We start from the raw sequence: 121,896 nt of genomic DNA on the forward strand, positions 1-121,896 counted from the left end.
ATAGTCCCTTTGAGAGAGACCCCTTCCTCCTCCCCCAGTTCCAAACACTGGGTTCTTGGAGGAGCCGCCCATGCTATTGTTTGCTGGCTGAGCCAGGGGTCAGCAAATATAATCCCTGGCTAAGTAGAAGCTTTCCCTAACATTAAAAATATACATATTTATTTATTTGCCTGTGCCAGTGGCATGTGGGATATTTAGTTGGAGCATGTGAATTCTTAGTTGCAACATATGGGATCTAGTTCCCTGACCAGGGGTTGAACTCATGCCCCTTGCATTGGGAGCATTAGCCAATGGACCACCAGGGAAGTTCCCTAACTTTAAAAAAGTTCCCATTACTTTTTTGAATGGGAAGTAAGGGAAGACAGGGTTTTCCTGTTAGCTCAGTTGGTAAAGAAACCGCCTGCAATGTGAGGGACCTGGGCTAGATCCCTGGGTTGGGAAGATCCCCTGGAGAAGGGAAAGGCTACTCACTCCAGTATTCTGGACTGGAGAATTCCATGGACTATAGTCCATGGGTTGAAAAGAGTTGGACACGACTGAGTGACTTTCGCTTCACTTCAAGGGAAGACAAGTCTTGTTTTATGTGAGGGGTTTGGAAATATGTGTGTCTAGAGTCAACCAGGGGTCTTGGTTTCTGCACTGTGGAGAAAGAGATTTGGAGAGACTGAAGTGTTGCCCAGTCGTGTCAGACTCTTTGTGACCCCATGGACTGTAGCCCGCCAGGCTCCTCTGTCCATGGGATTTCCCAGGCAAGAATACTGGAGTTGGCAACCATTCCCTTCTCCAGGGGATCTTCCTGACCCAGGGATGGAACCCACATCTCCTATGTCTCCTACTTGGCAGGCAGATTCGTTACCAGTGAGCCACAGCCAGGTTTGAAACCCCAAAGAGACTGAAGCTGACTCCCAAATAGAAGCTGAGACAGTGGCAAAGAAAGCTCTAGAGCCCAAGTGGTGATGGAGGCTCCGATTCTTGCCATCCCCAAGGCCCCAGGGCTAGTACTTTTGGGATGGGCCAAAAAATTAGTTTTGCTTCTCTTTGACCTTTGTATGAATGGAATTACACAATTTGTACCCATTTGTCCTTGTCTCTTTGATGCAATGGCTGGTGAGATTCATCCATGTTGTTGTACGTAGCAGTGGCTTTTTCACTTTAACTGCCTCCACTGACCTTGAGTATGTACCTCTGAATAGGATTTTTGGGCCACGTGATAGCTCTATGACAACATTTGAGGAACTACTAAACTGTTTCCCAAGACAATTACACCATTTTAAGTTCCCACTAACATAGTGTGAGAATTCCAATTTCTCTCCATCTACACCAATATTTGTTATTTTGTGTCTTTTTGATTACTGTCCTCCTAATAGGTAGGAACTGGTGTTCCACTGTGGTCTTACTTTGCATTTCCCTCATGGCTAGTGATGCTGAGCAAGAGTTGCAGTTATTGGCTATTTGCTTGTCTTTTTTTTGGGAGTAAAGTCTATCCAAAACCTTGACCATTAAACAAAATTTTTTTTTAATTGACATGTTGCAATTATTTTTTAAATATGCTGAATTCTAGGTCTTTCCTGGTGGCTCACCAGTAAAGAATCTGCCTGCAATGCAGGAGATGCAGGTTCTAACCCTGAGTCAGGAAGATCCCCTGGAGAAGGAAATGGCAACCCATGCCAGTATTATTGCCTGGATAATCGCATTAACAGAGGGGCTTAGTGGGCTCCAGTCCAAGGGGTTGCAAAAGAGTCAGATATGACTTAGCAACTAAAACAACAAATACCCTTATCACATATGGGACTTGGAGATATTTTTACCCCATTATGGAGCTGACTTGTGTTTTCCAAAGATCTCTGTGGTTACTATTTTGACAGTATACTGTGGGGAGAGAGCAGAACTGGAAGCTGGGAGAACAGATAGGAGGCTAGTGTAGTCATCCAGATAAGAGATGATGGTCGTCAAAATAAGTTCTGACTTTCTAAGTTATAAGGCAGAGCCTTGGGTCTGCTGGAAAGTCTTAGTCTGGTTCTGGCCTTTGACTCTCCCTGGCTGATCTGTCTTTGCTTACCGTTTTGCTCACCCTTCCTGATTTCAGTTTATGTCCATTTCCCCATTTTCCCTTCAGTTTCCGTATATGTTAGTTTCATCTGGCCACATTGTAGGCAGTTTTGTGAACCACCCATTTCCCCTTTGTAATGGGAAAAGAAAGAGGTGGTAGGCAGGAAGTCAGGTGGGCAGATTCCTGGCTTTCGTGGACTCCACGAAGCTGACTCCTGTTGCTCGTGGGGACGAGCACCCCTGCCTGCACCCCAATATTTATCTGGCTCTGAGTTCTGTTTCTTCTTCCTGCATTCCCAGCTGCCCATGGCATACTGAGAGCCTGGTAAGAGACTCAGAAGTCAAGGGAGGCAATGGAGAGCTTTGGAAGACAGCCCACAGGCCCCTAAAAATACAGAAACTCCATTCTTCTCCAACCGATGGGGCAGCCCCTTCTGAATCTGCATATCAGGGAGCTTTAACAGGTCCAAGTCAAGCCTTGGATGCCACACTCTGCTCTCTGGGAGGTATGAGCGGGGGCTGCAAAGCTTGCTGAACACAAAGTCTGTATCCAAGATTCAGCTGAATTTTTAACATGTTGGAAACCGTTTAGTAGAAATAAAGATTTTAAATAAGCTTCATGTAGAACAGCCACAGCCTAGCCTTGCCTAGATAGACCTTTGGCCGTGGTTTTTCCAGTGGTCACGTATGGATGTGACAGTTGGACTATAAAGAAAGCTGAGCGCTGAATAATTAATGCTTTTGAACTGTGGTGTTGGAGAAGACTCTTAAGAGTCATTTTGACTGCAAGGAGATCCAACCAGTCCATCCTAACGGAGATCAGTCCTGGGTGTTCATTGGAAGGACTGATGTTGAAGCTGAAACGCCAATACTTTGGCCACCTGATGTGAAGAGCTGACTCACTGGAAAAGACCCTGATGCTGGGAAAGATTGAGGGCAGGAGGAGAAGGGGACGATAGAGGATGAGGTTGTTGGATGTCATCACCAACTCAATGGACACGAGTTTGGGTAAACTCCGGGAATTGGTGATGGACAGGGAGGCCTGGCGTGCTGTGGTCCATGGGTCACAATGAGTGACTGAACTGAACAGAACTGAGAACATTCAAGGCTAGGACGTTGGGTAAAGTTAGAGAGTATCTAGGGTGCAGAATTTAAGTGAGGGGATAAATTAGGAGTTTGGGATAAACACAGACATCCTATGATATATAAAACAAGGAACAGGGTTCTGTTGTGTAGCACAGGGAACTGCCTTCAATATCCGTAATAGCTTATAATGGAAAAGAATCTAAAAAAGAAAAGATGCATATATTACTGAATCGCTTTGTTGTACACCTGCAACACTGTGTACAATACTTCCATAGAATAAACAAATAGAAACGTAAGGAAGCATTCGCTCTCCTTCTTGTCTCTTGCCTTATTCTAGTCCTCGCCTTAAGGAAATACCAAATAGCCAGGAAAAAAATCTAATGAAAGTTATTTAAGATTTACATAGTGAATATACTGAACATTACTGAGAGAATTTAAAGAAGGGCAAAAGTGAAGATCTCTACCCTGGTGATGGATTAAAAGACAAAATATTTTGTAAAGTTAAATATGACAGTTCTTTCTAAATCCCAGGAACAATTCTAGCTGGTTACTTTGTGGTAATTGGATGATGATTCTGAAATTTGTGTGGAAATTAAAATAACTTAGAATAGCCAAGGAAATTCTGGGCTTCCCAGGTGGCCCTAGTGGTAAAGAACCTGCCTGCCAGTGCAGGAGACATGAGACATGGGTTTGATCCCAGGGTTGGGAAGTTCCCTTGGAGAAGGAAATGGCAACCCATTTCAGTATTCTTGCCTAGAGAATCCCATGACAGAGGAACCTGGTGGGCTGAAGTCCATAGGGTTGCACAGAGTCGGATACGACTGAAGTGACTTAGCACACAAGCAAGGAAATTCTGAATAAAAACAAAGATAGAAGATATGTTACCTGACTTCAAGACTTGCTATGAAGCTACAACAATTAAGACAGTCTGGTGGTGGCGCAAGAATAGACAAACAGATCAACAGAATAGAAAAGAGAATCAAGAAACTGTCCTGGACTTCCCTGGTGGTCTAGTGGTTAAGACTTCATGTAGTCTTCTCAATGCAGGGGTCTGGTGTTTGATCCCTGGTCAGGGAGCTAAGATCTCTCATGCTGCAACTAAAAACTGGTGCAATCAAATAAATAAATAATAAAAATATTTTAAAAAATAAAATTGGACTTAAAAAATACTGTTGTCACATATGTGGTTCTTGATTTATGGCAAAAACTCCATGGTAACTCACTAAAGAAAGACTTTTGTCAATAAATGATGTGCATCAATTGAATGGGGAAAAAATAATCCTGACCCTTACCTCATACAATATATTAATTAGTTTAAGATGGATCACTGTCTTAAATGTGAAAGCTGAAAACAATATGTGTGATGGCATTGCTTGACCTTGGTGGTGGTATATGATGGTATAATTTGTTATATGTTTGTCCATTTCATGACAATTCATCCACCCAGATATGTGTGTTTTATGCTCCTCTAATCATTGAATTATAGTCCACAATAAAATTTATTTGGAAAGCAAAGTAGAAGCAAAAGAACTCAAAAATGATTACATTTTACTGTGAGTAAATCACACTTTAATAGGAAAATAAAAAGGCAAAGTAAGTCAGGGCTGATCAGAGCTAGCGTCCGTGACACTGGTCAGTCACCAAGTCCAACCTGATGAACAGTGCATCATGTGAGCCCCACCCCGTGTACAATTCATCCCATTCCGAGGGCGGTGTAAGAGGAAGTGGAGGGTTCAGTAGACAGGAAGAAGTCAGAAGAGTGGTGTGATGAGTATCTGACTCTATTTAGATTCAGTTTCAAGATCTGATGAGCATGCAGAAGGGAATGGAAAAACCCCAAGGCCTCCCGTCCCCAGGTTTTAGACAGGAAGCTCAGCGATGAGTACATCCAGAGCACCAGTGTGACTGATGTGTTGACTGGATAAGTTGCGAGGTGCCATTTTGTCCCCTCATGACAACTCAAACCTGCTCTTTGAGATCGTCTTTTTTTTTTTCTGGTCTCTTGGTTTGCCTCTCCCCAGAAACAGACTCTGAGACAGAATTTGAGTGCAAGCTGTTCATATGGAGACCATCCCAGAACACCCAGGTAGGAGGAGTGAGGAGGTGAGACAGGAACGGGAATGAGCCAGTGAAGAGTGACTTTTCTGGCCAGAAGTCACAGAGCCACGCCGACTGTGGGGCTTGGTACTTAACCAACAGCCTCTGCTCCCCCTTGGCTGAGGACTGCTTCCAGATACGTGAGTTCTGTGGCTCATCCGGTTTGCCTTGCTCAAGGCTTGGATGAAAGCTTTCAGCCGGAGTTGCAGGTATTGGCAACATGGCCTTCCTGCACAGGGTGATATCCAAGGAGTATGGGCATGAGCGTCCACTAGAACGGGTTAAGATCTAGGGAGGGTCCACAGTTTTTCCAGGCCTTTGTAGTCACAAGAGAAGACTCCTCTTAACGGTCAAAAAAAGCCTCATCGTATTTGATACTTTACTGTTCTTAAACCCTTCCTGTGCCATTAGCTGAGGCCTGCCGTGGTCTGTACACCAGCAGGAAAATGACCTGACTGTCTTTCTGTCTCCATCTTTTTCCCCCTTTACCAGCTGCTCTGGTTGGTCTCTGCAGGGCGGCAGTAGAGGAGGAGACGAAAGGGGCAGGGAAGGTGTGACCTGACTAGCTCCGTTGTAATTTGGCTCTGGCGGTCTCTGCATGGGGGAGATGTCAGTTGCTAGGACTAGTTTTCTCAGGGAGCATTTTTTTGGGGGGTGGGGAGGGAGGTTGCTTTTCAGGGATTCTACCCTTGCTGGGTGTGTCGCACCTGCAGGTCCCTTGAAGTGGGCAATGGCTCCCCCTGCTGGCCAACTGATCATCAGCAGGTGCCCCCTCCACCCCCACTCCCAACCTCCGCTTTCTGTTTCAATCTCCTGCTGTACTTCGCTGTGGTTCTCTGGGCAGACTCTCTCTCAAGAAGACCTGGTACAGCTCCCTTCAGCAAGTCCGGATCTGGCCTCTGGGAGATGCACACCCATCTTTGTCCCGTCAGGCTCTCCAAGTTATAGTCATTCCCATTTCCACTCTGGTCATGCCTCTTCCTGCAAGCTGCCAGCTTCCTGAGACTCACAGGGGGAGTTCAGCGACAACCTCCAATCTTTAGAATCTGGATGTTGATGCCAGCCCTGTGTTTTTCGTATCTAGCTTTCCAAAGGTCTCTCTTAAAGCCCCCCTCGGTGGCTTGAGGTGGTTCGTACTGCCTTGCGATGCCAGCTTGTCAGCTAGAAGCTTTGGGTTGAGAGGAATGCAAAATCCAAGTCACAGTGGCTTAAATGATGACGCTTCTAAATTGCAAGATAAGAGTGTTTCAGGGCAGACTGATCTTGTGGTTTAAAGATCTCTCCAAAGACCCAGGGGCTTTGCGTTTCTCTGCTTTGTTGCTTAGCCTCTCGGCTGCGTCTGAAGATGACTGTGGCAGATGCAATTTAGGTTTCCTGTTTTCTGCTTCACATCGAGCAGTTTACCTCCTTCTGCAGAGATCTCTCTGTCCCACCATTCTAAGGGAGGATGCCGGGAGTCGTTCTGATTGGCCCAGTTTAAGACACCTGTTCATGGACCAGGGACTTACAGGTGAGAGAAGGGAAGATGCTGACTGTCTAAGCCTCTCAGGGTCTGACTTGGTAGGTACTGGAGACATATCAGTTCCTCTGCAGTACCTGGTTGGTGTGAAGAAGGGGTGAATACACAAATGAAAACTAAGTGTAGTTAGAAAGAGGGTGATGGGTGCTGAGTAGTCACCCGTATTCGTTTCTTAGGGCTGCTGTTACAAAGAACTCTGAACTGGATGGCCTGAGACATCAGAAATCCACTGTCTCACAGTCTAGGAGTCTGAATCAAGAGGCTGGCAGGGGGAGCTCCCTGGCGGTCCAGAGGTTAAGACTCCACGTTCTCACCACTGAGGGCGTGGGTTCAGTCCTTGGTCGGGGAACTAAGATCGCAGAAGCGTGTGGTGTGGCCAAAAAATGCTGGCCCGGCCTTGCTGTTTCTGACAGCTGTAGGAGAGGAGCCTTCTAGCTTCTGGCGTTTGCTGGTAACCCCTGACATTCCTTGGCTTGTAGATATGTCACTGTAGTCACATCGCTGTTCTCTTCCTGTGCATCTTCATGTTGTTTTCTGAGTGTTTTTGTGTTCCCAAGAGGCTCTCTTCTCTTACAAAGACACCAGTAAGACTGGATTAAAAACGCACTCCACTAGTGTATGACTTCACTTTAACTTGCAATGACCCTATTTCCAAGTAGGGTCACCGTCTGAGATACTGAGGATTAAGGCCTCAACATACCTTTTTGGGGGACACCATTCAACTCATAATAACAACAAACATCTATGTAAAACTATTCTCACAGCTTACTTTCACACACAAGTATTTAATTTGATTATATAACTTACTCATCACACTTGAATCAAAATGACATTTGTTTATTTCTCATAAGCAATTTCACTTCAAAGAAGAAAGCAAGAAGAAATATTAACCCTCTTGGAAGTTATTCAACAGTTCATGCTATCTATTCTGAAGATAAACTCCAAAGAGGATTATCAAAAATATTTTTTATTGGCAATATCATTAGCATATGGGCAGAGACTTCAAAGAATGGTATTGTGGCCACTCACTCATTTGGATAAGTACTTTCTGGTGAATTTGGGGGACTGTCACTGTCTTTATTTCCCTCTGAAAGGAACCTGGAAAAAGGTCAGAAGAAAATCTCTGTGGAGTGATTTCATTAGCTGCTCACTAAGAACTTCTTGGGCTTGCCTGGCGGTTCAGACTGTAAAGAATCTGCCTGCAATACAGGAGACCTGGCTTCAATCCCTAGGCTGGGAAGATCTCCTGGAGAATGGAATGGCAACTTACTCCAGTATTCCTGTCTGGATAATTCCATTGACAGAGGAGCCGGGGTGGGGGGGAGGGGTACAGTCCCTGGGGACGCAAAGAATCAGACATGACTGAGTGACTAACACACTTCCTAGAGCTTCTTAACTTATCTGCTTCCCTGTGGTTACCCTGAATGTCTTGTATATATCCATCTCTTCCTCTCTCATGTTATCCATCTATCTATCATCTATGTTTCTGTCCAATCTATACATATTTAACCATTTAACTACATAAATAAATCATGTTTACTGTAGAACAGTGGGGGTGTGGGTCGGTGGGGATATAATTTTTCTCCCCGAGGGATACTGAGCAAGGTCTGGAGACCTTCTGGTTGTATTGGCATCTAGTGGGTAGAGGCCAGTAGTGCTGCTAAACATCGTATAAGACACAAGACAGCCCCCACAATAAGGAACCGTCTTGCCCCAAATGCCAGTAGTGCTAAGTTTGAAACATCCTTTGTAGAACAATAGAAATGTTGAATAAACAAATGCAAAAATAGTATCTACTGGGGATTTTTACAATGAACATTTTGGCCAGATTCTTCCAGATTTTTTTAATGCACATAGATACATTTGAAAGTAATTACAGATGCATGAAGAAATACAATTATCATAAACATCCTGTTTTGTTTTTCGCATAATATCACTCCATTTTAATGTCTGTCACATCATTTTTCTCATTAAAAAATAAACTTCAAATAACAAAAGTTTTATATTCATGCAGTTAAAAATGAGAATTGCAGAAGTGTGTAAACTAAAAAAAGTTCTTCCACAGTGGTTATGTAGAACTTAATACACGTGAATTCTTTAAACACCGCAAATTGGATTATGCAATAGCACTGCTGTGTACTCTGCCTTCATTGCTTAATAATATGTCTTTGCACCATTTCCACATCCACATATATAGATTCACCTTGTTCTAAGAAACAGGTAATATGGCTGCATTTTGTTGTTATTCAGTTGTCAAGCTGTGTCTGACTCTTTGGGCCCCCATGGACTGCAGTATGCCAGGCTCCCCTGCCCCTCATCATCTGCTGGAGTTTGCCCAAGTTCATGCCCATTGAATCGGTGATGCCCACCCTTGGATGAAATGTTCCTTTGATATCTCCAATTTTCTTGAAGAGATCTCTAGTCTTTTCCCTTCGTTTGTTTTCCTCTACTTTTTTTTAGCATTGCTCATTGAAGAAGGCCTTCTTTTCTCCCCTCGCAATTCTCTGGAACTCCGCGTTTAGTTGGGAGTACCCTTCCCTTTCTCCTTTGCTTTTCGCTTCTCTTCTTTCCTCAGCTGTTTGTCCAACACTGGTGCACAGTGTGACCTGTGGTGTGGGTGGGCCTCATCCAATCAGCTGAAGGCCTGAATAACACAAAAGACTGGCCTCTCTCAGGCAGGAAGAAGTTCTGCCAGAAAATGATCTCTGAACCTGAACCACAGCATTGGCTCTTCCCTGGGTCCCCAGCCTCCAACCCAGCCGCCAGATTTTGGACTTGCCAGCTCCATAATTACATCAGTAATTCCTTGAAATGAAGTCTTTCTCTCTGTATACACACACACACACAGCCTCTGTTCTATTTCTCTAGAGAACCCTGATTAAGACATCAGGTCTCTGGTCTCAACAACACCTAGAACTGATGGGAAGTTTAAATTATATTATCCTCACATATATTATTTTAAGGAAAAGAAAAGTAGAATAATATCTTGGTTATGTCTCCAAGAGTAAATGGTGGGAGAGGATTTTCCTGTTGAGCTCGGGGGCAGTGTTGACCCAACATACAGTTGGCAAAGAAAGATCTCTCCAGAAGGAACACTACTGCAGAGGTCAGGCAGATAGCTCCAGCTTACAGTAGTCTTAGAGGGGCCGTGTTAGTCTCCTGGTGCTGCTGTAACAAACCACCACACATTGAGTGGCTTAAAACAATGCTTGTTTTATCTCAAAATTCTGTTGGTCAGAAATCTCAGCTGGCCTCAACAGGGACCTCTGCTGAGGGCCTCTTAAGACTGAAAGCAGGGTACTGGCAAGCTGTGTTCTTACTGGGAGGCTCTGGAAAGAATCTGCTTCCACATTCATTCAGGTTGTGGGCAGAATGTACTTCCTTGTGGTTGCAAGACTGAGGTCCCCTTGTCCTCATTGGTTGTCAGCCGGAGGAGCTTCTCAGCTTCCAGAAGCTGCCTGCATCCCTTGACTTGTGGCCCTTCTTCTGTCCTCAAAGCCAACAGTGATGTTGAGTGATGTTGATGTGTTGAGTCCTTCTCAAATTTCAAATATCTCTGACTTCTTCTTCTGTTTTCAAGGGCTCATGTGGTCACACTGGGTCCACTTGGACAATCCAGCTTATCTCACTATTTTAAGGGTAGTTGATTAATAGCCTTGAATACATCTACAAATTCCCTTTTGTTATGTAAGGCAAAATAATTGAGGTTGTGACACCAGAGTGTGAAGGTCCTAGGGGCCAAAATTCTGCCTACCTCAGTGACCTTGGAGGTAGGTTTTCCCAAACTAGAGGACAGGCATGGTCCAAAAGTATTTTCAGATCTTACTTCCAGGCTTCCCAGGTGGCTCAGTGGGTAAAGAATCTGCCTGCAATGCAGGAGACACAGGAGACATGTGTTCAATCCCTGGGTCTGGAAGCTCCCCTAGAGAAGGGCATGGCAACACACTCCAGTATTCTTGCCTGGAGAATCTCATGGACAGAGGAGGCTGGTGGGCTATAGTCCATGAGGTCGCAAAGAGTCGGACACAACTTAAGTGACTGAGTATGACCTTACTTCCTGGGAGATGGAAAAATGATTCTCAATTTCAATGCACAATTTTCCCAACTTGGAGGGATCAAGGACTGTAGTCTCTGGCCCTTCCTCTGCTTAGAGCAATTTCTGCAAGAAGCAGGCTTCTTCTTGGTGCAGAGCCTGGGACAGGCTGGGAGTGATGTCATCAGAGAACTCATGGCCCCCGGGACTCCTCAAAGATGCTGATGCCTTTCCCCTGTGTCGTGATCCCAGGGTCACACCAACAGTGTGACTTGAACTTGCAAACTGCACGAGATGCTGAATGCATTTGCCATCAGGAGTTTATATCTGGATTTTTTTTTCCTGGTAGAATACCTTTGATCCAAAATGTCAGAGACAGAGTCACACTTCAGAAGGCTCACTGTTGTGTAAGCTGGCAAGCAGCATGGCTCAAAGCCTCCGAATGGTAAACGCTAGCAGAGAAGGGCAGTGATGACTGGGAGGGATCCAGACCAAGAGAGAAGCCAGAGAACCAATGAGGATGATGGGAGAGGGTTTACAGGGTACCTAGCAGAAGAAAGTTCAGTGAGCAGAGAGGCTGAGACTGAAGGGAGGCAGAGAGGAGCAGGGATGGAGTGAACCACCCTGGGAAAGGAGAGACGGAAGCAAAGAACTTGAGAGAAAGAAGAAATGAGAAATGCAAGAGGAAGAGATAGAAGAGATTCTGGAGGTGAAAGGAAAATTTACTTCCCGTGAATATGATACAGAACATGAAACTTTTCAGCTAAAATCATCCAACACAGTCCATTAATTTCACATTCAAGCAAAGCCCCAAAACAGCCTCCCAGGCCCCCCGCCATCTGTCTCTCTGCCTCCTCTCCGAGGCCACCTCACCAGCTCCCCCTTCCTTCACTGCCCTCATTGCTCTCTACCATGGGGCCTTTGCACCAAGGCAAGTGGCAGACCCAGGGGCGAAGATCAGGATAAAAGACCTAGGGGGAAGAAACAGAAAGATAAGAAAATACGGAGCAACAGGAATACTTGAAAAGAAATGGCCAGGAATAGCATTTAAGTGAAGTTTTCAGACGTTTGATGTCCATGGCCTTCAATCATCAGAAGCTGGTGGGGGCTCACAGCCAATCTGCGAGTCCCTCTTCCTGCTTGATGGAGGCTGAGGAAGATGGTCCAGCATCTCACAGCTTCCTCCCCACGTGCCTGGCTTCTCCCTTGTCTGCCTGAGGGATTTCTGGGACATTGTGGGAGCTGGCTGAACTGTAAGCAGCAAGTCTTGGAAATTCCCAGCGTTATTGTCCCCAGGAGCAATCAATGCATGGAGAACAAGAGTCAGCCCATGGAGCTGCCATCTCCTCCCTTCATGAGCTGGGTCAGAAGCGTGGGCCATAGTTTCTCAGAGAGTTCTGTGGGGGACAGAGCCCTGATGTCCATACTTCAAAAACAGGCCATTTGTTCTGTCTTTCCCTCCCCTGGGCAGTCTCTCGTGTGTGTGTCCTAGTCCACTTCTCAAATAAATGATCTGCTCCCAGTCCTCAGAGGGGACACAAAACTTTAGCTCTACTCATCTTAAGCTTCCAGTGGGGGATCTAACAAAAAGACAGATGAACAAGAGAAAAATGGTTTATTAACTCAACCAGGATGTGGAGAAACCACCAGAAAAAGTAACTCAAAGTGGAGGCTTACAACCCTGGCTTATTAGCATCTTCAACAAAGATCAAAAACCTGCAGAGAAACGAGAGGAGAGGGGAAAGCAGGTTTAGGCTTCCTAGGGCGACAAACTGTGATAAGGTAAATAAATACATGGGAGGAAGCTGATGGTGTAAAGTTTGCTTGCAGATTCCACTGGGGCTGGTAACAGTCTGTGGCCAGCCCAAGGATAATTTACATTCTATCTTTAGGCAGAAAGGGACTTCCTAGATGGCACTAGTGGTAAAGAATCTGCCTGCAGTGCAGGAGACCCAGGTTTGATCCCTGGGTCAGGAAGATCCCCTGGAGGAGGAAATGACAACCCACTCCAGTATCCTTGCCTGGAGAAGTCCATGAACAGAGCAACCTGGCAGGTTACAGTCCATAAGCTCATACAGAGTTGGACGTGACTGAAGCGACTCAGCACGCATGCATTTAGGCAGAAAAGCAGAGGGTAGAGAGAGCTTTCCCTGTGTTTGCTGCTTGTTAATTGCCTTCAGCTCAAAATAATTTTAATGGCAAAGAGGCATATTTGTGGGGACATATTCTGGTTCCCTTCACCTGCTCTGGGGGAACTTGAACTAGTATCTGACCATTGGTTCCCAACTCTTTGCAAAACTTACAGTACAAGCAGATCTTAGAATGAATCTAGGACTGTCATGGAAGTCCAGGGAGAGGACACTATAGACTGGTTGATGACCTTGGCTTTTACCCTGAGCAAGCTAGCAAGGACTGGAGAATTTTAAGCAAGGGAGTGACAGCATCCAACTCATCACTTAAAGGATCATTCTAGCTCCAGGCATGCTCACTCACTCAGCTGTGTCTGACTCTTTGAGGTGCCATGGACTGTACCCTGCCAGGCCCCTCTGTGCCTGGGATTTCCCAGGCCAGAATACTGGAGTGGGTTGCCATTTCCTCCTGCAGGGGATCTTCCCGACCCAGGGACTGAACCCACATCTCCTGCATGGCAGCCAGATTCTTTACCACTTGAGCTATTGAGGAAGTCTCTGCCTATTTAACATCTCCTCCTGGAGCTCAGACAGAGGAGCCCGGCGGGCTACAGGGCACGGGATCTCAAAGAGTCAGATATGACTGAGTGACTACATACATACATGCATACATACATACCCACATATATTAAAATAAGCTCAGGTGAGACATTTGGCTAGGTGCTGTGTTTGAGGATCATCTGCTCAGAGATGGTATCGAAAGCTGTGAGGCTGGGTGAGATCTCTGAGGAATAGTTAGGAAAGGCATGAAATCCAAGAATTGAACCCTGGGCCATGTCCTCACTCAGAGGCCAGGGAGATGTGGAGAAACCAGCAAGAGACTGGGAGAAAGCAGTCCTGGAGGAAGTCCAGGAGAGAGTCAAGTCTCTGAAGCCAAAGGCAAGTGTAATAAGGAGGGAGTGGCTGGCTGTGTCAAACGCTGCCTGCCAGAAGTTTCAGTTAGATTAAGGATGAAGGTTGACTGTTGGATTCAGCAACCTAAAGGAGGCTCATGACCTTGACAATGAGCCATGTTGGCGAGTGGTGGGACCAAGAGCCCTGCTGCACTGGTTCAAGAGAGAAGGGAGAAGAGGAAGTGGAGAGAGTGAACAGAGACGTCTCTCTGGAGCATTTTGCTGAAAAGGCAAAGACAGAAATGGGGCAGTGGGTGGAGGGGCTAACGGGACGGGAAACGCTGATTTTAGGAAGAGAGATAATAGTGAGAGTCCCTTGGACTGGTTAGATCTCCTCGCAGTCCAAGGAGATCTAACCAGTCCATCCTAAAGGAAATCAGTCCTGAATGTTCATTGGAAGGACTGATGCTGAAGCTGAAACTCCAATACTTTGGCCACCTGATTCAAAGAACTGACTCCTTGGATAAGACCCTGATGCTGGGAAAGATTGAAGGCAGGAGGAGAAGGGGATGACAGAGGATGAGATGGTTGGATGGCATCACCGACTCGATGGACATGAGTTTGAGCAAGCTTCGGGAGCTGGTGACGGACAGGGAAGCCTGGCATGCTGCAGTCCATGGGGTCGCAGAGTCATACACGACTGAGTGACTGAACTGATAATAGTGTGTTCTGATGCTGCTGGGAAAGAGCCAGAAATAGTGGAAAACCTGATGATGCAGGAGGTGGAGGGTAGGTTGGAAGAAGAGATGCCCTTGAAGAGGTAAATAGGGTCCAGTGTGCCAGTGAGGGATGTAGCCTTGATTGAGGCACACGTGAATCATCCATGGTAACTTTGTAAGCAAGATAAAGTGTCACATGTGACAGCCCCACAGTAGACATTATAACAGGGTGCCAGGAAGGGACTGAAGCGGTTATCAGAACCCTTCCCTCCATGGATGACACCACTGTGTCTGGATGATTTTGTACATGAAAATTTAGGTCACAGGACAAGTGTTCCCTCCTCACAGTGCTGTTCTGTGTGTATTCAGTCGTGTCTGACTCTTCTGTGATTCCATGGACTTTAGCCCACCAGATTCCTTCATCCATAGGATTTTTCCAGGCAAGAATACTGGAGTGGGTTGCCATTTCCTACGCCAGGGCATCTTCCTGACCCAGGGATGGAACCCACGTCTCCTGAGTCTCCTGCACTGGTAGGCAGATTCTTTTCCACTGCGCCACCTAAGCTCCCAGTCTATAAAATCACTCTGTTCTATTTTCCTCATAGTCTTTTTTTTTTCATTTATTTTTATTAGTTGGAGGCTAATTACTTTACAATATTGCAGTGGTTTTTGCCATACATTGACATGAATCAGCCATGGATTTACATGTGTTCCCCTTCCCAATCCCCCCTCCTGCCTCCCTCCCCATCCATCCCTCTGGGTCTCCCCAGTGCACCAGCCCCGAGCACTTGTCTCATGCATCCAACCTGGACTGGTGATCTGTTTCATCCTTGATAGTATACTTGTTTCAATGCTATTCTCTCAGAACATTCCACCCTCGCCTTCTCCCACAGAGTCCAAAAGTCTGTTCTGTACATCTGTGTCTCTTTTTCTGTTTTGCATATAGGGTTATCGTTACCATCTTTTAAAATTCCATATATATGCGTTAGTATACTGTATTGGTCTTTATCTTTCTGGCTTCCTTCACTCTGTATAATGGGCTCCAGTTTCTCCTCATAGTCTTATTCCTTGTTCTTTGTAACAACTCTTATTTCATTGATTAACAACCACTGAGACTGCTTCTTTAAAAATTACTTACATGGAGAATTATTTACAAGAGATAGCCAGCATCATGGAAGGTATCTATAACCATTTTTATAATTGATAAAATTATAAATATAATAATTTACAATATTTTGCATTAGGTGTACAGCTAAATGATTCAGTTATATACACATATAACTGTTATGTACATATATACTGGCTTCCCAGATGGCGCAGTGGTAAAAAGTCTGCCTGCCAATACAGGAGATGTAAGAGACTTGGGTTTGATCCCTGGATCCAGAAGATCCCCTGGAGAAGGAAATGGCAACCAGATCCAGTATTCTGGCTTGGGAAATTCCCTGGACAGAGGAGCCTGGTGGACTACAGTCTATGGGGTTTCAAAGTATCAGACATCATTAAGCAAGCGTGCATGTGTGCACACACACACACACACACACACACACAGACAGACAGACATACATACATTGTTGTTCAGTCACTCAGTAATGTCTGATTCTTTGCAACCCCGTGGACTGCAGCACTCCAGGATTTCCTGTCCTTCTCTGTCTCCTGGAGTTTGCTCAGACTCATGTCCATGATCAGTGATGCCATCCAACCATCACTTTCTGTGTCGTCCCCTTCTCCTTCTGCCCTCCATCATTCCCAGCATCAGGGTCTTTTCCAATGAGTCAGTACTTCGCATCAGGTGTTCAAAGTATTGGAGCTTCAGCATCAGCCCTTCCAATGAATATTCAGGACTGATTTCTTTTAGGATTGACTGGTTTAATCTCCTTACTCTTTAAGGGACTCTCAAGAGTCTTCTCCAGCACCACAATTCAAAACCATCACTTCTTAGGTGTTCAGCCTTCTTTATGGTCCAACTGTCACATCTATACACGACTACTGGAAAAATCATAGCTTTGAATATACAGACCTTTGTCAGCAAAGTAATGTCTCTGCTTTATAATATGCTGTCTAGGTTTGTCATAACTTTTCTACCAAGAAACAAATGTCTTCTAATTTCATGGCTACAGTCACTGTCTGCAGTGAGTTTGGAACCCAAGAAAATAAAGCCTGTTACTGCTTCCACTTTTTTCCCCATGTATTTGACATGAAGTGATGGGACTGGATGCTATGATTTTAGCTTTTTGAAACTTGAGTTTTAAGCCAGCCTTTTCACTCTCCTCTTTCACCTTCATCAAGAGTCTCTTTAGTTCCTCTTCACTTTCTGCTATTAGGGTGGTATCACCTGCATATCTGATGTTATTGATATTTCTCCCGGCAATCTTGATTCCAGCTTATGATTCATCCCGCTTGGCATCTCTCATGATGTACTCTACATATAAGCTAAGTAAGCAGGGTGACTATACAGTGTTGACTCACTCCTTTCTGAATTTAACCCTTACTTTGTTCCAAGTAAGGTTCTAATTGTTGCTTCTTGTCCTGCATACAGGTTTCTCAGAGGCAGGTAAGGTGGTCTGGTATTCCCATCTCCTTAAGAATTTTCCGCAGTGTGTTGTGATCTACACAATCAACTGCTGTAGCATAGTCAATGAAGCAGAAGTAGATGTTTTTCTGGAATTCCCTTGCTTTTTCTATGATCCATCGGATGTTGGCAATTTGATCTTTGGTTCCTCTGCCTTTTCTAAATCCAGCTTGTACATCTGGAAGTTCTCAGTTCACATCCTGTTGAACAGACTTTATTTTTATTTCATTTCAACTTTCAGGATTTGTGATGTGAAGTTCTTTTGCTTATGGAAACTGTTTTCCTTGTCACGAGACTGGGAAACGCTTATCTCCGGGCATGTTGCTCCTGCTTCAGTGTTTGCTTGCACCTGCCTGATGCTTTCTGTGGATACAATTTCCTGGGGCTGGAGCCATGATGCCATCTTAGTTATGACTGTCAGTTTGAGAAAACCCACCCTGTTCTCTGTGTGGGACTCCTCATGAATGCACAAAGAATTTGGTTCTGTCTGCCAACCACACACATCACAGAGGGAGTTCTCACTGGAACATGACCTCTGGTGTGAAGCCACTTCTCTACACACATCACCTCCAGAGGTCACATCCTGCACATGAACTCGTGCTGGACAACAGTTATGATGGTGCATGGATGGAGCCCTCCCCAAGACAATGTCCATCTATAGCAACCCACTTCTCATCTCCCCTTAAAAGACAACTGTCAGCTGCGGTTATGCTCACCTTAATACCCAGATCTTTCTTCTCTGTGCAAGCTACCATTGAGACTCCTCTTGTAAGAAGCATTCCCAGATTCAAAATCGGTAAGGCAAGCCAGTGGAAGTCAACAGGCTCTGTGCTGAGGTGGAGGCTGTCCAGATGAATATGCAGATGCCATGTCGCTGCTCTGCAGCTTCAGATACCCCTTGGTTCACTGCGGGAGTCCTCTGAGGGAAGCTCACCTCATGGCATTCCCAGCCTAAGGGGGAAGTCTGGAGGGCAGGAATGTCTGGTCCTTGAGGACTTCTAGGCCCAAGGACATTCTCATGGACAGCTCAGAAGTAGGGGTGGAAAAGAGTCAAGGACATAAGATCCTCACAATTTGAGCTAAGACTTCTCTGTCTAGGTCTTGAATCCAATTATGGGTATATGAACTGCCAAACAGGAAAACTATCTCATGCACCAAATCCTTATATTATTTCACTCCCTTTTATTTAGAAGGAAATAATGTCACTTCTGGGCTTCCCTGATAGCTCAGTTGGTGAAGAATCCACCTGCAATTCAGGAGACCCCGGTTCAATTCCTGGGTGGGGAAGATCTGCTGGAGAAGGGATAGGCTATCCATTCCAGTATTCTTGGGCTTCTCTTGTAGCTCAGCTGGTAAAGAATCCTCCTGCAGTGTGGGAGACCCGGGTTCGATCCCTGGGTTGGGAAGATCCCCTGGAGAAGGGAATGGCCACCCACTCCAGTATTCTGGCCTGGAGAATTCTACGGACTATATAGCCCAGTGAGTCGAAAGGAGTCCGACAACTAAGCAACTTTCACAATGTCACTTCTAGGGCTTCCTAGGTAGCTCATTGGTAAAGAATCCACCTACCACATAGGAGACATGGGTGACGTGGGTTCCATCCCTGGGTGGGGAAGATCCCCTGGAGAAGGAAATGGCAACCCACTCCAGATTCTTGTCTGGGAAACACCAAGGACAGGGGAAGCTGGTGGGATACAGCCCATGGGGATGGCAAAAGAGTTGGACAGGCTTTGCAACTAAACAAACGTGTCACTTCTAACCTTGATTTTGAGATCTTTGTTTAGAGGATTAAAAAATGAGTTCTACTTTTTCAGGACCGACAACAGGATGAATTATGAGACGAAAAGTTTTAAGACATTTCTAACTGGAAGGACTGATGTTGATGCTGAAACTCTCAATACTTTGGCCACCTGATGCGAAGAGCTGACTCATTGGAAAAGACCCTGATGCTGGGAAAGATTGAGGGCAGGAGGAGAAGGGGAGGACAGAGGATGAGATGGATGGATGGCATCACCGATTCAGTGGACATAGCTTTGGGTGGACTCCAGCAGTTGGTGATGGACAGGGAGGCCTGGCGAGCTGCAGGTCATGGGATCGCAGAGTCAGACACGACTGAGCGACTGCACTGAACTGAAAGGGGACTGCGCAATAGCAACATTCAGCCACCAGAGGGCAGTGTAGACGTTCTGAAGGTTCTGGAGAGGGGGACGGGGTAGAGAAAGAACCCTAAAGAATGAAAAAAAAATTACTTTTAATTGAAGGATAATTGCTTTACAGTATTGTGTTGGTTTCTACCACACATCAACATGAATCAGCCATAGGTCTACCCGCATCCAACCCTGAAAAAAATGCAGATTTAAAGCGAAGTTTCCTCTGCTAAAATTGGAATTTTAAAAAAGTGATCCCGGTAGCAGGGCTCTCCTCTCATCTTGCTCCGTGCGCTCCAGATGAAAACAGACGCCGGCCGCAGTTTGCAGCAGGTTCCTGGAGGATCCGGGGCTGATTGGTTGCTGATTGGAGAGGTCTTGGGGGGTGGGGTGGTGTTTAGATATAAGATGAATGGCAAGAGCAGCAGGGAGTGGAGGGAGGCCCTTGAAGGGGCTCAGGGCAGCGGCTATTTACCCACTGGGTCAAAACCGCGTTTGATAATGTGCATCGCTTTAGAGGAACGTCTTGGCTGACTTCTGCCCTACAAGGGGGCGGGAGCTTTGGGAAAGCGCGTGGCTGGCTCCCAGGGGGCTGAGCTTGCGTCAGCCGCTGACTTCCAGTAAGCAAGCTTGCGCTGGCGGGGAAGTCCCGACCCGTCCCCGACATCCGCTGTTTGCTGGGCGAAAGCCGCTCCTGCCTGATCTGTTACCCAAGCGCGGCTTCAGTCGCTCGTCCCTTGTCTGGATCCGATCATGATTCGTTCCTTTGGGGACAGGAGTTCTTCCTCATCCTGAAGGTCTTCACTTTTGCCATTAAGTCCACCTTGGCCACACCTAGTTCACCCCAGGATGAAATTTAGGGAAAAGAGGAGGAGAGCCCCTGGAAGGCTCCCTTCAAGCGGAGACCCAGTCCTTTCTGCCGGTGCTTGTTTGGAGTTTGCTGAAACTAGCAGAATAGGAAGCTCAGGTGTAGCTCTGAGAAGTTTCTGATATTTGTCAAGGCCTGAGTGATCTGTTAGGATCTCACTCTTCACTCTCTCTGAGACCCTGCTGGATGCCTCCCACCCTTTGGCCAGTTTCTGCTAGTACAGCTGTTGTCTAAGTGGAGAGACAGACTTTGGAGCTTGACATTTTGCCATCTGTCCTGACTCCCCCTCCCATAATTAAGCCTCGTAATAAAATTGCTGCTGCTGTTCAGTCGCTCAGTCGTGCCCAACTCTTTGCATGACTGTGGCAGGCCAGGCTTCCCTGTCCTTCACTGTCTCCTGGAGTTTGCTCAAACTTGTTCATTGAGTCAGTTATGCCATCCCACCATCTCATCCTCAGTCCTCCCCTTCTCTTCCTGTCCTCAGGCTTTCTCAGCATCAGGGTCTTTTCCAATGAGTCAGCTTTTCACATCAGGTGGTCAAAGTATTGAAGCTTCAGTTTCAGCCTCAGCTGAAGATTGAGGGCAGGAGGAGAAGGGGATGACAGAGAATGAGATGGTTGGATGGCATCATTGACTCGATGGACATGGGTTTGGGTGGACTCGGGGAGTTGGTGATGGACCGGGAGGCCTGGTGTGCTGTGGTTCATGGGGTCCCCCCTTTCCTCTCCCTGCTGGTGAACACTAGTTTGTTCTCTTTGAGTCTGTTTCTGTTTTGTTATACTCATTCATTTTATTTTTTATATTCATGAAACATGTAAGTGATGACATACACTCAAACATCTTTCTCTGTCTGACTTATTTCACTAACCATAATACCCTTCAGATCCATCCATGTTGTTGCAAATGGCAGAATTAAATTATTTTTTAAGGCTGTGTAGTATTCCGTTATATACACACCACATTTTTTTTATTCATCCATCTATTGATGGACACTTAGATTGTTTCAATGTGTGGCTATTGTAAACATTGCTGCTTTGAACATGGGGATGCATGTATCTTTTTGAATTAGTGTGTTCATTTTCTTTGGATATATATCCAGGAGTGAAGTTGCTGGGTCACATGGTAGTTCTATTTTCAGTTTTTTGAGGAATATAATCAAAATTAATCAAAAAGAATAAAATGCATAAGAACAAACTTAACCAAAGAGGCGAAATATCTATACCCTTTGTTTTAATTGGAGCATTTGGCACATCCATTGACATACATTAATTATTAATAGATATGTACTTATTACCATTTTCTTACTTGTTTTCTGGTTGTTTTTGTAGTTTGTCTCTGTTCTTTTCTCTTTTAGTTTCTGCTCTTGTGGTTTTATAATCTCCTTTAGTGGTTTATTTGTGTTTTTCTCTTTTTTGTGTATCTGTTGTTGGCTTTTTATTTGTAGTTACTGTGGTGTTCATCTATGTTGACCTGTAATTATGTCTACTTGCTTTAAATTGGTAGTAATTTAAGTTCAAACACATTCTAAAAGCAAGATAATGCTCAAAGTCTTTCAAACTAGGCTTCCACAACACATGAACTGAGAACTTCCAGATGTAGAAGCTGGATTTAGAAAAGGAAGATGAAAAAAAGATCAAATTGATAACATCTATTGGATCATAGAAAAAGCACGGGAATTAAAAAAAAAATCTACTTCTGCTTCATTGACTATGCTAAATCCTTTGACTGTGTGGATGACAACCCATTGTGGAAAATTCCTGAAGAGACAGAAACCAGATCACCTTACCTGTCTTCTTAGAAACCTGTATGCAGGACAAGAATCAACAGTTAGAACCCAACATGGAACAAAGGACTGGTTCCAAATTTGAAAAGGAGTACATCAAGGCTATACATCATCACCCTGCTTATTTAACTTATATGCAGACTACATCATGAGAAATGCAGGGCTGGATGAATCACAAGCTGGAATCAAGATTGCCAGGAGAAATATCAATAGCCTCAGATATGCTGATGATACCACTCTAAAGGCAGAAAGCGAAGAGGAACTAAAGAGCCTTGAGATGAGGGTGAAAGAGGGGAGCAAAAAAGCTGGCTTAAAACTCAACATTCAAAAAACTAAGATCATGGCATATCTGGTCCCATCACTTCATGGCAAATAGACGGGAAAACAATGGAAACAGTGACAGATTTTATTTTCTTGGACTCCAAAATCACTGCAGACTGTTACAGCAGCCATGAATTAGAAGACATTTGTTCCTTGGAAGAAAAGCTATGACAAACCTAGACAGTGTATCAGAAAGCAGAGACATCCCTTTGCTGACAGAGGTCTGTCTAGTCAAAGCTATGGTTTTTCCAGTAGTCGTGTACAGATGTGAGAGTTGGACTGTAAAGAGGGCTGATATTTTCAAATTATGGTGCTGGAGAAGACTCTTGAGAGTCCTTTGAACAGCAAAGAGATCAAACCAGTCAATCCTAAAGGAAACCAACTCTGAATATTCATTGGGAAGACTGATGCTGAAGCTGAAGCTCCAATACTTTGACACCTGATGCAAAGAGCTGATTCATTGGAAAAGCCCCTGATTCTGGGAGAGATTGAGGGCAGGAGGAGAAGATGGTGGCAGAGAGTGCGATGGTTGGATGGCATCACTGACTCAATGGACATGAAATTGAGCAAACTCTAGGAGATAGTGAAGGACAGTGAAGCCTGGCGTGCTGCAGTCCATGGGGTTGCAAAGAGTCAGGCATAATTATCGCCTGAACAACAGCAACACATTCTAAAAGGTCTATATTTTTTACTATCCCCATTTATGTTTTAGATGTTATATTTTACACTTTCATGTTTATCCCTTAACTGTTTATTATAGTTATAGTTCATTTGATAATTTTTGGATTTTTCATCTTTATTTAGCTCATTTAAGTGGTTGATCCACAGCTTTTGAATGTAGGATTTTTTCTTTCCTCTAGATTTTTACTTAAGTTTGTAGTTTTTTCTTTTTATACTTAGAGAAGACTTTTTAAATGTTCTTTTAGGGTAGGTTTAGTATTGATGAACTCTTCTAGTTTTTGCTTGGGTTAAATTGGATTAAAGATTTACTGAGCATGGCTCTGCCCATCAGAACAAGATCCAGATTCCCCCATATCAGTCTCTCCCATCAGGAAGCTTCCACAAGCCTCTTATTCTTATCCATCAGAGGACAGACAGAATGAAAACCACAATCACAGAAAACTAATGAAACTGATCGCATGGATCACAGCCTTGTCTAACTCAATGAAACTATGAGTCATGCTGGGTAGGGCCACCCAAGACGTGCAGGTCATGGTGGAGAGTTCTGACAAAATGTGGTCCGCTGGAGAAGGGAATGGCAAACCACTTCAGTATTCTTGCCTTGAGAACCCCGTGAACAGTATGAAAAGGCAAAAAGATAGGACACTGAAAGATGAACTCCCCAGGTCTGTAGGTGCCCAATATGCTCCTGGAGAAGAGTGGAGAAATAACTCCAGAAAGAATGATGAGACGGAGCCAAAGTGAAAACAACACCCAGTTGTGGATGTGGCTGGTGATGGAAGTCAAGTCTGATGCTGTAAAGAACAGTATTACATAGGAACCTGGAATGTTAGGTCCACAAATCAAGGTAAATTGGAAGTGGTCAAATAGGAGATGGCAAGAGTGGACATCAACATTTTAGGAATCAGTGAACTAAAATGGACTGGAATGGGCAAATTTAATTCAGATGATCATTATATCTACTACTGTGGGCAAGAATCCCTTGAAAGAAATGGAGTAGCCTTCATAGTCAACAAAAGAGTCTGAAATGCAATACTTAGGTGCAATCTCAAAAATGACAGAATGATTTCTGGTCATTTCCAAGGAAAACCATTCAGTATCACAGTAATCCAAGTCCATGCCCCAACCAATAATGAAGAAAAAGCTAAAGCTGAATGAATGTTCTGTGGTGACCTACAAGATGTTCTAGAACTAACACCAAAAAAAGATGTTCTTTTCATTATAGGGGACTGAAATGCAAAAGCAGGAAGTCAAGAGATACCTGGAGTAACAGGCAATTTTGGCCTTGGAGTACAAAATGAAGCAGGGCAAAGGCTGCAGAGTTTTGCCAAGAGAACACACTGGTCATGACAAACACTCTCTTCCAACAACACAAGAGATGACTCTACACATGGACATCACCAGATGGTCAACACCAAAATCAGATTGATTACATTCTCTGCAGCCAAAGGTGGAGAAGCTCTATACAGTCAGCAAAAACAAGATCAGGAACTGACTGTGGTTCAGATTATGAACTCTTTATTGCAAAATTCAGACTTAAGTTGAAGAAAGTAGAGAAATCCACTAGGCCATTCAGGTATGGTCTAAATCAAATCCCTTATGATTATACAGTGAAAGTGACACATAGATTCAAGGGATTAGATCTGATAGATAAACAATTAAAAGTTCTTCATAGCCTGAAGGACTATGAATGGAGGTTTGCAACATTGTACACGAGGCTGTGATCAGAACCATCCCTCAAAAAAAGAAATTCAAAAAGGCAAAATGGCTGTCTGAGAAGGCCTTATAAATAGCTGAGAAAATAAGAGAGGTGAAAGGCAAAGGAGACAAGGAAAGATACATCCATCTGAATGCAGAGTTCCAAAGAATAACAAGGAGAGATGAGAAAGCCTTCCTAAATGATCAATGTAGCACAAGCTGGAATCAAGACTGCCAAGGAGAAATATCAATAACCTCAGATATGCAGATGACACCACCCTTATGGCAGAAAGTGAAGAAGAACTAAAGAGCCTCTTGATGAAAGTGAAAGAGAAGAGTGAAAAAGTCACCTAAAGCTCAGCATTCGAAAAACTAAGATCATGGCATCTGGTCCCATCACTTCATGACAAATAGATGGGGAAACAGTGGAAACAGTGACAGATTTTAGTTTTGGAAGTTCCAAAATCACTGCAGATGGTGACTGCAGCCTTGAAATTAAAAGATGAATGCTCCTTGGAAGAAAAGTTATGACCAACCTAGACAGCATATTAAAAAGTAGAGACATTACTTTGCCAACAAAACCCCATCTAGTCAAGGCTATGGTTTTTCCAGTGGTCATGTATGGATGTGAGAGTGAACCATAAAGAAAGCTGAGCACCGAAGAATTGATGCCTTTCAACTGTGGTGTTGGAGAATACTCGAGAGTCCCTTGGACTGCAAAGAGATCCAAACAGTCCATCCTAAAGGAGATCAGTCCTGAATATTTATTGGAAGGACTGATGTTGAAGCTGAAACTCCAATACTTTGGCCACCTGATGTGAAGAACTGACTCATTGGAAAAGAGACTGATTATGGGAAAGATTGAAGGCAGGAGAAGAAGGGGATGGCAGAGTATGAGATGGTTGGATGGTATCACCACCGACTCAATGGACATGAGTTTGAGTAAACTCCGGGAGCTGGCAATGGATAGGGAGGCCTGGCGTGCTGCAGTCCGTGGAGTCGCAAAGAGTCGGACACAACTGAGCAACTGAACTGAACTGAACTGAAAATAAGAAATGACAGTCCTGTGTGGGCTTCCCTGGTGGCTCAGAGGTAAAGAATCTGCCTGCCAATGCCGGAGACGCATATCTGATCCCGGGGTCAGGAAGATCCCCTGGAGGAGGAAATGGCAACCTACTCCAGTATTCTTGCTGGGAAATCCCATGGACAGAAGGAGCCTTGTGGTCTATAGTCTATGGGGCTGCAAAAGAGTCAGACACAGTGACTAAACAATAGCAACAGTTCCTGTGTGGGGAGGAGAAAAGAAGAGAAAAGTTTACTTGAGAACCTAATAAAGATTTAAGTAAATGGAAGCACAAAATATGATCCTTTCTAGAAAGACCTGACATTTTCTTTTGTGAATATCACCCCTTATTACCCAGTAAGAGAATCTGAAAATTTTAAATTTTATTTAGAAAAATAAATGAGCAGGAATGTCAACAACAACAAGTTTGAAAAAGAAGGGTGTTATTTGCACAGAAACGGGCAGATGGTCAGTGAGGCCACAGGCACAGTCTTCTGTAGCTGCTGGAGGCTCTGAAGCGACAACTGGAAATGGGCTCCATTATAAAAGAACGGCTCAAACTAAGTGCTGTTTGTACTTATTTCCTGGATGCCAAAAATGTCTTTGAAATTGTCCTCAAATTGGGTCTCTAGTTGAAGTCCTAGATTGATGAAATTTTTCTTCTGAAAGAGCAAAGACAGAAACAACATTAGACACCCAATGTTTCGGTTAATCCAGAGCTTTATTTTAGACCCCCAAATGTCAAGTGAGAATTGATCCAGTTGAGAGTAGTTTATGTTCCCTGATAGCTGGATTGTTTCTTTTTATCTGGAAGACATAGGAGCAAAAATGGCACTGTATTACAATCTAATTATTCACCAGAAATTTGTTGATTAATTAAAACAAATTCTAGCTATTTGATTTTGAACATAGCACATATTCCACATGACAGTATGAAAATACAGTAAGATCTAAGGTAAGTTTATGGTGTCTTCCTTTATTATTCATTCCCACTCCTTGAGATAATCTGTATTAACTTTTAGATACAGCAGTAGGAAATGCGAATGTAAAGAGATCTAAGATTTTTAAATTTGAGAAAGTGGTCTGCTCTCTTCCTTTAGAGGAGAGAAGTGCAAGTTGCCTTTAAAACGTGCTTCTGGGGACATTCCTGGTGGTCCAGCGGTTAAGAATTTGCCTTCCAAGGCAGGGTGTGTAGGTTTGATCCCTGGTTGGGGAACTAAGATCCTAGATGCCTTGAGGCCAAAAAATCAAAACACAGAACAGAAACAATATTGTAACAAATTCAATAAAAGCTTTAAAAATGGTCCATGTGAAAAAACATCAAAAAGCAATTTGCTTCTTGCTGATGAGAGGCCTGACCCCACTTCTGTGTGAGCAAAAGGACACGAGAGTTCTGCTTTCCATCCAGAAATGCTGGAAATAGGGAGATGCCCAGGTGTGGGGGAGGCCCCTGTACACACATTTCTGAGGGCCTGGATGCCAGAGGGCAAGTGCATAGTGGCAAACTGCACATGGACCTACGATGCCTCAGCATCCAGACTCTCCAGGATGGTCTCCAAGTCTGGGATGAGTGAGGATAGAAGCCTAGGCCAATGGCAGGGACTTCTGAGGCCCACACAGTACTGCCAGGTCCAGTATAAATAAATAAATAAATAAAAAAAAGTACTTCCATTTCCTGTGGAAGGTACTGGGTCTGCAGTTCACTTTTGCTTGGGCTTCCCAGGTGGTGCCTTGGTAAAGAATCCATCAGCTGATGCAGGAGACATAGGAGTCGCGGGTTTAATCCCTGGGTCGGGAAGATGCCCTGGAGTAGGAAATGGCAACCCACTACACTAGTCTTGCCTGGAAAATCTCATGAACAGAGGAGCCTGGCAGACTGCAGTCCATGGGGTCACAAAGAGTTGGACATGATTGCGCACAGCGCCAGTGTTCTTTATGGGCAAACTGAAGAAGGAACTGTGTGGAAGTAAGAGCTATGTAGAAGTAAACTCTGAGGTCCAAGGGTAATGCTTCCAGTGATCCCTTCTGATCTGTTATTATGTTCCCTACCATTGCCCACAGGGCTTGTAGAATACTGCCAGAATTTTTACTTGTGTGAGCTTGAGGGAAATTATAACATTTACTTGATACAGGAAGTTGAAAGGCAAAATAACTTAACTGAAGAAGAATAGAAGCAGGGAGAACCACTTACCCTGTAAACTACCTTGTGATTCTGGAAAATGAGACGCATGTCCCGCACAAACTCCCCCACTGTGTAGTACAAGGTCATCGTCAGCTTGTCCTTGATTTTGTTTAACCACATGGGCTCCTCAATGTCCCGAGAAGTGACTGTAGTCTGTTGACAAAAGTGACAAATGGTAGTCATGGTTTCAAGTTTCCCTTCTATCGATTCCCACTGTTAAGGACCGAGTGCTTGTATCCCCCCAAATTCATATGCTGAAATCCTCACGCCCACTGTGATGGTCTTAGGAGGTGGGACCACTTGGAGGTAATTAAGTAATTGTGAGGATGGGGCCCTCCAAATAGGATTAGTGCCTTTATACAAGGGATCCCAGGGACTTCTCTCTCCCTTTCCACCATACAAGGACAAGATGAGAAATGGTTGCGTGCAACCTGAAGGGAAGTCCTCACTATGGCCTGACCACGCTGGCACCCTGATCTTGACCTTTCAACCTCCAGCCACCCAGTCTATGGTAGTTTGTTGTAACAGCCTAAGCTTCTAAGGGCTGACTGAGCTAACTAAGACATCCATCAACAAGGCAAAGAGGTTGGCAATGTGTGCCCATTGATTTATATCACAAATTTGACAAATACCAGTTTTCAGTTTTTATTGCTGTTACTTACATAATGTGGTTCTGAGACAAAAAAGGAGCTTTTTGGAGAGCAATAGATCTTCAAGAGGAGAAATTCACATTTCTGCCAAAGATAGACAAGATTTTTAAGTGACGAGCAGCTTGGAAAGAATGAGCTTTTACATATGCTCAGATCAATGCACAACACCCCAAACTTGCAGACCCCCCTAAACAAACACAGAATGGGAATTTTCTGTGGCTTATGGATTTCGGTGTCAGGTAATGTGATCAGAACACACCAAGGCACAGCGGTTTGCCTTGGGCACTCTTCCTCCTGCTCCCTGGAAGATGGTGCTCCTTCTCTTGTGTAAACAGCAAGGAGGGGGCTTAGGTTTACATTTCAACTCACCAACTGCTCTCTAGGCACCATCCGCTTCTGTAGGATCTCAGATTCTTGATAAATTGGCTGGCTTTCTGAGCAATATTTCTTAAGATCCTCTATCTGGCAGAAGATGCAACTCCATGGGTTCCTGAGAGGTCAAATATAAGGTCAGTAAAGCTGGGTTCTCTGTGACTCAACCATTGTCTCCATAGCTGCTAAAGTCCTCTGTTCGGGAGTAACTGGAAGTTTCCACCTGTACCCAGCTCCTCTCTGACACCCTTCTGCACTGGAGCCCGATTTGGGCTCAACTGCCAAAAACAGCTCTCCCATCAATAGTGGTAGAAGACTGACAGTCTCAGTGAAGTACCACAGTGGGTCAGGACTCTTATTCTCTTCAAAACTTAGGGTTCCTGTCTGAGCTACTGTGAGTTTGGTCATGAACTCTGCCTTTTAGAAATAAGAACTAGAAATTGGTATGTTAAGCATTGGAATCTTGGGCCTTGATGATCCATCAACTCACAATAAAAATCATGAAATCACCCCTTCTTGTCAGCTTTGCTGAATAAGCACAGAGCATAAGTGATAGGCATTATTTTTTTTTCCAGTCATTGCTATCTCTGTGTCTAGAATCTGCACTGCAGAAACTTCTTGAAAAGGAAATCTACCAAGAGAGGACCAGAAGTTTTTCATGTGCCCCTAGATTTGTTCTCTCCTTTACCATGTTCTCTGTCCTGGGGCACTCTTGATAATCTGCAAGGAAGAGACAGTGATCCAACCTAGCGATGTCATTTAGCATCTCTCCTGGGCCACCCCAGAGGTTGCTCAAGGGGGCCTGTTACAGCGCCCATGGTGCAAGGGTGGCCTGCACTATACAGGAGCTCCACAGAAAAGTGAATCCTTCTACCTCTGCAGAATGCCCAGCTGCAGATGTTTATGCTGAATTCCTGTCAGTTCAGTTCAGTTCAGTCGCTCATTGTGTCCAACTCTTTGTGACCCCACAGACTGCAGCACGCCAGGCCTCCCTGTCCATCACAAACTCCCAGAATTTACTCAAACTCATGTCCATTGAGTCGGTGATGCCATCCAACCATCTCATCCTTTGTCGTCCCCTTCTCCTCCCACCTTCAATCTTTCCCATGATCAGGGTCTTTTCCAATGAGTCAGTTCTTCACATCAGGTGTCCAAAGTATTGGAGTTTCACTTCAACATCAGTCCTTCCAATGAATATTCAGGGATGATTTCCTTTAGGATGTACAGGTTGGATCTCCTTGTAGTCCAAGGGACTCTCAAGAGTCTGCTCCAACACCACAGTTCAAAAGCATCAATTCTTCGGTGCTCAGCTTTCTTTATAGTCCAACTCTCACATCCATACATGACTACTGGAAAAACCACAGCCTTGACTAGATGGGGTTTTGTTGGCAAAGTAATGTCTCTGCTTTTTAATATGCTATCTAGGTTGGTCATAACTTTCCTTCCAAGGACTAAGTGTCTTTTAATTTCATGGCTGCAGTCACCATCTGAAGTGATTTTGGAGCCCAAGAAAATAAAGTCTGCCACTGTTTCCTCATCTATTTGCCATGAAGTGACAGTACTGGATGCCATGATCATAGTTTTCTGAATGTTGAGCTTTAAGCCAATGTTTTCACTCTTGTCTTTCACTTTCATCAAGAGGCTCTTTAGTTCTTCTTCATTTTCTGCCATAAGGGTGGTGTCATCTGCATATCTGAGGCTATTGATATTTCTCCTGAAACTTGATTCCAGCTTGTGCTTCATCCAGCCTGGCATTTCACATGATGTACTCTGCATGTAAGTTAAATAAGCAGGGTGACAATATACAGCCTTGACGTACTCCTTTTCCTATTTGGAACCAGTCTGTGGTTCCATGTCCAGTTCTAACTGTTGCTTCCTGACCTGCATACAAGTTTCTCAAGAGGCAGGTCAGGTGGTCTGGTATTCCCATCTCTTTAAGAATTTTCCACAGTTTGTTGTGATCCATACAGTCAAAGGCTTTGGCATAGTCAATAAAGCAGAAATAGACATTTTTCTGGAAGTCTCTTGCTTTTTCAGTGATCCAGCAGATGTTGGCAATTTGATCTCTGCTTCCTTTGCCTTTTCTAAAACCAACTTGAACATCTGGAAGTTCATGGTTCATGTATTGTTGAAGCCTGGCTTGGAGAATTTTGAGCAGTACTTTACTAGCGTGTGAGATGAGTGCATTTGTGCGGTAGTTTGAGCATTCTTTGGCATTGCCTTTCTTTGCTGAATTCCTGAGGTGGCACAATCTCTGGGAGCTTCATGGGAGCAGATGAGCTATGTTAAACTCCTCCCATTTTGGAGGAAAAATGCTCTATCCTCATAGGGACGGACATAATCCTGGTAGAGATTCTCCCTCTTGGCCCCAGAAATTCTACTACTTCTAAAATGCCTTCTCCTTCTATATGTTATCTCACATGTCATCACCTCTGACCAAAGATACACTTTACCACAAAGGAAATGCAGTAGTGGACTCACACCCACAGAATTCAGGGATCTTATCCTGAACCCTGAGATTCAAGATCAGCTGACTTGATAAAACTGCGATGATCATCTTCTGAAGGCTCAGAACAACCCCCGTTTTGTCAGCTTTGTGATATTCCCATTTTGTTGTTGTTCAGTCGCTTAGTCGTGTCCAATTCTTTGCGACCCCTGGACTGCTGCATGCTAGGCTCCTCTGTCCATCACTATCTCCCGGAGTTTTTTCAAACTCAGGTCCATTGAGTTGGTGATACCATCCAACCATCTCATCCTCTGTCATCCCTTTCTCCTCCTGCCTTCAATCTTTCCCAGTATCAGGATCTTTTCTAATGAATTGGCTGTTTGCATCAGGTGGCCAAAGTATTGGAGCTTCAGCTTCAGCATCAGTCCTTGCAATGAATATTCAGGACTAATTTCCTTTAGGATTGACTGGTTTGATCTCCTTGCAGTCCAAAGAACTCTCAGGAGTCTTCTCCAGCACCACGATTCAAAAGGATCAATTCTTTGATGCTCAGTTTTCTTTATGGTTCAACTCTCACATCCATACATGATTACAGGCAAAATCTTAATTTTGACTATATGGACCTTTGTCAGCAAAGTAATATCTCTGCTTTTTAATATGATGTCTAGGTTTTTCATAGCTTTTCTTCAAAGGAGCAAGCATCTTTTAACTTCGTGGCTGCAGTCACCATCTGCAGTGATTTTGGATCCCAAGAAAATAAAATCTATCACTGTTTCCACTTTTTCCCCATCCATTTGCCATGAAGTGATGGAACCAGATGCCATGATCTTAGTTTTATGAATGTTGGGTTTTAAGTCACCTTTTCCACTCTCTTCTTTCCCCCTCATCAAGAGGCTCTTTAGTTCCTCTTTGATTTCTGCCACTAGAGTGGTATCATCTGCATAACTAAGGTTGTTGATATTTCTCCTAGCAATCTTGATTCTAGTTCATGCTTTATCCAGTCCGGCATTTTCCATATGTACTCTGCATGCAAGTTAAATAAAAACAGTGACAATATACAACCTTGTAGGAATCCTTTCCCAATTTTAAACCAGTCCATTTTCCCATGTCCAGTTCTAACTGTTGCTTCTTGACCTGCATGCAGGTTTCTCAGGAGACAGGTAAGGTGGTCTGGTATTCCCATCTCTTTAAGAATTTTCCAGTTATTTATTTATTGATTGATTTTTTTGTGATCCACACAGTCAAAGGCTTTCGTGTCATCAATGAAGCAGAAGTAAATGCTTTTTTCTGGAACTCTCTTGCTTTCCCCATGATTCAGTGAATGTTGCCAACTTCATTTCTTTTTCCTCTGCCTTTTGTAAATCCAGCTTGTACATGTGGAAGTTCTCGACTCATGTACTGCTGAAGCCTAGCTTGAAGTATTTTGAGCATTACCTTGCTAGCATGTGAAATGAGCACAATTGTATAGTAGTTTGAACATTCTTTGACACTGGAATGAAAACTGACATTTTCCAATCCTGTGGCCACTGCTGGGTTTTCCAAATTTGTGGCCATGTTGAGTGCAGCAGTTTCACAGTATCATCTTTTAGGATTTGAAATAGCTCAACTGGAATTCCATCACCTCCACTAGCTTTGTTCATATTAATGCTTCCTAAGGCCCACTTGACTTCACACTCTAGGATGTTTGGCTCAAGGTGAGTGACCACACCATGGCGGTTATTTGGTCATTAAGATCTTTTTGTATAGTTCTTCTGTGTATTCCTGCCACATCTTTTTAATCTCTCCTCTTCTGTTAGGTCCTTACCATTCCTGTCCTTTATTGTGCCCATCCTTGCATGAAATGTTCCCGTAATATCTCCAATCTATTTGAAGAAATCTCTAGTCTTTCCAATTCTATTGTTTTCCTCTATTTCTTTACATTGTTCATTGAAGAAGACCTTCTTAGCCCTCATTGCTATTCTCCAAAACTCTGCTTTCAGTTGGAAATATCTTTCCCTTTCTCCTTTGCCTTTCACTTTTCTTCTTTCCCCAGCTGTTTGTAAGGCCTCCTCAAGCAACCATTTTGGATTTTTGCATTTCTTTTTCTTTGGGATGATTTTGGTCACTGCCTCCTGTACAGTGTTACAAACCTTTGTCCATAGTTCTTCAGGCACTTTGCATACTGAATTTTATCCCCTGAATCAATTTGTCACCTCCACCGTATATTTGTAAGGGGTTTGATTTAGGTCATACCTGAGTGGTCTAGTGGTTTTCCTACTTTCTTCTATTTAAGCCCAAATTTATTCAGATGACCATTATATCTACCACTGTGAGCAAAATTCCCTTAGAAGAAATGGAATGGGACTCACAGTCAATCAAAGGGTATAGAATACAATATGCAGTGCAATCTCAAAAACAATAGAATGTTCTTGGTTTGTTTCCAAAGCAATCTATTCAATATCATAGTAATCCAAGTCTATGCCCCAACCACTGATGCCAAAGAATCTGAAGCTGATCAGTTCTATGAAGACCTACAACATCTAGAATGAATACCAAAAAGGGGTGTCCTTTTCATCATAGTGGATTGGAATGCAAAATTAGGAAGTCAAGAGATACCTAGAATAACAGGCAAGTTTGGTGTTGGAGTACAAAATGAAGCACAGCAAAGCCTAACAGTCTTGTCAAGAGAACATGCTGGTCATAGCAAACATCCTTTTCCAACAACCCAGGAGACGACTGCACATGGACATCACCAGGTGGTCAATACTGAAATCAGATTATGTTCTTTGCAGCCAAAGATGGAGAAGCTTCTATTATATCATCAGCAAAAGCAAGAGCTGGAGCTGACTGTGGCTCAGATCATCAGTTCTTTATCGCAAAATTCAGCCTCAGATTGATGTTTCCATAGCAGGTGGTATATGTTTTAAACCAGCAACTAATATACGGCGTCATCACCCCATCAAAATGCATGGTTCCGGGAATCAAGTGAGGGAAGTGAGGGTTATTCCTTTCTCTATTGTATCTAATCACCACTTGAAGAGTTTTCTTATCATTAATCTACTGCTACTAGCACTGTTAAACAGCTACGTATCTTATTTCTGAATCCTGATACGTAAGAACTCTGCTTCTGAATCAAGACACATACAACACTCAACTTTGCAGTCTGAGTGTGCATGATGGGAGAAACCTAAGAAGGAAGGGCAGGAGGGAGCCAGGTCTCACTCACTTGGTAGCAACTTTAGGTGGAATGTGGCAGTTCCCATGAAAGAACCTTGGACACGTATCACAGGATAACAGCTTGTTCTTTTCACTGCACACCTCACATTTTTTTGAGTCTTCTGGCTAGAAGGGGAGATGATGTAGACATCATTGGGATTAGCAAGACTCTGGAAAGTCAACCCTGTGTTTGGCACTGTAGACTCACAACCTTTACTTGTACCTAGGTGATACTTGTAAACCATTCTCAAATTGGTTTACTAGAGTTCAAGAGAAGACTTTCTGCTCTGCAGTGAAGTTCAGGAGGAAGTGGTTATGTGTTAAACTTTCAAAGTTTTCTTTATAGAGACAGAGATTCTGACACACGAAGGCTTTCAACAACCACAGAAAAGGATAAATTAAAGATAATCTGAGAAATTCATTATTCTGAAGGCAAAATCTGTCTCAGGAATACAGTGTCTCATCTAGTTGTCTATACTGCATCATTTACATTGACTCATTGAAGAGTGATTTACTGAGAATTTTTTTTTTTTTATGGTCCTTTGGCCATGTTGCATGACATGTGGGAATCTTCTCTGACCAGGAACTGAACCTGCCCTGCCTGCGCTGGTAGCAGTGTCATAACCATTGGACCACCAGGAAAGTCCCTACTGAGACTTTACATGATAGAATAAACATCTGAGAGATCACTGCATCTCATTTTCCTTGTCGTAAGTTCTCTGTGAATTGAAGGACCTGGGGAGGCATTCCTGGGCTATGGATTTTGTGTTGGAGAGCCCCTGAGCCTGCAACAGTGCCTCTGGTTGGAAAGACGATGGGCACAGATAATCAAGTGAATGCCAGGGCAGACAGACCACTCTGGATCTGAAGCTTAGGGAAAGCTATCCCATGACTTAACTTGGCATCTAGGTGTGGAGGTGCCATCTCTCCATGGCTGGGAACTGTGGTAATGGCAACCACTGGAGTTGAAGGCCAAGGTCTTACCCTAATTTTCTGAGCCCATGGAAGACCTGGTGCTTTGTCCTGTGTAAGGAAGATGAAAGGGCCCACAAAGTCAGTTAGTGCAGGATTTTTCACCAGTCTCAATATGTGGGGCCTTTCAGTTCAGTTCAGTTGCTCAGTCATGTCCGACTCTTTGCAACCCCATGAACCGCAGCACACCAGGCCTCCCTGTCCATCACCAACTCCTGGAGTCCTCCCAAATCATGTCTATTGTGTCAGTGATGCCATCCAACCATTTCATCCTCTGTTGTCCCCTTCCTCTCCCACCTTCAATCTTTCCCATCATCAGGGTCTTTTCCAATGAGTCAGCTCTTCACATCAGGTGTCCAAAGTATTGGAGTTTCAGCTTCAACATCAGTCTTTCCAATGAACACCCAGGACTGATCTCCTTTAGGTTGGACTGGTTGAACCTCCTTGCAGTCGAAGGGACTCTCAAGAGTCTTCCCCACCACCACAGTTCAAAAGCATCAATTCTTTGGCACTCAGCTTTTTTTATAGTCCAACTCTCACATCCATACATGACCACTGGAAAAACCATAGCCTTGACTAGATGGACCTTTGTTGACAAAGTAATGTCTCTGTTTTTTAATATGCTGTCTAGGTTGGTCATAACTTTCCTTCCAAGGAGTAAACATCTTTTGATTTCATGGCTGTAGTCACCATCTGCAGTGATTTTGGAGCCCAGAAAAGTAGTCAGCCAGTTTCCACTGTTTCCCCACCTATTAGCCATGAAGTGATGGAACCAGATGCCATGATCTTAGTTTTCTGAATGTTGAGCTTTAAGCCAAATTTTTCACTCTCCTCTTTCACTATCAGAGGCTCTTTAGTTTTTCTTTACTTTCTACCATAAGGGTGGTGTCATTTGCATATCTGAGGCTATTGATATTTCTCTTGGCAATCTTGATTCCAGCTTGTGTTCATCCAGCCTGGCATTTCTCATGATGTACTCTGCATAGAAGTTAAATAAGCAGGGTGACAATATACAGCCTTGATGTACTCCTTTTCTTATTTGGAACTAGTCTGTTTTTCCATGTCCAGTTCTAACTGTTGCTTCCTGACCTGCATACAGGTTTCTCAAGAGGCAGGTCAGGTGGTCTGGGGGCTTTTAGCCAGATTTTATTTCATCCAGTGACATACTAGAGGGGTGGGATGGAGTGGGAGGTGAGAGGGAGAGTCAAGAGGGAGGGGACATGTGAATGCCTATGGCTGATTCATACTGACGTATGGCAGAAACTAACACAATATGGTAAAGCGTTATCCTTCAATTAAAAATAAATTTATTTAAAAATTAAAAATAAATAAATAAATAAATAAATAAATTTATTTAAAAATAAAGAAAAAAATTGACAGTGTTTGTATCTAAGTTTTGTGGCGTAACAAGTAGCACATGTTAAAACTGCAGAATTTATGGGGACTTCCCTGGCACCTTAGTGGTTAAGACTTCCCCTTTCAATGCAGGGGGTGCAGGTTCAATCCCTGGTTGGGGAACTAATATCCCATATGCCTCACGGTCAAAAAACCAAAACATAAAACAGAAGCAATATTGTAACAAACTCAATAAAGACTTTAAAAATGGTCCACATAAAAAAAATCTTAAGAAAAAAAAGCCTATAGAATTTATAGACCAAAATAAGAATGGTCAAGGAAGGACCCCATTGGTGGGCAAGGAGAATTAAATTTCTTCCTTTTTATTTTTGGTGATAATCTATGTGGCAATAACATGTGAATCTCTATATACTACGATTTCTATGTATGAGGGTCATGTGTCTGTTCTGCAGAAATGCTCAGAGAATGGGCACCTGTTCCCTCTCCTGGCCCACCTGAGTGGAAAGATAACCATGTGGTGGGAAACAGTTCATCTAATGGATAGCAGCTCTTTATCTAGATGAAGCTACCCTTTCTACACCATGGGCTGGAAGAAGAAATTCACATGACAGTACTTGCATGACAGTTTAGGTACAAAACAATTGCAGATTTGGGGACCAGCCCACCTGTGATGGGTAACTGGGACTCTGGTGGGTGTTGAGGAAGTGGGGAGATGGTGGGGAGGACCATTCACCTCTTCCTTTTAGAAACAGTCTTTATGCTTTGTTCCATGACACTCCATTCTCTTTGATTTTTCTAACATGTTTCTTCTTTCTTTTCAGCTTCCAAACCTGGAATGGTGGAATTCTGTAGGGCTGTGTCCTGTTGTCCCCTGCCCATTTTCCTCTCCTAGATGACCACAACCACTCCCATGACCTACCACATTCATCCCTAGGCTTTAAGACCTGTGTCTCTCATGTGTACCCCAATGTTCATCGCAGCACTGTTTATAATAGCCAAGACATGGACGCAACCTAGATGCCCATCAGCAGATGAATGGATAAGGAAGCTATGGTACATATACGCAATGGAATATTACTCAGCCATTAAAAAGAATACGTTTGAATCAGTTCTAATGAGATGGATGAAACTGGAGCCCATTAAACAGAGTGAAGTAAGACAGAAAAGTAAACACCAGTACAGTATACTAACACATATATATGGAATTTAGAAAGATGGTAATGATAACCCTATATGCAAGACAGAAAAAGAGACACAGATATACAGAACAGACTTTTGGACTCTATGGGAGAAGGCGAGGGTGGGATGATCTGAGAGAATAGCATTGAAATATATATATTATCAAGTTGAAACAGATCACCAGTCCAGGTTGGCTGCATGAGACAAGTGCTCAGGGCTGGTCCACTGGGATGACCCAGAGGGATGGGATGGGGAGGGAGGCGGGAGGGGGGTTCAGGATGGGGAACACATGTAAATCCATGTCTGATTCATGTCAATGTATGGCAAAAACCACTACAATATTGTAAAGTTATTAGCCTCCAACTAATAAAAATAAGTGAAAAGAAAATCCTAAGAAGAAAACAAACAAACAAACAAACAAACAAATGGCCATAAGCAAACTTCAAAAAAAAAAACCTGTGTATCTGGTCTCCTGGTCTTCTTTTGAGTACCCGAGCAACCAAACGTTACTTTTTAAAAAAATCATAAAATTATATGTCTTTCATCATGTCTGAAACCCATTGTGCCCCAGACCACAGTCCTTGTCTTTCTGTCTTGAATGTGCTCCTCTTCTGGTGCCCCCTCCTCTCATTAAGAGCCCTACCATTTACCCAGGGGACTGGAAGTGAACATGGATTCCTTCCCTTACCCCATCCCAGACATCCAACCAGTTACCAGTCCTGCTGATCTGAATTTTTAAATACTCCATCTCATTCTCAGTGCTTCTATGAGGCCTGTTGCTACAAGAATGCAGAGCCTCTACTTATAACATAGTATTATGAGCCAAAGCAAAATGGCCTGATATTTCCAAATCATAACAGTCAGAATATTATCCTTGAGCCCAATGAGCTGAGGTGAATTGGAACACACGTTGATCAGTGGAAGCATTTGGTCTTAAAGAACAGTGCAAATAGCATCTCTTTCTCCAGAAAACACAGTGGATGCAAATCCTAGTTACTGAATCTTTAGCATATAGTCAGTGAAGCAGGTATCCCCAGAAACCAGCTTTGTGAAGATCATGACTTCCTAGTTTGGCAGAGGTGGTCAAGGTTACCTCTGCTGGAAGTTAGGAAAATGGAAGCTTTTCTATTTCCTTTTTTTCACCTCATAGCTTCTCTCTCACACACTGTCTTGGAGAGGAAGACATCAACTATCTGACGCCTTCCCCAGAATCCACACAACACAGACAGCACTAGTCCATGAATGTCACATGCTACTTTGGAGGAGAGAATTTGCCTTCATTGGTGGCATTAAGGTCTGCACAGCCCCTCTGATGACGTTGAAGGGCCTCTCTGCAAAGGAAAATATTTTCCAAGTAACAGCCTCTTCTACAGGGCACTCCTGCTTCCCAATCAGTGTATTCTTTAATGTGTCATCTCCATGAAGGAAGTAAAATTTACCTTGAAGACAGACCCCTTGAGGAAGGACTCAGTGTGAGTGGCTGTGTGCATGTGAAGGAGAGGTTTGGTTTGGTTTTTGCTTTGCTAGGTGACATATGACTATATATTCGTTCTGAAGGGGATTTCTACACCAGGTCTATACTAGGTCAGTTAGAGTGACCATGAGATGTTTCCATTTTGCTCAATCCTTATTTCATTAAAGCCAGCACCCAGAAAAACCAGTGAAAATACAATCAGTGTTGCAAAAGCAACCATCATTAAACACACTTTTTTTGTGCCTTCCAAAATCATACTTTTCCACCTCTAGCTCCATCTTTTATGGCTAATTTTAAAACAGTATGCCCACTGCAGTGGCCTATATGGGAAAAGAATCTAAAAAAAAGAGTGGATATATGTATATATGTAACAACCCACTTTGCTCTATACCTGAAACTAATACAACATTTAAGTCAACTGTACTCCAATAAAAACTTTTTAAAGAAAGACAGTACAGAAACTCACCTACCTCCTAATGAGCTCCACTCCGAGAGCGTGTTGAAAGTCCAGTTTGTTGGTTAGTCCAACAAAGTTAGCCTAGGTACCCAGCTAACACAATCAACTCTATGGTACTGTGCTGTAATAAACTTGTAACACTTTTCACACAAATAATACAGAAAAGGCAAACAAACACAAAAAGTAAAGAAAACATTTTTAATGTACAGTTAGAGTACCTTGAGAGGTGCAGTAGTACAGTACAACAGCTAGCAGAGACTGAACAGGCAAGAAGGGTTACTGACTGGAGGAGGGACTGGAGGTGGAAGTCGGTAGAGCTGAAGGATCGTCGGCAACAGGAGAGGGAGGGCAAGCTGCAATTTCACTCACGCCTGACGTTGATGACACAGGTTCTGGCTCTTTGCTGGATTCAATTCTGTCTACTCTCTTTAAAAAATGACGCAGTGATGTCTGGATAGTGGCTGTTTTTTTCTCATCATGGATGACACGGTAGCATTGGACTGCATTCTGAACGGCTGCTACAATCTTCTTGTACCGTTCTACGCCCAAGTCCTGTGCCTCAGAAACTAAGGGTGCCTCTTCAGATAAAGAAAATCCCCTTACCATTTCCCGTCTCATGCATCTCTTCAGTTCTGCAGTTACTTCCTTTTGTCTCTCTTCCTCCTTCCTCTGGGCCTCCAAATCCTGGAGTTTCTTAGCCATACCAGCTACATCACTGCTGCTTTTACAATTGCTTCCAGACATCCTGGACTTGAAATAAAGATACTGTACTACTATCCTCTATACTGCACTGTACAGTAAAGTACACAAAAGCCCCATTAGCTGTGGAGGATTCACATACATGACCACACACGCCAGACATGTGAATAAACTTATGTGATTGAACATGCGAATGCATGTTCGCATCTTCAAAAGCTTGCAACTTTAACGTTCACATGTAGGGACTTACTCATCTATTTTTCTAAAGCAAATGTACAAGGTCAGTTCTGCCTCGTTATCTATTTTTAAGGATTATCTCCACCCTCTATCTCAAATATTTTAAAACTCAAAGAAGTCCCAGCTTCACACACATAAATGTTTGGAAGTAGCAAAAACACCGTACTATAAAGTCAAGCTTCATCATAATTGGTTAATTTAAAAACTATGAAATAAAGCCAGAGAGATGGAAAATCAACAATATGGTAGGTGAGACAGAAGATAATAGCTACCTTTTTCCTTTTTCTTGATGGGTTTGGTATGTCTCCTTTCTGAAAGAAAAGTGAAATTCATGCTGTGATGGGTCCTTGTTTCTACTTTGTGAGCTCAATAATTCCAACTGCCTTTCATTCATGTCCCACTGCCAACACAAGTTCGAGGGAGCTTCATGGGAAATAAACTCCCTCTCCAAGTCTGTAATGCACTGCTCTCTGTTACCCAGCCTCAGATTTAAAGTCAGCTTTAAAAACTGTATCCTCACGCTTGCTCTCCTTATAAAGTCTTGCCAGAATTTCCTTTACAACCACTTCTACACCTGCCACTTCCTTTCCATCCCCCAGTATCCCTCTAGCTTGTGTATTTATACCTCGAGTACTATAGCTATTATGTTGGTACATACCTAGTGAGTGATTGACAGGTGGCAGACCTTATCAGTGGCCTTGGACACACACTCTCTTTGGGGAGACAAGTGGGAAAAGCTGGCACAGAATCGGTAAGATTCTACATGAACAGGGCTGATTGTGGAGGCCTTGAGGCCCAAGAAAAAAGACTGAGCCTTTTATTTAATCATGGGGCAATCATGGGAGGTTTGGGTTCGGGCCACACTTTATGTTAGATGTATTCGATAACTATCTTCTCATCATTAGAGTGGCACAAGTAAGGACCATCTGGGGCATGTGGTTCATCTGTGACAGAGATCTGGCCTGTTTTGTTCACATCAGGGGCTGTTAAGAGGATCAAAGAGATAGTTTAAAATGCATTTTAAGATATTCTTTCTCAAGAATGAACTTCATAAGTCTATCCAGAAAACACTCACTCTGATGCATTATTTTCAGATACATAGTTCTATTATTGTTGTTTTAAACATTCCCCTGACAAAGTCTAAGATCTTCCCCCACCAAATTAAATTTATTAAATTTAATTTACTTTCCTGTGACCAAATTACACAATGGCAATTATTAGTGGCAGCGCCAAGGTCACAATTTTTACTGTTCTACCTCCAAAATTGTAAGAGTTTGAATACTACTCAGCCATAGAAAAGGACAAAATTTTGTCATTTGCAGCAACATAGATGGACTTGAAGGGCATTATGCTAAGTAAGCGAATGTTAGAGAAAGACAAATGTAAGCGTGGTATCAGTTATATGTGGAATCTAAAAATATATATATAACAAACTAGTGAATATAACATAAAAAATGCAGACTCACAGGTATAGAGAACAAACCAGTGGTTAACAGTGAAGTGGGGAGAGGAATAACATAGAAGTAGGGAAGTGGGAGATACGACTAGTGGGTATAAGACAGGCTCAAGCACGATAGGGGGACTATAGCTAATATTTTGTAATAAATGCAAGTGGAAAGGAACTTTTAAAAATTGAATAAAAAATTAAAAAATTTAAGTGTAAGAGTTTACACACTTAGAGGATTGAATTGCAATGAAAGCCAGCGAAGATAGCACCCACATGAACTATTAGGGATAATATATGCATTGTGACCTAGGCATGGTGATTTTCTGGAAGCGTCCTGCTAAAGCTTGAAGCCGGTGACCCACGGCACAAAACCCTTGGTTGCAGTGCTTTGATGCTAGAATACCTGAATCAAGATTTCCAGGGTCCATCCATGACAGCGCACACTCTTCTTCCAGTTCCTGGAGGCTTCACGGCCTCCTTGTTTTTCAAACTCCTTGAGGGTGAGCCACAGTCCATCCTTATCCTTTATACACTTTTCTGAGGAGCCTGTGAGACCAAGACAAGGTGAGCTCCCTTTCTTGCCAGGGCATGCACCAGACTGTGAAAACCCCAAGACTTGACCTCCCACTGCATGAATCTGGGCCACCTGTTTTGGCTTCAGAACCGTCAACAGGAGAGCAGGGTCCCCTCTTGGGGACCCAGAGCAGTCTGAAAGGCAAGGGTAGGAGGTAACTTCCTGTCCAGTGTGCATACTTTGACCTTCATGCAATGAGAAGTGCAGTAATTACTACCTGGAGTGCGTTCTAACTCACTTCAGTCATGTCCAACTCTTTGTCACCCCATGGACTGTAGCCTGCCAGGATCCTCTGTCCATGGGATTCTCCAGGCAAGAATATTGGAGTGGGTTGCCATTCCCTCCTCCAGGGGATCTTTCTGACTCAGGGATTGAACCCTCATCTCTTATGTCTCCTGCATTGGCAGGCGGGTTCTTTACCACCAGTGCCACCTGGGAAGCCCCCAGTTACTACCCACATTTACTTAAAAAATACTTCCTTATATTCAAAAGAAAAAAAAAGAATGAATCAAAAGATGAGTAGGGAAGATTCTTTCTCTTCCCTTCTCTGAGACCTGAGATAGAACCAGGCTGAGTTTCTGAGGGGGCAAGTGAGGTTACACGGGGTCACCACAGCTACATCTGCCTTGTCTTGTACAAAAGTTGATCATTTCAGCTAATGGCAAGCAACTATTTCTCATATTTTGAATTCAAGCTATTTTATGTTAAAAGAAATTAGGAAATGCTATAAAGTGGGAAAAGATAAGTTATATATGTGCTATGGCTACCTGATGCAAAGAACTGACTCATTTGAAAAGACCCTGCTGCTGGGAAAGATTGAAGGCAGGAGGAGAAGGGGACAACAGAGGATGAGATGGTTGGATGGCGTCACCGACTCAATGGATATGAGTCTGAGTAAACTCTGGGAGTTGGTGATGGACAGGGAGGCCTGGCATGCTGCAGTCCATGGGGTTGCAAAGAGTTGGGCGCAACTGAGCGACTGAACTGAGCTGATATAGTCATTAGGCAAACATTTATATATGGACTGGTGGCTCAGATGGTAAAGAATCTGCAATGAGGGAGAGCCGGGTTTGATCCTGGGATCAGGAAGATTCTGTGGAGAAGGGAATGGTTACCCACTCCAATATTGTTGCCTGATGAATCCTACAGACAGAGGAACCTGGCAGGCTACAGTCCTTGGGGTGGCAAAGAGTTGGACGTGACTGAGCCACTGACATACACACAAAAGCAAAAAACCCATTTATATTGGGTTGGCCAAAAAGTTCATATGGAGTTTTCTGTAAGATATGGAAAAATTGAACAAACTTTTTGCCCAACCCAATACTTGTTGGTACCAAATGAACTATATTTTGGGAGGAGGGACTCAGTTATGATAGATGAGCAAGATGAACATTTGTACTATAACAATTATAATTTGTAAACTTTTACATCTGTTATGTCATTTTTTTCTCATGATATGGTGAGGCAAATTTTATTATTATTCCCATTTGGGTGAAGACTAAGTTCAGGATGAGAGATACTTGTTGGCCCATACAAAATAGACAATTTTGGTACAGCTGAAACTCGAATCCAGGTCTTCTGAGCCTAAAGGCTGTGCTCTTTTTCAGTGAGCAAAAGGCCAGACAGACATTACAGGGAATCGACTGTGAAGGATGCTGTTGGGTTTCTCAAATGTGTACATCTTCCATCCTGTTATTGAAGCACTTGCCCTTGTATTGGGTGTAGATGGGAACCTGGGGGCCTTCCCATGGCAGGAAAGGAGATGGCCTGGTCAGCTAGTGCTCATTAATTTAAAAAGTGTGGAAATGCCATCTTTCCTCCAGCCTCTCTGGGATGCTGTGTAGAAAAGAGCCAACAGAGAAGAATTGAGCGTGCTTTCTTCAGAATGTCTGTTTGCCAGATGGCCCGTGGCTGGCATCTGGGAACATGGACTTGGGAAGTGGGTCTCACTATTCCCAGGACTTAAGAACTGTTGGTATAAAGGATACAGTGTGTGTGGAATGCCTGCTTTCCTTCCAAGAGTTTGGAATTTTGGCATGTACTAGGCAGAGGGTACTTATGTAACTAAGTAAGTAAGTGAAGTTGCTCAGTCATGTCCAACTCTTTGCGACCCCATGGACTGTAGCCTATCAGGCTCCTCCATCCATGGGATTTTCCAGGCAAGAATACTGGAGTGGGTTGCCATTTCGGACTCTTAGGCTCAGGGCAGCTTCCCTGGCAGACAACATTCCATATCGTTGCTGGAGAATTAAGTGCGTCGTGGGGACCCCTCTGGGAGAGGACTTTGGAAACTGATACCTCTACCATGTGCTTTTTCCCCTTGCTGATTTGTTTTTTTTTTTTTTTTTTTTGCCTTTTCAATAGAATAAATAACAGCCACGAGTTCAACAATATGCTGAGTCCTTTCAGTCTTCCTGGTGAACCACGAGACCTGGGGATGGTCTTAGAATGTCTTAGAAACATGTTCCTCCCCGCAACAAGGGTCTACAATCTGTACAATATATTATTCACATGGGAGTTTTCTAACTGAAAATTGTAGAATATTGTGAAGCCCACCTTTTTTCATTTTCTCCTTGTATAAAGTCCCCGTCGCTGTACCACAAGTCACAGGAAGCTGATCACTTTGAAAATCCACATTTGTTTCTCTGAGAGCTCTTGGACCTGCAAGGAAGCATGTGTTTTTTCATTCCATCTTGCTCTAAAATGATCTCTCCTCCCCCATCTTGAGATCCTTCTTTATAACTTAAAATATAATGGGAGGATTTCTCCCATGAATTAGGTACATTTCTAGGTCTTTCTTTTATGACAGATTAGGTCCATAAAGGAATGTCACTTTATATCCCAATCCTCTGAAATCCTACATACACACCTCTTGAGGAAGGATCTGAATTCCCAAGCTTGCTGACCCTAGCTACCTTTTGCATGATCATTTTACTCCTGCTGTTTTGAAGGAAGCTTTATAGTCATATCATCGCTTTGAAGTTATACAGATGGAGAAAAAGCCTCAATTTTTCATTTTTTCTCTCTGTTCGAGGGCTCAACTGGGGCAACAAAGCAGGATTGCAATGGGCCCCCAGCGGGTCAGTTCTGTCTTCCCCCCTTGCTTTCTGCTTTGCTTCACTTCTCTTTCATGGGAGCTTTCTCTGTGGCTAGAAGGTAACTTGCTCTAGAAGAAACCACAAATTGCTCAGGGAGAGGGCCTCTGTACACCCTTGGGTGAGGGTGCTGAGGTCTGATTCCTCTGAAGCAGATGCTGAAAATCTTAGAATGTCAGTAGTGGGAACACCTTCTCTTGCCCTTCTGGCCAGCATTGAAGGGGATCCATTAAAGACTGATATTGGGGCTTCTCTCTGGAAGGGGAGGGTAGGCTGTGGACAGTCCTTCCAGAGTTAGTTCTATTAGAGTTGGGTGGGAGTAGGAGGCCATTCAAATTCACCTGCCACCCACCAATTTACAGAGGAGGATATTGAGGCCCCCCCCCCAAAAAAAAAAGAAAAAAAGAGTGACAGGCCAAAGTTATACAATCAAAGAAATTTTAGGAATTTCTTTGGTAACAGGTCCCGTTACCACTCAGAGTCCCCTTTGGTGGCTAGCCTATGGCTCTCTATGTAGGCAAGAGAAGAATGAGCTAAATATTACGTGAGTCATACTCTTTAGATATATTTCTTCATATTTCCCTCCTTAAAAGTTATACTGTGGTGAAGGGAGACCTGCTCAGGAGGCCTGGGGGTCTCTCACAAATCAAACTGACTAGTCAATGAAGTGGGTGCCTGTCATGTTGTTGAAACTGACCAGGACCTAGGACTATCCTAGTGTTTGTTACTGGCTCTATAAGTCGATTAAGAAAATTGATTGATCGCTAAAAACAGGAATTATAAAATAGAAATTTGCATTACTTTAATTAAAAATGCATTAATCATTTATTTTTTACCTCTTTTTCTGCCTCTTTTCAAAGACTCAGTGCAGACTGTTTCTTTCCCTGGGAGAAAGTAGAAAAATAGCATAAATGTGTCTTTTAACAACAATGTGTTGCAAATAGTGTTTTGCAAAAATACCATTCAAATGTCACTTTTCAGGAGTCTGTCTAGTACATCAAGAAAAATGTCAAATGCCTTGATAAGGAGTTAGGAGTTTTTTCTGTAAAGGGCTATAGAGGAAAATACTTAAGGTGCTATGGACCACAATCCCTTTTGTGATGACTCAGCTCTACTATTTTGTTGTGAAGGCATCCATAGACAATTCGTAAATGGTAAGATGTGGCTCTGGCTCTGTTCCACTAAAAATGTATTTATGAAACAGTTCATGGATTGAATTTGCCCTGTGGACTTTAGTTTGGGGGACCGTGGTCTAGACTTAGTTACAAAGATGATTCCTATTTGGGATATATCCTGTATTTCTTTTACTAACATTTCCCAGTCATTCCAAATAAAATTGAAACCGTGTTTTACATACTTCCCGAGTAACAGAGCAGCAATGTGAGTAGTATAATGAAGTTGGACATCTGTCAAGTCTTTATTGTGCACCAGGAATGATCCTTAGAACTGGTCCCTATTGATTTACTTTATCCTTAGAGCAAATTTATCAAATAAGAACTAATACTATCCTCATCTTACAGATGAGAAAATTGATGTGCACATCTAAAAATACAAATTAAATAAAAGCACTGAAGATTTACTTTTATAAAGAGGCAGTGATTAAAGGCAGTAATATTAGGTCTCAAGGAAAACTTTATGCTCAATTCTGTAGGTCAGATAACTGCCACAAAACTCAACTTGAAATGTTTTTGACCAAAAATGGCGCAAAAAGGAGCAAGGACGGGCAAAAAAAAAAAAACAAAAAAAAACTAGCTCAATGGCCCAAAGAAGGGAAGCTTATAAAATTGATTGTTGTTTTTGTTGCTGTTTTTCCACCACTAGATCTTGTTTGACTTTGTGACTTCACGGACTGTAGCATGCCAGGCTCCTCTGTCTTCCACTATCTCCCAGAGTTTGCTCAAAATCATGTCCATTGAATCAGTGATGCTAACTAACCATCTCATCCTCTGCTGCCCCTTCTCCTTTTGCCTTCAATGTAAAACTGATGCCTGAGTTCCTAAAGTTGTAGGGTTAGAGACAGCTCAAAATGTTGACTTAGATATTTCAGAAAAATGTAGTATCTGATTCAACTGCTGATTGTATCCATAAAGATCAGGCATGTCCATGTGCATGTGTAGGTCTGCCATCATTCAGCAGTGTCTGAATGTTGAAGTCAGGGATGCTTTCTAGCTAAAGGTCTGTGCCCATCATTCAGTTCCCATGGCCAGAATCCTAGAGTACTAATTTGGTAATGCTGGTTCTGGGAGAAAACAGCTCATATATGAAGCTGAGGTGGGCCTTGCTGGCCAGTTAGTCTCTTTATTATTATTTCACTTTACAGAGGAGTAAACTCAGGCAGAAGAGGCAATGTGACAGACCCAAGCCCACAGGACTACCTCAGGGGGTTGGGACGTGGGGCAGGACAGTTTCATCACTTGTGAGTTACACAGTGTTTTATAGCTACAACTATTTCCAGCCTCAAAAGTTATCAGTTCAGCACTGCAGAAGCCCTTGGGCTTTGGGTTCCAGTTGCAGATTCCACCACCATGCTACTTGTTTGAGATATCATCTTTGTCTCCCTGTCATGTTTTAGAAGTTGACTAAATCTGGTATATTTCTCAATGGTTAGTAGCTACAGACAGTTATTAGAGAAATAAGTCTATTAATAAAAGTGTAGACTAAAACAAAAGAATTTAGACATTTAGTTATTAAAAATTTATTTATATATTTATTCCTCTTGGTTTGCCTCTTTGAGGCTCTGTTACTCAGAATTTCAATTCTATGTCTCCCTCTTTTTCTGAGAAAATAGAAAAATACAAAACAGATGCTGCTGAAAAGTTGCATTGCATATAATAATACTTTAAAAAAATTCCATTTTATTGTTAAGTTTTAAAGAGCCTACTGCATAAAGAAAAATAAATACTCCATAGCCTTGCACTTACCAAGCCTTTGAGAGTTAATCTGGGTTCCTAGATTTCATGTTATTTATTCTCACACTAATCCAAATACTTTACATCTACATTTAAAAGAATTTAAGGCAAGTTTTATTTCTTGTGTCTAACGGAACACTTTGAGAATGATAATAATGAAAGCTGAAAATGAAGGAGAGTAAAAAATGCTGGCTTAAAACTCCACATTCCAAAAAACGAAGATCATGGCATCTGGTCCCACCACTTAATGGCAAATAGATAGGGAAACAATGGAAACAGTGAGAGACTTTATTTTTGGGGGCAACAATGGAAACAGTGAGAGACTTTATTTTGGGGGGCTCCAAAATCACTGCAGATGGTGACTGCAGCTATGAAATTAAAAGATGCTTGCTCCTTGGAAGAAAAGCTATGACCAACCCAGCTGTCATATTAAAAAGTAGAGACATTATTTTGCCAACAAAGGTCCCTCTAGTCAAAGCTATGGTTTTTCCAGTAATCATGTATGGATGTGAGAGTTGGACTATAAAAAAAGCTGAGAGCCAAAGAATTGATGCTTTTGAACTGTGGTGTTGGAGAAGACTCTTGAGAGTCCCTTGGACAGCAAGGAGTTCAAACCAGTCCATCCTAAAGGAAATCATTCCTGAATATTCATTGGAAGGACTGATGCTGAAGCTGAAACTCCAATACTTTGGTCACCTGATATGAAGAGCCAATTCACTGGAAAAGACCCTGATTCTGGGAAAGACTGAAGGCAGGAGGAGAAGGTGACAACAGAGGATGAGATGGTTGGGTGGCATCACTAACTCAATGGACATGAGTTTGAGCAAACTCCTAGAGTTGATGATGGACAGGGAAGCCTGCTGTGCTGCAGTCCATGGGGTTGCAAAGAGTTGGACACAACTGAGTCACTGAACTGAACAGTTGTTACATGCTTATTATATGCCAGACACGAAATAAGACCCTTACATTTACTAATTTATCTTAAGGAGTTTTACTATCCCCATTACCTATAAAGAAATTGAAGCATCCTGAAATTAAAAAAATTAGGTTTAACAATCAAGATTTCCTTTGCGTGAGAGGCAGAATCAATGCAATAATGCAATCATTTGGATTATCTAGGGCTATGTGATGGTGACCTACACAAATAACACATTGGCCATCATCTTAACCCTGAATGAAGGCTTTTGGGCTGAGAAAATGAAAGAGACAAAACAGCTTGTTCACATAGGTTTTGACACACAAAAATAAGATCTGAAGAATTAACCAAGAGAAATTGCCCAAGTGGAATTTGTAGAAATATAAGTTCAAGTCATAGAAAACCTTAGGGTGAGAGATATCAAAAAAGGTTGATTGAAACCTTATCTCAGGAGAATAGGCTCTCAGATTTAAGAGGTGATGGGTTGTGAGAAGAAAGATGAGGGGGCTTGTGTAGGTGAACTTCTTGAATGCCATGTTCAAACACGCTGGTCCCCAAGGCAGGCCCATGAAATGTGCACCTCTCTTTCTTCTTTTATTCTTTGTTTCCTTTTCTTCCCTCCATTCTTTCCACTTTTCTCTCTTCCTTACTTTGTTCCTTCTTTCTTCCTTTCTCTTTCTTGCACTGGACTACAGTTTGGGCCTGTTTAACCATAGGTATCTTAGGCAATCAAAAAATATTTTCTATTCCTCTATGTTTTTCTCTGTCACTGCTTGATTCACCTTTTGTCAAATCTGTTAGGCCAAATAAACTAAAGATACAAAAGTAGTCTGGTTTAGCTTAAGAGTTCTCCTTACTGGGAGATTTGGGGTTTAAGTACAGCTAATAATTGTTCTTTGTGAAGTTTCTCACTCAATACACCACAGGAAGTAGAGTGGTTGTTCTTGGGTTTCATATTCAAATATACTATCTATTGGCACCAGAGACTTGCTATAGAAGTTCAGTGCTCCCCTCCCCTCAAGGCAAGCGAGGAGGCTTCCAAGATAATTAATCTGTGTCTCCAAGGGAGTCAGAGGCAGAGATGTTTAAAGACTCAAACCTGGAAAGTCTAGAGAGGGGTCTAGACAGTCTGAAGACCATGAAGAGGCATGGTTTTCATGAGCCTTCCCTGGGAAGGGAGAGGCTCAGTTAATTCTTGAGAGATACTGTGTCCAGGAGGACGTTTTGGATGAAAGAGGTGACCCCAGGAGGGGTGTGGACCTCTGGGAGCCGGGAGACTAGGAAGGAAGTAGTAAGCCATCGGTTGGATTTCCTGCATCAGGGCAACTTCAGTTGAGAAATTCTCCCTGAAGGGGGAGGATCTCTGAAGAACCCACAAGTGTGACTCATGCATCTGCCATTTCAGGGAGAAGTGAAGGGTTTATTGTTAGAGGGCCATTCTTGCTCTTGACTACTTCCTTCTCTCCTTCCTCCCCAATTTGAATTAGCCAAAAGCTGTAGATACTGAATGGCATTAGAGAGGATGTGTAGATGGTTGAAGAGGCTGGTCTTACCCAATTTCCCCCCTACCTATTTTACAGTTTTAATATTGTATCAGCTCAGTCTTTTTAATGTTGAGTGAGAATATCACTGCTGCTGAAAAGGATTAACACAACTCTGGGGCTTATTTAAGACTTCATCCTGTGGCATAGAAAGAAATATTTAAGACAACAGGTTTGATAAGGAAGGAAGTAGGAGAAGAAACAAATGTGATCTGTGCTTAGACTTCTCATTCCAGCTATTAAATCAAATATGGCAGTGAGATTTCACAAAAACTCAGAGGACAAAATTCTTAGATCAGGTAAGTATAAACTGGGAAATAAGCAAGATGGTAAAGATAAGTATGGTAGGCTTCCCTGGTGGTCCAGTGGTTGAGAATTGGCCTGCCAATGCAGGAGACTTGGGTTTGATCCCTGCTTGGGGAAGAAGATCCTACATGCTGTGGAGACACTAACCCCATGCATCAAAGCTACTGAGCCTGTGCTCTAGAGCCTGGGGATGGAAACTACTCAGCTCACATGCTGCAACTACTGAAGCATGCCCAACTCACTCCAGTTTTCTTGCCTGGAGAATTCCACGGACAGAGGAGCATGGCAGGCTACAGTCCATGGGATCACAAAGAGACGTGACTGAGTGACTAATACTACTACTGTATTTTAAAATGTATTTAATATATAATAATAATATATTCAAATATGTATATGGATTGAAAGGATTTCTTCCAAATGAAAGAAACGTATATCCAAATATGTTTTCAGCTCCAGAAGAAAAATCTTTTCATCTCTACAGTGCCATGTAAACCCAACAGCAGTGTTTTATATGATATGATTTTAAAGAATGACCAAAAGAAATAAAGCAGAGAAGAAAAACATTAGTAGAATGGGAAAGGAGCAGGAAAAAGAAGAGAGATAAAGAAGAGAATACAAAGAATGAGAGAAAAATGAACATCACAGAACTCAGTTCAGAGAATGGAGTGTCGCTTGTCTCTACAGCACCAACAGTATGGTGTGTGCTATGAGTTTGGTTTAAGTAACTGTGTGTATATTGGGCATAGACCTGATGTGATACCAGGAGTCTGGCTTCTGCTTAATTGATTAAACTCTCTCTTGTCTGTTTCTCCTCATTCCATTGACAGCTGTGTTCATCAGTTACAACAGACTTTTCTAACACTCTCTCCCTTACTTTCCACTCAACGCTAACTTGTCTCTGGCCACAAAGCTCTGGGTTGCATCCACATTCCACCTGCTTTTATTGCCAAAGTGCCTCAGGTGACAACAAGGCCAGGCTTGAACCAACAAAGAGTCTGACTTTGCCTTTTTGAGGAAATCAGGGACTTGGGAGGAAAACAAGGAGACAAGTAAGCAGACTGCTGTTTGTCACCTGTAAGTGTTCTCTCTTTTCTTTCATAGGACCCTTGATGCCTGTAGCCTCCCCTTGCACTTAGCTCTGGCCATGTGACTAAGTGTGCGCCAATGGGATGTGAGCAGAATAGTCTGGGTCTTTCCATTAAAAGAAAAATGTAGGTGATATCCCTATTAACAGAAAGCAGTGAACAAATCCTTAGAGTTCTTGAAGAAGAAAACCAAAGTAACAGAAGACATAATTGAAGCTAAGTTCAAGAAAAAATTTTCCAAAATTGTTTAAAAAATCAAATATACTTTGTGTAAGCACGTGTATTTTCACTCTGTAGCAGATAAAATAGATTCCAGTCAACCCTGAAATATATTCCAGCAAACTTACTGGACTTTAAAGATAAAGAATTGAATGAGCAGCTTGGGCCAAAAGACCAAGTTATTTTCAAGGGAGAGGAATCTCTTTGGCGGTAGAATTTTCCATAGCAACATTGAATGCCATAGAAGGTTTCAGGAAAATCCTACAAGACAGTTCCAGAAGTAAAGAACAAGCAAATTATTTTCAGGTATAAATAATAAAATCAAGTACTTCTGAATAGGGACATTTTGGAAATATTAGTCCCATGAGTGTTTATTGAGAAAACTGCTAGAGAGTCCACTTTAGCAAACCAAGACAGAACTGAGAAATTTTGGCAAAAAGTTTAAAATAAAAATGGAAATGAGGTGACAGACCAGAGTGATAAGTGTATATGTCCTGAAAATAAAGATATAATGTAATACCAAAAAAAATTGCGGAGGAAGGCAGAAATACAAGTGGTAGAGCAAGGTCATTGTCTGTTTTACTGTTGGGAGTCAAGGGGTATTATTTGGATAAATAAAGGATAAATATAAAGCACTTTTAATATATGAGAGGTAAAAAATAAAGGGAACATATGGCCTAAATTGGGTAGGAGAAGAAAGACACTGGACAAAGAAATAGGACACATGCTAATTTTGCAAATCTACCGGATGGGAAATTAATGGGATCTGTCTACAGAGAGGATCAAAGGTACCATATAAAGGTAATTCTAAGAGTAATTACTACAACAAAAGGATAAACCTTTGTTAATATCATAAGTATATACTCCCAACCAAAAGAAATATGGGAAATGAACAAGAACTCAACCATTCATTTCTTTTAAAGGAAAGACCCAAAAGTCGCTCATGTTTCTCCTACTCAGGAGAAATGTGGCAGGGCTAACTGGGAGGCCAGTTGGGAGTGTTAGTCTCAGCTAAGCAATCCTATGCCCAGCTTTAACCACTACAACCAAAGTGCAAACCTTCCTAAGTATCACAAGTACACACATGCACATAAATGCATTGAAGACAGAATGCAGAGTGTTGACATTTTTAATATCCAAAACACTAGAACAAGATGAATCATCAGTACAAATTAACATGACAGAAACAAGTTCAAACATTTTGGTCCTAACAAAAAAAGGACATGGACTTAACTCACTTATTTAAATAATATATTTTGTCATTAAATTACAAAGTAAACCCCAGCTTTTAACCATATACAAAAGACTCAAGTAAAAACACATTTTTAAACACTGAAAATCAATGTACAGGCAAAGGTAATTTTGGCATACATCAACAAAAAGAAACCAGGGAATCCTGATCTGATTATCAAACAAAGTATAATCCAGGACAAAACGTTTTAAGCAAATAGAAATTACAGGAAATATCATGAGAGGTAAAAGCACTCTACTAGTAGACAATCTTATTTTTTATTACCCTCAGTCCACAGGTGATCAAGTGGACAAAATGAGAAGGCTATGAAAGACCCAAATAATACGTTTTAACAAGGTTGATATGATTGATACACATTCAACTTCATACCTAGAAAATGGAAATAGAGAATGTACATTTTCTCCCACCCTCTCTTAAGCAACTCTTGGGTCAAAGAGTAAATATAAATCCAAATTGCAGGCTATCTGGCAAGCAACAATACTAAAATATTGCCTATAAGAACCTGTGTATTATTTAATTTAAAAAACTTATTCTAGAAAGAATGAAACTATGTGTATATACAGCCAATCTTCATTACTCACATATTCCAAATCTGTGAAGTCACCCACTCTCTGAAATTAATTTGAAACTCCCAAGTCAGTTCTCATGGTGCTTCCATGGTCATTCATGGTGGTGTGCAGAGCAGTGAATAATTTGTGTGGAGCCAGACATGCATGTTCCCAGCAGAGGCTGAGCAAGACAAAGCTCTGCCTCCTTGTTTCAGCTCATTTTGTAAACATGCACACTTTTGCCATCTACTTAATTTCATGTTGTTCTCATTTTTGTGCTTTTTTTGTTGGTAATTATGCGGCTTAAAATGGCCTCAAGCCTAGTGCTGAAATGCTGTCTAGTGTTCTTAAGACTGTGACATGTCTTATGGAGAAAACACGTGTGTTAGACGAACTTCAATCAGGCATGAGTTATAATGCCATTGGATGTGAGTTCAACATTAATGAATCAACATATACAATAAATTAGGTGTCTTTTAACAGAAACACTCATGAAACAAAGATATATATTTATTGGTTTACAAAAATAGGACCAGAGGCTCACAGGAACCAAACCTTGTATTTCTTTTGGAAGCAAAATTTTGATATTAGCTACTTTGTGTTTGGGGTGACTTCATACAACCTCTATACCATGAATAATGAGAACTGGCTGTATTGGTATACACATGCACACACACACAATGTATTTTCAGAGTCCACCCAATTTTTTCATTGTTTTTGATTTCAGATATTATACTTTTCAATCTCAGAATTTCTATTTGGTTCTTTTTTAAAAAAAAAATATATATATATATAGTTTTAAAACATTTTTGTGACTGGATGTGGAGGGACTAGGAAAAAAAAAGGAGGAATCAAACACATTTTTCTATACTTTTGACTCAAGCAACTGAGTAGAAATAATGCCATTTAGCGAGAGAAATGTGGGGGATGACAGGTTTGGGAGTGAAATAAAGAAATGGGTTTCATGTGTCAAATCTGAGACTCCAAGTGGGAGTTTGGAGTCAGATGTTGAACTTATGACTTGGCAGTTCAATAGAGGGACCAAAGGAGGTGAAATAAAATTGGCGGTCGTTAACATATGGATAGAATTTATAGCTACCAGACTGGATGAAATACCTAGGGATGCAATCTCAGCTACATTCCAACATGTAGATATAGGAAGCCATATGAAGCGACCATCACCACCAACAGTACCATAACTATCAACTCTCTCATCAACAATACCAACAAATGACCAGGAAGGAGCTATAAGCAAGTAGGAGATCATCTTTAGCAGACAAGAGAGTGCATCAAATTCTCCCAGCTTACTCACTTGATCACAGTGATGCCAAGACCCACCAGGTGTTAGGAGGCAAGAAGCAATCGACAACCTCCCAGTCAGAAAGACCATGACCAGACCTCCCTCTGATAGGCCACCCAGCTTCATCCTCTTGACTGGAGAAACCAGCCTGTTAGAAAGAGATCCCTTCAGGTCTAAAGCCCAGGATCCTGGGAGGAGGTCTGCCTCCCCATCCGCAATGCTCCCCACGCCCGCTGCCTACTCCTGCCTTACCCACGAGGTCAGCAGAGCTGTTCATCTATGGCCAATCTGTATAGTCCTCTTGGAAGCAAGTGGTGTAGAGGTAGCCTTACAATCGCAATGAGATCTACAGAGAATATTCCTTACCCAACAGCAGTGATTACATCACTGTACATGACAAAGAACCAACAATGAAAACTGACCAACCTTCTAATTTGTAGTTTCCTAACATTATCCCTCCCTTTATTTCAACATTTTTCCCCCCAGATTTAAGTATAGAATCATATACTTGGATTAAACTTTTCACAAACTGATAGAATTATTCATTTAAATTACTCTTCCAACACATTCTTAGATGCATCAGTATACAGAAGCTTAACTATTTCTAGTGCAGAGTTTCTTCTCACCTGCCACGTGGTGTGAGTACTTTTAACCTGGGCCAAGGATAGTTGGAGGCATAAATCACTCCAAGTATTTGGGGTATGACATTGGCTTAATCTTGTGGAACTAGTCCTTCTTGGTTTCATCTTAGTGGAAAAATATGGAGGTTCCCACCTTGCATTTAGCACCTAAGGTTGCTAGATTGTGAGGCTGTGTCAATATGTATATTTGTCACTGGGAACCTCTATTGTGACCAGACCCTGGGCTATGTTGCAAATGAGACTCTTGACTCTTTGCCTCTGGGTGAAACTCAGAATTTTTTTTAAAAGGGAAGCTCTGAGTTCACTTCTTTCTTCTGTGGAAGTAGGGATTCATTGTAAATTATCCTGCCATGTTCTACAGGATGAGCTATGGGAATTTTATCTACAGCCAACAGCAACTCAGTCTTTAGCATGAGTGCAAGCTTGGCCAAAGTCTTCAAAATCTTGAAAGCCTTCTATACCTTTGTTTTTGGGGATAGCCAAATCTGGCTTTTCTTTCAATTATGCTGAATTCCCACACAACACCAGTAATAATGCTCACTTTTGGAGTCTGTTTATATATCTTCACCCAAAATGAGTACCATGAAGAAAGACTGAGTTTTAGCAGCCATTAGTAGAGATGTGGTCTGATTTTTCAGGAAGGAGAAGTTGTAGAAGGGTTGAGAGTGTGAAATGGGTAAGTTGAAACGTGAAAATGGAAATGGGATGAGACCCATAAGGATGAGGTCTGATAAAGAGAAGGTGTATAAAGAAGGGTCCTCAGTATTTGGAGATCAAAGAACAATACAGAAAGTATTTTGACAATGCTGGGAATAATAATTAGCCTATAAGTAGTAAATACTTATTAAATACTATATGAGAGAGATAGTCTTAAAAAAGATGTTGTAAATATCCTCGCTTAAATCACTGAACAAATCATTTGCATTATATATTTAGGTGAAGACAAGAAAGGAAATCAGAACAGAAAAAAGATAAAGGATCTCAAACTAATTCAGATTTAGCAACAAGATGGAGACTGTAGTAGAAAAATCTATATTCATCATATTTTACTGTTTTTAGGTAAGATCCTTTCCAAATACTTTCTCTACTTCTGCCAACAAAATCCAACTCTATGGGCCTGTGTTCTGTACAAGGCTAACTATTCAAATTCCAGAGACCAGATTTTGAAAATGTAAGCCTTTGTACCTAACAAAGAATTACACAAAGAGAGCAAGGGGAAGTCCTCTCAATCCATAGCTTTAGAAGGAGAGACAGAATTCTGTACCATAAAACTAACATAAAGAATTGCCTTACATGGGAGAGATGTCCCATGTAAAGCATATGAATGGAGAAGACATATGTATATCTATGGCCGATTCATATTGATGTATGGCAAAACATCATAATATTATAAAGTAATTATCCTCCAGTAAAAATAAGTAAATAAATTCAAAACAAGAATTGCCTTAACAGTATTAAATTAAGAATTTTCATAAGAAGGTAAGACATGTCTGTTTGCAACCATTACCAATATATTCTGTTCTCTGTAATATAAATTTGCCTTGAAAGAGTTATTTGGAAGGGTTTTGTAATACTCCCCTCATTAGAAAGTATTGCCACTTATTACAAATTTCTTAAGAAACTTAATCCTGATTGGTTGTCTTGATCATTGGAAGGCCTGGCCCTAATATTTTAAGTGACAGGTGGATCCTTAAACTACTATATAGATGCTCCTAAGATTTTATATTAAATCAGAAAAAGATCCCTGGCATTCTGATTTCCTCGTATGCAAATAGGCAATAAAATGACCATAGATTTCCTACTTAAAAAGATTTTGAGAGTCTTATCTCATTTAAATTTATTCCAGCTCTTTTGTAATGGGAAAAAGATATTCATAGATGGAAACAAATGTGTACAGTATATAATTTTTTTTAAAACATAAGAAAATTCTTAGTGGAAGAACATTAAATAAGACATAAATAAATGGGTATGTCTCTGTTCTCCCTAAATTATTTTGCAAAATCAATGTATTTCTAATTAGAGTTTCCAAAGAACTTGGGAAGGAGAGGGAGAGAATCTTCTTGAGCTAATTCTAAAATTCACCCCTAGCTTCAGTCTGTTGCTACTTCTGAGCTCTCCCTTTCCTCCTGCAATGTTTTATAAAAGAAAAACTAATATTCAGACAAGTAAAGGTGCTGTGTGATCAAAGTGCCTATATACAAATAGTCAAAACTCATGGGATTTTGATGAAAATATTAAAAATTATCAGGTAGTTCAAATATTCTAGAATCAAATATAGAGCAATATTTTTAAAAAATCTAGAAATGGCTATTATAAATATGATAGGAAACCAAAGAACTAGAGAGAAAAAGGCTAACAAATTTGACCTCCTAAAAATTTATAACTTCTTTAAGACAAAATATTCCGTTAACAAACCTAAAAGAAAAACAACAAATGGGACAAAATATTAGGAGCATATAGGACCAAGATTTAGTGTGCATGTATCTGATACAAAGATGTCCATAGTCATGCAGTATAGTAAGAAAAAGAAAAACATCACAACAGGAAGCACTGACCGAGCATTCCATGACAAAGCGTTCTATGAAGAAGGAAAGCAAATGACCAATAACAAATGGAATATACCCAACCACACTAAAGATGAAAATAGGGCATGTTAAAGCATCCTTTAAGAAAGGTTTTTTGTAGTTCAATTTAAAATGTTATGTATTTTAATTTTCTAGGTATGATATAATTTTTAAGAGAGAGAGAGCATGCATAGAATTACTCTATTTAGATAAATAAAACTGTATTACAAAAGATGTTAGCACATGCATAGAAAAATTCTGCAAATGTATATGTCAATATTTATAAGAAACATTTTAAAGGAAGAATAAAAAGCAAGATATTCACATGAAGATATGAGCATTTTGAAAAATAATTACTTTAAAAGGCATTAATCTTTTTCTTATTAAAGGTATAGAAAATATAATAAATTTTAGCCTTAAAAAATAGTTCATTGGTAACATGAAAATTGAGTAAATTCTTATGCAGTCTTACTTCTTTTCTCACTGTGTTTTCCCAAAGTAGAATTGCTTCCAATATCCATGGAATCTAGAAAGTAACAGGTGGTGGTCAGAAACTTTAAAAAACTGTAAAACTGAAAAATCTCTTCACTACTTACGTGCATCAGTTTCCTCGTTTATGAAACAGGGATGGATAACAACAGGTATGCCATTCAGATTTTACATTTTTTATGAAGATTAAGTAAGAGCTTATTTGCAAAAGCTAGTGAGAAATCACTATATAGATCGGTAACATGTTAGAAGGCCTCCTCCAAAACTATCTGGTGAGCTTACAAATAGTTGTCTGAGGTTTTTTTTTTTCTGATAGGGTAAAGGATTGTTTGTCTTTTGAGGTCTTTCCAAGGTTGTGACAAAATTGTCTTCGAGCAGAAGAACACATTTATTTCTTTTCCCCATGATATTGTCGATTTCACCAGTGTATTTCAACTACATCATTCAGGTATAATCAATTGAACCCATTCTGTTAAACAGAATTCTTTCCTCCCTGCAGTTCCCCAAAGGGTCAGGTCAAGTGAGGGCAGGGTTGTGATGAGGACTGAGCCTCCCTGTCAAAGTGTGTTTAGACTCAAGCGCATCAGAAGTGGGAGCTCTGATTTCAGACTCCTGACATCCTGCAGCCCAAGGTCCTGTGACCTTCACCTTCTGTAACTGGTCCACCCCCTGTTGGGAGCTGCTTGAAGTTCTCCTTGAACACTGATCACCTTCCACAGCTGCCCCTGGGTCTGGGATATTTATTCAACCACCTCTACCTTGAACTTGGGTGGCCTTACCTATCCTATCAATGCTTGATGACTTTTAGTCACTGCTTCTTGGCCTCTTGGAACACTTTTTGAAGAATATATGACATAGGAGCACTTCTAAGTCCGTGGAGCTCTGCTCCTAAGTTATGGCTTGTAAAGAAATTTTCACTTACACCTCCTCCCCTCCTCTTTCCCTGACTCCTACATCACAGGGTGGCTTTACCTCTGCCATCTCTTTCTCTTGTTGCTGCTCCTCACTGTCCTTATCCCTTCCTTTTCATCTACTTTTACTCTTCACCCCAAATATGCATTTTTATTTTTCTATTTTTTTTCTTTATATATTTCTCCAATCTACTCATTAATGACATTTTTACATACATCTGTACTTACTTTCATGTGACACTATTCTTTTCCAAAAATGCTGTTTGTTACATTTATATGTATATACATATTCAATTATTAAAGTAACTTTAATAGATATTCTCATATAAATACTGTAATAAATGAATTTTTGCCAGACAAATTTCCAAATGTTGAAACACAGAAGGTAGACTTTTTTTTTCTATTCACTCAACAAGGTTGCTGAGCATCTCTCACGTGTGAGGTGTTGAGGTAAATGATGGTGATGATGCAGGGCAGAAGACTACGGAAGCATCAGTGCTTATCAATCTTATAAGCAACCAGGGAACTGATGCATAAAGAGGGATGCACATTGAAACATGGAGACTGTTAAGACACATTGTACAGTCTACTCTGGGGATGCAGAAGGCAGGAAGAACTAGCCTGGTTTGAAATGAGGGACCTTTTCTAGAGGAAGAATCATGGAAGCAGGAGGTAAACAGCTTAGGGAAAAAGGTGACCAAGATGACAGCCCCAAAGGTATGGAAGCTCACATATAAAAGTCTGGATACAGCAAGTGCAGGAAACCAAGAAGAGTTCAGGGTGTCTGAACCAGAGTGAGACAATGAGAGGCAATGATGAGGATGGAGAAAGATGCAGGGGCCTCAGGTAGGGAGTTTGGAAGTCACTCAAAGAAGAATTAATTTATTCCAAAGGAAAATTAAAGGACATTTGACTATTACATAGGAGAGCAGCATGAACACATTCACGTGTTTGAAAGGTCAACTTAGCTAAATCTCTTAGACTGTGTTTGATGGGAACAATATTAGAAAAAGGAGAATAAACAGGAGCCTGTAGAACTAGTTCAAGTGAGAAGTGATACAGACATGGATAAGGGTGCTGAGATGGAGATGGAAATAAGTGGACAGGCTGGAGACATTTAAAAGGAATAACTGATAGAGTTAGGTGACAGATTGTTGTTGTTTAGTCACTAAGTCATGTCTGATTCTTTTGTGACCCCCATGGACTGTAGCCCATCAGCCTCCTCTGTCCATGGGATTTCCCAGGCAAGAATACTGGAGTGGGTTGCCATTTCCTCCTCCAGGGGATCTTCTCAACCCAGAGATCGAACCCGCACCTCCTGCCCTGGCAAGCGAATTCTTGATCCCTGAGCCACCAGGGAAGCTCGGGTGACAGACGGGTTATGTCAATTGAGATGTCTGTGTCATGGATGACTGAGAAGTTCAAGCTGAAAGAATGAATCAGTTAGTAAGTGTTTTAGAGATAGAGAACGTTGGAGGAGCAGACACTGGTTTTCAGGGGAAAGATGATGTGCTCAGTTTTGAAAGAGTTTGAAGGTCTTTGAGAGATATCTAAGTGGAGAAGTTTAAAACCTTAGGACCTTGGCCAGATCTTTCTGATACTTGGATAATTGAGTTTGAAAGCAGAGAAGACAGAGCCAGGCTGGGCTGGAAATGTGGGTTTAGGAACAATTTGATTGTAGATGGTGATTGAAGCTATAAGAGGGCATGAAACTCCACTGGCAGCATCTCTTACAAACTGGGTGAGTTACAGGAACCATTTTGATACCTGGGGACACCTTACCCTAAAAACTCACTGTCGTTGTGAACAATGTTGCTTTGGTCTCATGAGCATCTCAGATCCACAACTTCTCCATTTCTCTCCTCTCTTTCTTTTGCACTATCTTGATTCTCTCTCTACCATTTTTTTCCCCTCATTTTTTAACCATTTATCTCTCTGTTCAGTTCAGTTCAGTCGCTCAGTCATGTCTGACTCTTTGTGACCCCATGGACTGCAGCACGCCAGGCTTGCCTGTCCATCACCAACTCCTGGAGCTTACTCAAACTCAGGCCCATTGAGTCAGTGATGCCATCCAACAATCTCTCTGTGTCTCATCTTTATCTCCTCCACTGAATACTTCCTGTATGTATCTCATTCCATCTGGTTTTCTATGCTTCTGTCTCTGAAGCTAGTGTTATTATTGAAGTGATTCTCTTTATATTGTCACATCCCTTTCTAATTTTTCTTTTCTTTCAATTTTACCTTGATCTATTGGCTTTAAAATATTACAGTCTTTGCATTTATCTGTTTTTTCTTCAATGATGTTTAGCTTCATCTCACAGTTTACCACTTTCATTGTCACTATTTGCTTGCTCTTTTGACATTGGCCACACTATTGATTATTATTACTTCTGCCATTCTCTATGAGTTTCCTGCATCACAGGCCTATCAATCACAGACTTTATTATCATGTTTATGGTAAAGTTCCTAGAGATACCTTGAAAATTGCCCATCTTCCTCTATAAAACTTCCCAATCTGGTGACATTTGGATCTTGTGAAACTTGAAACATACTCAAACATCTTTTAATTCGAAGAAACTTACTCAGAATATCTTTCCAGCCTAACTCTTCCATTATTGGGCTTCCCTGGTGGCTCAGAGGTTAAAGCATCTGCCTGCAATGTGGGAGACCTGGGTTTGATCCTTGGGTTGGGAAGATCCCCTGGAGAAGGAAATGGCAACCCACTCCAGTATTCTTGCCTGGAGAATCCCATGGACAGAGGAGCCTGGTAGGCTACAGTCCACGGGGTCGAAAAGAGTTGGACATGACTGAGCGACTTCACTTCACTCACTTCCGTTATTATTAAAGAAGGAAGAGCTTTTCCTCTGGGCAGACAGGGAAACAAAGAAAACTGATAACTAGTATCACAATAGGCTTTTCTATCACATGCTAATAGACTGACATCTCTTCTGACTCTATTTTTAGAGTTTTGAATCCACAGGACACTGAAGGGAAATAAGGAAACAACAGACTACAGATGATGACAGGAAGCTAATCTATGTTCACAACTGAGATGGGCGGAGGAGAAATACATCTGCTCCAATGACCACTTTTCATATCCAGCAGAGATTTGTTCTCTTTCTACATAGCCACACCTCCTCCTTCTCTTCCCCTTTATGGTCTCCTTAGAAAATTTATCTCCATCACTTTGATTCTGTGAGCTTCTCTGCCCCTGATTTCTCTTGTCTTCTGTGTTGATTTCTCTCATATCATTAGTTATACTCTTTTTTTTTAAAGAATTATTCATTGTTTATTTGAAATTCAAATTTAATTGCAGGTCTTGCATTTTTAATGTTTATTTATTTGACTGCATTGAGTGTTAACTGTGGCACATGGGCTCCAGAGTGCCTGGGGTCAGCAGTTATCGCACGTGGACTTGGTTGCTCCGCGTCATGTGGGATCTTCCCGGCTCAGGGATCTAGCCTGTGTCTCCTGCACTGCAAGGCAGACTCTTAACTACTGGCCCAACAGGAAAGTCCAGTTATATTGTTAACATTTGTTCTTTTTTAATTCTCTGTTCATCCTTTTTCATCTTATCTTTTTAGGTGTTTTGTAGGCCATATAGCTGATTCCATTCCCACCCTCTTTGTTTATGGTTTCTGCTTTTTCCCTCTCAATCTGGATATATATATATATCAATACTCACACTAATACTGGTGGTTAAATATATTCATCAATATATATACATATATATGCATATATGTGTATATATGTGACATATACAAACATACATATGCATTTATCTGTTGTTCAGTTGCTCAGTTGTGTCTGACTCTGCAACCCCACAGACTGCAGCACACCAGGCTTCCCTGTCCATCAGCAACTCCTGGAGTTTGCTCAAACTCTTGTCCATCGAGTCAGTGATGCCATCCAACCATCTCATCCTCTGTCGTCCCCTTCTCCTCCTGCCATCAATCTTTCCCATAGTTAGGGTCTTTTCAAAGGAGCCAGCTCTTCACATCAGGTGGCCTAAGTGTCAGAGGTTCAGCTTTAGCATCAGTCCTTCCAATGAATATTCAGGGTTGATTTCCTTTTGGATTGACTGCTTTGATCTCCTTAGTCTAAAGGACTCTCAAAGAGTCTTCTCCAACACCACAGTTCAAAAGCATCAGTCCTTCAGTGCTCAGTCTTCTTTATGGTCCAACTCTCACATCCATACATAACTACTGGAAAAACCATAGCTTTGACTATATGGACCTTTACTGGCAAAATAATGTCTCTGCTTTTTAATATGCTGTCTAGGCTTATCATAGCTTTTCTTCCAAGGAGCAAGTGTCATTTAATTTCATGGCCGCAGTCATCATCTGCAGTGATTTTGGAGCCCAAGGAAATGAAGTCTCTCCAAGGAAGGACACTACATAATGATCAAAGGATCAATCCAAGAAGAAGATATAACAATTATAAATATATATGCACCCAACATAGGAGCACCGCAATATGTACGCCAAACACTAACGAGTATGAAAGAGGAAATTAATAGTAACACAATAATAGTGGGAGACTTTAATACCCCACTCACAACTATGGATAGATCAACTAAACAGAAAATCAACAAGGAAACACAAACCTTAAATGATACAATGGACCAGCTAGACCTAATTGATATCTATAGGACATTTCACCCCAAAACAATCAACTTCACCTTTTTCTCAAGTGCACACGGAACCTTCTCCAGAATAGATCACATCCTGGGCCATAAATCTGGTCTTGGAAAATTCAAAAAAATTGAAATCATTCCAGTCATCTTTTCTGACCACAGTGCAGTAAGATTAGATCTCAATTACAGGAAAAAAATTGTTAAAAATTCCAACATATGGAGGCTAAATAACACGCTTCTGAATAACCAACAAATCATAGAAGAAATCAAAAAAGAAATCAAAGTATGTATAGAAATAAATGAAAATGAAAACACAACAACCCAAAACCTATGGGACACTGTAAAAGCAGTGCTAAGGGGAAGGTTCATAGCATTACAGGCGCACATCAAGAAACAAGAAAAAAGCCAAATAAATAACCTAACTCTACACCTAAAGCAACTAGAGAAGGAAGAAATGAAGAACCCCAGGGTTAGCAGAAGGAAAGAAATCTTAAAAATTAGGGCAGAAATAAATGCAAAAGAAACTAAAGAGACCATAGCAAAAATCAACAAAGCTAAAAGCTGTTTTTTTGAAAAAATAAACAAAATTGACAAACCATTAGCAAGACTCATTAAGAAACAAAGAGAGAAGAACCAAATTAACAAAATAAGAAATGAAAAGGGTGAGATCACAACAGACAACACTGAAATACAAAGGATCATAAGAGACTACTACCAGCAGCTCTATGCCAATAAAATGGACAACTTGGATGAAATGGACAAATTCTTAGAAAAGTATAACTTTCCAAAACTGAACCAGGAAGAAATAGAAGATCTTAACAGAGCCATCACAAGCAAGGAAATCGAAACTGTAATCAGAAATCTTCCAGCAAACAAAAGCCCAGGACCAGATGGCTTCACAGCTGAATTCTACCAAAAATTTAGAGAAGAGCTAACACCTATCTTACTCAAACTCTTCCAGAAAATTGCAGAAGAAGGTAAACTTCCAAACTCATTCTATGAGGCCACCATCACCCTAATTCCAAAACCAGACAAAGATGCCACAAAAAAAGAAAACTACAGGCCAATATCACTGATGAACATAGATGCAAAAATCCTTAACAAAATCCTAGCAAACAGAATCCAACAACATATTAAAAAAATCATACACCATGACCAAGTGGGCTTTATCCCAGGAATGCAAGGATTCTTTAATATCCGCAAATCAATCAACGTAATACACCACATTAACAAATTGAAAGATAAAAACCATATGATTATCTCAATAGATGCAGAGAAAGCCTTTGACAAAATCCAACACTCATTTATGATTAAAACTCTCCAGAAAGCAGGAATAGAAGGAACATACCTCAACATAATAAAAGCTATATATGACAAACCCACAGCAAGCATCACCCTCAATGGTGAAAAACTGAAAGCATTTCCTCTGAAATCAGGAACAAGACAAGGGTGCCCACTCTCACCACTACTATTCAACATAGTGTTGGAAGTTTTGGCCACAGCAATCAGAGCAGAAAAAGACATAAAAGGAATCCAGATAGGAAAAGAAGAAGTGAAACTCTCGCTGTTTGCAGATGACATGATCCTCTACATAGAAAACCCTAAAGACTCTTCCAGAAAATTACTAGAGCTAATCAATGAATATAGTAAAGTTGCAGGATATAAAATTAACACACAGAAATCCCTTGCATTCCTATACACTAACAATGAAAAAACAGAAAGAGAAATTAAGGAAACAATACCATTCACCATTGCAACAAAAAGAATAAAATACTTAGGAGTATATCTACCTAAAGAAACAAAAGACCTATACATAGAAAACTATAAAACACTGATGAAAGAAATCAAAGAGGACACAAACAGATGGAGAAACATACCGTGCTCATGGATTGGAAGAATCAATATTGTCAAAATGGCTATTCTACCCAAAGCAATCTATAGATTCAATGCAATCCCTATCAAGCTACCAACGGTATTTTTCACAGAACTAGAACAAATAATTTCACAATTTGTATGGAAATACAAAAAACCTCGAATAGCCAAAGTAATCTTGAGAAAGAAGAATGGAACTGGAGGAATCAACCTGCCTGACTTCAGACTCTACTACAAAGCCACAGTCATCAAGACAGTATGGTACTGGCATAAAGACAGAAATATAGATCAATGGAACAGAATAGAAAGCCCAGAGATAAATCCACGGACCTATGGACACCTCATCTTTGACAAAGGAGGCAAGGATATACAATGGAAAAAAGACAATCTCTTTAACAAGTGGTGCTGGGAAAACTGGTCAACCACTTGTAAAAGAATGAAACTAGAACACTTTCTAACACCATACACAAAAATAAACTCAAAATGGATTAAAGATCTAAACGTAAGACCAGAAACTATAAAACTCCTAGAGGAGAACATAGGCAAAACACTCTCCGACATAAATCACAGCAAGATCTTCTATGACCCACCTCCCAGAATATTGGAAATAAAAGCAAAAATAAACAAATGGGACCTAATGAAAATTAAAAGCTTTTGCACAACAAAGGAAACTATAAGTAAGGTGAAAAGACAGCCCTCAGATTGGGAGAAAATAATAACAAATGAGGAAACAGACAAAGGATTAATCTCAAAAATATACAAGCAACTCCTGAAGCTCAATTCCAGAACAATAAACGACCCAATCAAAAAATGGGCCAAAGAACTAAACAGACATTTCTCCAAAGAAGACATACAGATGGCTAACAAACACATGAAAAGATGCTCCACATCACTCATCATCAGAGAAATGCAAATCAAAACCACAATGAGGTACCATTACACGCCAGTCAGGATGGCTGCTATCCAAAAGTCTACAAGCAATAAATGCTGGAGAGGGTGTGGAGAAAAGGGAACCCTCTTACACTGTTGGTGGGAATGCAAACTAGTACAGCCACTATGGAAAACAGTGTGGAGATTTCTTAAAAAACTGGAAATAGAACTGCCATATGACCCAGCAATACCACTTCTGGGCATACACACTGAGGAATCCAGATCTGAAAGAGACACGTGCACCCCAATGTTCATCGCAGCACTGTTTATAATAGCCAGGACATGGAAGCAACCCAGATGCCCATCAGCAGATGAATGGATAAGGAAGCTGTGGTACATATACACCATGGAATATTACTCAGCCGTTAAAAAGAATTCATTTGAATCAGTTCTAATGAGATGGATGAAACTGGAGCCCATTATACAGAGTGAAGTAAGCCAGAAAGATAAAGAACATTACAGCATACTAATGCATATTTATGGAATTTAGAAAGATGGTAACGATAATCCTATATGCAAAACAGAAAAAGAGACACAGAAGTACAGAACAGACTTTTGAACTCTGGGGGAGAACGTGAGGGTGGGATGTTTTGAAAGAACAGCATGTATATTATCTATGGTGAAACAGACCACCAGCCCAGGTGGGATGCATGAGTCAAGTGCTCGGGCCTGGTGCACTGGGAGGACCCTGAGGAGTCGGGTGGAGAGGGAGGTGGGAGGGGGGATCGGGATGGGGAATACGTGTAACTATATGACTGATTCATGTCAATGTATGACAAAACCCACTGAAATGTTGTGAAGTGATTGGCCTCCAACTAATAAAATAATATTAAAAAAAAAAAAAAATGAAGTCTCTCACTGTTTCCATTGTTTCCCCATCTATTTGCCATGAAGTGATGGGACCAGATGACATGCATTTATTATTGTCAAATACACTTTCTTGCATCAGACACTGATACATTCCCCTGTGACTATGCCAGATCCCTTGTATCTCCTCTTTGGGCTCTGATCATGCAACACAGCTCTTATCTTCCTGTTACACAAAATAGTCACTCCTTTTTATCCTTAAACATTTGTACATCCATTAATATTTCCTCATCCCAAAATGGGGAAGCAAGAGCTAGCCTGCCTAAGTCTTAAAGATTTTGTGATGACAGAGTAAGATCTTATTTGCTAAAGGAATTTAAAATACCATCAGACAATCTAATTACAATGTGTTGAATATGTGACAAAATCTATACTAAAGTTTTAGAATGGTTGATCTGAAGCCTTTATTTCTGTCTATAATTACACAGCAGGACCAGTTGTCTTTTGATGTTTTTATAATTACAAATGGCATTAGTGTCAACCAGTATACCACTATAGAAATCTAGGATCTTGGTGTTAGTAGACATGACAGTAAGTGCTTAAAAAGATACCATCATTGTGGTAATTGTTTCTGCTAAAATAGGAGTATAAAAGTCCACACATTTAGTGACTAGGGCTTCCCAGGTGGTGCAGTGGGAAAGAATCCGCCTGCCAGTGCAGGAAATGTGGGTTCAATCCCCGAATCGAGAAGTTCCCTTGGAGTAGGAAATGGCAAACCAGTGCAGTATTCTTGCCTGGGAAATCCCATGGACAGAGGAAACTGGCAGGTTACAGTTCATGGGGTCGCAAAGAGTTGGACATGACTGAGCGACTAACACACATTATTGTATTATATTATTATACTCATTTTGTTAAGCGTAAATTTATAATAATTTCCTGTCTCCTTCCATTTTCTAAAAATCCCAGAAGTAGTTCCCAGGATTAACTGGATACAAAGAGCTCAGAATGAAATGCATCTGGAAGTAGCTTTAAATTCAGACTCCTGACATGCTGCAGGCCAAGGCTGGACATCCTAATCTTCTTTACCTGACCCATTTCTTAGGGCTGAACTAGATGTTGCCTGAGGCTCTCCTTCGTTGCTCAAGTCTGAAGAGTCACTACTGCACATCCCTGCAGAAAGAAATAAAAGTCCTTTACAATCTCAGTCTGTGTCCTAGGACCAATACAGCATGGAATTCTTTAACAGGAAATTTGGAAAAGGGAAGCTTGTATAAGAGGGTTAAGGATAATTCTCCCACCAGGTCACCCTGTGGCTCCATCTGACCTGGTGGTCAAGGTTGTTCCAGGAACCACCCCCAAGGCTGGGAGTGGCCACAACTTTGCTATGGAAGGCACTCCCTTTGGTCACTAGCTTTTACCCTTCCCTCTTGTCTGTACATATTAACATTCCTGCTTTCACTCTGTTTCTTATCCAGAGAGACCCTGGAAGCAACAATTTCAACATCAGAGCCTCCATCAGCTGGGCCCTCAATGAGTACCCCTCCAACCTGGGGACTACTTTATCCTTTTATGTGAATGAAGAATAAACTTGTACTGCACTGCGACACTCAACTTCTTGAGGTTTCTGTGTTACATCAGTTAGCCCAGCTCACCTAATTCAAAATAAATGTGAATCATCTAAAATACTTACAAATTTGTAGCTTCATTTTCAATGATATAACCAAAAAGTTGAAGGAGGGTTTTGAGGCAAAGAAAGATATTTGTAACAGCAAGAGTTTTAATTGTTCTTACGTCTTTTCCTACTGTTCATTCTGAAAATAGACACACTTCCAGTGGCTGACGGATCTAGTAAGTAAAGGAAAATAAAACCAATAATCTATATCAAAAAGAGTTATGAGCTTATGAATACTCACATTACAGACAGGATGTAGGCTATAAAGATGCAGTGATGAACATTACTGTCTCTTCTCATCTAAGGGAAAGAAATCACTACCAAATGGAGTGAAGATCCCCAATCCTTCAGCCTTAGTTGCAAAGTCAAAGAAGTTTTGAAAACCAGTATTTTTTCATAGGATTGCAGCTAACTAATTTGGTAACAAACCTGGACTTCGGCAGCCATGAGTTCAATAAAATATTTATCACAGTTGATGTGAATTCATACAATTTGCTGCATCAATACTAACACAGTTTATTTGAGAATGAGATTCGGTCCCAAACTTATTGGATTGTCTTATAATCTATAGGATATACACCACACTGCCTTTCTAAAATAATAAAGCATTATTATTTTACATCTGGCTTTAAAATTTTTATCAATTTTTATTGGGGTATAGTTGCTTTATAACGTTGTGTTAAAGATTTTGAATAAAGGATTACAAACGTTTCCTAAGAGTCCAGATTGTTAGTTCTGTCTCTTCTGGTAAGTTTCTGTAAGTTTCCATATATGATGTGTAATGGGCTTCCCTGGTGGCTCAGATGGTAAAGAATCCACCTGCCAAGGAGGAGATATGGATTCAGTCCCTGGGTTGAGAAGATCCCCTGGGGAAGTGAATGGCTACCCACTCCGGTATTCTTGGGGCTTCCCTGGTGGCTCAGGACGATAAAGAATCTGCCTGCAATGTGGTACACCTGGGTTTGATCTCTAGGTCGGGAAGATCCCCTGGAGTAGGGAATGGCCACCCACTCCAGTATTCTTGCCTGGAGAATCTCATGGAGTGAGGAGCCTGGTGGGCTACAGTCCTTGGGTTCATAGAGCTGGACATGACTGAGCGACTAACACTTTCACTTTTATCAACATGATGTGTAAAAGACCCTTAAGTGTTTATGTGCTGGAGTTTTCTCTTCTGTGAAATCAGGGAACAACAGTTTTCTGACTGACATTTTAGGCTTTTATGGACATAAAAGGATACTTTATTTTTGAAGATATTTTTGAATATGACTATAGGTCAATGCCATGTTGCAGGTATGTCATGTTGGAGTCCTACCCAGTACTGCCTTGCACTCTCCATGTGAATTCATAAAAGATACTCGTGAGTGCATGCATGCATGCTTGCTAAGTCACTTCAGTCTTGTCTGACTCTATGTGACCCTGTGGACCCTAGCCCGCAAGACTCCTCTGTCCATGGAATTCTCCAGACAAGAATGCTGGAGTGCGTTCCCATACCTTCCTCCAGGAGATCTTTCCTGACTCAGCAATTGAACCTGAGTCTCTCACATCTCCCCCATTAGCACGTGGGTTCCTCACCACGGTGCCAACTGGCACTTTACCAGTGTGAACTGGGAAGACCAAAAGACCCTCAAGCCTGGAAAGATCAAAAGACCCTCAAACATTACCAATACGTTTCCTCATCTATAAACCTGGGAGAACTTGGTTACCCTCACTCCCTGTTAAGGATTTTGTAAAAACAAAATGAAACTTTATTTACGAAAACCCTATGGGAAATCACTGTTAGCCAACGGTTCAACTATAATTAGGGTTTGATAGTATTTGGTCTGAAGCCATTTTTCCATCAATAATATAACAGAAGCACAAATTACTCTGTGAAGACTTTCTAAGTTGGGGACTAAAGATAATATTAATGAATAGAGGAATACCATGCTTACTACGCTCTACAGAATAAAAGCATGCTGGAGAATAGGTACACTATTTCCACTCTTTAGCATTAATAGCTGTGATAGTGTGTACTAAAAATATCATTTTACTAGCATATTTTTGCTACATTTTCAATATAGCAACTGATTGGGCTCGCCCAGTTAAACAACAGTTTATATATATCTTTTTGCCTCTTTCCATTTTCCAACATAGCTAGAGAAGTTACATGTGGAAAGTGATATCCTAGAAGTAATTAAATCAAGGCATATGGAGAATGATCAGAATAAGATTCATCAGGAAAACAGAATTCTGGATTTAGACTCTGGTTATCTGTGGTCCAGGGCTGCAATCTTGATCTTCCTACTTGAGCCATCTGGGATGGAGAGATGGTGGCTTCTTGGGTCTCTCCTCCCTCACTTGATCCTAAAGACTTAAGGTTATTGGCCTCTGCACAAAGGAACTTCTTGAGGACTCTGCACAAAGGAACTTCTTGAGGAGTCTGGGGTGTGACCAAGGAACCCACTGAGCAGGAAATTCCGTAATAAGAAAACTCAGAAAGTCTTGAAAAGTCAAGGAAAGTATGGCCTGTACATCTAAGTCACCTGCCATTTAGCGATACTCCATTTAGTTAGCGATGCTCCTTATCTCCAGAACAGAGACAATTCAAATGCAAGGGGAGCCTTTGCTCTACTTTAAACTTAACCACCCTACCCTTCTCTGTCTTTTACTTCTGACCCCTTCTATCGTCTTTTTCACATGTTATTCATCTGGTGTTTCTCACGTAGGGTACCTTAGAAACCTGTTCAAGACTGAGTCTCCTCTTCCCACCTCCTCCCACCCCCTGCCAACCTGGTGCCCTTGAACTATTTGCAAGCCTGGAAAATAATCTTCTCATGTGTCTGAACCATAGATATGTTTGGGAACTACCTTTTAGAGCCTTTTACCTACTCAACTAAGATGAAAGTAGAAGGTGGACTTCCCAAAAACTGAAGCAAATTTATATTTTACTTGGGACTTCCCTGGTGGCTCAGATGGTAAAGACTCTGCCTGCAATGTGGGAGTCACAGGTTCAATCCCTGGGTTGGGAAGATTCCCTGGAGAAGGGAATGGCAACCCACTCCAGGATTCTTGCCTAGAGAATTCCATGGACAGAGGAGCCTGGCGTGCTACAGTCCATGGAGTCGCACAGAGTTGGACACGACTAAGCAACTAACATATACTTGATAAATCTAGTGAGTAAGTAGATTGAATGTTTTATTTAAAATATTACTCTTTTGTAGCATCAAGATCAGGGAATATTTTTGCTTCTTTTAAGGACTTTTCCTAGTGTGTTTCTATAAATAGGTATGTTTCTAATATTGTCTGGGTCTAGAAAGTAGAAAGGGAAGAAAAAATCACAAATTTGTACACTACAGAAATACAGATCTTATGGTCACTCTGGCTGCCGCCAGGACTGAGGAAACAACATTTAGATAATTTTGAGCTGCAATTTTACAAAGGAAATAATGCAGAATCCAGAATGCCAGCTTTGTTATTCCCTTTCATCTCTCATGAGACTTATTAGAGACCTTGAAACATTTATGTGATTGTGTTTTCTCATCTAGAAACAACGATAGCAGTGTCCATCCTGCTTACCCTTTAAGGTTGTAAGATTGTTTGCAAAAGTCCTTTGAAAAATCACTTTATATGCCATGACTTGCTGAAGAATTGTCAAAAACACTTTGGGTTTCAGAATACCTTATCTGAAGTCTTTATTTCTGATAACAGTAGATAGCTAGATGAGTTATCTTGTGACACGATTCAAGCTTGTGATCAGATAATAATATGAAAGTGAAAGTGAAGTCACTCAGTCATGTCCGACACTTTGCGACCCCATGGACTACTAGGTTCCTCTGCCCATGGGATTTTTAAGGCAAGAATACTGGAGTGGGTTGCCATTTCCTTCTCCAGATAATCATATGACTTTCCAATAAAGGAATACAGTTCACATTTGAACAATATGGATTTGAGCTACAAAGGTCCAGATGAGACTCAGATTTTTTTTTTCCCCGTAGAAAACACTACATCACTAGACAATCCACTGTTGGTGGAATTCATGGATGTAGAAACTGAAACTCGAATACTTTGGCCACCTGATGTGAAGAGCTGACTCATTAGAAAAGACCCTGATGCTGGGAAAGATTGAAGACAGGAGGAGAAGGGGCCGACAGAGGATGAGATGTTTGGATGGAATCACCACTGACTCGATGGACATGAGTTTGAGCAAGCTCTGGGAGTTGGTGATGGACAGGGAACCCTGGTGTGCTGCAGTCCATGGGATTGCAAAGAGTCGGACACGATGGAGTATCTGAACAACAACAATGCATGGGTGTGGACCTGTGTATATGGAGGCTGACTATAAGTTATAAGCAGATTTTCGATTGCGCTGAGAGTTGGTGTGCTTAACCCGTGCATTGCCAACCATATTTAACTTTCTGTTCTTCATAGAAGTCACCATATAAATCTGACATTTTGGGGCTTCCCTGGTGGCTCAGTGGTAAAGAATTCATCTGCCAAGCAGGAGACTTGGGTTCAATCCCTGATCCAGAAAGATCCCAAATGCGGCAGAGGAGCTGAGCCCATGTGCTATAGTTGCTGAGCCCGTGCTAGAGAGGAGCCCTAATTACTGAGCCCATGTGCCACAATTACTGAAGCCCACACGTCCTAAAGCCTGTGCTCCCCAACAAGAGAAGACACTGCAATGAGAGAAGCCCAAGGACCATCACTAGAACTAGAGAAAAGCCAAGGCAGCGATGAAGACCCAGCACAGCCAGAAATAATAAGTAAGTAAATAAAATTATTGAAAAAAATCTAACCTTTTATAGACATGGCACCTAGTAGTTTTAAACACACTCATTACTTTCTTAATCTATTTCTATTATATAATAAAATAGAAAACATGTATTAACTAGTGGGACCCATCAGTTAATAGTTAAGAAGGAAATAGCAACCCATTCCAGTATTCTTGCCTGGGAAATCCCATGGACAGAAGAGCCTGATGGACTAAAGTCTTTGGAATCGCAAAAGTGTTGGATACGACTGAGTGACTAAACGGCAACAACCATCAGATAATAGACCTCATCCTCAGATAGAGATTTCATATCATCCTGCATTTCCCATAACAGTAAAATTCAGAGGATACGATTCCAAGAAAAACTGGATCCGTGGTTCAGAAGGGACTCTGAGTAAGATGCTCCAGAAACAGTAGCGCTCCTGCAGATTCCTGCAGCCCTGGCCTTGCTCTCCCACTTCCTTACCAGTTATCCTTCCTGGTGTTGATGTGGAGGGTTCTGGGAACTCATCTCCATCACTGGATTCCGCAGAGTCCTCACTGCTGATCACTGCACAGAGGAACAACTCCCCTTAGGATCTCCGGGTGGAGCCCACGCAACAGGAAACCCCAGAATGAGAGCAGCGGGGAGAACTAGAAGCTAAGTTAATTCAAGGCACGTGGTCTGTGCTTGAATGTGGTGAGCTGCAGGTTGCTCCCGGTCCTGCATGAAAGGTGATGACGCTCACACACAGAGGCGGCTCTGCCCATCCTGCCCACACTCCCCTCCCCCACCCTCCTGCTACCCCTCACCCCCACCCTAGACCTACCTCTGACCCTCTACTCCATTCTACCTCTTTCTTTCATTCTCGTTTTACTTCTTCACTTTCCTCTTGGCCCCTTTCCCTTGCTTATGCCTCTCTTTCCAGGAATGGTATCGCTTGATACCTCGCTTTGTCTTTATGTGTTTCTTTTCCATCTACTCTCTTGAATATCTTGGCTCTCTATTTTTTTCCCTTTCCTTTCTTTCTCATACTTTCCTCTCTTACTTTGGAAATAGTCTCCTGGGCATCAATATTTGTTACCCATCATCTGTCTTCTGATATTTTTCTGGTTCCTGGGGGACCTCTTCCGCTAAACTCACAGCACACGGTGCTGGCTCCCTGCCCTTCCTTCCTCTGCCCAAGGCCACCTGGACTGGCTGGCTGGACCCTGACGCCCCAGCCTCTTGCCTGGTTCCCTTGACCCCTGCTCCATTTTCTCTCTGTCAGCCTTACCTATTATGTCAGACACCTGCTTATAGTTAGTCCTTGCTTGGGCTTGCAGTTGAACTTCTGAGTTAAAAAATGGCTTTTCCTTCTTTATATCCACTAGACGGACAGAACAGGAATTGATTTGTAGTCCATGGTTGGATGGCTTTGCTCCTGGATCAAATTTTAACAAATGAAAAATTTTAATTTGTCTCCCCAAAAAGGAGCTTACTAGCAAAGTGAAAGTGAAGTTGCTCAGTCGTGTCCAACTCTTTGCGACCCCATGGATTGTAGCCTACCAGGTTCCTCCCTCCATGGGATTCTGCAGACAAGAATACTGGAGTAGGTTGCCATTTCCTTCTTCAGGGGGTCTTCCCGACCCAGGGATCGAACCCGGGACTCCTGCATTATGGGCAGACGCTTTAACCTCTGAGCTACCAGGGAAGTCTTCTTCCTGTAATCTTACTGCAGAGAGAGGTTCCACTCCACCCTTCTCCTTTTTTCTGCTCAACTCTGTCCCTTCCTTCATGCCCTTCTGAACTCTAAGTGGAATCAGAGCTTTCCTAGTGGCTCAGAGGGTAAAGAATCTGCCTGCAATGCAGGAGTCTTGGTTCGATCCCTGGGTCAGGAAGGTGCCCTGGAGAAGGTAACAACAGCCCATGCCAGTATTCTTGCCTGGGAAATCCCTTGGAGAGAGGAACCTGGTGGGCTACAGTCCCAAGTGGTTGCAAAGAGTCCGAAATGACTGAGTGACTAACACTCTTAAGTGGAATCATTCACTCTTGTTCTGTCTAGTCTTTTGGGGGCAGGGCGGATATGGATTTAGCTTCTTTTATCAACATTATGTGTGCAATAGTCATCTGTATCCAGTTAAACATATTTTCTCACTGTTGTATAACATTCCATTACAGAAATTATCCATTAAAAAATAAAACTAAAAAGTCTCCATTTGTACTGGCTCAAGTTTTAGACTACGACAAATAATGCTATGATAAACATTCTTTTGTATGTGTTGTGATAATATACATTTCTGTTGACTTGTTGAAGAGTGTAACTGCTAAGTTATAAGCTACCTGTATTTTCTACTTTGGAAGATTATACAAAACTGTTTTCCAAAAGCATATGAGAAGGCAAGGATGGTTGAGGGAGCTTGTCAAATTTAAGTAACTAAAAGGAGTTTGGTGTGATGGGAATGTAGTATGATGGAGAAATACACAGCTGGTAGGTATGTGTCCAGTACTCCATACCTGCAGCTTTGATTTCATGCCGAGGGGCCACAAGAAGGTGCGTGCGTCAGCGCTAACTCATGTCTGACTCTTTGCAATCCCATGGACTGTAGCCCGCCAGGATCCTCTGTCCATGGGATTTCCCAGGCAAGAATACTGGGGTGGATTGCCATGCCCCCCCGTAGGGGATCTTCCCAACCCAGGGATGATATTGGGCTTTAAACAGGAAAACCATATGAACTGGTCTGCATTTTGGAAAGGTCTACTGAGCTAAAATGCAGAGAGTGAATCTGAAGGAAGTGAGACAGGAGGGAAGAAATGAGCAGGAGACTGTTCTTCTATTTGACATGAGAAGTGACAAGATGTGGATTATAGCAAGCCTAGTGGTAAAGAACTCGCCTGTCAATGCAGGAGACTTGTAAAAGACACTGGTTCAATTCCTGCGTCAGGAAGATCTCCTGGAGGAGGGCATGGCCACCCACTCCAGTATTCTTGCTTGGGAAATCCCAGGGACAGAGAAGTCTGGCAGGCTACAGTCCATGGGGGTAGCACAGAGTCAGACATGACTGAAGCAACTTAGCATGGGTATGGCAAAGAATGGAGAACAATTGGACAAGCTGGAAATATTTTAAAGTTAGAATTGATGGAAGTGAGAAGTAAAACCATGATTGGTTTAATCTGCTCAGTTTTGTGACTGTTAGTTACTTATATAGCAATAGATGGTTATAGATACAGCCTCTGAATTGAGATGTCCAACAGATTTTTTTTTTTTTTTTTTTTTTTTGGCCATGCAAAGGAAAACTTTTAGGCTTTTAGAAAAACAAAGATGTAATTAGAAAATTGGTAAGATACGACACTTCCCTGGCAGTTCAATGGTTAAGACTGCATTTCCAATGCAGGGGACATGGGCTCAATCCCTGTCCAGGAAACTAAGATATCACAAGCATGTAACATGGCCATTAAAAAAAAAAAAAAGGATAAAATAAAAGTTAAAAGAAGAAAGAAAATAGGTAAGGTAAGTAATAATTACTTTCTTTATTAGAAGGCAATGGGTTGGGTGTCTCCTCCCCAGCATCTGCATTATTTGATTGGATAGGTGCTGCTTCACAGAACTCTGAAGATAAAAAAGACCACAGCTGACATCCAACAGAGTTTTGCTTTGTCCTATTCCCATTTTCTTGCATCTTCCCCAACCTCTCTTTCCTTCTTATGTGTCTACTTTGAGCCTGTCTGCATTTATTGCCACCTTCACCCCATGAAAGTGCTGCACTTCATTGATTCTGGGGCCAACCTCTCCCTGACTCTTGTTTCTGTTTCTCTTCCTCTGTGGGTCTGGAACACTTCACCTTCTTAGTTTTTCTTCTCTCACTTTCTTCCTCCAGGTCTTTCTCATCAACATATCAGGCTCTGTTCCTGCCCTCAGTGACTATGTAATTTCCCCTTTCTTTGTTAATAGATGTTTCCTTGAGTGGTACATGAATTTCATTCTTTGTCACCAGTCAGGACCTCTTGACCCCTTCAAGAGGGTAAGGACTGAATCCCTGGGCAAACCACCCAGGACCAGCATGTCCTGGACATACCCTTCCCCCGTGGTGAACATCTCTGCTCCCCAGGCAAAGCCAGCCAGCCTTACCTGATGGTTCAGATTCTTGGTCACATTGTTCATTTGCTTGCTGGCTTTCCAGTGCATCGTTCTGGTTGCTGGGTGTATCGTTCCTCTTTGCATTTATCTCTTCTGTTTCACTGAGGTGATCTGAGAGTCTATTTTCAGGGGAGGCTGTACCTAAACCACAGTTTGATTTATAAATATTTTATTTTCCTCCAACATCCAGCAGAATCCAACAGGAAGATACAAAGCATTCTAAGCTTTTAAAGCAGAGGGAATTTAATCCAGGGATTGGTTACACAGCTGATGGAAGAGCGGAGAAGACCAAGTGGAAGAATGTGACAACCACAGACCCCCCAGGACCAGCACACCCACCCTTCCTCCATGGCAACCATCTCTGGTCCTCACTGATTCCATCAACCACTTCCACTCTGTTCCCTCCAGCCTCAATAATGTATGAACACATAGACATATTTTTCACTGCAGTTTGGATTTTTCTCTTAGTGTTATTTTTCTGAACAAAGTAATTTACATGAAGCATGATTTAAAATTATTTCCCAAAGTTTTAGTATGAAATGTGGGTCCTGGTGCCTGTTTTGTGCCGCATCCTCAGGACTGGGAGCCTCCCCTTGGGGCGGGGGGCGGGAGGGAGACACAGCGCTCCTCTCGCTGGGCATGTCAGCCCACCTTGTCGGGTCAGACACTCAGACACATTTACTGCTGTGTACCATTTGGGTCCTAGGTTGAAGTTTGTCTCTTTATATTCCTTGCTCCCCACCATCAAGATGCTCTCGGATTTCATTTCCTGGCAAGATTGCCCCCAGACCCACGCTGTGAATTTCAGAGAACTTCATTGCCTCCTCCTGCCACACCCTACACACACACACACACACACACACACACACACACACACTGAATCCTTTCTCTTCTGCTCATTACTTGTCACAGTTTCATCCGCTTATCCTTTCCAGTTTCCATCAGCTGTACTAGCAGATGCATGGCTAATATGTATTCATCCATATGTATTTTCAATTGTTAACTTTTTGAATAAATGTGATTTGTTAAAAGTATTGCTGTGTTTTTCAGCAAAGGAAACTGTAAACAAGAATGGGAGAAAATAATAGCAAAGGAAACAACTGACAAAGAATTAATTTCCAAAATATACAAGCAGGTCATACAACTCGATACCAGAAAAAAAAACCCAATCAAAAAGTGGGAATAAGACCTAAACAGACATTTTTCCAAAGGAGACATACAAATGGTTAGCAAACATATGAAAATATGGTCAACATTGTTCATTATTAGAAAAATGCAAATTGAAACTACAATCAGATACCACCTCACACCAGTCAGAATGGCCATCATCAAAAAGTCTACCAACAATAAATGCTGGAGAGGATGTGGAGAAAAGGGAACCCTCCTGCATTGCTGGTGGGAATGTAAATTGATACAGTCACTATGGGAGATGGTATGGAGATTCCTGAAAAAGCTAGGAATGAAGCCATCATATGAGCCAGCAGTCCCATTCCTAGGCATATACCCTGAGGAAACCAAAATTGAAAAAGACACATGTATCCCAATGTTCATTGTGTCATTATTTACAATAGCTAGAACATGGAAGCATCCTAGATGTCCATCTACAGATGAATGGATAAAGAAGCTGTGGTACATATTTACAATGGAGTATTACTCAGCCATAAAAAGGAATGCATTTGCATCAGTTCTAATGAGGTGGACGAACCTAGAACCTATTATACAGAGTGAAGTAAGTCAGAAAGAGAAATATAAATACTGTACACTGACACATATATATGGAATCTAGAAAGATTGTACTGATCAATTAATTTTCAGGGCAGCAAGGGAGAAACAGACATATGGACATGGAGTGGGGAGGAGGGAAAGGATGAGATGTAAGGAGAGAGTAAAATGGAAACTTACAATACCATATATAAAATAGATAGCCAATGGGAATTTGTTGTATGACTCAGGGAACTAGAATGGGCTGGCTTTGTGACAATCTACAAGAGTGGGATGGGGAGGGAGATGGGAGGGAGGTTTAGGAGGGAGGGGACATGGGTGTACCTATGGCTGATTCTTGTTGATATTTGACAGAAAACCACAAAATTCTGTAAAGCAAATATCCTTCAATTAAGAAAAAGACCTAAAGTAGCAAAAAAGTATTACTGTGCTTTCAAAAATCACTTTGAAAGTTCTTCTTTTATAAAAGCATATTACTAACTTAGAACATTCTTTTTAAAATAATGCATCCCTAAGGGAAGCTACATAGTAAGAGCCTTTCATGTAGGTAGTTCCCTGAGACTCCTCTATGTTCCTTATTTCCTAAGGTGAGTCATGGAATAAAGACTTAAAATTTGTTATAGACTAGTGTGTTGTAAGCAGGGAAAACTACGACTTTCAATTTATCTTCCTGGGCCAGAAGGTGGCATTGCTTTTCTCACTACTTCCCCAGCCTGGGGAATCAGTAAATCCAATGAACACCTATGAGGAAAAAAAAATCTCGAAGTGTACTACGAATGTAACAGTTAAAAGCTTGGACTCTGGCACCAGAGACAAATAAAGATGATGATTAAGGTAGTAATAACAACAAATGCATGGAACACCGATACAGCTCCAGACACGACTGTGAATGCTTTATATGACGTAACTTGTTTAAAATCCATCACCCGCTGAAATAGGTGCTATTATCATGTCCATTTTACAGATGATGAAACTGAGGAACAAAGAGGGCTAGTCACTACCCCAAGATCCTGAGGTAGAAGCTGAAGCCAGGCTATGGGCCCCTGAATTCCTGCTGTGACACTGCACACAGCAGTGCTCAATCCTGATTTTCAGTCGGGTGAACTTGTACAAATAATCAAATTCTCTAAGCTGATTCTTTTTCGTCTGAAAAGCAGGGGTAATATATACACATTTTCAGGTTTGGGGGCAGATTAAATAAACTACTGGCTGCATCAATATATGGGATACTATGATAAAAAAAATCAAATCGTTATGATCAATGTTTTCAATTAACAGTATATTTTTTTGTACCAGGACTTGTTATTCAGGGAACAAACATGTACTGAATACCTTGTTGTTTAGTTGCTAAGGTGTGTCCTACTCTTTTTCAACCCAATGGACTGTAGCCTGCCAGGCTCCTCTGTCCATGGGATTTACCAGGCAAGAATACTGGAGTGGGTAGGCATTCCCTTCTCCAGAGGATCTTCCTGACCCAGGGACTGAACCTGGGTCTCCAGCATTGCAGGCAGATTCCTTTTTAAAAAAATTAATTTATTAACTTTAATTGGAGGCTAATTACTTTACAATATTGTGATGGTTTTTGCCATACATTAACATGAATCAACCAAGGGTGTACATGTGTCCCACCATCCTGAAGCCCCTCCCACCTTCCTCCCCACCCCATCACCTGGGTTGTCTTAGACCACCAGCTTTGAGTGCCCTGCTTCATCATCGAACTTGCACTGGTCATCTATTTTACATATGGTAATATACATGTTTCAATGCTATTCTCTCATATGTCCCACCCTTGCCTTCTCCCCCATAGTCCAAAAGTCCATTCTTTACTTCTGTGTCTCTTTTGTTGTCTTGCATGTTGGTCGTCGTTACCCTCTTTCTAAATTCCATATATATGCGTTAATATACTGTATTGGTATTTCTCTTTCTGGCTTACTTCACTCTGTATAATAGGCTCCAGTTTCATTCAACTCATTGAAACTGACTCAAATGTGTTCTTTTTTATAGCTGAGCAATATTTTATTGTGTATTTGTACCACAACTTCCTTATCCATTCATCTGCCAATGGACATCTAGGTCGTTTCCATGTCTTATCTATTGTAAACAGTGCTGCTAAGCCACCAGAGAAGCCCAGTGAATACCTAGTGACTGTTAAACGCATTCCCATCCTTGTTCCATTTCATAGCCTCATGACAATCTGCCTGTAACATCCCTATATTACAAATGAGAAAGTTGAGCAATAAAATTTAAATAATAACATCATTAAGAATGTTAGGGGTTAATTGAAGTTATGGGAGGACTCCCCCCCATCGAGCCCTGCCCCGAGGCATGCCCATCACCTGCTTCTTCCACCACTCTGGTTGTAGCACTGGCCTCTGCCAGACAAGACATCGAAGCCCCAAGGTCACTGCCTGATCAAACGAAACAAAACAGAAAACGGTGAAGTCAGCTGCTGGGGCAAAACAAACAGGCCCAGAGTCTTTGGGGACTGCCAGCAAGTGCATTTAAGGAGCCTGGAAGCAGCGACCTTCCCAGCAACTCAGAGTACTGACCCTTGGAGAAACTGCAGAGGCAAAGACTGACAAATTTCTGATACAAAGAAGCAACCGCTCCACCCCCAGCACAGCCTAGAAGGGGACATAAGCGGCAAAGCATCACAGAACAGAGCCAGCAACAGACCATCATAAGATGAGGATTCTCCACCAGACCAAGTCAGGCCTCCAGAAGTTCCTAGGGGGAAAAATTAAAAATTTATTTCATAAATTGAAGTAGGGGCTGTGCCACCCTCCCCTAATTCCCTTTTTCTTTTCTTTCTTTCTTTTTTTTTTTTTTTTTAATAAATAAGAAGCTTGAGACCTCCAGTAGACAGCAATACAGAGACCATCAGGAAGGACCTGGTGGATCTCATCCGACTCTTGCAGCCAGACCCCAAATCCTCGAGTGGAAGGTAGGTCAGGGGCACACTTGGCTGAGAGGGCTTTGGCCAGACCATCTCACTGCATGATCTCCACCAGCCACTCAGTACCTAGCGATGGCTTATCTTGACTTCCCAGCCGTGGTGAACCGGCCTTGGTCCCTAGAGGGGCCCTGACTGGTGACCGTAAGGTAACTCACTTCCTGCAAAGTCCCCACCCCCTCTTCATCCATTCCCTCCCTGTACAGATCTGTTTAATCTCTCTTGTTAGCCTCTCCCTGAGGATTCAACGTCTGATTCTCCTCCACTTTCTCCAGAATGGCAATCCACTCCAGTATTCTTGCTTGGGAAATCCCATGGATAGAGGAGCCTGGTGGGCTACAGTCCATGGAGTAGCAAAGAGTCGGACATGACTGAGTGACTTTCACTTCACTTCCCTCTTTGTATATTTCCCTCCTTTTGTTGCAGGGTTCTGTCTGTCCCATTAGGCTACCAGGGAGTATCCAGGGTTGAAAACACAGGCTCTGGGTTCAGAATGCCTGGTTCCATCCTTGCTCATTTGGTCCCAGGCCAACTACATACATGGTCTCTCTAGATTTCAGCTTTCTTATCTGCAAAATGGGCACATAAGTGATAATACCGTCCAATGGCCCTACACCCACAACTGCCAGAAGAACCATTCAATCAAATGAGCTGTTATTAATTTGCTTGTTTTTGTTGTGTCCTTGATCCCTTTCTCCTTTCATTTCTTCTTTTTCTTCTCCACTCTCTCTTAAATACCCACATCTCCGCATCTCTACCATTCCTCATCACTGAATCCCTATGACTGCCTTTCTCCTTGAATATTCCTGCTCTTGAACAACCTCCCCCACATTTAAATCAGTCCTTTCTTCTGCCGTCATCAACGGCCTCCACTTTGACATGGACTTTGGGCCCATAATGATTAGCCCATCACACCTTCACATTGATCTTCTCCTATAGGATTCTTTCTAAATCACAATGACTTCCCGGCAGTCATTCTCTTTATTTTTTTTTTCCTGGCCATCTCCAGTCATTCTCTTTAAATCTGGTTACTGACACCCTGGGTTCCTCTTCCTTTGACTTGGTATTTGGGGCAACAGCCTCTTGTCATAGCCACTCCTCGAGGACTTAGCCTCTGGTTAGATGCTCATACAAACACCCCTGCCTGCTTTCTCTGTGGTCCTTCATTGTTTCTTCCCTGATTCTCAATCTTTTCTCAGGACTCGGGCCTCCCCCTCCCCTTCTCCTTTTCCTCTTAGCAAGGGAGAGTTGGTTTGTTCTTGATCTCAATCACCTTGCTCAAGGCTCAGTCGGATGGCAGGCCTCTCCTCCCTCTCTTCTCCATCGATCTCTTCATAACCAAGTTTCTCTTGGATTGCTGAAGAGAGGGAGAGAAAACACAATTAGAGATCTCCACCAGAGACCAGAAACATCATCTCAGAATTGCACATTTAGGTATTTTCAGCTCTCGGGTCACTCAGAGCCCAGTGGATCCCAACCTTCATGGTAAAGCTCCCCCATCATCCTTGGACAGAAAAGAGAAACTCCCAGCAAGGGAGCAGTTATGTTCCCTGCACAGAAATGAACCACTCAAATATAAGGACCAAGGAGTCCTGAGAACATCCTAAGGCTGTCAGTCATGTACAATAAATGTCACACCATGCGGACAATACATATGAAGATAAATAAGAGAAGTGAAATGTGTTAACTGCACTGTTCAAAATGTAAGAAAGAAACAAATGTCTTCTGAAGCACAACTAGGATCCTAGAGAAGTGTGTGTGTGTGTGTGTGTGTGTGTGTGTGTGTGTAAAAGAGAAAGCCCAAAGGCTTTAAAGAGGACTCTAGATAAGAGGAGGTTTAGGCTTAATTGTGTTGGGGAGGATGCTCAGTTTCCAAAGAGACAAACCAGAGCGGGTGGGGGGGGGGGGGGCGTGCTGAAGTTGCTAGTCGGAGCTCCCAGAGTGATCCAGATCCCACAAACAAGGACACTCTGAAGCTGCACGCAGGGACTGCCTACTGTGGCTCTGCAGGGCATCCCCACGACCCCTGGACCACGGACCCAAGAGGCTGCCAGCAAGAGGAGGCCAGGCCAGCAGCCCAGAGACCCTGCATGTAGGTAACTTAGCAGATGTAGGAGGAAGGAAATAAACCAAGGAGCCTAGCAGGTAGATCACTGCCAGGAGCCTAGGAAGGAGACATGGTGGGAGGCTGCCTCAGAGCTGCTGGCAGGAGCGCCTCCTGGGAAAATGCCCAGTAGGGGGTGAGATGGACAGGACTGTGGGAGCCATGGGTACTCCTTTGTCTTCCCCAGAGCATGGGTCAAGTTGCAGCAAAATCAGATGGCTGGTATGAGGAGGACAGTGGCCCGAAGCCCAGAAAAGGTGAAGGAGGCCTAAGGGTGGGGGGACTTCAGCACATGAGACAGGGGTGAGGGGGGAACCTAGAAACAGGAGCGATTTCATGCCCTGGACCACTATCCCCATCCTCTGGAGTTTAGTCACTGACCCAACCTCTTGTGGACAGCAGTGACCTCTGCCAGGGGCAGGGGGTTGGCAGCAAGTGTAGATGTGAGTCACCAGCATTTAAAAAGGAGAAATGATAACTTCTCAGCAAAAAGTCAACATTTAGTTATATGTGGCACCAAAAATAACCCCTGGAAAAGAATAGCCTTTGTTATTATTTGAGGAGAAAATATGATTAAAACCATTTTTCCTTCAAGGGAAAATTTGATATAAGTTAACTTTTGTGCTAATTACTCTAGAAATCTGATGAAAGTGGCCTTTCTTCTGTGTTACCAGGTCAACCCTGGGTTTGAGGGTCTCCCTGTGACTGGGAGGGTCTACCTATGGACTGTTTTTGGGTCTTCTTTGAATCACCACATTCTTGGGTTGTGGTGATTCTTATGATCTGACTTGTCCCTCTAGGGGTCCCTGAAAGCTATGATTCTGGAGTTTTTGCGATACTGACCCTGTTGATCTGTTGCTTCTAAGCCAGGATGGATCCTACACCCACAGCTAGGCTTGAGATGGGTAGTAATCAGCTCAGTGGACTGCTGTGTAGGCTACTGCTGGCCTGTCATTTGCCCTTCTATCTAAATCGGATGGTGCTGTGGCTCTGGTTCTCCTGGGAGTCCAAGTGTCTAGCTAAGCAGACCTACAGGTTGGTGTTATACCATAGCCTTTATAACATGAGCCTTGAGAAGAACTTGGTGGCTCAGATGGTGAAGAATCTGCCTGAAATGTAGAAGACCTAGGTTCGAGTTGAGAAGACTCAAGTGTGCTCTGTTAACTGTTATAGCCCCGCTGCTCAGTGCCAGTTATGGCACGCGATGGGAGCTCAATGTATCCTTGTTGAACAGAATTGACCTTGAACATCACAAGGTGGAAAATAAGCTAATTACCTCTTTCAAAGCTTTGACGAACATGATTTAAATCAGGGTACTCCTGCATGTTGGCGTCGCTGAACAGTGCTTCCAGAATCGAATTGCTAAATGTCTTCTCCAGCTCACTGAGAACCTTGTACACCACCCTTGGTACAGGGACCAGATTTCTACAAGAATCTTGGCAGTCCTTAAAAACCGTGAATGAAGAAAAGTATAAATACAGACTTCCAAGTTACAAGAGAGCCCTAGAAAGAGATGTCAAGTTAATGTATTCCAATTTCCATACATATTACTACATATTACATACATCATACATATGTATTACATATGGAATATTACATATTCCATACATACATGATATATGCATTCCATACATAGATTCCATTTTCCATATCTTTTCATGTAGAGGTTTAGCATTTCTGCATATTTGTATGACCACTAACTGAAACAATAAATCCTCTCTTCTTAAAACTATCCATTTGTGAATCTGATCTCCTCACCCTAACTTATATTAGATATAAGAAGGCACAATTCTGAAGATTAAAAGTGGGTTCAAAGTTAGTGAATATGTAGCTAAGAGCCTGGTCAACTCTTTGGGGAATAGACTTGGCAGGTGATAAGCAACTATTCTGTTGACCGGACAAGTCCTGCCCCTTCACCAATACTGACTTGGCCTGTGGGAAGAGCTCAAGGAAGCCAGGTGACAGTTCTCCATTTTGTGAACTTGGCCACAGGGAAAGCGTGTTCGGAGGACAAGCTGAAGACGTTCACCTCTGTATCTCCAACAATGTCTATCATTAAAATTAACTCAAAGCCCAAGTCTCCAGAAAGAGCACAAATAAATACATAATTAAGGAAATAAATAAATGGAAAAACAAAAACCCCTGTTGGGGAAAGAATAGCAAGCATCTATTCCCAAATTTGTCCTAACAAGACATCAGTTCCCTGTGGGTTTCAATGTTCTCAGATCTAAATTGATTGGTTTAGTCACTAAGTCATGTCTGACTCTTGTGACCCCATGGACTATAGCCCGCCAGGCTCCTCTGCCCTTGGGATTCTCTAGGCAAGAATACTGGAGTGGGTAGCCATTTCCTTCTCCAGGGGGATCTTCCCAACCCAGGGATCAAACCCAAGTCTCCTGCATTGCAGGCAGATTCTTTACCCACTGTACTACGAGGGAAGCCCAACTGTTTAAATTGATGTTCTTCAAAAAGAAATGCTGTGTCAATTATTATTTCACTAAATCATCTCATTTAAATTATTCATGAATTTGTTACACTTACTTTTAATTCTTAGTTTATGCTGTACTATGCGTATTAAACATCTGTGGAGCACAATTGTTTTAGATCCAGCCTGCCTGACTCCAGTGGGCGCCAAGAGCACCATCCCTTCAATTAGAGGAAGGACTGTCTCCAGTGACGTGTGTTTCTCCTGTCTCCCTTTATACCTCACAACAATACTTGAACATTTGCAACAATAGTTAAAAAATCTTCTATTCATAGGACACCCCTCAGTGAGCTAGCTGTGTCCTGACTTTTGTGTTCAGAATATCAAAGCATAACTTCGTTTGGTTTACCAGATGGTGACATAAGAAACCTCACTTACTTCATACATTTTATTGGTGATGAGTTCGCGGTCACGAAGGCACTCAAAGAAAGGAAATGTCTTTTTAATTGCAGTTGAAATCTCCACTTTATGTCTTTTGAAGTGCCTGAATACAGTCTCAAAGGCAAGCCTTTCTTCCACATTCTGAGTTTCTGTGGACATCCTAAGGAAGAAGAATATCATGTGAAAATGGTCATCAAGATTCTGAGATGCTTGTGGAGGCTGTAACATTTTATACACAAAGGATAGATTGTGAAGAACCAACATATATAAAATAAGTGGTTTCAGTAAAGAAATAAAAGCAATTGAAACAACAAACAATGATATAGTTGAAGAAAAGTGTGGAAGTTAAGAAAGACTGAAGTACAGGACTAAAGAAGTCCCTTTCAGCATGTCACAATCAAAACCATCATAAAGATATCCACTTTTGCCTGGTGAATATTTGGGTCCTTTTCAGTACTCAAAATACATCGGGGAATAATCACTTCATTGCATCAACTTCTTGTAAAAAATGTTTCTGGTTAAATACTGCCAATTAAAGAGAATCATTTATCTTCTCTTTTTTATTGTCACCACCTCCCAATAAAAATGCAAATAAAGGGATTAGATTTACAATGACAAGGAGAATGGCAGGGGGCAATGAGTAGATAAAAGATTTCTACCAAAATTTATGAGACAAAAAGTGATCAGTGATCAGAGTATTGCTAACCACTATTGTAGGTGAAAAACACTCCCAGAGGTTAGGAAAGCAACCAGTGAGTCCTGCAGAACCCTGGAGACCCAGTGGAGATTGCAAGGGAGACATGTGGAAAACCGATGTGTTATTTGAAAAATTAAGAACAGAACATCACACCTTTCACCCTCAGTTTCCATCCTGACCACTTGTACCCAGACAGCTGCTCAGAGGGAAACAGTGCTATCCTTTTTGTAGCCACATGTCAATTTTACTTGTTACTGGACTTCACACAGCCTTCCCAAGTGGCAGCAGTGGTAAAGAACCTGTCCGCCAGTGCAGGAGATGCAAGAGATGTGGGTTCAATCCCTGGGTGGGGAAGATCCCCTGGAGAAGGGCATGGCAACCCACTCCAGTATTCTTGCCTGGAAATTCCATTGACAGAGGAGCCTGGTGGGCTATCATCCATAGGGTTGCAGAGTCAGACATGACTGAACATGCAGGCATGATTGGACTTCATATTCCCTGGTGGCTCAGATGGTAAAGAATGTGCCTGCAATGCAGGAGATCTGGGTTGGGAAGATCCACTGGAGAATGAAATGGCTGCCCACTTCAGTATTCTTGGCTAGGAAATTCCATGACAGAGGAACCTGGAGGGCCATAGTCCATGGGTTTGCAGAGTTGGACGTGACTGAGTGACTAACACTTTAACACTGTATGCATGAAAACAATACATCACACATGCTTTGTGTCTGACTTCTTTTGCTCATCATCTACGTTAGATGAACAGAAATTTGGTTCTTTTATTGTTGAAGATATTTCATTGTGTGGATCTACCACAATCTACCTATTCATTTACCTGTTTATGGACATTTGAGTGGATTCTAGTTTGGGACTAGTTTGATTAAAGCTGTGGTTCTTGTACAAGTTTTTTGGTGGCAAGATATTTTCGTTTCCCTTCAGCAAATAACTGTTGGGTCATTGTGTAGGAGTATGTTTAATAGTTTTTGAATCTGTCAAACTATTCCAAAATCTGTTAGAAATAGGTTTTCTAGTTTTAGCCATTTTAGTCTATAATATGTAATATGGTATTTCATATAGTTTTAACCTGTATTTTTTTAATGACTGATAATATTGAGCACACTTCCATTTGATCATTGGCTACTCATAATCTCCTTTTTTGAAATGCCTTTTCAAGTCTTTGGCCCATTTATATTATTGGGTTGTCTTTTATTATTTATTGATGTGTAGAAGTTTGTATATATTATAAAAGAAACATTTTGTTTAATATACATACTGTGAGTGAAAAAGCTGGCTTAAAACTCAACATTCAAAAACTAAGATCATGTCATTCAGTCCCATCGCTTCATGGCAAATGGACGGGGAAACAGTGACAGACTTTATTTTCTTGGGCTCCAAAATCACTGCGGACAATGACAGCAGCCACAAAATTAAAAGATATTTGCTCTTTGGAAGAAAATCTGTGACAAACCTAGACAGTGTATTAAAAAAGCAGAGATATCACTTTACTGACAAAGGTCTGTACAGTCAAAACTGGTTTTTCCAGTAGTCATGTATGGAGGTGAGAGTTGGGCCATAAAAAAGGCTGAGCATCAAAGAATTGACGCTTTTGAACTGTGGTGCTAGAGAAGACTCTTGAGAGTCCCTTGAACTGCAAGGAGATCAAATCAGTCAATCTTAAAGGAAATCAACTCTGAATATTGATTGGAAGGACTGATGCTGAAGCTGAAGCTCCAACGCTTAGCCCACCTGATTTGAAGAGCCAACTCATTGGAAAAGACCCTGATGCTCGGAAAGATTGAGGGAAGAAGGAGAAGGGGATGACAGAGGATAAGATAGTTGGATGGCATCGTTGACTCAACGGACATGAGTTTGAGCAAACTCCAGGAGATAGTGAAGGACAGGGAATCCTGGCATGCTACAGTCCATGGGGTCACAAAGAGTTGGACATGACTGAGCAACTGAACAGCAACAGCAATGTATTGTGAATATTTTCACCCATTTTGTGGTTTGCCTTCATTTCCTTAACCATGTGTTTGATGAGGAGAAATTTTTAATTTTGACAAAGCCAAAGCTGTCATTTTTTTCTTCTGTGGCTGACAACTTTAGGGTACTATCTGAAAAATCTTTACCTCCTCCAAGCTAATTAAAATAATCAAAAATTAATTTAAAATGTAAGCCTGGTTCTATTTCTAGATTTTCTACTCTGTGCCATTTGTCTGTCTGCCTACTCTTGTGCCAACAGTGTATTGATCTGAATCTACAGCATATAGAAAGACTTGAAGTCAATTAGGAAAATATTACCTTCAATTTTCTACATCTTTTGGTTTTCCACATATCTTTTAAAATTGATTTGTCAAGGTTTACAAGAAAAGCCTTTTTGAGTTTTATAGGGTTTGCATCAAAAGTAGATGCAAACCCTTTTAGATTCATTTGGTAAAAAGTGACATCTTAACAACATTGAGTTCAACCCATTTGTTTAATTTTCCTTAATCTTGCCAGAAGTGTTTATAGCTTTCAGTACCAGCTGGCACAGTGGTAAAGGATCTGCTTGCCAAAGCAGGAGATGCAAGAGATGTGGGCTTGATCCCTGGGTCGGGAAGGTCTCCTGGAGTAAGAAATGTCAATCCACTCCAGTATTCTTGCCTGGGAAATTCCATGGACAGAAGAGCCTGGCGGGCTGCAGTCTGTAGGGTCGTAAAGAGTTAAACATGACTGAACACACACACACACACACACACACACAGAGGAGTCATGCACTTCTTTCCTTAAACTTATTCTTAGCTATTTTATTCTTTGGGAGGCTACTTTAAGTGATACTGCTTTTTAAATTATTTCTAACAATTGCATGAACATAGAATTGATTTTAAGAAATAGTAACCATGTATTCATGACCTTCCTAAATTCATGTATTCCAGTAATATGTTTGTAGACTACTTTTGGATTTCATAGAAAAAATAACCGTGCCATCAGAAAATAAAACTCTTCTGCTTCTTCCTTTCCAAAACAGTTTCTTTTTTCTTTCTTCCTTATGTTGTTTCTAGCCTTAGAGAAAATGCATTTAATGCATCAAGTATGATGTCATACACAGATACACACACGTGACAGAGGAAGTTTCTGTTTGTTACTAGTTTGCTGAGAGTTTTATCATGGTCAGATGTTGAGTATTGTGAAATGCATCTATTGTGGTGTTCATATGGTTTTCCTTCTTTATTCATTAAGTTGGTGAGTCAGATGCATTGATTTCCAGAGACTCCTCTTAAGTAGAAACAGATAACCACAGATCAGCAGACTTTTGAGGAAATTCTCCAACTTCAGGAAGAAAGAATAACACTAAAAAGAGAAAAATGTTACCCCAGGAGAAACAGAGATATTGTAGGAAATAGGAGAAACTTCCAAAACCTCTAATATTTTTAGAGAGATTTGAGAACACACATTGCACCCCTGGTTACAAAGAAAAAGGAACTAACAGAGAAAGAGAGAGTGGTATTAGATGTTTTTGAAAAACTGATTTTTAGAAATTTACTAAGATTTACTAAAATGGTTGTAAAATAAAGTTGGGAGAACTTCCCCGGAAAATTAAATAGATTGTTGTTCTTGTTTAGTTGCTAAGTCATGTCTCTTTTGTGACCCCATGTATTGCAGCCTGCCAGGCTCCTCTCTCCATGGGATTTCCCAGGCAAGAATACTGAGTTGGTTGCCATTTCCTTTTCCAGGGGATCTTCCTGACCTGACCTGACCTGCATTGTAGGCAGATTCTTTACCACTGAGCCACCAGGGAAGTCGAAAATAAAGAGATTAAAAGAACAAAAGAGCAAATTTGAGAGACAATACAGGAGTCCAGGGCTCCCAGTGTAACTCAGCTTTTAAAGAATCCACCTGCAATGCAGGAGACCCTAGCTTTGATTCCTGGGTCGGGAAGATCCCCTGGAGAAGGAATAGTCTACCCATTCCAATATTCTTGCCTGGAATATCCCCATGGACAGGAGAGCCTGGAGAGCCGTAGTCCATGGAGTCGCAAAAAGGCAGACACGACTGAGCTACTAAGCACAGCACAGCACATGGGAGTCCAGGATTAACTTAGGGGTCTGTGCATGGAGGTTTGTGACATTGTACAGGAGACAGGAATCAAGACCATCCCTAAGAAAAAGAAATGCAAAAACACAAAATGGCTGTCTGAGGAGGCCTTACAAATAACTGTGAAAAGAAGAGAAGTGAAAAGCAAAGGAGAAAATAAAAGATATACCCATTTGAATGCAGAGTTGCAAAGAATAGCAAGGAGAGATAAGAAAGCCTTCCTCAGCGATCAATGCAAAGAAATAGAGGAAAACAATAGACTGGGAAAGACTAGAGATCTCTTCAAGAAAATTAGAGATACCAAGGGAACATTTCATGCAAAGATGGGCTCAATAAAGGACAGAAATGGTAGGGACCTAACGGAAGCAGAAGATATTAAGAAGAGGTGGCAAAAATACACAGAACTGTACAAAAAAGATCTTCATGACCAGGATAATCATGATGGTGTGATCACTCACCTAGAGCCAGACATCCTGGAATGTGAAGTCAAATGGGCCTTAGGAAGCATCACTATGAACAAAGCTAGTGGAGGTGATGGAATTCCAGTTGAGCTATTTCAAATCCTGAAAGATGATGCTGTGAAAGTGCTGCACTCAATATGCCAGCAAATTTGGAAAACTCAGCAGTGGCCACAGGACTAGAAAAGGTCAGTTTTCATTCCAATCCCAAAGAAAGGCAATGCCAAAGAATGTTCAAGCTACCACACAATTGCACTCATCTCACATGCTAGTAAAGTAATGCTCTATGTGAACCATGAACTTCCAGATGTTCAAGATGGTTTTAGAAAAGGCAGAGGAACCAGAGATCAAACTGCCAACACCCGCTGGATCATTGAAAAAACAAGAGGGTTCCAGAAAAACATCTATTTCTGCTTTATTGACTATGCCAAAACCTTTGACTGTGTGGATCACAATAAACTGTGGAAAATTCTTAAAGAGATGGGAATACCAGACCACCTGACCTGCCTCTTGAGAAACCTGTATGTAGGTCAGGAAGCAACAGTTAGAACTGTACATGGAACAACAGACTGCTTCCAAATAGGAAAAGGAGTACATCAAGGCTGCATATTGTCACCCTGCTTATTTAACTTATATGCAGAGTACATTATGAGAAACGCTGGGCTGGAGGAAGCACAAGCTGGGATCATGATTGCCGGGAGAAATATCAATAACCTCAGATATGCAGATGACACCACCCTTATGGCAGAAAGTGAAGAAGAACTAAAGAACCTCTTGATGAAAGTGAAAGAGGAGAGTGAAAAAGTTGGCTTAAAACTCAACATTCAGAAAACTAAGATCATGGCATCCAGTCCCATCACTTCATGGCAAATAGATGGGGAAACAGTGGAAACAGTGGCTGACTTTATTTTTTTGGGCTCCAAAATCACTGCAGATGGTGATTGCAGCCATGAAATTAAAAGATGCTTACCCCTTGTAGACACGACTGAGTGACTGAACTGAACTACTCCTTGGAATGACCAACCTAGACAGTGTATTAAAAAGCAGAGACATTACTTTGCCAACAAAGGTCCGTCTAGTCAAGGCTATGGTTTTTCCAGTAGTCATGTATGGATGTGAGAGTTGGATTATAAAGAAAGCTGAGCACCGAAGAATTGATGCTTTTGTACTGCGGTGTTGGAGAAGACTCTTGAGAGTCTCTTGAACTGCAAGGAGATCCAACCAATCCACCCTAAAGGAGATCAGTCCTGGTTGTTCATTGGAAGGACTGATGTTGAAGATGAAACTCCACTACTTTGGCCACTTGTGAAGAGCTGACTCATTTGAAAAGGCCCTGATGCTGGGAAAGATTGAGGGCGGGAGGAGAAGGGGACGACAGAGGATGAGATGGTTGGATGGCATCACTGACTCAATAGACATGGGTTTGGGTGGACTCCCGGAGTTGGTGATGGACAGGGAGGCCTGGTGTGCTGCAGTTCATGGGGTCACAAAGAGTCAGACACATACTGAGTGACTGAACTGAACTGAACAGCAACCTTATTAGAGTCAAGAAAGATACTCATGAAAATGCAGAGGAGGACCATACCAGGAGAATTATTTAAGGAGTTATGAACTCTAACGAATAGAATAACATGGATTTCTTTAAAGGACTTAGAAAAATGAATCTTAAAAGAACCAAACCAGAAGCTACATAGAAGCCCACACACCACAAGGAAGATCCAACACAGTGAAAAATAAATAAATAAATAAAAATTTAAGAAAGAAAACCAAACCAAGGCACACAACGATGAAATGTCAACACCTAAAAAAACAGAGAAGAACTTAAAACATTCCAGAAAGAATTAAGAAATTTGTCACTTACTGAGGATGATGACAAGAATAACTTGAGACATCACATCAGTAACAGATCTAGACCTTCAAAATCCAGAGTGAATCAGGACAACTCCAGTCATGCAGGGCTGAGAAATTTCACTGTACACACATCCATTTTGAGTGTTGTTCCTAAAATTTTCTCTATTTCCTTTATGCTTAAGTCAATATATACATTTAAGCTTTAAAAAACACAATTTACACACGCTCTAAAATTTTTATACAATCATTCTTTTCCTTTCCATTCACACCACTGTGCCACCAGGGAAGCCAATACAGATAAGGGCCATGAATGACAGCAATGTCATAAGCAAATGGAGAAGGGAATTGCATATATTCTGCTACAAGGTACATGTGCTACAGGGAAAGTGCTATAAAATGTGTATTATAATCTCTAGACAACCATCAAAAACATTTTAAAAGAAGCATAATTAATTTACTAATAGAAGACTAAGATGGAATCATATAAAATGCTAATTAAAATTAGAGAAGGCAGAAAAAGAGCGGGAAAAAAGAGACACAACAAACAAATACAATAAATAAAGAAGAGTTAAAACATGGTAATGTAACCCAGTATATCAATGATTACTTTCGGTGTGAATGGCCTAAATACTCCAGTTAAAAGCAGAGATTGTCTGTAAAGCCCAGGAAGCTCAGCTCGGTGCTCTGCGATGACCTCCATGGGTGGGAAGGGGAAGGTGGTGGGAAGAAGGTCCAGAGGGAGGGGACATATGTATACATATAGCTGATTAACTTCATTGTTTCGCAGAAACGAACGCATCATTGTAAACCAATTGTATTCCAATAAAAAAGCAGAGATTGTCAAAATGACAGAGAAAATGAGACCTTATCTTATATTGTCAATAAGAAAAAAACCATAAATATAAAGACACACGTTAAGAATGGAGAAGGAAGGACCTCCCTGGTGGTCCAGTGGTTAAGACTTCACCTTCCAAGTAGAGGGTGGGGGTTAAATTCCTGGTCAGGGAGCTAAAGTCCCATGCCTCATGGTCAAAAAATTGAAACGCAGAACAGAAATAGTGCTGCAACAATTTCAATAAAGACTTTAAAAATGGTCCACATTAAAAAAAAAAATCTTAAAAAAAGAATGGAGAAGAAGATACCATGTCAACACTAATCAAAAGAAAGAGTAGCTATATTATTTCCAGGGAAAAAAGACTTTAGGACAAGAAAAAATACAAATTAAGAGAAAGAGAGCGTTACATATGACAAAAGGGTCAGTTTTCCAAGAAGATATAACAATCCTTAATATGTTATTTACACATGATAAACACATAGCATCAAATTGATAGAACAGTGACAGAAATAGACAAATCCACTATTTCAGTTTGATACGCAAACAGCCCTCTCCTTTTTAAAAGTAATTTATAGATCAAACAGGTACAGAAGCCATCAGAATATAGCTAACCTGAACATCCACTACCAATCAACTTGATCTATTTGATACTTTTAGAATATTCCATGCAGAATAGACATACTCCTCTGGCTGATTCATGTTGAGGTTTGGCAGAAAACATCAAAAATCAGTAAAGCAATGATCCTTCAATTAAAAAATAAATAAATATTTTAAAAAATCACATGGAATAATCACCCTTACCAAGAGAGAATCCACTCTGGGCTATAAAACACATCTTAAATGTAAAAGAATAGAAATCATAAAAGTACATTCTTAGACAAAAAGAAATTAAGCTACAAATAAATAACAAAAGAAATGAAAAATTCCCCCAACTACTTGGAGAGTTAAAAATACAGTCAGGCAACACATAAGTCAAAGAAGAAGTCTTAAGAGAAATTTTAAAATACTTTTAACTGAATGAAAATAAGCCTACAACTTATCAATATTTGTGGGATGCTGAAAAAGCAGTGACTACAAAGGAACATATTCCATTGAATATACATTATTATGTATATATTAGAAAAGAAGAAAGATGTAAAATCAACAATATGTTTCTCCAACTGGAATGTGGCGGAAGAAAACTTAAGCCTAAAACAGTAGAAGAAATGAAATAAAGGAGCAAAAAATCAATGAAATTGGAAATAGGAAACAAAAGGAAAAATTCTACAAAACCTAAAGCTTGTTCTTGGAAAAGATCAATAAAATTGATAAACTTCTACTCAGGCTAACTAAGGAAAAGAAGAGAAAGAAATCACAAATTACCAATATCAGAAATGACAGTAGGATTTTCCCAACTGATTTATGAATATTAAGAGGATAACAAAGGAATAGTATGAACAAATCTATTCCCACTAATTTGATAAATAAAATTGACCAAACCCTAGAAAGACACAAACTACCAAAACTCACACAAGGAGAAATGGATAATTTAAATAGGCCTATATTCATTACAAAATTGAATTAGTAATTAATAACTTTGAAAAAACTAAGTACTAGGTCCAGAGAATTTCACTGGTTAATCCTACCAAACAATTAAGGAAGAAATGATACCAATTTTCCACATTCTTGTGCGGAAAATAGAAGCAGAAGGAGCACTTAATTTCTTCTATGAGCTCAGAACTACTGCAATACCCAAAGAAGATAAAGACAAGCTACAGGTCAATATCTCTCATGAACACAGATGTAAAAATCTTCAAGAAAGTATTAGTAAATTACAGCATGAACAAGTGTAACTTATTCCAGATATGCATGGCTGGTTCAATATTTGATATCAATTAATGTAATATTTGATATCAATCAAGGTAAAAGAAAAAAGTCTGGATGATCTTATTAACTGATGCAGTAAAATCATTTGACAAATTCTGTCACTTTTTCATGTAAAGTTCCCTAGAGCACTAGAGATAGGAACATCTTCAAAATGAGGAAGAAAATCTATTAAAAACGCTTTTGCTTGTATCATATTTACTGCTGAAAACCTGTACACTTTCCTCCTAGGATCAGAAACAAGGGGAAGATGCTCTCTTTCACTATTCTTATCCAATACTGCACTGGAAGGCACAGCTAGCACCAAAAAAAAAAAAAAAAAGAAGAAGAAGAAGAAAAGGAAATTCAAGGTACAGAGTTAGGGAAGGAATAAAACTAACTTTGTTTGCAGATAAGATGATTGTCTATGTATAAAATCCAAAAAAATTCACATGCACACAAAATCTGGAACTTATAGTTAAGTATAGCAAGGTTGCGGGACAAAGATCAATTGCTTTTGTATATACCAGCATTGAAAAATTGGAATTTGAAATGCAGTAAGACAACATCATTTACAATAGCACCAAAAATATAAAATATTTAGGTATTTGTTGTTGTTCAGTCATTGAGTCATGTCCAGCTCTTTGCAATCCCATGGACGGCAGCATGCTAGGATTCCCCGTCCTTCACCATCTCCCTGAGTTTGCTCAAACTCACATCCACTGAGTCGGTGATGCCATCCAACCATCTCATCCTCTGTCAGGGGGATGAGACAGAGGATTCTCCTCCTGCCTTCAATCTTTCTAGCATCAGGGTCTTTTCCAATGAGTCAGCTCTTCGCATCAGGTGGCCAAAGTATTGGAGCTTCAGCTTTGGCACCCCAAGCTGATGCGGAAGTCTTTTCAATCAATATTCAGAGTTGATTTCCTTCAAGATTGACTGGTTTGATCTCCTTATAGTCCAAGAGACTCTCAAGAGTCTTCTCCAACACCACAGTTCAAAAGCATCAATTCTTCAATGCTCAGTCTTCTTTATGATCCAACTCTCACATCCACACATAACTACTGGAAAAACTACAGCTTTGACTAGATGAACCTTTGTCAGCAAAGAGATGTCTCTGCCTGTAAATATGCTGTCTAGATTTGTCATAGCTTTCCTTCCAAGGAGCAATTCTGTATTTATTTTGTTAGATTTATACCTAAGTATCTTTAGAATTAATTTAATTGAAATTAAAAATATTTAGGTATGAATCTAACAAAATATATACAGAGTCAAAATAAACAGAAAATTATTCTAGAAGGAGACAAATTTAACTTTGCAAAATAACATAACTGTAACTAGTTTGATGTAAAATTTTGAGTTATATAAACAAAGAGTGCTGACCTTACTGGTAAAGGAAAATTTGTATTATTTCTTTTAAATATGAAAAATTTGAACATATGATTTCAAATTCAACACTAGAAAATATAGAAATACAGATTAAAATTATTTTGAAAAGCTAAAAGTAACCACTGGTTAAGTAAAATCAGACTCTTCCAGAGCCTTGTGAAGCACTGAAAAATAACATAAAATGGAAATATTGTTTGCATTTTTAGAGAAGACAAAACAAGAATAACAATAGAATTCTAAAAACTAAGAAAAAAGCATGAAAAATATATCATTAAGAACACTAGATGTAAATGAAAAATTATGTTGAAAGGAACAGGATCAAAGTTAGAATCCAACAAGAGACAAGAAATTTGACACAAAATTTGTTAAAATCAAAGATAGGCAAGTTATGGTATTCAAATATAAACAAAACAAAAAATAAGAGTTTTAATATCCAACTCAAAGCAAAATTCAAAAGACAAATAATAGGGCAAAGTTTTCAAGAATATTGAGAAGCAGTTCACTTCTAGCTTTTGACTCTTCACATATTCAAAAATGATCAAAATATATAAGCTCTGAATAATTAGCAAAAATGTTTTATTATTTAATCTTATAACCTAAAAACTGAACATTTTCCCCCAACATCCTTTAAATGCAGATAAATACAGATCACAGTCTTGAACATAAATGAAGTCACAAAAGTTATAAGCAGTAGAAGCTAAATAGACTGCATAGTAAGAAAAATAAACCATCCAGAGATTTATGAAACAAAACAAAAATTACTGTGTTGGGTCAAAGATGATATTTTGTGGTTTAGAGGTTATTTTTTTTTTAAGTGGAAGAAAATGGAAAATAGTACACTGAGAATGAGTAAAAATAGTTTAGCATCAGGAAATCTCTTTATACAATTTATTACCTCAACAAACAAAAGGAGAAAAAGTATATAAATAAATCCATAATAATTTTAAAAGGGAATTTCTTAGAACCTAACAGCCATTTTATAAAAACTATGTGAAATATACAGATACTGAACACAATATGAAGTCTCCAAAAATTACAAATATTATAGCAGACATTGAAATGATGAAATAATTTTAATAGAAAAAAAGACAGGGATGCCTACTATTATCATCATTGTTATATATACATATTTCTAGAAGTTTTGATAAGAAGATGAAGTGATTGGTATAAATACTAAAAGCATACATACATAGAAACCCCAGAGTCCTAACTAAAGTCCATAAGAACTAGAAAAATAATTTGCCAATAATGTGCATGAATTAAAATTTATAGATGTTATTTGGAACACCATAAATTGAAAAGAAATAAAGTAATATTTCAAACATAATAGCCATATATATGTGTTTATAAACACCTGAAAATATGAAGAAAAAAACTAAAAAATCTTATTATTGATTTATATAAAATATTATAAGATTTATATAAAATCTTATTGAAGGTATTAAAACAAGATCTAAATATAAAGAGATAATATAACTTGCCTCCAATCAGGAAAGCATAGTAACTTTAAAATGTCAATCCTTCCAAAATTATTGTAAAAGTGTGATACACTTGCAACTTGTAATCCCATTGAAACTTTATGTGATTTAAATAGACATTTCTCCTAAGACATGCAGATGGCCAAAAGGTACAGAAAAAGATGCTCAACATCACTATTAGAGAAATGGAAATCAAAACTACCTTGAGGTATCACCTCACACTGGTCAGAATGTCCATCATCAAAAATCTACAAATAATAAATGCTGGAGAGGGTGTGGAGAATGCAACTCTTGGTGGGAATATAAATTGGTACAGCCTCTATGGAGAACAGTACAGAGGCTTCTTGAAAAAACTAAAAATGGAGCTACTATATGATCTAGCGATTCCACCCCTAGGCATATATCCAGAGAAAACCATAATTTGAAAACATACATTGCAGCTCTATTTACAATAACCAGGACATGGAAGCAACTTAAACATCCACCAACAGAGGAATGGATAAAGAAGATGCAGTGTGTATATATATATACACACACACATATATATACACACATATAAATATACACACATTTATAGGAACACATATGTGCATATACACAATGGAATGTTACCCATCCATTAAAAAGAACAAAATAATGCCATTTGCAGCATCATGGATGGATCTAGAGATTGATATGTTGAGCGAAGTAAGTCAGACAAAGATGCCTACTGTATGATATCAATTATATGTGAAATCTAAGAAAATGGTACAAATGAACTTATTTACAAAACTGAAACAGAGTCACAGATGTAGAAAATAAACATGATGCAGGGAAAGAGGGGAGGAATAAAGTGGGAGATTGAGATTAACATATACAAATTACTGTATATACAGTAGAAAACTAATGAGTGTTTGTGTGTATGCTTGGTCACTCCGTCCGTGTCTGGCTCTTTCTGACACCCTGGACTGTATCTCACCAGGTTCCTCTGTTCATGGAATTTTCAGGCAAGAATACTGGCTTGGGTTGTCATTTTCTACTCCAAGGGACCTTCCCAACCCAGGGATTTAACCCATCTCTTGTGTCTCCTGTACTGGCAGGCAGATCCTTTATCACTGGGCCACCTAGGAAGCCTAGGTAACTAAGAAGGACCTATTATATAGCACAGGGAACTCTACTCAATTCTCTGCAATGACCTATTAATATACGGGAAAATAATTTAACAAAGAGTGGGTGTGTGGATATGTATAACTGATTCCCTTTGCTATATAGCAGAAACTAACAACATTGTAAATCAACTCTACCCAATAACAATTAATTTTAAAAAAGTAGAAAAAGATTTAATAGATTTAAATGTAAAAAACAATATAGACATTAAAATACAATGTGTAATATATTTTCAACCAATATGACAAAGGCTTAATATATATGATATACAAAGGCTCCAGCCTACTGATAAAATATGACAAATAATTCCAAAGAAAATGGACATGAACTGCTTAGAGAAGAGACAATAAAAATCTCTAATAAACATGTGAATACATACAAACTAAAATGATAATGAGAAACCATTTTTCACCCCTTAGATTGGTAAAAATAGCTTCTTAAATGACATTGAAATGTGGGAGAAGATTCAAAGAAACATACATGCATTGCTGGAATGAGCAAGAATTGCTATAGCCTTTTCAGAAAAGATCTAGCAATATCTAGTAAATTTTAAGACATACAGATTGACCCAGAAGTCCATCATACTGTTGGAATCTATCCTGTGAAGATAAAAACACCACTATGCATATAAAAAGCTCCACAACTTTCAATGGCTTCCTATTTTCCCCCAGAGTAAAAGCCAAGTCCTTAGAGTGTTCAGAGGACCTAAAATGATCCAGCCCTTCTCTCCTCTCCTCTGTCTCACTTCTCTCTGGGGTACCTCACTGTCCTCGTTGTTATTTCCTGACTATACCAGACATACTACAGTTCTAGGAATGAGATGCTGGCTCTTTCCTCCATGTGATATGTTCTTTGTCCAAACATCTATATAATGAATGACTCCTTTATCTTTTTAAAATCCATATTCCATGTCACTTCAATTAAGACCATTTTGATCAACCTACTCAAAACCACAACCACAGTCCTCCCATCTAAACTACATACTCACAACCTCTTAATCTGACTCTATTTTTTATTGTCCATGTCCTTATCACTCCCTAACATACTAAATTACTTATTTACTTTAATTAGTGTTTCTTATCTTATTCTCTGTCTTCTCCCAAAATACATGTGCCATAAGCATAGGAATCTTGTCTGCTTGGTGCTTCGATTTTTCTTGAGTACCTTATGCACACAAGACACTACTAATACCAAGAATAAATATGAACACACTGGTGGTCAAAATAAATTTTAATGTAAAAACTGACATAAGTATAGAAATATGTATGTAGAGTAGAAAACAAAATCCAGTTATATTCTATTTTTAAGGAATATGTGAAAATGAAACCACTCAATGGGATTCAAACCCAAGGGATTGGAATAGATATATCAAACAATTAAAACTAAGGAGCATTGAGTAGAGTTCTCTGTGCTAGACAGTAGGTTCTCATTAGTTGTCTATTTTATGTATAGTAGTGTTTATATGTCAGTCCCAATCTCCCCATTTTATCCCTTCCCCTCTTTCCCTTTGGTAACCAAAAGTTTGTTTTCTATATCTTTGTTTCTGTTTTGTAAATAAGCATTTGATATTTTTCAATACTCACTATTAGCACTCTTCTAAGTGCTTGGCATGTGGTTTAACACACTTTAACTCTTCTATGCAATGGGTAATTTTTTGATCAGCAACATTCTACAGGTAGGAAACTCAGGCTGCCCTACCTCCACAATGGCAGACCTGGGGTTCAAAACATTCCTCCCAACCTTGTACCTATCCCTTCACCTTTTACCCTTCCTTCTATCTGGAGTTAGATACTACACTAATAATCATTACACAATACTGTCTTTCAAACATGGAGAAGCCTCAAAGATGACAAGACTACAAAAGAAATAACAATAGACTATTAAGTGAAAAAATCTTAATCATATGTGAAAAGATCAGAATAAATAACGGACAAAGAAAGACCTTTCCTAATCCATCCTCTGAGAAATTTTCAAAGCTCCTCCTCAACAATCCTTAGCTGGGAGCTCAGCTTTTGCTCTGTGATGATTTAGATGGGTAGGATGTGGGGAGGGTGGGAAGCAGGTCCAAGAGGAAGGGGTATGTGTGTACATATAGCTGATTCACTTCACTGTATAGCAGAAACTAACAAATCATTGTAAAACAACCATATTCCAATTTTTCTTTAAGTTAAAAAGAAAATTAAAATATAAATTACAGGGACTCCCGTGGTCCAGTGGTAAAGAATCCACCTACCAATGCAAGGGCCACGGGAAGATCCCAAATGCTAAGGGGCAATAAGTCGGTGCCCCACGACTACTGAGTCTGGGTGCCCGGAGCCCCTGCTCTGCAAGGAGAGAAGTCACTGCAATGAGAAGTCCGCACATTGCAACTAGAGAAAGCCCACACGCAGCAATGATGACTTAGTGAAGCCGAAAGTAAATAAGTAAACAAAATGAAATTTTAAAAATATAGAAATTACACATGATTGAGCAATAAATGCTGATGAAAACAATACATACAAAACCACAGACATACTCCAAATGGCACAAAGGTGAACATCCATGGCCTAAAATGCATTTATTAAAAAATAGGAAACATTGCATACTAAGTTAAACTTGATTTTTTTGAACTTTTTATTTTGCACTGGCGTATAGCCAGTCACTGAACTGAACAACTGAACTGAACTGATAGCCAATTAACCATGTTGTGATGGTTTTAGATGAACAGTGAAGGGACTCGGCCATACATATACACATATGTACATATATACATATGTACATATACACATATGCATTCTCCCCCAAACACCATTCCCATCTAGGCTGCCACATAAAATTGAGCAGAGTTCCCTGTGCTATGCAGTAGGTCCTTGTTGGTTATCTATTTTAAATGCAGCAGTGTTTACATGCCCATCCCAAACTCCCTAACTATCCTTTTCCCCAATCCTTCCCCCCGACAACTATAAGTTCATAAATCTGTCAGTTTTTTTCTGTTTTGTAAGTAGTTCATTTGTATAATTATTTTTTAGATTCCACATACAAGGGATGTCATATGATATTTCTCCTCTATTGAAAAGTAAACTTTAAATCAAGGTGTTAGAATAAGAAATCAAGATAATCCTCCAAGAAAGCTGAAGACTAGAATAAAGAAAAGAAAAATATGTAAATATAATTTTCTATAAATATAATTTTTAAAAACAGTATTTAATTAAATCTCAAACAAAAAATAAAAGTAATGGAACCAAAAGAATCAAAAGGTTCTTGGACAAGAACAGCAAAATGGAACATTTGATCAAGAGAATGAAAGAAAAGACATAAATGAACAATGCTAGGAATAAGGAAAGGGATATGTCTTTAGTTAAAGAAAAGATTAAAATTTTATAAAAGAAATTCTTATATAATTTCCTACCAATAAATTGACAATCTAGGAAAAATTGTTACTTTTTAAGAAAATAGAAATGATCAAAACTGAGAAAACTTGAGAAATAAATAGAACTAAAATGAATAGGAGAAATGTATAATGTCCTTCCAGACCTGTCCTAGGGATATGTCTTTAGTTAAAGAAAAGATTAAAATTTTATAAAAGAAATTCTTATATAATTTCCTACCAATAAATTGACAATCTAGGAAAAATTGTTACTTTTTAAGAAAATAGAAATGATCAAAACTGAGAAAACTTGAGAAATAAATAGAACTAAAACGAATAGGAGAAATGTATAATGTCCTTCCAGACCTGTCCTAAACCTGCCCTCTCCCCATTTCCCTCCCAGAAATCGGTTTCAAAGAGTTGAATGAGAAATTTTCAGTCATCCTTCAAAGATCAGAACATATTTGTCTTAAATCATTAAAATAAGTTAAAAAAATTTAAATTACCACAAATCATCATGAGGCTGCTACATTTCTGCTATCAAATCCAGATAAACACAAGATAAGTGATAACTGTAGGTTAATGCTGCTTATAAACATGTAATATTAAATCCCCTCATAAGATATTAGTGAGTTTGGTCCAAGGATAGATGAAAAAATAGTGTGACATGACCACATAAGAATCGTCTCAGGAATTCTAGGACAGGACGTGTTAGAAAATCTTTCTATGCTTTTGGTTAAACCTGGCAGATTGAACATATCTGCATTATGTCCTTCTGACATGAAATCATCTGTCAGAAAGTGACATGGCAGAAAGCAAGGATGAGAGAACAGAAGGAAGGAAGGATGAGAGGACAGAAGGAAGGACACTGAACACACGTTCAGCAGACACTTCTGAAGATGAGGTTGAATGTATATTGTTGTTCAGTCACTCAGTCATGTCCAACTCTTTGAAACCCCATGGACTGTAGCCTGCTAGGCTCCTCTGTCCATGAGATTTTTCAGGCAAGAATACTGGAGTGAGTTGTCATTTCCTTCCCCACGGGATCTTCCCAATCTAGGGACTGAACCCTGGTCTTCTCAGCATCTCCTGCATTTCAGGTAGATTCTTTTATCACTGAGTCCCTGGGAAGCCCAAGCAGTAGCCAGTTTCACAGAGTGAAGGATAAAAAACCTAATTGGACCTCTCTTACCATATACAAAAATTAAGTCAAAATGGATTAAAGACTTAACTGTAAGACCTGAAACTATTGCAACATAGAACATGGGGATTATTGATAATAATACTGTGCTGTATACTTAAAAATACTAAGAAAGTGTATTTTCAAGTTTTCATCACAAGAAAAATATTTGCAACTATGTACAGTACTGAATGTTAAGTGGACTTATTGTGGTGATCATTTCATAATATATACAAATAACAAATTGCTATGATATACCCCTGAAATTAATATAATGTTGTATGCCAATTATATATAAATTTTAAAAATCTATAAATAATTGCCAAAATTTGGAAGCAACCAAAATGTCCCCCAGGAAGTGAATGGATAAATAAACTGTGGTACATTTAGAGAACAGAATACTATTCAGTCCAAAAGAAAATACACGTTATTAAGTAAAAGAAGATAATCTGGAAAGGCTACATACTGTATGATTCCAACCATATGATAGTCTGGAAAAGGCAAAATAAGGGAGACAGTAAGAAGATCAGTTGTTGCCAGGGATTTGGGGAAGGGATAAGTAGGCAGAGTACAGAGCATTTTTAGTGCAGAGAAATGACTCTGTATGAAACCATGATGGTGGTCACATATCATTATATATTTGCCTAAGCTCACAGTGTACAGTGGACTTGAATTTGAGCAAACTCTGGGAGACAGTAAAAGACAGAGTGGCTTGGCGTGCTGCAGTCCATGGGATCACAAAGAGTCGGACATGACTTAGTGACTGAACAACAGTGTACAAGAATGAATCCTAATGTAATCTACGAAACTCTGAGTGATGATGCGTCTATGTAGGTTGAAAGTGAAGTCGCTCAGTCACGTCCGACTCTTTGTGACCCCATGGACTATACAGTCCCTGGAATTCTCTAGGCCAGAATGCTGGAGTGGGTAGCCTTTCCTTTCTCCAGGGGATGTTCCCAACCCGGGGGTCAAACCCAGGTCTCCTCTATTGCAGGCGGATTCTTTACCAGCTGAGGCACCAGGAAAGCATCAATGTAAGTTTATAAAATTGTAAAAAATGTACCAGTCTGTTGGGGAACTTTGATAATGGACTGTGCTAGGCATGTTTAGGCTTCCCTGATGACTCAGTGGTAAAGAACCTGCCTGCTAATGCAGGAGGTGTGGGTTTGATCCCTGGGTCGGGAAGATCCCCTGGAGCAGGAAATGGCAACCCACTCAAGCATTCCTGCCTGTGAAATCCCATAGAGAGAGGAGCCTGGCGTGTTGCAGTCCATAGGGTTGCAAAGAATTGGACATGACTGAGTGATTAAAAGACAGCAACCACAATCTCCACTTTGATGATGCTAGTAGGCTTTTTACACTTAGCCATGTAGGAACTGATTGCAGATCTGAGTCACATCTTGAAACATACTTTTTTCTAACTTTTCCATCTATAGGATTTAATAAATACATAAAACAGCCCCCATGAGGTATATGCTCTTATCATCCCATTTTACAGATGAAGAAACAGGTGTACAGAGATGTTAAGAGATATCTGCAAGGCCACATAGCCACTAAAGAACAGAATGAGGCTTTGGACCAGAGTCTAGACCCTTTAACCATTACATAATATTGCCATCTAGGCAAATGACAACTCTATCCTTTAGTTTCTTTGGCTAGAACCTTTGCAGTCTTCTATGACACTTCTCTCCCTCCCATACCTAATGTTTTGTTCATCTTCAATAGTCCTTCACTTTACCATAGAAACATATCCAGTATCCCACAACTTTTCTTTGTATCCACTGCTCCAGCCTGGTCCCAACCACAATCATACCAGGCTACTGCAGTGACTACCAACTAGTCTTCTTGTTTACACTTATGTCATATTGCAGCTGTTCTCCAAACTCTAAATACCAACAGAGATCTTTTTGAAACTGAAATTCTATTATTTCACTCTATTGAAAAACCCTCTAATGGCCCCCACAATCTATTCTAAATTATTGACCATGACCTATGAGAAACAACATGATCTATCTTTTAGTACCTTTCCAATCTCCTTTTCTACTCTCCTTTTAGATCACTGCCTTTTGGCACTGTAATCGCCAAATTTTCTTCTTACATTCCAGGCATGTTTCTATACCTGACTTTTCATTGACTGTTTCCTCTACTTAGAGCATTTCTTCAGGAATTTGAATGGTGCTTTTCATTCATTCATGACTTCCATTAAATATCAATAGTAGCCTCTTAGGAAACCTTCCCATTACACCCTATTCATGTACCCCATGGGTTTTTTTTTTTCTTACTACCTTCTGTCATTAAATTATAAATTTATTTGTTCATCTGCTTATTCTTTGTCTTGAATGTCATTTCCATTAGGTCAGAGACTTGGTCTGCTTTGCTCACCATTATATTCCAGCATCTAACTAAGTGCTGGGAATATGGTGTCAGGAAATATTTGTGGATGAATGAATCAAGTGTTAGTATAATATATAGGAGAATATGGCTAGAATTCTGAGTATATGAAGTAAGTAAGTTTTAGTTGCTCAGTTGTGTCTAATTCTTTGTGACCCCATGGACTGTAGCCCGCCAGGCTCCCTCTGTCCATGGTCATTCTCCAGGCAAGATTATTGGAATGGGTTACCATTCCCTTCTCCAGGGGATCTTCCTGACCCAGGGATCGAATCTGGGTCTCCTGAGTTGTAGGAGATTCTTTACCATCTGAGCCACCGGGGAAGTCCAGTATATGAAAGGCATTTTTAAACAGGACACAAGGAGGATAACATTGGTAGACACGAGTATATAAAAATGGACATGGATAGGTAGGTTATGACCAACCTAGACGGTATATTAAAAAACAGAGACATTACTTCGCCAACAAAGGTCCACCTAGTCAAGGCTATGGTTTTTCCAGTGGTCATGTATGGATGTGAGAGCTGGACTATAAAGAAAGCTGAGCACTGAAGAATTGATGCTTTTGAACTGTGGTGTTGGAGAAGACTCTTGGGAGTCCCTTGGACTGCAAGGAGATCCAACCAGCCCATCCTAAAGGAGATCAGTCCTGGTTGTTCATTGGAAGGACTGATGTTGAAGCTGAAACTCCAATACTTTGGCCACTTGATACAGAGAACTGACTCATTTGAAAAGACCCTGATGCTGGGAAAGATTGAGGGCAGGAGGAGAAGGGGATGACAGAGGATGAGATGGCTGGATGGCATCACCGACACGATGGACATGGGTTTGGGTGGACTCCGGGAGTTGGTGATGGACAGGGAGGCCTGGCGTGCTGTGGTTCATGGGGTCGCAAAGAGTCGGACATGACTGAGAGACTTAACTGAACTGAACATGCACCTTAAGGTTCATAGCAGCATTATTTACAATTGCCAAGATATGGAGTCAACTTAAGTGCCCATTAGCAGATGAAATAGGATGAAAAATACACACACACTAATCAGAATACTAGTCATTAAAAATTTTGCCATTTGCAACACTGTGAATGGACTTAGAGAGTATTATGCTCAATGAAATAAGCCAGAGAAAGACATATACTCTGTGTTATCCCTTATACCTGGAATCTAAAAAATAAAACAGATGGATATATATAACAAAACAGTAACAGACTCATTGATATAAAGAACAAGCTAATGGTTACCAGGGAGAAGAGGGAAGCAGGAAGAGGCAAGATTAGGGATATGCGATTAAGAGACACAAACTTCCCTGTGCAAAATAAATAAGTAACAGGGATATATTGTATAGCACAGGGAAATATAACCATTATTTTATAATAACTTTAAATGGAGTATAATCTATAAAAGTATTGAATCACTGTTATACACCTGAAACTAATATTATAGTGTAAATCAACTGTATTTCAATTTAAAAAAAATTAAAAACTCAATAGCAGGATTTAGAAGAAGATTGAATTAAAAAGGCAAAATTTGTGAACTGACTAACTAGAAGACAGAGAGGTAAATAAAAGCTATGCATTTACCCACAGTAGAAATTCTTTCCAAATTGGAGTCAGTCCTCTCAAACTCTGCTATTATTTTACCAAGATTATGTAATATTCTAAATCTTTTGTTATCATTTCAACAATCTTCACAGCTTCTTCACCAAGAGTACATTCCATCTCAGGAAGCCACTTTCTTTACTCATCCATAAGAAGCAACTCCTCATTTGTTATAGTTGTATCATGAGATTGCACTATTTCAATCACATCTTCAGGTTCCACTATTAATTCTAGTTCTCTTGCTGTTTCCACCACATCTGCAGTTACTTCCTCCCCTCGTAGTCATTCATGAAGGTTGGAATCAACTTCTTTGACTGGTTGGAAAGAATTTGATTGGTTGGAAAGAATTTCTACTGTGGATAAATGCTGCCAAACCATTGCATGCCACAGACAAATTGTTCATGAAAGGAAGAGTCAGTAAACATGGAAATTTCATTTTTGTCTTATTCTAATAAATTTTGAAAGTCACTCTAACCTTCAGCAACCACCACCCTGATGAGTCAGCGTCTATCAACATATAGGCAAGACCCTCCACCAGCAAAAAGATCACAACTTGTGGAAGGTTCACAAGGTCAGCGTTTTTTAGCAATAAACTATCTTAAATTAAGGTATGTACATTTTAAGGCATGTTATTGTATACTTAATAGACTACAGTATAGGGTAAATGTAACTTTTATATGCACCGGGAAACCAAAAAGTTTGTGTGATCTTATTGTGATATTTACTTTTTTCTGTGGTCTGAAATGGAACCTGCAAAATCTCTGATGTATGCCTGTATTGATTGTTATTTCTAATCTCTGATAGAACTTAGTATAATATTCTGTGCATTAAAATAAATAAATAAATAAATAAAAGACATGCAACCTAGGTATAGACATTTAAAAAGTGGGAAAGTGCAGAAAATCATGAAAGAAATATGTGAGAAACTGTCAAAAGGTCTAGTATAATCATTATAGTCCTGGAAAGAGAGAGGAGGAATCTGGGGGGAGGGCAGAAGAAATATTTGAAGAGATAATGGCTAAGGTTTTCCAAAAGCGATCAGTCACAAATTAAAGCAGGCATCAAGTCATAAATTAAAGTGACTATGAAAACGCCAATAGGATAAATGCAAAACAAAAACAAAATGCAAACAAATCTAGGCTCATTACTGTTTAAATGCTAAGAGAAAAATCTTAGAAGAAATCAGAGGAAACTTCATGAGCCACAATTAAATCTCAAGCCATAAACTTTGAAAACTGGCAGATAACCAATTAACAAATCCTTCAATCAATGACAGCGAGTTCTGGTGTGGTGGAGCAGGATTCAAAACATCTGTCTCCCACCAACTCCCATAAGCAGTAGTGTTCTGTTGAAAAAACTTAGGAGTTGGAAAGAACATTTTAAAATGTTATCAATCACTGAAGAGATGAAACTGCAGTAAGGATTTGCCAGCAAAAGGAAAGGGGGAGGGAGAAACCAGAGAGGTAAGCAAAGCACAAAGACACTTTTGAATTGAGGGTATTTGCTGATCCCAGAAAATCAGAACCTCAGGTTTGAGAGCCTTAAGGGGTAGATGGACAGAAATAAAGTCTAGAGTCCACACAGCGGGCAGAGTCCAATGGGAGTCCTGTTCCTGACCTTGATATCTTCATAGAGAGAATAAAGTGAAGAAGGAGCAGCTCAGGGTTTACTGAATTGCATTCCCAGTGAAATCACCTGGATTCCTCCAGGTTCTCTCAGTCTCTGAGCTTGTACCTAAGAGATCCCAGACTGGGGTGTCTTAAAAGCACCTGGATGTAACAAACAGAAATCATTTCCAAAGCCTAGTAGCTTCACTGCAGACCCAAATTTTATATATAAATAATTTTCCAAATACAGTGCTAGTATATAGTCCAAGATAAACAGCTATATAAGCAAAATAATCCTGTGAATAGAGCATAAAAAGGAAAAAACTAGTAACTCGATAGGTGGAGAAGCCTGGCAAACACCACCTAATTCGAGTGATCAGTGTCAACACCCCTGGTGATAAGTCAGTTGACATGTCCCCTTATGGGATGTGATGAAAAGGGCATTTCATCTCTGTGGTTTTCTTTCATAAAATCTGTAACCCCAGCCTACTTCTAAGGAAGACATCAAGACCAACCCAAGCTGAAAGACATTCTACAAAATGCCTGCTAAGTGCTCTTCAAACTGTCAAGGTCATAAAAGATAAGAAAAGACTGAGAAACTGTCATAGACCAGAAGAGAATAGGTGATGGGACAGTTCAAGGCATTGTGGTGGATTCAGTCCTGCAACAGAATATGAACACTGGTAGAAAAACTGGTGAAACTGAAAAAAAGTCTGGGTTTTCATTAGGTATATTTAGTGTTGATGTTAGTCACTCGGTCATGTCCGACCCTTGGCGACCCCATGGACTGTAGCTCGCCAGGCTCCTCTGTCCATGGAATTCTCCAGGCAAGAATACTGGAATGGGTTGCCATTTTCTTCTCCAGGGGATCTTCCAGACCCGGTGATCAAACCCGAGGCCCCTGCATTGCACGCAGATTCTTTCTCGTCCGAGCCACCAGGTTTAGTTAATAGTAACCTAATAACCTAACAGCATGGGGTTTTTTAGTTTTGATAGATGTACCACAATAATATGAGAGGGTAACCTCACAGGATGTGAAACTGGGTGTGCAGTGTTTAGAAACTTCTGTACTACCTTTGCAACTTTTTTGTAAATATAAAGTTATTCCAAAATAAGAAGTTTACTTAAAAAATGAAATTTGTGAGTGAGAACTGGCAGAAACAAAAGAAAACAGGGCCACAATCACTTCAGATATGGAAAGTATCAGATGTCAAGTATAAAACTTCTTTAACCTGTGTAAGCTTTTTCATTAAAAAAGAAAACCTACAGCAAACATCATTCATAATTGTACAATGATAAAGGCCTTCCCTTTGGAACTAGAATCAAAACAGAGATGATTACAGCTACTACTTGTGTTCACCATATCCAAAGTCCTAGCCCACACAGTAAGGCTAGAAAAAGAAGTAGGAAGAAAAAGGATTAGATTAGAAGAAACAAAACCGCCATTGTGTACATGTTTTATAAATTTACGTCCATACAAAAGTATATATCTCTAGACAAGTTATTAGACTTTTTTGGCAAAGCTTCCATTTATTTTTATATCTTAGTAACAAGCAGCTAGAAAGTTGATTCTGAAATTACATAGATATAATTGCAGAAAGATGTCAAGTATCTATGAATAAATCTAGAAGAAGTGTAAGACTTCTAGGCAGAAAATTTTATTAGAAAATATTTTTAAATTAATAACATACAAATGCCATATAATGCCATAGAAGACAATACTGACTTACATATTCAACACAATCCTAAACAAAACCTCAACAAGATTTTGACAAGCTGATTTGGAGATGCTAAAACCAAAACACTTTGGAAAAAGAAAAGAACATGGGAAGATTTACTCTACCATTTTCAAGAGTTCACATGAAGCTTTTTTACTATGACAGTGTGGAGACACATAAGGAAAGCCTGTCATAGGTCAATGGCAGAGAAGAAAGAGCACATAAACAGCACCCTGCATCTATGGCCACTTGGCTAATGAGAAGTGAAGCACAGCAGATCAGTGGGGAAAGGGATGGTTTAACCGATCAAAGGATTCTCAAGCTGAAATTGACAAGAATTAAAGTAGACGCTTTATCAGACAGGAAGTAATTTGGTCTCAGATATCTAAAGAAAATATGGGTAAAAAACCAAAAACATTTGCTCAAGACTGTGGGTGACCAGCGAGCTGTCCATGTCAAGTCAGAGTGAAATGGGCTGTAAAATCATGGCAGGCACATGAACAAGAAAGTTAAACAACATGTGAAACCAAACTGCAAACAGAATCAATCTGGAAAGATAACCCAGAGGATGAAGAAAACATCCGCAAAGCACTGAACATCACACAAAGACCTAAACAATAAAGCAAGAGCATAAAGATGAGGTGATAAAACAAAATGTTTCAAGTTTGGAGAGCTGTAGAAACAAATTAAGATTCCCCAAATAAACACAATCAACTTAAAAAAAAAAAAACCCAAGACACCAGAAACTACTAAAAATTAAATAATTCTCATGAAGAAAAGTTTGAGACAATTAGTATGAGCAGAAAGCAAAATGCTAAAGATATGAAAGTTGAAAGACAGATAAAAGCTATGAAGGCTAAAACTGCTACAATGAAAGAATAATTTATCCAAAAATTGGAAAAGAAAAATATACTAGAGGAGAACCTTACCACAAAGGTAGAATTGAAACTATCACCTTAAGAACACAAGGATTATGGTTAAAGACAGTGCACATGGAATTAATTCATCAGTAACTTTCTGAATGGCTTTATTTATTCCAAATAACAAGGGCAAATCTATTTTATAAAATCAATAGAATAAGAAGCCTATACTTGAAGTTTAAGCTTTAATAAGAAAAAGTCTTCATGAGCAAAGTTAAAAGGCAAGAAAAGTATATTCATAACCTTCAGAGTATTTAGCAAATTCTTATTGTTAAAGAAAGAACGATCACCTGAACTCACATTGGCAATAAATTAACCAGTAATTCATAGAAAACACAAAAATTTTTCAATCTCTCATGTAATTAGGAGAATCAAGTTAACAAGACTCAGAGATACCTGGAGTAACAGGCAAATTTGGCCTTGGAGTACAAAATGAAGCAGGGCAAAGACTAACACAGTTTGCCAAGAGAACGCTCTGGTCATAACAAACACCCCCTTCCAACAGCACAAGAGAAGACTCTACACATGCACATCACCAGATGGTCAATACCAAAATCAGATTGATTATATTCTTTGCAGCCAAAGATGGAGAAGCTCCATACAGTCAGCAAAAACAAGACCGGGAGCTGACTGTGGCTCAGATCATGAACTCCTTATTGCCAAATTCAGACTTAAATTGAAGAAAGTAGGGAAAATCACTAGACCATTCAGGTATGACCTAAATCAAATCCCTTAAGATTATACAGTGGAAGTGACAGACAGATTCAAGGGATTAGATCTGATAGAATGCCTGAAGAACAATGGAGGGAGGTTCATGACATTGTACAGGAGGCAGCGATCAAGACTATTCCCAAGAAAAGGAAAGGCAAAATGACTGTTTCAGGAGGCCTCACAAATAGCTATGAAAAGAAGAGAAGCTAAAGGCAAAGGAGAAAAGGAAATATACCCATTTGAATGTGGAGTTCCAAAGAACAGCAAGGAGAGACAAGAAAGCCTTCCTCAGTGATCAGTGCAAAGAAATAGAGGAAAACAATAGAACGGGAAAGACAATAGTTCTCTTCAAGAAAATTAGAGATACCAAGGGAACATTTCATTCAAAGATGGGCACAATAAAGGACAGAAATGGTATGGACCTATTGGAAGCAGAAGATATTAAGAAGAGATGGCAACAATACACATAACAATATACAAAAAAATCTTAATTACCCAGATAACCACGATGGTGTGCTCACTCACCTAGAGCCAGACATCCTAGAATTCAAAGTCAAGTGGGCCTTAGGAAGCATCCCTACGAACAAATCTAGTGGAGGTGATGGAATTCCAGTTGAGCTATTTCAAATCCTAAAAGATGGTGCTGTGAAAGTGCTGCACTCAATATGCCAGCAAATTTGGAACACTCAGCAGTGGCCACAGGAGTGGAAAAGTTCAGTTTTCTTTCCAATCCCAAAGAAAGACAATGCCAAAAAATGTTCAAACTAATGCACAATTGCACTCATCTCACATACTAGTAAAATAATGCTTAAATTTCTCCAAGACAGGCTGCAACAGTACGTGAATTGTGAACTTCCAGATGTTCAAGCTGGGTTTAGAATAGGCAGAGGAACCAGAGATCAAATTGCCAACATCCACTGGATCATCAAAAAAGCAAGAGAGTTCCAGAAAAATATCTACTTCTGCTTTATTGACTACGCCAAAGCCTTTGACTGTGTGGATCACAATAAACTGTGGAAAATTCTGAAAGAGATGAGAATACCAGACCATGTTACTTGCCTCCTGAAAAATCTGTATGCAGGTCAAGAAGTAACAGTTAGAACTGGACATGAAACAACAGACTGGTTCCAAATCAGTAAAGGAGTATATCAAGGCTGTATATTGACACCCTGCCTATTTAACTTATATGCAGAGTACATCATGAGAAATGCCAGGCTGGATGAAGCACAAGCTGGAATCAAGACTTCCAGGGGAAATATCAATAATGACATATATGCAGATGACACCACCCTTATGGTAGAAAGCGAAGAGGAACTAAATAGCCTCTTGATGAAAGTGATAGAGGAGAGTGGGAAAGTTGGTTTAAAGCTCAACATTCAGAAAACTAAGATCATGGCATCCAGCCCCATGACTTCATGGCAAATAGATTGGGAAACAGTGAGAGACTTTATTCTGGGGGGCTCCAAAATCACTGCAGGTGGTGACTGCTGACATGAAATTAAAAGATGCTTGCTTCTTGGAAGAAAAACTATGACCAGCCTAGATAGCATATTAAAAAGCAGAGACATTACTTTGCCAACAAAGGTCCATCTAGTCAAGGCTATGGTTTTTACAGTAGTCATGTATGGATCTGAGAGTTAGACTATGAAGAAAGTTGAGTGCCGAAGAATTGATGCTTTTGAACTGTGGTGTTGGAGAAGACTCTTGAGGGTCCCTTAGACTGCAAGGAGCTCCAACCAGTCCATCCTAAAGGAGATCATTGGAAGGACTGATGTTGAAGCTGAAGCGTCAATATTTTGACCACCTGATTCAATGAACTGACTTCTTTGAAAAGACCCTGACTCTGGGAAAGATCGAAGGCGGAAGGAGAAGGGGATGACACAGGATGAGATAGTTGGATGGCATCACCGACTCAATGCATGTGAGTTTGAGTAAGCTCCAGGAGTTGGTGATGGACAGGGAAGCCTGGTGTGCTGCAGTCCATGGGGTTGCAGAGTTGGACATGAGCGATTGAACTGATATGAAGTTAACAAGATGCCACTCTTTATCCACCACATCTGCAAAGTTTGGGTGTGGGGGGTTAGCTTGTCTAATTTTGGGTTGTTGTTTAGTCCCTAAGTTGTGTCTGACTCTTTTTCAACCCCATGGACTGTAGCCCTGAAGGCTCCTCTGTTCATGGGATTTTCCAGGCAAGAGTACTGGAATGGGTTGCCATTTCCTTCTTCCAGGGGATCTTTCTGATCCAAGGATTGAACCTGCCTATCCTGCATTAGCAGATGGATTCTTTACCTCTGAGCCACAAGGGAAGCCTAACTTTTGGTAGGAAGATATATTGGTTCTGCTACTTAAGCAGTGTGGCAGAATCTATAAACAATTAAATATGAGTACCCTTTGCCTCAGCACTATAACTTTTTTGGTTATTGACACAACACAAACACTTGCATATGTGCAAAAATAATAATATTTATTTCTATAAATTATCTTTGTTATCATAGCTTGTTGGTAAAAGTGAGCAATTGAAAATTACCAGAAATTCTGTCAGTAGAGTGGTGGAGTGGTTTTAAAACTATGGTGTAAGTCAGAATGGCCATCATCAAAAGGTCTACAAATAAATGCTGAAGAGGGTGTGGAGAAAAGGGAATCCTACACTATTGACGGGAATGTAAATTGGTATAGCCACTATGAAGAACAGTATGGAAGTTCCTTAAAAAACTAAAAATGGAACTACCATATGATCCATCCATCCCACTCTTGAGCATGTGTACAGAGAAAACCATGCTTCGAAAACATACATGCAACCCAGTATTCATTGCAGCATTATTTACAGTAGCCAGAACATGGAGACAACCTAAATATCTGTCAACAGAGGAATGGATAAAGAAAATGTGGTATATACATACAACAGAATATTACTTGGTCAGAAAAAAATGCAAAGCCATTTGCAACAACATGGATGAACCTAGAGACTATCATATTAAGTGAATTAAGTCAGAGAAAGACAAATATCATATATCATTTATATGTGGAATCTAAAATACAAATAAACTTATTTACAAAACAGAAACAGACTCACAGACATAGAAAACAAACTTACAGTTTCCAGAGGGGACATGTGGAGGGGGGGATAAATTAGGAATTCTGGAGTAACATATACACAGTACTATATAAAATAGACAAACAACAAAGACCTACTTGTAGCAGAGGGAACTTTACTCAGTATTTTGTAATAACATATATGGAAAAAGAATGAAAAATAATATATATGTGTATATACACATATATGTATATATGTGTGTACATATACATATATACACATATATGTACAACTGAATTATTTTGTTGTACACTTGAAACTAACACAATATTGTAAAACTACTACACTTCAATTAAAGAAAAAAACAAACAACAACAACATAAAACCATGGTGTGTCCATTCCATAGAATAGCATTATATATGGCTGTTAAAAGGAATAAGGCAGACCTATGATTATAAAGAAAATCTCTATGATTTTCACTACTAAACTAAGTGAAAATGAAAAAAGGTATTTACAGTATAATTCCATGTTTTAAAAAACAGGGCTTAAATTATGTATTTAGGAAAATGAGTTATATACATAAGTGCATAGAAACAAATCTGGAGGGTTATGCCTGCAACTCTAACAGGAGTGGGATTGGAAGCTGCCAGGGGGTGAGTTGTGAACAGGACTTTTTCCATCTTTCCACTTCCGTATTGTTTGAAATTTTATGAGCCAGACTCCATATGCATTTCTTTTGTATCAAAAAAATTTTAAATTTCAAATATTAAGTAATGTTATTTCTGATGCATTACTAGAGAAAGATAGAAACACTACTTTTTTCCTTGTAGAGATGTAACCTGTTCCAGAACAGAAAATGAAACCAAACGTAACATTACTCAGCCTGTGCTAGCCCTGGGCAGTTTAAGGCATTTCTCTTCTTTTTGTTTCTTTGCTCAGGATGGCTGGAGGAGGAGCGCAGGACCCCCAGTCAGAAACGAGATTAGTTCCAGAGCTGACAGAGGTGTCATCCACAGGACAGACACGAACCCACACCACCCAGGGTTTCAAAATAAGTCAGGGGGTTACCCTGAATCTCATGTTTTCTAAACTGTCTTCTTTGAAATGATCTATGCAAAGGTAGAACTAAGGGAAACGAGAGTGATCTGGGGTCACTAGGAAATAATGCGTCATAAAGGACAAGGTGCCTTCAGGCAGATTTGCCAGGCAAGCAGTATTTTCAAAACAAGCAGTCATGTGTGTTGTGGAGGCAGGACCCAACCAGCAGGCGCCCTGCTGCAGTTAAAATCCCATTTCCTCATCGCACATTCCTGTCCACCCTTATACGGCAGGCAAAGGTTCCCCTACACCAGGTGGAAAGCAAAGGTTCAGTGCAGAGTCCAAAGACAGCACTGAGCAGCAGCTGGCCACAGGGAAAGGCGGAAGGAAGGGGGAGAAAGACTGACCTGGTGCTGAGCTCTCTGCCCGCTCCGGCCATTTTCCCGCCCGGCCTGGCCTGGGCCTGAGCTTGGCCTCTGATTCGATTCTTCCAGTCTCCCCAGCCTGGGTTCCGAGAGGCCCCCGGAGCCCTGAACCCGAGCAGGAAGTCAGCTCTGGGTCTCACCCAGGGCCCGTGGCTCCACCCACGGAGAGGAAAAGAGAAGTGAAAGTACTTGCCAGTGAGCTGTGCTTGGCAGATACCGGCTCGCTCCCTCCATCCGCAGCTCCCTGGTGCTTCCAGCCATCAAGACATGTGGTCCCAGGGATGCAAGACAAGGAGTGACCCTCAGGGCCTGGAGGGCCAAGGGAGGGACAGGGCCAGCCCCCAGGGGGCCACCTGTTTGTGCAAAGACAGCAGCAACATCTGAGTGATCCCAACTGTCCTCAGGCTTCTGCCTTCTCAGGGCAGTTCAGAGTTTGGTATGAGGTCAAGGACAAACTCAGGTGTGCCCCTTCCCCTTTGCTGAGATGATTGTCCGGGGAAGAGGGAAAAACAAAGACTTCAGATCTTCTCTCCAGCCTGTAGGAGAGCCTGGACCAACCAGGTCAGGTCCCAGCATTTGGCCACCGAGCAGGAGTGAGCCCAAATGCTCAGCTTTATAAAGTGGAGAGAACAGTTTTAGCATTCCTGGAAATCAGCCAGGGGTAGGAGAAGAAACTCCAAAGCTCTGGGGCCGGAGACTGGAGCCCAGCTGGTGATGAGGGTTGACATCTTAGGTGCAAGGCTCTAAGGTGCCCCGACTGTAGGGTTGCTTCACCAGCATAGCCAGGGGTGATGAACAGAAACCTGGGACACTGTCATGGGAATGCAGAGGCAAGAGGCTTCTCTCCAGATGGAAAGGGAGGTTAGAACCCAGATCATGTAGAAATGAATGAGCAGGTAACCCCTGCTGAGGGGGCGACCCTTGGTCCTGGAGTTGTGTCTGTCCATAGATTATTCACTCAGATTCTGTGAATTCAGAATTTCACTCAGATTTCACTCAGATCCTTCCACAAAGGATCAGAAGTGACCAGATCGCGAGTCAGCATGAAACCAAACCATGTGTGAAGATAAGAGGAGGGTTTCTA

At 40.8% G+C, this 121,896-nt stretch overlaps 1 protein-coding gene across 2 annotated transcripts; it reads right to left on the reverse strand.

Annotated features, from left to right (window-relative positions):
* Nucleotides 1-26,065: 26,065 nt before the first annotated feature.
* On the reverse strand, nucleotides 26,066-121,229 carry LOC136164846 (nuclear body protein SP140-like protein). 2 transcript variants are annotated; one of them, XM_065930372.1, is made up of 23 exons: nucleotides 121,006-121,229; nucleotides 89,078-89,240; nucleotides 87,491-87,659; nucleotides 85,384-85,467; nucleotides 83,834-83,884; nucleotides 83,494-83,565; nucleotides 79,427-79,576; nucleotides 78,824-78,907; nucleotides 76,595-76,741; nucleotides 75,805-75,888; nucleotides 70,708-70,761; nucleotides 70,003-70,086; nucleotides 59,744-59,797; nucleotides 46,827-46,874; nucleotides 45,452-45,556; nucleotides 42,725-42,867; nucleotides 41,147-41,185; nucleotides 40,542-40,688; nucleotides 34,511-34,626; nucleotides 28,857-28,977; nucleotides 28,500-28,571; nucleotides 27,847-27,990; nucleotides 26,066-26,317 (listed from the first exon to the last, which is right to left on the reverse strand). In XM_065930372.1, exons 1-23 carry the CDS (start codon nucleotides 121,071-121,073, stop codon nucleotides 26,216-26,218), a joined length of 2,301 nt encoding a protein of 766 aa, XP_065786444.1. In that variant the 5' UTR covers nucleotides 121,074-121,229; the 3' UTR covers nucleotides 26,066-26,215. The 2 variants fall into 2 exon arrangements, with proteins under 2 accessions (XP_065786444.1, XP_065786445.1); XM_065930373.1 differs by lacking the exon at nucleotides 121,006-121,229 and adding an exon at nucleotides 120,795-120,960.
* Nucleotides 121,230-121,896: the final 667 nt, after the last annotated feature.

Source organism: Muntiacus reevesi, chromosome 3 (genome assembly GCF_963930625.1).
Source record: "Muntiacus reevesi chromosome 3, mMunRee1.1, whole genome shotgun sequence".
Classification (NCBI taxonomy): Eukaryota; Metazoa; Chordata; class Mammalia; order Artiodactyla; family Cervidae; genus Muntiacus; species Muntiacus reevesi.

Bases quoted from the DNA above. Each gene is read 5' to 3' on its own strand.
- LOC136164846 (XM_065930372.1), bottom strand. From the start codon at position 121,073: ATGGCTGGAAGCACCAGGGAGCTGCGGATGGAGGGAGCGAGCCGGTAT. The intron at 76,742-78,823 runs GTAATTATTACT...AATTTGATCCAG, and splicing joins ATTGCCTTCTAATAAAGAAA to GAGCAAAGCCATCCAACCAT. The intron at 41,186-42,724 runs GTATTCTAGCAT...CTTTTCTTTCAG, and splicing joins CCCTGGAAATCTTGATTCAG to AAAGGAGACATACCAAACCC.